The sequence below is a fragment of the Syzygium oleosum genome, unplaced genomic scaffold, assembly GCF_021117445.2.
Source record: "Syzygium oleosum isolate NSW1041296 unplaced genomic scaffold, Sole_v2.1 Sole_v2.06, whole genome shotgun sequence".
Classification (NCBI taxonomy): domain Eukaryota; kingdom Viridiplantae; phylum Streptophyta; class Magnoliopsida; order Myrtales; family Myrtaceae; genus Syzygium; species Syzygium oleosum.
This window is the reverse complement of record NW_026607490.1, coordinates 6450180-6572075: the sequence shown is the minus strand read 5'-3', so window position 1 is coordinate 6572075 and position 121896 is coordinate 6450180. Positions and strand designations below refer to the sequence as shown.

At 40.7% G+C, this 121896-nt stretch overlaps 14 protein-coding genes and 1 non-coding gene across 22 annotated transcripts; 10 read left to right on the top strand and 5 right to left on the bottom strand.

The window, feature by feature from the left end:
- The first annotated feature begins 4633 nt into the window (after positions 1 to 4633).
- On the top strand, positions 4634 to 6824 carry LOC115694167 (uncharacterized). The gene is made up of 4 exons (XM_030621286.2): positions 4634 to 4802; positions 5665 to 5784; positions 5872 to 5980; positions 6616 to 6824. The coding sequence occupies exons 1-4, from the start codon at positions 4698 to 4700 to the stop codon at positions 6822 to 6824; spliced, it is 543 nt and encodes a 180-aa protein (XP_030477146.1). The 5' UTR covers positions 4634 to 4697.
- A 700-nt stretch (positions 6825 to 7524) lies between these two features.
- On the top strand, positions 7525 to 8465 carry LOC115694171 (rapid alkalinization factor-like). Its single transcript, XM_030621290.2, has one exon. It carries the CDS (start codon positions 7848 to 7850, stop codon positions 8244 to 8246), a length of 399 nt encoding a protein of 132 aa, XP_030477150.1. The 5' UTR covers positions 7525 to 7847; the 3' UTR covers positions 8247 to 8465.
- Positions 8466 to 11753: 3288 nt separating this feature from the next.
- Positions 11754 to 16192, top strand: LOC115694174 (ATP-dependent Clp protease proteolytic subunit-related protein 3, chloroplastic). 3 transcript variants are annotated; one of them, XM_030621295.2, is made up of 10 exons: positions 11754 to 12172; positions 13212 to 13313; positions 13927 to 14049; positions 14205 to 14264; positions 14521 to 14617; positions 14698 to 14771; positions 14915 to 14968; positions 15054 to 15137; positions 15227 to 15354; positions 15992 to 16192. In XM_030621295.2, the coding sequence occupies exons 1-9, from the start codon at positions 11849 to 11851 to the stop codon at positions 15320 to 15322; spliced, it is 1014 nt and encodes a 337-aa protein (XP_030477155.1). In that variant the 5' UTR covers positions 11754 to 11848; the 3' UTR covers positions 15323 to 15354; positions 15992 to 16192. The 3 variants fall into 3 exon arrangements, with proteins under 3 accessions (XP_030477155.1, XP_030477154.1, XP_030477153.1); XM_030621294.2 differs by having other exon boundaries at positions 15935 to 16192; XM_030621293.2 differs by having other exon boundaries at positions 15930 to 16192.
- A 1024-nt stretch (positions 16193 to 17216) lies between these two features.
- Positions 17217 to 20316, top strand: LOC115694176 (F-actin-capping protein subunit alpha). Its single transcript, XM_030621296.2, has 10 exons — positions 17217 to 17484; positions 17609 to 17724; positions 17932 to 18021; positions 18271 to 18335; positions 18789 to 18950; positions 19134 to 19212; positions 19305 to 19382; positions 19494 to 19568; positions 19644 to 19679; positions 20066 to 20316. The coding sequence occupies exons 1-10, from the start codon at positions 17373 to 17375 to the stop codon at positions 20171 to 20173; spliced, it is 921 nt and encodes a 306-aa protein (XP_030477156.1). The 5' UTR covers positions 17217 to 17372; the 3' UTR covers positions 20174 to 20316.
- Positions 20317 to 21312: 996 nt separating this feature from the next.
- On the top strand, positions 21313 to 21488 carry LOC115694182 (small nucleolar RNA snoR127). The gene has a single exon (XR_004007357.1). It is a non-coding gene; the product is annotated as a small nucleolar RNA snoR127 (small nucleolar RNA).
- Positions 21489 to 22976: 1488 nt separating this feature from the next.
- LOC115694173 (uncharacterized) lies at positions 22977 to 28669 on the top strand. Its single transcript, XM_030621292.2, has 13 exons — positions 22977 to 23328; positions 24002 to 24139; positions 24233 to 24314; positions 24564 to 24640; positions 24760 to 24875; positions 24981 to 25098; positions 25176 to 25292; positions 25399 to 25490; positions 26100 to 26166; positions 26245 to 26326; positions 26417 to 26508; positions 27077 to 27220; positions 27571 to 28669. The coding sequence occupies exons 1-13, from the start codon at positions 23188 to 23190 to the stop codon at positions 27715 to 27717; spliced, it is 1413 nt and encodes a 470-aa protein (XP_030477152.1). The 5' UTR covers positions 22977 to 23187; the 3' UTR covers positions 27718 to 28669.
- A 1114-nt stretch (positions 28670 to 29783) lies between these two features.
- On the bottom strand, positions 29784 to 31653 carry LOC115694178 (translationally-controlled tumor protein homolog). The gene is made up of 5 exons (XM_030621301.2): positions 31497 to 31653; positions 30835 to 30908; positions 30526 to 30654; positions 30269 to 30426; positions 29784 to 30088 (listed from the first exon to the last, which is right to left on the bottom strand). The coding sequence occupies exons 1-5, from the start codon at positions 31522 to 31524 to the stop codon at positions 29971 to 29973; spliced, it is 507 nt and encodes a 168-aa protein (XP_030477161.1). The 5' UTR covers positions 31525 to 31653; the 3' UTR covers positions 29784 to 29970.
- Positions 31654 to 34431: 2778 nt separating this feature from the next.
- On the bottom strand, positions 34432 to 38233 carry LOC115694177 (serine/arginine-rich splicing factor SR30). Of its 3 annotated transcripts, none has more exons than XM_030621297.2 (14): positions 38115 to 38233; positions 37428 to 37524; positions 36818 to 36883; positions 36580 to 36654; positions 36358 to 36457; positions 36233 to 36279; positions 36068 to 36125; positions 35915 to 35964; positions 35743 to 35799; positions 35570 to 35670; positions 35408 to 35488; positions 35031 to 35064; positions 34817 to 34897; positions 34432 to 34718 (listed from the first exon to the last, which is right to left on the bottom strand). In XM_030621297.2, exons 2-14 carry the CDS (start codon positions 37512 to 37514, stop codon positions 34704 to 34706), a joined length of 852 nt encoding a protein of 283 aa, XP_030477157.1. In that variant the 5' UTR covers positions 37515 to 37524; positions 38115 to 38233; the 3' UTR covers positions 34432 to 34703. The 3 variants fall into 3 exon arrangements, with proteins under 3 accessions (XP_030477157.1, XP_056168813.1, XP_056168814.1); XM_056312838.1 differs by lacking the exon at positions 38115 to 38233 and adding an exon at positions 37938 to 38027; XM_056312839.1 differs by lacking the exons at positions 34432 to 34718; positions 34817 to 34897 and having other exon boundaries at positions 35061 to 35120.
- A 1272-nt stretch (positions 38234 to 39505) lies between these two features.
- Positions 39506 to 41407, top strand: LOC115694180 (uncharacterized). Its single transcript, XM_056312096.1, has 4 exons — positions 39506 to 39523; positions 39554 to 39653; positions 39819 to 39909; positions 41075 to 41407. The coding sequence occupies exons 2-4, from the start codon at positions 39584 to 39586 to the stop codon at positions 41208 to 41210; spliced, it is 297 nt and encodes a 98-aa protein (XP_056168071.1). The 5' UTR covers positions 39506 to 39523; positions 39554 to 39583; the 3' UTR covers positions 41211 to 41407.
- A 1782-nt stretch (positions 41408 to 43189) lies between these two features.
- Positions 43190 to 62279, bottom strand: LOC115694166 (bidirectional sugar transporter SWEET9-like). The gene is made up of 6 exons (XM_030621285.1): positions 62171 to 62279; positions 46111 to 46147; positions 45753 to 45963; positions 44260 to 44421; positions 44019 to 44138; positions 43190 to 43438 (listed from the first exon to the last, which is right to left on the bottom strand). Exons 1-6 carry the CDS (start codon positions 62277 to 62279, stop codon positions 43190 to 43192), a joined length of 888 nt encoding a protein of 295 aa, XP_030477145.1.
- Positions 62280 to 62442: 163 nt separating this feature from the next.
- On the bottom strand, positions 62443 to 66096 carry LOC115694170 (bidirectional sugar transporter NEC1-like). The gene is made up of 6 exons (XM_030621289.1): positions 66048 to 66096; positions 65671 to 65707; positions 65300 to 65510; positions 63896 to 64057; positions 63655 to 63774; positions 62443 to 62691 (listed from the first exon to the last, which is right to left on the bottom strand). The coding sequence occupies exons 1-6, from the start codon at positions 66094 to 66096 to the stop codon at positions 62443 to 62445; spliced, it is 828 nt and encodes a 275-aa protein (XP_030477149.1).
- Positions 66097 to 93216: 27120 nt separating this feature from the next.
- LOC115694179 (60S ribosomal protein L22-2) lies at positions 93217 to 94887 on the top strand. Of its 3 annotated transcripts, none has more exons than XM_056312583.1 (3): positions 93217 to 93279; positions 93916 to 94161; positions 94400 to 94887. In XM_056312583.1, the coding sequence occupies exons 2-3, from the start codon at positions 93932 to 93934 to the stop codon at positions 94542 to 94544; spliced, it is 375 nt and encodes a 124-aa protein (XP_056168558.1). In that variant the 5' UTR covers positions 93217 to 93279; positions 93916 to 93931; the 3' UTR covers positions 94545 to 94887. The 3 variants fall into 3 exon arrangements, with proteins under 3 accessions (XP_056168558.1, XP_056168559.1, XP_030477163.1); XM_056312584.1 differs by lacking the exon at positions 93217 to 93279 and adding an exon at positions 93346 to 93470; XM_030621303.2 differs by lacking the exon at positions 93217 to 93279 and having other exon boundaries at positions 93499 to 94161.
- Positions 94888 to 96870: 1983 nt separating this feature from the next.
- Positions 96871 to 99741, top strand: LOC115694169 (acetylajmalan esterase-like). The gene is made up of 5 exons (XM_056312742.1): positions 96871 to 97314; positions 98420 to 98638; positions 98758 to 98906; positions 99011 to 99284; positions 99391 to 99741. The coding sequence occupies exons 1-5, from the start codon at positions 97041 to 97043 to the stop codon at positions 99624 to 99626; spliced, it is 1152 nt and encodes a 383-aa protein (XP_056168717.1). The 5' UTR covers positions 96871 to 97040; the 3' UTR covers positions 99627 to 99741.
- A 7942-nt stretch (positions 99742 to 107683) lies between these two features.
- On the top strand, positions 107684 to 109618 carry LOC115694181 (dormancy-associated protein homolog 3-like). Of its 2 annotated transcripts, none has more exons than XM_030621310.2 (3): positions 107684 to 107906; positions 108241 to 108423; positions 109153 to 109618. In XM_030621310.2, exons 1-3 carry the CDS (start codon positions 107792 to 107794, stop codon positions 109257 to 109259), a joined length of 405 nt encoding a protein of 134 aa, XP_030477170.1. In that variant the 5' UTR covers positions 107684 to 107791; the 3' UTR covers positions 109260 to 109618. The 2 variants fall into 2 exon arrangements, with proteins under 2 accessions (XP_030477170.1, XP_030477171.1); XM_030621311.2 differs by having other exon boundaries at positions 107688 to 107906; positions 108241 to 108411.
- Positions 109619 to 114980: 5362 nt separating this feature from the next.
- LOC130138489 (uncharacterized) lies at positions 114981 to 119294 on the bottom strand. Its single transcript, XM_056312707.1, has 4 exons — positions 118800 to 119294; positions 116585 to 118690; positions 115732 to 115846; positions 114981 to 115123 (listed from the first exon to the last, which is right to left on the bottom strand). Exons 1-4 carry the CDS (start codon positions 119292 to 119294, stop codon positions 114981 to 114983), a joined length of 2859 nt encoding a protein of 952 aa, XP_056168682.1.
- Positions 119295 to 121896: the final 2602 nt, after the last annotated feature.

Genomic DNA, 121896 nt, shown 5'->3' with positions numbered 1-121896 from the left:
GTACCTTTACAACTGCTTACTTATATGAGAAAAAAAGAATTATACTTAAGCTCCATCTATTTTACGAAAAATTAATGATTTGAAAAATATTTTCTTAAAAATGATCACTTGTATCACTTACAAAAAGAAATAAACAAAAAATATTTTTATTGCTCACGAAAATATTTACACATAAATTGTCAAGGGTTTTTCTAAAATCTCAAACTTTGAAAAAATGCGAAGAAGCCTCTCTATCCCATGCATGAGGAGACCTCACATTCACTAGCCACTATCCCATGCTCGAAGAGACTGCACATTAACTTTGTTGCTTTCTTTTGTTAAGATAAACTCTTTCTTCAATTTTGGCTTAGAGAACAGAAAAACTTTCAAATAAGGATATCAAGTGAATTTATTTTCTCAAAAAAATGATTCGAAGTGAATTTTATCTTAAATAAGGACCTGAAGTGGCTAGTCAATCTCAAATAAGGGCCTAAGCTCGCCAGCTGACTAAATGTTTGCCAGTAAACATTTTCTAGAGACTAAAATAGGGGCAGTTTTGTGCAAAATTTGCAATTTAGTAAAAAATAAGAAAATCCCCAACTTGAATTAGAATTAGGGATCTTACTTCAATTTTTCACGTTTTCTTCTTCCTCTTCGCCCTATCCTCAACCGTTTCGCGCTCGGTCCTCGCTGCTCCTTGCCCGATCCTCGTCTCTCGCCCTGAGCTTCAGTCTGTTGTCCGTCGTCATCTCTTCTCTCCCAAGTTCCGTCGTCCGCAAGCTTGAAGTCCATCGTCCTCGAGTTAAAGTCCTTTAGTGCCGCTTTTGCTCTCGTGCATATTTTCTTCTTCAGTGCCGCTCAGCTAAAGGAATTTGGTGCTACGTGAGGCTCCGGTGGTTGCTTTTCATGAACTCCGTCAGGGGCGGGAAGCATGGGGTTGAGCTCAAGCTCCGCCTTCACCGCCTAATCGCTGAAGAACAGGTACGAGAGATGCGGCAGTTGGTGTTTAGTTTAATGTAATCGTGCGATTTATATATCTTTGCGTAGTTAAGTATGCGCTCGAGCTCTCTCGCTTCGTATGGTAGTAACTGTATAAGGGTACGGGTTCACGGTGGTGTTCATCAACAAGATCGGGGGGTTCGCAATACAATCGTTGGGATTCTTCTTCATGACAGTGTTCATGTTCGCTTTGGCCATCCCTTACCACCACTGGACCTTGCCGGACAATCGAACGGGGTTTGGGATCATGTGCACGCTCACCTTCTTCTTATGTGTTTATTCTTCTTTTGACATTATTTTGACATGCGCTTATTCTCCTATTTCTTATTAGCGTCCCTAAATTTTTACATTATTTCCTTTTGGGCTTGTCATCCACTGGGCATTGGAAATAACCAAGTAAAAATATTTGTCAAATCGGACACACGAAATGAGGCCGAAAGCTTAAACTTATAATTTTGCTAAAAAAGACGTATAATGGGAATTCTTTTGATACTCGTATAATAGAAAAAATAGAAAATTAGAGTTTGAATACTATCATCTTCATCACAATTTTGATTTTTTTTTCTAAAGTATATGGATTTCCTTAATACGTGTTATACTCTTTAAATGGTATTTCCCTTTAATCATAGTGGCTAAGTTAAAACTCGAGGTCATCTCTTCCTATCCATTATTTAAATTCTATTTGAATTATGTGATTCAAAACATAAGTTGTTGAACACATCTCTTAAGAGCTTATATAAAAAAATTCAAAACATCACTTCCTCTCCATTATTTAAATTCCATTTGAATAAATTAAAGCTTATGAGCTTCTCTCTTATCTATTTTTTATAATAAAATTCAAATTGAGTGGAGTTTAGATAAAATTATTTCCAATTTTTATTTTCTTATAAATATACTTATTTTGATAGATATAAACTATATTTAAGTAAGTGGATTTCCAACGAAGAAAATAAAAATCAACATAACCTCAATATGTATGTTTCAAATAAATCAAGTTGCATACTCATTTTCTCAAATTTTTGCTAAGTTAAATAGACTACATCATTTATTTCGTTGTGTTGTGCTGAACTAAGGACTATATCATTTAAATAAAATTTGTATCATTCAAGAATGTCCTTATTTGAAAAAATGAGGGCATTTTAGGCTCTTATTTGAAACAATTTCCACTTCAAGCCTTTATTTGATAAAATGATGGCACTTCATTCAATAATGTACTTTATTCGTTGTTTAATAAGTTTTACTTAACGAAACAAATAATGCGATTCATTTCATTATCAGTTAAATATATTTGATTTAATTAAATAAAAGTTATGTCATTTAAATCAAAAAAATTATATCATTTAAGAATATAGTAAGAAATTACGTTTGAAACAAACTGTATGTTTAAGAACATATTTGAGATGCTTCTCCATATCTATCTTTTAAATTTTTAAAATCAATAAAGTATAGATGGTTAAATGATATTCAATAAACTAATTATCATTGGTCGAATGTGGCAATGCGACTAAATTATGCCATGTGTCTTACCATGTACCCACGTTATTTTTAAATTTAGATGTTTGGCAATACCATTCCCGGTGTCTTGCCATATAATATAACTCATTATTTTTTATTATGTTAATTTCATTTCGTATTTATCTCGAATGGATGGAGATATAGGAAATAAAACAAAATAACTATCAACAAGTTACACATAATTATTATTCATCGAGTTAATGTTTATGTAATTAATTAAATTGTATTATTAAATCAAGCGAATTAAATATAATATTTCACTGAATGTAGTAGATAAACTTTATGCCATGCTTGCTTTTATTGGGAAGCTCTATTCTTTTGTATATTACTATTTTACTTTAAAAGTTGTATCTTTTAAATTTTTTACTTAATTAATATTATTATCATCTTCAAACGAAGCAAGTTATTGGGTACTAAATCTTAAACTATGAGTTTAAAGGCAAATTTCCAAATAAAAGTCCGAAGTGTCCTCATTTTCTCAAATAAGAGCCTGAAAGTGAACTTTATCTCGAATAAAAGCATGAAGTGCTCTCATTTTCTCAAATAAGGAATTGAAATGAACTTTGTTTCAAATAAGGGTCAGAAATGGCTATATCGGTCTCAAAAAAAGGCTTGACCTCATGAGCTAGTAATGGCATTTTCGTCTTTTACTTTTTTGATTTTTTTGGTTTTTTTCTTTCTTTTTTCCTTTTCCTGTATTTTTCTTTCCTTAAAAAAACTCAAAAACTCAAAAAAAGGCTAAAACTTTAAAAAAAGAAACACACACACACAAGCCCTCCACCTCATCGCCGGTGGGGCAACAACGATGGCAAGCGGGATTGCCAGCCACAGGCTGGCCAACCAGCCCTCCCACCTGTATTTTTTTTTTTTAAAAAGAAAAACTTTATTATTATTTTTAATTTTTAATCTAATTTAACTAAAATTTAAGTTAAAATTGTTTTTGGATAAAAATGTCCTTGACTAGTCGGCGAGGTTAGGCCCTTATTTGAAACTATTATAGTCACTGCAGACCTTATTTGAAGCAAGGTCCACTTCAAGCCCTTATTTGAGAAAATGATGGCATTTCAAACATTTATTCGGAATTTTCCCTAGTTTAAATGGTTCCACATTGATTTTCTTTGGCCAACTACCAAAAAAAGAACGAGTATCGTCTCGAAAAAAGGACAAAAACTATAAGATACATATTATTGTAATTTTTTTGATAGAACATGGAAAAGTTCACATTTATATTATGATAAAATCTAAAGATGTTGTTATTACGAATCAACTATATCATAAAAGAGAGGGAAAATTTCATTTTGGTACCCAAAGTGGAAGCTTTTTTTCAATTTGGTACCCAAAGTGGACACAGTGTCAAATAAGAGCCTGAAGTGCTCAATTAATCTCAAATAAAAACCTAAAGTGCTCAATTAGTCTCAAATAAGGGCTTGGGTTCGCCGGCCAGTCAAATGCTCACCAGCCGGCAAGAAAGTTATTGTTTCGGCACTGGAACAATAATTTTTTATTTTTTTCTTTCTTTTTTTCTTTTTCTGTTTTTTTCTTTTCCTTGGCCGGCGGAGGGAAGAGAAGGAAAAAAAAAGAAAAGAAAAAGGAAAAGAAAGAAACAGAAAAAGAAAAAAAGAAAGAAAGAAATAATAAAAAAATAAAAATTATTGTTCCGGTGATGGAACAGTAACTTTCTTGTCGATCGGTGAGCATTTGATCGCCCAGCGAACCCAGGCCCTTATTTGAGACTAATTGAGCACTTCGGATCCTTATTTGAGACTAATCGGGCACTTCAGGCCCTTATTTGACACTATGTCCACTTTGGGTACCAAATTGAGAAAAAGCTTCCACTTTGGGTACCAAAACGAAATTTTCCCTAAAAGATATAACTAATTTGATTACATATATTATAAATATATTATCTGTGATAATCAAATTTCGTTAGTATTTCACGTTATCTGATAATAATAAATATAAAAAAACTAACATGCTCACTTGGGTAAACATCGGTAATATAATCGTATATTTGGGGCAAAAATTGATAATTAACGTGTTATATCATTAATTCCCCAATCCAAAGACCAAATCTCGTCTTCTTCTTCTTCCAATCCCGCCAATTTTTCGGCGACCGCCTCATAGAAAGTCTTTACCGTCATCACTGCAGAGAGAGAGAGAGAGAGAGAGAGAGAGAAAGAGAGAAGCGAAGGAAGAGCTCAGAAATGGAGTTCAACCTGAGCGGCAACGCCTTGAAGACCTTCGCTCGCTCCATCACCTGCCTCTCCCGCATCGGCAACGACCTCGCTATCCAAGCTTCTCCTTCCCAGGTCATTCCTTCGATTTCTTCTCCTTCTTCTCCGTCTCCGTCTCTCTCCCCCGCAGCTCCGGTCGAAAATTTCGCGCGTCGCGGCTGAAATCCATGCCGATCGTTCCTCGGCTTCATCCATCGAGTGAAAAAGCTGAGGAGTTGCTTCTTCGTGCGCCCTGACGAGCGATGCTTAGTTTAGATGCTATGCTATGCTGTTGTTAGGTCTTTGGCTCGTTGAGCTCGATACGGTGTCCGATTGACACATTTGAGAGTCGTTCCATCGATTGCCGAGTCTGTGGAGCTTTTGGCGGTGGATTCGAGGCAGAAGTTTGTTAACCTCGGTTGCGATTGGCCCTGTCGACGATTATTAGAACTCGACGTGCATAAAAATCTGAAGTGACTGAATGAATCTAATACCGTTGATGGGGTGATTCAAAGTCATTATATCATAAGATTAAGGCAATTCACTGCTATAACCAGGAAAACTATCAGTGGTACTCGCGGAAAATGTGGAATAGTGAATCCATAGGAGGAAAACCCTATGGATAACCTTCTATGGTCGCTGCTATTCTGTCTTGCTGGTCTTTCTAGTTACTTTGATGGTGTTATATGGAGTTTTGCAACACTCAATAAGTGAAAGCACGATTGCACTCCCTAGCATCTCTTATGTGACCATACTTTGCATGACTTCCTTTTGCCTCATTGCATTTAATTACCAAATAACAATGTAAGTTCCAAGTTGTAACTTGTAAGCTCATGTTTGGCACTTGGCATCATTTGATTTGAAATTAGGATATAAATAGTACTGATCTATGTACAAATATCACCTTCTTACTTGTATATATCAGATTAAGATTCTCATATTCGTATTCTACCTCCAGCTTTCCTTTCACGCACTCAATTCGTCAAGATCTGCCTATCAAATGATTACCTTCAAGCCAGACCTCTTTGATGTGTTTACAGTATCTGGCGCACAGGTTCAATGCAGCGTGCTTCTAAAGGTATATTGTCGCTGCTCATCTTTGTAGTATATTTGCTAGTTTATAGTTGTAAGCAACTTACAAACACTTACAAAGTACTCTATGCAGGCTGTCTGTTATGTCCTTAGAACACCTATTACAAACATTGATTACTTGAGCGTGCAATTACCAGACATCAATGCATCAAAAGTTCAATGGGCTCTGCAGTGCTTCAATGGTAAAGACCTTTCAGTTGTGTGTGTGGTGCTCTGAATTCATTATGTTGGAAATGGTGTATTTGATGGTTAAGATTGTAAGCTTGTGGCACGGATGGAAAAGCTAGCGGATTCCTTTTTCCCCCTAAAAATAATCTCGCTCCAATTCTATTGAAAAACAGCAGAAATGAAAGTCTTGAACTGACATGTTCATTGAGAGAAAATGACTTTAAAATGCTGTGAGAAGCATTTATACGTCATGTCATATGTGTCCACGGAGACGAACTTTTCTAATTTCTCATCATGTAAAAGCAGCATGAGCTCTGTCAAACGGATATTGCAGTGGCCCAATATTACCTATGAAGCCAACGAATTTAGAATAAAGAGACGGGGAAGTTATGTTAAAAATTAGATTCCAATGTCTACCGCTTTTACTTCTTTTTTATTTGGCCACTTACCATTTTAAGTCTTTGACTCAGTCATGCTAACTACATACTATTCAGTACGTTATCTAACTGCAATATAAATTGGAATGTGGCACCTGTCAAACCAGCATTAATTTGATAAGAAGCTGCACCATGCAGAGATACATGTTAATCTCACTGTGCCAACTGTTAGTTTTTGTTCATGCATATGTGATGTTGTCATATGTCTGCAGGCATTAAGAAAACATACTGGATTACTTGCAATGTTGACCCCGACATACAACAATTATCTCTGGATAGGAGAAGATACCCAAGCAATTTTGTAGTGAGGCCTCGTGATCTGAACAGATTGCTTGCAAATTTTCAGTCATCCCTTCAGGAAATTACTATCATTGCAACGGAACGCAACTCCGATCCTTCTGATGCTACAAGTGAACCCTAGATGCCCTCTCTTCTCTCTTTCTTCCCCCCAAGCATTTCTTTATTCTCTCCCCTTTCTCTCTCATCCCTTTTTTCCCAACCACTCGAGAGGGGGAGGATTACAACCAGTCAGCCATGTGTGGGATGCTGTCCCTAATGCAGGACAACAACCCCTATTAGGCCCCCTTAATTACACACGCGCCATTGGTTTTTTTTGTGGCCATTGGTGTTTGTAGCTTAGTGGCGAGCTAGACACGCCATTGAATTTTTTTTTTTGTAAAAGCTTAGCTGGGATTTCAAAAGGTCAAAGCCTAGGCCACTATCGTGAATAAGTGGGAGAAAAAAAACGGAAATTCGGACACGTAAAAGGACTTTAGTGTGCGGTGGTGCCAAGTTAATTTGTTCACATTGCATGATTAGTTTCGAATTTGGATTGATTTCTCTCGTATTGGTCGTTATAAGAATTCCTTACACCTTGTAAGGAGGAGAATGACCTAGTAAAGGGCGGAATTCGATTCACATTAAAAAGTCGGTCCATATATATTTCTCATTCTATAATGTCTAGGATCGAGCGAGCTTATTCAATTTCAATGCACTTCTTTTCATATTCATCTAATGGAGTTTAGAAAGTCCCCGCCCCTTTCCTTTTCATATGCGGCTACCAATTAAGGTCCGCATTGGCGGTTCGGGACAGAATTTCAAACCCTCCCCAGTGGCAATCCCGTAATTAACACCCGAACCCAAGCCCGGAAATTCAACTCCTCCCCAGTCTTATAAGGGTTGCCCCCTCTCTAGCCTTCGTTCTGTGTCTTTCAGCTTCACCCACGGCAGAAGAAGAAGAGCAGAAGAGCCAGCCTCTCTCATCTCCCATTCCACCCAACAAACAAATACTTCTACACAGAGAGAGAGAGAGAGAGAGAGAGAGAGAGAGAGAGAGAGAGAGCATCTGTTCATCTTCCAAGCAAGACCCAGAAGCAGAGGAACTCAAGAAATCACTCCTTCACTCATTCAAGCAAGTACCCAGAAACCAAAAGCAACTGTCGAGATGGCCAGCAACTTCTCTCCGTCGCCGCGGTCCTCTCTGTTCCTGATCTCGGCCGTCGTCCTGGCGAGCCTCCTCGTCACCGCCGCCCACGGCGGCGGCGTCGGTGTCGGGGTCGTCGGCGAGCGCGGCCACCACCTGGGGTGGGCCGGCGCCGCCAGATCGCGGTGCGAGGGGTCGATAGCCGAGTGCCTGGCGGAGGGCGGCGAGGGGGAGTTCGATCTGGACTCGGAGTCGAACCGGCGCATCCTGGCGACGACCAAGTACATCAGCTACGGCGCGCTGCAGAGGAACACCGTGCCCTGCTCCCGGCGCGGCGCGTCGTACTACAACTGCCAGACCGGCGCCAGCTCCAACCCTTACTCCCGTGGGTGCAGTGCCATCACAAGGTGCAGGGGCTGAATCATTATTCCTCATAAATTTTTTATTTTTTTCCTATTTTTTTGGGCTTTTTTCTCTCTCTTTTTTTGTTCTCATTTGTTGGGTTTTGATGGAGCTCATTAATTGTCATACGTTGTTGGGAAAGACAGAGAGAGTCTGGAGGGCAGTCTGTGTGGTGATTCTGATGGAAATATTGTGGGTATAAACGAGACGCATCTGTGAAAGATTGTTGCTTTCATCGTCTTTTTTTTCATTTCTTGTTTTTGAATTTTCCATGCTCATTTGTTGAATAACTGCGCCACATAAAGAAGATTAATAACTGTTCTTGGACCTCTACTCCATGGAGGATTAGACAAGATAGTAGTAGGTGTACCAACTGATGAAGCTGTCTTCTGCTGCTAGTGGCGAGCAATTTCCACCTTGCTGCACTGCAATCTGTGAGTCCTCTGTTTTAGCAATCATCTGGTGAAACTGTCTCTTTTCCCCTCTCTTATACCAAGATCTCATCCATTTTCCTCCACCCACAGAGCAAGAAAACTCATTAACGACTTCATCCTCAATGAATTCTCCTCCACCCACCAAAGCAAGGGGGAAAAGTTCTGAAATTTTTCTTGGGTTCTTTCAACTTTGGTAATTAGTTAATTTGGTTATACTTTTTGGGTATGTTGGATGATCTTTCCCCTTGTTCTCTGTGATCCTTGCTTGTCTTTGCATGCATTGTCCATGTTTTGCAAGAGGGGCTTTGAAATAATTGAGGGCTGTTGTTGTCAAAAGGAACATCTAAAAGAAGTCTCACCAACCGCCCCGATAGTGTTTTATCATGTGCTGTCTTTTGATTCTTGATTTGGGGAAAAGAAGGAAAAGAAAAAGGAAAAAGGTGTACCATATGTCAGGCACCTTTTATGTCCATTTTCATTTTGTTGGACCTTCAATAATTGGTATCAAAGCATATATGTATCTATATTTATATATCGACTTAAAATAAGGTGAAAATAATAGTTCCGATTTTACTCCTTATTTATTTATTTATTTTTAATAATTTTTTGGGCATGCCTTTTCGTTTAATTGATTTTATGGAGTCCATAGCAATGCCAGGCTGTCCTGTCATTTGGAAAATCTTTTCGGGTTCAAGTCTTCCACGTGAACTGTCTATAATCGGTGTCATATATATAATAATCGACTATACTATAGTAACGCGGAAAAAAAAGATAATAAAGATCATCTGAAGAAAATATTATTTTTATTATCGCAAGCGCGTTTTTTTTCTTTGTTGTCGTCATAGTCAGATAAATTTCATGGTATCGAAGGAGGCAAAGTATAAACACAAGTCGGAAGCAAAATGAGTCGGGAGTGCAAGAAAGGTACTCATCGCGAGGAGAACGATGGATCGATTCCTTATGATTTAGGGACGATCCTCGAGGAAACACTCGATAGATTTTTTCTTGTCGCGCTCTTTCAATTTAAGCTTTCGTGAATGTGAATTCTCGTGCTGTTAATGAATGACATGGTCCACCCGCAATCACCATTTCGGATTTTGCTTATTAACAAAAAATGCTGGCCGTGGTCCCCGTATGCTACGTGCGCTTTGCAAGACATAGGGAAGCCTAATAAATGATCTATCTCAATCCTAATAATGATCTATCTCAATCTTATTTTTGAGATGCGTTTTTTTCTTTTCCTCTTTGGCTTTGCCAAATTGCCGTGTTGAAAATCTTGGCAAGTTGCTTTACACGAAACGTAGGGGAAAACCCATGTGGCCATAATGCACGGGCGAGATCGACAAATTGTCATCAAATGGGTGGGACAAGAAGGTCAACAGGTCGTGATATGGAAAATTGCAAAAGCTAAAATCTTATGAACCGATGGGGATAGGCCACCGACACAGCTACGGTGAGGTCTTATGCTCACCAAGAGAATTTTCGCGTGAGTCGAGAACTACTCAGTTCATCCGCAAAATATACGAATCCGTCGCCGCAGCTCTACCGGCGTGGCGTGCCGGAAATTTCTCCGTATGAAGTGGTCAGATGGTCGAATTATAAAGTTGGAAATCGCTCGCGATACGGTTTGAATTGGCGATGGCGTGAAAGATGATGTGATCCCTTTACCGCTTGATTACCACTCTATCCCTTGATCGGGATTCTTCCGCCTTTTATTGGCATGGAAATGAGAGAGAAGAGACGTGAAAAAGCACAGGAACTTGATGCAATTAGCCAAAATAAAAGAAGGAAAAAAACATAGAGTACTCTGATAAATAGATGTCTTATCTTAAAAACATAAACGCGAAAGTGGCTAAAAGTGAATACTCAGCAAGTCGTGGAGAGCTCGAGATGATGGGTTGTTTTATCAACTTATGACATACGCAAATGACAGGTGTAAATTATGAGAAGACTTGCTTACCACGGACTCTTGAGTGGCCCGGCCAAGTAAGTATCCGCTAGTTCTAAATTTTGCATTGCCGTGATTTGATTGAAGTCCTCGGGTGGTCTAACAAACACCCAGCGTCATCGAAAAGAGTACAAAACAAGTTTAGTCATTTGTTGTGTAAATTATTGCACCTATGTCAATACAGTCCCAATCTTTTTAGTTTGACCAATTTAATCCTAAACCTTTGAAAAAATTTGCCAATTGAGTCGTTCCGGCCAGTTTTGACCGAAGATCGCTGACGTGGACGTCGACCAGCCAAGTTTTCACTTTTTCTTTCCTTTCATTTTGGCTGGCGAGGGCCTTTGCGCCCACGCCTATCGCCTACAGCAAACAAGGCCGCGATAGCCTCACCTAGGGCATTCACGTCCAATGAGGGCCGACCCCAGATCTGGCAAGGGCCATTGCGCTCTCACTTGTGACTAGTGTGGGCCCACGCCTAGGTTAGCTTGACACAATGATAAAAAAATGGGAAGAAAAAAATTATAAAAATTATCCATGTCAGCGTCAGTTTTGCCGCATAGGAAGACTGGTATCCACGTTAGTCATTTCCACCCAAAATTGGTCGGAACGACTCGATTGACGAGGTGTCAAAATATCTATGACTAAATTGACCGAATTAAAAAGGACTATGATTGAATTAGCACAAGTGCAATCAGTTTAGAACTTTTTTCGTGATTTTGCCGAACTGAAAAATGCTCGAGCTCAGAGCCGCTCGAGTCACCCTAAGGAAAAACAATATTTCGTATAAGTTTTATAATTAGCTTTATTTGACTCGAAGGATTTGAAAAGTTGGACTTCAAGTTAGAAGCCAAACACCCCCAAAACCTTGTATACAATACGAGCTTTTAATAATCGAGGTCGATTTATAATGTTCTTCTTCTTCTTCATAGTCCCGTTTTAAATCAGACCATTCTCCTTTTCGCTTTGAGTAGCTTTCTAGCATCGAGCGCCGATCCGACCCGAAACCCCGAACGGAGGCCCATCGCCGAAACTCACACGGGCCTCCAAACCCACTCCCTCCACCGACCCGGCCCGACCCGGGAATTCTCCATCCGTGAGCCTGCCGAGCCCACGAGCTGGTAGATTCCGTTGCCAATCTCTCTCTCTCTAGCAAAACCAGAGAAGAAGAAGAAGAAGGAAGCGGAGGAAGAAGAAGCAGCAGCAGCAGCAGCAGCTCGAAGAATTACCGCCGGACGAGAATGGCCGCGAGCCTGCAAGTCGCCATGGCCTCTCTAATCCCGCCTTCGACCTCGTCGCCCATCGGAGGAGGAAGGAGGAGAGGAAGGAGCGTCGACGGCGCCGGCGCCGCCGCTGGGGCCGTCCGCTGTTCCGCAATCAGCTCCAAGAGCTCATCCAAGCTCCCCCTGCCGCCAATCAACCCTAAGGACCCCTTCCTGTCGAAGCTGGCCTCCGTCGCCGCGGCCTCGCCGGAGTCGCTGCTCGACCGCCCCACCGTGAGCTCCGACACGCCCCCGTATCTGGACCTGTTCGAGTCCCCGACGCTCATGGCGACGCCTGCTCAGGTGAGTGAGCGAGGGAGCGAGCGAGCTTGACTCGGCGAGTTCTCTCGTTCGTTTTCTTTGTCCTAGTTCGAGGATTGCTCGGTCGATTGGAATTGCTCGAGGGAGCGAAAACTGCTGCGTTTCCTTAATTGATATAGCGGGCAAGTTCTTCTGAGACGGCATACGTAATTGCTTGGTGGATGAGTGCGTTATTGAGCGAATTATGTGACTGTAACTATGCCATTATCGAGTTTATTTTGCGCTATTTTGTTTCGTTTTTTCCGGTAAGCATAATAGATAGCAATACACGGTCTTATGTGGATTTGTTCTGCTCAGAGAAGCTTGGTTCTTCGCCTCAGGTAGTGGAGCTCACTTGGAGAGTTAATTTGTGGTTGAGTTTGAGAATTGCTCGGTTACGTTCCATCGTTGTGGCTTTTTGTAACTATTATCGTTTTGTACATTCAGAAGATACCGAAGTATCATTTATCAAGACATTTAGGACAGTAATTCTGGCAAAAGATATTATATATGGTGCTGCCATAGTGGTTTAAGGTCAACAGTGCACGAAATCAAGAGTGGTTTCATCATTTTTGGTATGTAGAAGTGAGAGTGTTGACAGCGCTCTTAAGAGTGTTGGTTTTGGTTTGACTTGAAAAGATTCTTGGTCGATTGAATGTCATGGAGCGCACGTTGCGAACTCAGTTGTTTAAGCCAAATTTGAAAATTTGAGATTTTCAAACAATCTTACTCAGACCAAACTGAGAATGTCAATGAAATAGTGGGATGACTTTATGAGCATCGTGTCATGAAATAATTTGGAGAGTGTTATTGGTTTTTCTTCAGCTGTAAGCGTCCACTCTCAATTGTTCATAACTCATAGTTTCTGGCTTTTATGCGATATAATGATGTCTGTACTAGGGGGAGAGCTCAGTCTCATTGAGTGAATTTTGTTATTTAACTATTTGCTCTTTTTAGTCAAAGTGAAAATATCAGTTTTTGAGACTCAGTGAATTGGTTTTTAGAGGATCGGTTTCCATTGCGTGACGATGTTTTTTATCAGGTGGAGAGGTCAGTTTCGTACAATGAGCACCGACCGAGGAGGCCTCCACCAGATTTGCCTTCACTGCTTCTCCATGGAAGAATCGTTTACATTGGCATGCCGGTAAGCATTTCTCATTAAATTGTCAGCATTTGTCTTCTTTTAAGCCGTTCAGTCTGGAAACACTTACTGCATCATGCCTAATGCGAAAATTGATACAGAATTAGCATGAAATGATCAGAGAAGCCAGTGGAATGTGAAGGAGTGTCTATAACTTCTAGAAAGGATGCTAATCAGGGCAAGGGAAAATGGAAATTGAGGCATGTGTTGAAAGAGAACTCTTTTTTTTTTTTCGCGCACTTGATTGGAATCTACAGATGATCTTATCATGTTTTGTTAGCTCCTGCTAGAAATAGTATCTTCTCTTTTTCCTCATTAGGAAACTGCTGTTTGCCTGTGGCCAGTCGACAATAACTGCTATCACCTTCTTCACTCCCCCACCCAAAAAAAACATGACTACTATGTCTTACAGCCGCTTGTTTGTTCAGAAGTAGATGATGTCTTTTTGAAATCGCTTATTTGCTAAAGTTACTAGAACTTTTCACCTGCTAATTGGCATTGATGTCAACTGCATTTTCTACGTCCCTATTTATTCTGTCTTTTCTTGCTTTTGGCAAGTCTCAGCTCCACCTCTTGTTGGTCTTTTAGACAGAACTAACCATTTACTGTTTCTCAGTTGGTGCCTGCAGTCACAGAGCTTGTAGTTGCAGAATTGATGTACTTGCAATGGATGGATCCAAAAGAACCAATATATCTTTACATAAATTCTACTGGAACAACCCGTGATGATGGTGAGACGGTGAGCTTCCATCTTTGTAGTGACTGATTTCGTACTGAATGTTCAAGCTTGTGAATGGTCAAGACCTGACCTTAGCAAAGATACAAGCTAAGTGGTAAGGGAAAACAGTTTATTTCGTTAGAACTTTGTTTTGAAATTACAATATTGCTTTGCAGGTGGGCATGGAGACCGAGGGCTTTGCCATTTATGATGCATTGATGCAACTAAAGAATGAGGTGAATTTTCTTACAATATGCATCTATGTCTGTGAACACTTCTGGTGACTTTCCAGTTATTACAGTAGGTACTTGATTAAATGGGGGTGATGCTTGGTGATGATTTTGGCTTCGTACTGCTTATTGAAGCTTAAAAATCTATGGATCACCTTGTTTTGTCCATATACTTTCAGTGAATTTTACACTTGGATCTAAGAAAAAGTTTTGAGAAGTGAAGCGTTCATATTTTCTCTCGTTAATTTTTTAAAATATGCAGATACATACGGTTGCCGTAGGTGCAGCTATAGGACACGCCTGTCTGCTACTTGCTTCAGGATCTAAGGGTAAAAGGTTTATGATGCCACATGCCAAAGGTGCGTTGGTATTGTGTTGTCATCTGCTATGCTATGCTCTTGTCCTTTTCTTGTCTGATGTCAACATAATATCGTTTCAGCGATGATCCAGCAACCTCGCGTCCCATCCTCTGGATTGATGCCAGCCAGCGATGTTCTTATCCGTGCAAAAGAGGTATCTAGCACTGTTCTATTGAGCTATACATATCCATAATGGACGTTCTGCTACTTGATAAGAAATGTATAAAATGTGTTGACTTGGAACTCGGCACATAGTCTCTATTTATGATGTTCATGTTGCTTCTGATGATTTTGTAGGTGATAACCAACAGGGATACTCTTGTAAAGCTTTTGGCTAAGCACACTGGGAATGTGAGCTCTCTCTCTATCTCTCTATCTCTCTATGCATATGTTAATGGGCAAGAGAGTAACTAATGCTGCATCTGAATCACTCTAGTCCGTAGAGACTGTAGCCAATGTCATGAGAAGACCTTATTACATGGACGCCACTAAGGCCAAAGAATTTGGTGTCATTGACAAGGTGAGACATCGTTGAGGGTATTAACGGTGTCTTTTAACGATCGTGCTCGTAGTGTGGACTTATCAGAGGTTGCAATTTTGGTTTTTCAGATTCTTTGGCGTGGTCAGGAGAAGATAATGGCAGATGCAGCCCCTCCTGAAGAGTGGGACAAGAATGCTGGCATTAAAGTTGTAGATGGATTCTAAAATTTTTCCAATTTTCAGATGGACGATTTTATGTGAGTTCCTGACTCCACAAAACTACACACGTCGTTTATGTCTAGCCAGATGAATTGCCATGGCAAAGCGCATAGACATTTCAAACTTCGCCTAGAGAATTACAATTATGTGATTCCTTGCTGCATGTTAAGAACCTATTTCTTAATAATCTACTTCCATTTCTTCATCGGGTTATATTCTTCCGAAGGACAATACTCCTTTATGCAGAGCATTCTTATCGATAGACAATATCATAATGTTGGAGAGAATTATGGTTATGGCAGGATTGATACCCTTATATTTGGATAAAGAAATAGTTTTGCTTATACAAGCAGATAGCTGTAGGAAATCTGGTGAGTCTGGTAGGATATATTTTTTTTAATCCTTTTTTCCGGTTTATGTGCCAGTTTTGTTGTTCTATTATTGGTGTAGTTCTTTGTTTTTCTTTCAGTAATATATGAAATGAATGACTGAAGGGGTCATACTCGTGGAATTTCTGTCGACACATTTGGTTCCATTTTATATTTCTTTGTTTATCTATTATTTAGTTGTCCTATTATTAGTGTTGCATCATTGTTTTAATTCCTTTGTTCAGTGCAGGAAACTGTGCAATAAGGAACTATGCATACTAAACTCAACTATGGAGCATCCCTGCAGGAGAATAACTGCCGTTTGTAATTAGCAGCTCTCCTGGAAATTTTCGACGTGTTGATCATATGACGATCATATGGACAGTTCGCCAGTGCACGAACAACAGATCGTGGATAGCGCATATAATTAGTTTCATTTTAGCTTCAAATGGGGTATTAGTTGGCCTGTAACAATGCTTCAGCCTATTGAATTCTTTTTCGTTTCTTCGGCCGGTTGTGCATTATGGTCCTGATTTTCGCCTGTCGCTGGGCATTTCGACTTCATTACGAAATTCATGAGCTGTAGGATTTCATAGCAGGTAAGCGCTCTTATAAATGGATTGCTCATTAATCGTACCCCTTTATGGTGCGATATCGACTTTAACTAGGTCTTTGAGGAGGATTGGATGTGTATGTTTGAACTTTTGATTCAGTAAGGACTGAAATAGAAATTCGCAGCTAAAAAAAGATAATTTGGTTTAGATCATGTTTGTGTCACGGGTTTATCTTACCCGTACGGCCTAAAAACTTTCTTCGCAAGTCAGTCTTACCTGCTCATACTCACAAGGATCTTTAGAGGGAAACACTAGAGGAGATTCTAGATTAGTCATGGTCATTCGTTCAGGAAACCTCGAGAACGATTCGTTTTCGTGGGCCGTGACACTTGCCTATGCTTGTCTAGATAGATTTTACTTTATTTTTTTGCTCAAATTAAAATTTGTGACTGACCCACCTAACTCGACATATCTGGAATTGTGGTAATATATGAAACCTGTTTTGCGATAAACTTTTCGAATGATTAGGTTGCGCGAATGTAGAGTAAAAAATGCGAACTTACGAAAGGTAATTTGAGAAAACAGCCACATTCATAAATAGTTATCCACGAAATAATGGAAGTCTCTTGCACAAAATGCTCAATACATTGTAAAGAAACTATGTTGTCAACTTTATTAAAAATTTGTGTAGCTTTTCCGAGGGAGGGTCGGTCGAACAGCGTTTTCTAAATCGAGGACCACCCCCGCGCCTTTGAGCCGTTCCGTAGCTCCCAATTGCAGCAAAGCCGAAATCCCCCCCGCGAGCAGGGACCGGCCTCTCGGATGAACGGACGAGATGCCGCGTCTCCACCGTAGCAACGCTGAGCCGGCTCACGGAACAAAAATATATTCAGAATCAGAGTAACTGTGAGGAGAGAGCTCGTTTGGGAACTCACTCACGACGACGGCCTCTCATCAGGCCGCACAGCGAAATCATTTCTCGTCTCGTAGGACCGCACCACCGCACACGGGCGACGGGGCTTTCCTTCCTTCTTCTTCACGCGCCATCCTCCCTCCTCCCTGCGCGAAATCCGTAGCCACATTCTCTCTCTCCTCGAGAGGAGGAACCGCCGTCCCGGCGAGCGAGAGAGGGCCATGGCGGAGGAAGAAGCTCCGGAGGTTGAGCTCAGCGGCAAGCAGAAGAAGGAGATCGCCAAGTGGTTCCTCCTCAATTCCCCCGGCGGCGAAATCCAATACGTCGCCAAAGGTTCCCGCCATTCATTCATTCTCCCTCCGCCTCTTGTTCTTTTTTGTCGTCTTTTCTTGTTTTATACGTTCGTTTTGATTTTTGTGATCGGGCCGTGGATTGTTGTTTCGAGTCGGTCTCGCAGATGTGAGATCGGTGCTGGGCGACGATGGGGCGTACGACGAGGCGGCGTCGGAGGCGTTCCCTGCTTACAACAAGGCTCAGATGATTTGCCTCGACATGCCCCGGAGGATGGGAGAGGTAAGCCCTTAGATCCGCTGCGCTGGAGATTCGCTGAATCAGTGAGTCACCTTTCGAATCAGTTGCATTGTACTATTGGTTAATGACGATGCGCCGTTTCGCCGTGATCCTATAAGAAAAAGTGGACTGGTTCGAGTCTCCGGTGTTGTTCGTTTGTGCCGGATGAGAGGTATAAAAGCTCGCGTATTGACGTCGCTGTGCCTGTAGGTTCTGATCACGTCATTTGGTCAGCTTGAGGAGAATCAGTACCTTGATCCACGTACTGCACAAGTTGGGATTGTCGACCACGTCAAGCAAGTAAGTATTGCGACAATTTGCACAATCTTTTGATTATCTATCTGCATTCAATGAGTATATTGATGGAAGTACAATTTGGTCCCCGTGCATTCGTTTTTTTTGTTTGCTTTTGGCTACATAATCTTGGTTTCACACATTGTTCCCCAAGCTCATGCTGCATTGTTGTGTTTTCTGTCCCTCTTTTGTTCTCAAGGATATTTGTATGATATATGCGGTCCATTTCTCTGATTGTCTGCTAATTTGGTTCAGGTTTGTACAGAGGTGAGACCTGCAACTGATGAGGAGCTTCCATCTCCATATATTGAGGAATTTAGGTGCGTTTCTTGTTTTTCCTGATAGGTCCCTTGACTCGTCCTCGCCAGAATACTTCTTCTGTTCATGAGTGCTTTATAGTATATGACCATAACAGTTATTTTTCCATCCTCCATCTTTTGTACGTCTCCTCTCTGCTACCTTGATGTGTCACATTCGAGAAGTTCATAGAACCATGGCGTAAAAGCAAAAGTGAATATGCATTACTGCATGCCCTACGTTCATCTTTGATTCTTTTTTTGGCCAAACCTCAGACTAGTCGAGTATTTTATTCCATGAATTCACTGCTATTTGGAGAAATATGCTGAATACCCTGAAACTAGAAATAGACTACAAGGCTTTCCTTTTGTGATGCTTGATACGCTGTGAAACTAGAAATAGCCTATGAGTCTTTCCTGTTTATGGCAGTCAAATAATTTGCTCTCATGATTCCTTTTCTGCCTCTATTCTTTCAGATGTGCTCTGGATGCAGAAGTGCTGAAATATGTTGGGGAGGCTTATCCAAAAGGTGTCTGTTCAGTTTACTGTACAAAGGGTAAAGATTTGGAGGGACCAGGATCTGATTTCGAACTTGCAGTAGTTATTCAAGCTGCTAGAAATAGCCCACAAAATTTCTGGTCAGTGAAGCTCATAATTAATTGTCAAGTAACTATGTCTCTTTCTTTGGTGCTGCAGTTCCATCTAAACAAAGAATGGTGGAACAATGCCCTCTACTCTTCAGTTTTTAATCAGTGAGTTTAGTTATTAGCTTCTGAATTTGGTTATTAGCAACTTACTTGTTGCTTTTGACATATTTGCAGCAATGGAAGTTGGCGCTCAGTCTGGAACATCGAGTTTAAGGATGATGTGCAAATTCTTGAGATAAGCAGCAAATTGCAGGTATATTGAGCTGATTTCCCTCCTCCATTCCCACCTTCTCAATAGCCTCGGTTATCTGAATTTTGGGAAACATAACCCTTGTTCTTATTTAGGTGGGTGCTCATTATTTTGAAGAGGGAAATGTGCAGTTAGATGCAAAGCATGAATGCAAAGATTCAACTTTATTTCAGGTTAGGGGCCACCACCTCTTTGCTCGCTTGACCATTTTTAGTGCCCAACAATCTAATGACAATATACCATGATGTGCTGAACTCATTGGCATTTGCATTTACTTCTTCCAGTCCCCTGAAGATTGTGCTATTTCAATAGCTAGTATAATTCGTCATCACGAGACAGAGTATTTGGGTTCTCTTGAGGTATGAGCAGGTTTGTTTACGTGATAAACTGTTAATTCAATCAGCATATTGATTTTCTAAAATCTATCAATACAGGCATCATATACCAATTTGCCGGACAACACCTTTAAGGTAACCATTTACTTTCCTAGGTACTAAATTAAAGATCTACTGGGTCATTTTCATGGCATTTTGACATATCTCTAACTTAAAAGGCACGAGCTTGGTTTTCGCCTGAAGAAGAGTGGTGGCTATTGAGTGACTCTGCAAATGCTTTCTCTGTATCTTTAATCATCTGCCTAATGATTTCTCATCCATGCCCCGTTATCCTTTGCTTGGTGTCACCCTTTTACTGCTTTATTTTTGTAAAGATGACAACTACCCATTGTCGCATCCTTTCTTCTTGCTGATATAGTGCTTGAGTTTGTTTTCATAGTTTATAAGGTTTTTCGGAAGTTGAATACACTTTCTTATAAGTTTTCTATCACTTAAGTATTGTTGTGATGAAATGAATGCAGGATCTACGGAGAAAGCTTCCAGTTACTCGCACCCTTTTCCCATGGCATAACACACTGCAGTTCAGTCTTACAAGAGATATCTCCAAAGAACTTGGAATTGAAAAGTGAAATTACAGTAAGATGAGCCAAGATCCATTTTGTTTGAGGTTCAAGGTAGAGATTACTTATTCATCTGCTAGAATTGAAGGCATTGAGTATGTATGTTTACACAAGAAACTTTTTGAATCTCGTGTATCTTTGGGTGCCCCCAACTTTTTGTGTCCTTGTCAATTGCTTGCTGTGCAGATTACACCTCTACTAGGAGTCTAGGAGTCCTCAGTTTTGGCAATTTTTTTGTGTGACCATTTCTTTAAGCACTGTATAGTGAGGTTACGAGAGGTCCTCATATGAGATCAGTCGAGAAGAATGTTGTGACAAGTGAATTTATTTCCCCACAAAAGTTGTGAAGCCAAAGTCATTTGATTCAATCAACCTGAGTGAAGATCAATACATATGCTTTTGTATATTGTGGCTTTGAGCTAGCTGTTCTAGTTGGAAGGTTCTATCTATGTATTGGAACATCTCTCTGTCTCTCTTTCTCTCTCTCACACACACACACACGCGATGAGCATGGTTGCTAACATGCTTTCTGAAATTAAAGTGAAGTAGGTCCTACCCAGCTTGTTGGTAAAGGTTTAACCTGGGACTTTGATGCCGGGACTAGCGGATAAAGGTTAGAATGGTAAGCTAAATGGCTAATGTTAGTCTTTTTTGCTCCATTGTAGCGCTCTTCTTTTGGCTGGGAGACTTGCATAGTTAGTTGAGGTTGCAAATCATATTTGTGTTGCAAATCTTGCCAATGCTTGCAAATTATTGGGGACAGGATGGACTGCTCTGGCAGCTGCATATGTCAACCCAGTTCTTATGAGTCCTCTGTAAAGAAAGGCAAAATCAACTTTTCTACTTGTGAACTTAACAAATCAAATGAAAATGAAAACCAAGAGAACTATTATCGTATCAATTTGAAATCTTCAAAAAGATCAAAGCACCCACAGAAGAAAAAATAAATTAACTTAACAGACTTCAAAAGGATCAAAGCATCCATAGAAGATACGAAATTAGCTTATTTGGTTCTTAACCAATGATGTTCGAATTAGATGAACTGTTTATGCCTTCTTCAGTTTACAGGTGAGAGCTGAGAATATATTTTAAAGGGTCAATTGAGAACATGATGAAGTTCAGTTTCCTCATTTGTGCTATTTTCCTCTCTGGGATGATGCAGTGTAGCCAAATCAGACACAAATGTGCTCCAGAAGGCATTGTCTTTTTAAGCCTGCAATATTTGCTTGGCTAAGTTGTTGAAAGTAATGCAATGACATAGCTTTGCCTTCTGTCGAAGCGCATCTCTGATGAAAACAGCGAGATTGGTTGCTCACTGACCAGAGTTCTGCCTATCAGTGTCCCTGAATTTGCCTTGCATTTATTGGAATTTTTCAGTTGATATTTTGGTTACTTTGATCACAGTGATGTCCGAATTATATAAAATCAGTACACTAGCACGTAGTACCCATTAGTTTCTTTCTTTCTTTCTTTGTGAATGGCTCTTCAAATGATACCTGATTGTTTTTCCATGAATATCTTCCGAAACATGCTTTGCAGTGGAAGCCGGTTATAATTGTACTAAGCTTAAATATATAGACTCTGCCGTACCATTAATTGCTCTTCAACTGGGTGACACTAGAGACCGTTTGTTGGATTTCAATTACGGTTGCTTGCTTCAGCTGTTTTGTCATTCCTCTTCAAAAATCATATTCTATGTCTTAAGGTTGAATATGCGAATTAAGTATTTGCCGCTTAAATTTGGAGTGATCTGCTTAAATAAAGGACCAAAAGCGGGGCTGATGCCTGTAAAGTTACTGCGCCGACTGCCAAAGAGAATTGATCTATCGAGCTTCTTGTTTTCTGGATATTAAGTTCGCTTTGTTGTTGCAACCCTAATACATGCGACGTCAGACATCCTGAGAATTGTTGAACAGCTCGGATCATCCTACTGTCTTTGATCATGGTTTCGGTAGTGGACAGGATTGAGTACCAGTTAGTTTGTGTTTTGACAATGAGTAAGAAGAAATAAAATCGAAGCGACTTCAAGGCACCAAGCTATTGAATGCACGAAGCAGGATTAGTTTAGGATACAACGAGTTGAGTATTGGCAAACTCACTTTCCTTAGTCGGATATTGTTGTCGATTGTTTGATAGATTTTTTATGAAATTGAGTTGAGACCGAGAAGTGCAAATCTTAGTTACTTATGTGATAAAAGTTTGGCTAAGATCCGGGCTAAAAGACACTTTGTTGTATTATGGCATTGCTAAATCTTAGTTTCAACAAGCTATCGAAACCAAAAGAGAAACACTTCAAACATAGAAAGTAATATGAAACGAAAACGAGGCAATAATTTAGAAGTGCGTTTTTTTCGTTGAAAATGTATGATTTAGAAAATATTTTTCTAAAATAATCACTTGTATTGCTTACAAAAATGAACGATAAAAAAAAAATTTCACCGTTCATTAAAATATTAAATATAAATTATTATCAATAACAGAATCCGTCATTTTAAAAAATATATGTTTTAATTTTTTTTTTCTTTACGAAACAGATGAAGCCTAAATGATTGATGGCTCGGAAATTCTCGGATGGTCCCACGTGAGGTGTCGAGTCTTTGACTATTAAACGGCGGAAAATTATGGATTTGAATTCTTAAAAGAGGACCGGCAATAATTAAACGAAAAGGACAGCCACAAGAACGCCAAAACGAATCTGAATCAGCACATCAAATCCACTTCCTTGACTTTGGTCCTACCGAGGTGACTACGACTGGTTTGATCGATCTGGAATCTATAAACAAAAATTGCAGAGCGCCGAGACGTATGAGAGCCATATAATATACAGCGAAACGACAATATCGCACATGTGCAACTGTCACAAGGATACAATTAGCTGAAAGTTATATGCTCAGGAACTCTTGAGTTATCTTCAGCCTAACGCATGCACAGCTACCCCGGTCGCCTATAGCTCACATCGTTCGTCTTCTTCCTCCTTCACCGTTGCAACTTTGGGTGGCTTGCCGTCGCCAGTGCGCCGGAAAATGGCGGAGATCAAAGCCCAGGCCGCTCGCCGCGATCACGAGTACCCTGTCGTCATGCCGGACGCCGACGTCCCCGGCGACGGGCCCCGCAAACCGAAGCGCGTCACTTCTCTGGACATCTTCAGAGGCCTCACCGTCGCAGTACACTTCACCTCTCTCTCTCTCTCTCTCTCTCTCTCTCAACAATTCGAGGCTTGTGATTAGTTGTGACCGCGAAGTTCCGTGCTTGTTGCGGAAGCTTCCTGTCCGATTGTTTTCGTCTTTTCAAGATTGTTTGGGCGGTCAAAGCTCATTCTCGAGTTGGGTGATGGGTGCTCTGTGAGTCTGTGTTGTCTATGGTCTTACTGTTCTTGTACTTGAATACTGAGTTTGACGTTTTTTGTGAGAAGCGCTTAGCTTATGTCATGAGTTTTTAGCTCTTGAGCTGATTTTTGTGCTGGGTGACAGCGCCTCTGATTTGGTGGAATTCTATACTCGGTAATCTTTTGAGTTGCAATTTCAGTACTCCCGAGAGCTCCGTTTGTTTTGCTCTGTTTATGTCAGAATAAGTGTTTACTTTTCGTCTGATAGCGTAGCATGTTCATGATGTCTGAATGACTGCTTACTTGTTTTATGACGAGTTAGTGATAAGTGCGCATTGGTGAATGGTTTTGGCCGCCGGTGAGGGAGGGAAAATGGTATCTATGATGGATAATTAGCGTAGTTTTGATTTACATGTTCTTCTACTGTCTGGAATTTAATTCTCTCACAGTTTTCATAGTAGAATCTTAGATACTTGTGTTCTCATATGCGCGTTATGTGTTTTGTGTTTTAGCTGATGGTTTTGGTGGATGATGCCGGAGGAGAATGGCCTACGATTGGACATGCGCCGTGGAATGGTTGCAACCTTGCTGATTTTGTGATGCCTTTCTTTCTTTTTATTGTGGGTATGGCCATTCCGCTTGCTTTTAAGGTTTGCATTCCTCGCATTTTCTATTCGATAGAACAGAATCGGTGGTTTTGCAAAACCTGTGGGCTTTTTTAACTTTTTGGTCTTTTCCTGTAGAGAATTCCTGATCGGTTTGAAGCCATTAAGAAGGTGATATTACGGACTCTTAAGCTCCTCTTCTGGGGTCTACTGCTGCAAGGTTAGATGTCCGTAATAGTATGTGTATTCTTCTTCTATGGCATCAAAGCAGAATTATATTGATGATGTGCAGTTCCGAAGACAAGTTTTGTAAAGGAAAAGGAACTTGATGTGATATGGAAAATCTCCATTTGCATTGTACTTTTGTTTGGTTTCTGTTGGTAGTAACTAGAGAGCAAAGGGGTGAAAAACTTGAAATAGAGTGGAGCCAGTCAATTTGATGTTTGCCTGGTTTCATCATGTGATGCAGGAGGTTACTCACATGCCCCTGACAAACTATCATATGGCGTTGATATGAAAATGATAAGGTGGTGTGGCATTCTCCAGGTAATGTGATTACTTCTACTTATAGTTCATGTACTTTTTTGTAAATTTTGATTTGATAGTATAGTTTTTTTTTTTGGCCCAATGACAGAACAGTGCATGTGTGTATTGTTTACTTGCAGAGAATTGCTCTTGCATATTTGGTGGTGGCACTGGTTGAGATTTTTACAAAAAATCCACAAGTGAATTATGAATCATCCTGCTCGTTCTCAATCTTCAAAAAGTATTGTTGGCACTGGTTGGTATCCAAAATTTACCAACTTTTCTTGGCATTGGGAGCTCTTGAATCTGCCATTTCAGTGATGCATCTGCTGAAACAGCTATTTTCTATGTCAAATATTAGGTTGTTTGGAGCATGTGTTGTTACTGTTTACTTGGCTATTCTTTACGGGATATATGTTCCTGATTGGCAATTTGCAGTCCAGGACAGAGATAATCCCAACTATGGGAAGGTTTTCAGAGTAAGTCCGTTCTGTGTCCTAGTCTCACTGTACCTTAAATGACGTCTGACATTCTTATAATTCTATGTCAATTCTAGGTAACTTGTGGCACGAGAGGAAACTTAGATCCTCCATGTAATGCGGCAGGATACGTTGATAGAGAAGTTCTTGGAATTAATCACATGTATCCGCATCCAGCTTGGAAGAGATCAAAGGTGCAAGATGATTTACCTTGCTAAATCAAGAGACTTTATTTCTTATGTCAGCAAAGTAGTTATCTATAGCAGTTATAAATGGTTTATTGTCTCTGAAGTGCTGCAGGATTGCACTGTGAATTCTCCATATGAGGGACTGATGCGGAATGATGCTCCAGCATGGTGTTATGCACCTTTTGAACCTGAAGGAATTCTGAGGTCTGTCAAACATTTTTGTCTTAAGATGTTGAGTCTTTTTGTTTTGCTGTTTGCAGATGGCTATTAGCTTGTGGCTCGAGTTTTCTTATACCATCTGATAGTCCCCATTAAATCGTTAAAATATCAACTTACAATCTAGAGCTTTTATGGTTATAGTTATTCTGTGAAGCTTTGTATTGAACTCTGTGTCCATGACATATTTCTTTGTGTTGCATATTGTGTTTTATGTCATACCAAAGTTTACTTTTGGTAGTATCTTCTATAGTCTGACCAAACAGGTTTTGGGATGTGGTTCTTCCCCCTAATAGGCAACGATTCTTCTCTTGACAACTTGTTGGAGCATTTTCTCGATTTTAGCCCACTTCAATGCAAAAATCCTTGGCTTGATGTTGGGGTTGCTCCATTCTGTTCTTATGGCTCCATGTCATGGACACAACCTCCCCACAGGGCAGGGGTAATGCATGGGAGCCTTGTGCAGTGGGTCACCCCTAACATACCTAACTGCCTTGTAAACTCTATCAAATGCTCTGCAATATGTGTCCCCATCTTTATGTAGCAGAATCGTCATGATAATTGCTATGTGGTTAAAGTGGATCTTTTTGTTCGCAGTTCAATATCTGCTATTCTCTCCACAATAATTGGAGTGCACTGCGGTCATGTGCTCTTGCACTTGGAGGTAGGTCTATTAGTCTAGGTATAATGAATTTGTCCTAGTCTTTTCTTGTTTGACTTATTTGATGAACAACTTTTTCAGAATCATTCGACCAGACTGAAGCACTGGGTTCTCTTGGGTCTTTCTTTGCTTATTTTGGGAATAATTTTGCATTTCACTCATGGTTAGATCTTTATAATATGATATGCACGACTTTGATTTGTTCTTTTATGCAGCTCTTAGTCTGCATGACACTTCTTTTCCTTGGATGCAGCAATCCCTTTAAATAAGCAGTTATATACACTCAGCTATGTCTGCGTAACAGTTGGTGCAGCAGTGTTGGTATTCTCAGCCTTCTATGTCCTGGTATATATCTTGTCGTCTCATGTTTCTCGCAGTAAATTTTGGTTTTGTCGTCAATTGTCTGCACCGAATGATCTAACTAGATAGAAGCTGAAATTGTGGAGAAACACAGTTTGCCTGAATTGCATAGAGTCAGTAACATGTATATTACACAGCTAAGCTTTAACCTAGTTGATTTCATCATTAAGGCTTAATTGACTTGAGATGAGTGTGTCCATTCTTCTAATTTATGCATATTATTGGGAGTGGCAAGCATATCAGCATGGTACAAGTACTTTGAGCGGATCATTCCCAGAGTTTGCATCCCGGTAATGATTTGTTTTAACACCACATTATGTTAGCTGCAAGTGAAGTCTACTTGGCGACCACTTACACAAGATTGTGCTGGCATCTCCAGAAAATCACGATGCATAATTTCTTCTATCTTATGTGAAAACAATTTACTTATGTAATTGTCTCCTTAAAAATGGGGCAGACCAGCTTAGTGGGAAAACTCTTGGGAAGGTTGGTGGTGGGTGTGGTTATAAGTGTAACTTGTGATAGATGACTGAGTTCTACGTTGTTATGCTAGGTTGATGTATGGGGTCTGCATCTCCCATTTCTTCCCTTGAAATGGATTGGCATGAATGCAATGCTAGTGTATGTGATGGCAGCAGAAGGCATATTTGCAGGATTCATTAATGGGTGGTATTATAATGACCCCCATAATAACCTGGTATGTCAGTATAACCTTTCATGCGTTCTTACTTTTTTTCTGCGAGTCACTCCATGAACCCTTGCGATGAGAAGAGCACTGAAATAAATTGGGACTATTGTCCAAAAGAAAGAAACATGGTTGGATCCACCCCTCCTCTTTTCCCCTACAGAATATGCCGAAATATTTTGTTCTTTCATTCGGTTGAGCTGTTGTTTCTTTCCTCCGTAATATTAATTTAATGGAGCAGTAAATGCCCTATTTGCAGATACCCAATCAAAGATAGTGTTATACTTGTAGAAGTTAATCCTCTCACATATAGGAAAATTTTACTTCTGATGTTAAGGCTGTTTGAAATTTGCACGTTGCAGGTATATTGGATTCAAAAGCACATTTTCATTGGAGTTTGGCACTCGAAAAGAGTAGGAATTCTTCTTTACGTCATCTTTGCGGAGATCCTTTTCTGGGGTGTTGTTGCTGGCATTTTGCATTGGCTAGGCATCTACTGGAAGCTGTGATTTCCATACGACCCGACCCACACAACCTAGTTAGCTTGTCACTGCAAAATGCAGGTACTATTGTGATATAAAGGTTCTGGCTCCTCATTCATTCTAAGAATTGATTTTAGCTGCTGCTACCGCTAATATTAGCAGCAGTAGCCTCAGCCGAGTCTGCCCACCTGCTTATTCATAAGAGAACCCACATTCTCAAGAGCTTTCATGATCCATTCGTTGCAAGGATTTATTCCCAAGAGTTCTAGACATGCTTTCTCAAGTTCCTGAAAAGAAACCTCAGGCATTCTAATATACAACAACATGACAGCTGGTCACCTCCTATTTCCAGTGTAGCCTTCTTTATGTTCAACATCTTCTAATTCTGACTTGGAGATCAACCGGAATTTGTGGTGGCACAGAAAGTAGTTTCCTTTTTATCAACTTTTGAACCAAAACACCTTGCAAAATAAAGACATGTAATAAGAGCAACGGGCGACCTGACTTTCCTCGCTCCACTTTAAGAAAATGAAGACTTCAACCCATGGTAGGCTCCACTATTGTGTTTCTCTGTCGCCAAAACTTTTGATTGATCTCCAATTTAGAATTATAAGACACCGAACTCGGAGGAGGCTATACTGGGAATAAGAGGCGAGCTATTATCTTTTGTTGTATGGTTTAGACTGTTCGAGGTATCTTTTTCTGAATTTGAGAAAAAAATGTCTCGTGCTGTTGGGAGGAATCCAGATTCTAATCCTTGCATAGAGGGGATCCTGAAAGTTCTTGAGAATGCAGGTTCTCTGAGTGGACGCGGCTGAGGAAATGTTCAAGCTCTACCTGGATCGATTAAAGAAACTCACTGATGTTCAAGCAGGAATACAAAGTAGTTTGTATTGTACCGCTTACGTGTCATTCAGAAGACTCGATTTTTATACTCTGGCTGCGAAAGCCATTCATTAATAACGATAGAAATTTCACACGATTGGTCAGCCAGAGTTCTTTAAGGCATCAAAAACTTCACCCCTGTTTTGGCAATGTTTCAAACGTAGTGCTTACTGGTAGCTGCCATTTTGGCGTAAGGACCTTCCTACTATGGTGGGAAAACGTTAGCAAGTTTTTCTTTAGATGGATGTAAAGAGTAGCGCGATTTTCGGTTTCCCTCATTCTCTGAGTTTAGATGGATTCCCCTTCGATAATGTTCTATTCTAAACTGTGAATACTATTGATATGACGAAACCATAATATTGCAATGAAAATTATGTTGGCGTTCTGCAAGATAATATACCAAACATTACCAAATTGGAGAATGTATATAACGTAACACCATAATTGGGACCCTGCTCCTCCGTGAGAAGCTATGTTATGGAGTGTCCACATGCAGTAACGCAAGTCATTTACTCCTTAGAAAACTCTCTATTCAGGTCCAAGGCATACACTATAGCTCTTCATCAAGATGCTATTGGTATGACAGACTCTCCTGTTGCGATCACAAAAGAGCACACAAAATGCACATTAGTCTGGCGATCTAATGTTTCAATTTGCCCCAATGTAATGCCCGGACGAAAACATATGGTTAAGGCCTCTTTAGTCGGAGAGCTCGGCCTCCTTTTCCGTTTTTGGTGACGACCGTCATATTAGATGCCTTATCACTTGCTTCCCAAACTAACATTAAACCACAGTCCAAGGCCAAGCCATAGAGATGGATATGTCGGATTCATAAGCCAAAATGCTAGATTTTCAAATTCTTGTTATTGTATGGCATTGTTCGTGCCATTTCGAGACCTTGAGGTTTTACAAAATCTTACGCAACAAAAAGTCCATTCATCTGAGCAGGATCACATAGGAATCATCTCCCTCGCTCTAAGTCTAGATTGACGTACTGCCAGTGCCAGGTTATATGACGTTTCCAATTTCAATGACGGAAAGCCAAGCCAGAGATCAGACTCAGATCTTGACCAAATGCCATAAGACAAACAATCAAAGATGACTTCGAGCTGAACAGTTTTGGGGCAGTACGAAATACCAATAGTTTTGGTGTAATTGTTCAGAGGACCATCACTTAGAAACCAAGATAGCAACTTCTAAACAGGGCATATCAACATTGAAACTTTATTTCTCAATTAACTAAAAGTTTCCATGTACTAAATTTAGTAAAAAAGAACCTAAACCAAAAGTCAGACGGGATAGTAAGGCATAGTTTGTAGCCTCTTTCTTTGTATATAGAACAGAAACACACAAAACCATTCCCAATCTAGCGAGTACCACCGTAAGAAAGCCGGTTTAACACTTGACTTCCTTCAGTCCATGGGCAAAGTAGAGGAAAGTAGGATCAGCAGCACCTTCCTTGTAATATGCAAACACCATGGTGCCATCATCATGCATGCTCTCCCCAACGAAACTGCAAAAATAACCGGATTGTCAATCAATCAACTTCGCCAATCATATTTGGCGAAGCAAAAAACAGATTAGGTGCTAATTTTTTTTGGTAAAATATTAGTCGCTAATTAAGTCATGAAAAAGTGCTAATTAAGCCGAGCATCAATTGAGAACGCTGATGCAATTGCGGGATCGAACTTACAATTGGAGGTCAATGAGCTTAGAAAGCAGGAACTTGGTGGCTCCCTCAATGTGCTTCTTGAACAACTCTTGCTTCTCTCCCTCCAACTTGGGCGACAGCAGCTTGATGTACCTCTTCATGTAAGTCACAAACTGCTTCTTGTCAAAAGCAGGTTGCTCCTGCAATCACCAGAACACATCATCCGAAACGTTTCGTGCATTAGAGGTCGATAGCTCCAAAAGACAATATCTAGAGCTATGGAATAAAAATCCACTGACCTGAAGCCTAAAGGTGTCGACGATGTCCACGACCTTCACGACCTGGTCATCAACACCCTCGTCTTCCCCTCCGCCCTCTGCAGAAGGGTTGGCCCCAATATCCACATCGAGCGCTCCTTTGACAACCCACTGCATGTCCATGATCGCAACTTGATGTAAATTTTTAAATCACGAAATCACCCTATTATAAGTTATCTATTATCATCAAATCTGAAACGCACTACTGCATATTATTCATGCTAATCCATCCTAAGGAGTAAAACTAAAAATATGCCTTTATGTTAAAAACAAAGAGGAGATAAAACTGACCTTCCCTTCCACTTCCCAGAGCATGCCATTCTCAATTTCCTTGTATGGGAAGGAGTCGGACAAGAGCTCATCGCCTGAAAATAGTAACAAGAAGATGAAAGAGTATTATTACTCATCACCACCAAAAACACAGATGTTATTGGCTTTCGAGACATGGGCACATCAAAGATCATGCGTACTATGTCGATCTTCAACGCGTCCTATTACAACCACCAATCTCCAAATAACAAACAAGGCTTCTCGTCACCAAAACTGTTCACAAACTTCTCACTCTGTACACAATTCGGAGTCTCACAGACCGCGCACTCACAGAGGAAAACGCCGAAACATATTCTTGATTCAGAGAACCTCAACTATCGAAAGAAACTAAACAACGGAAATCCGCAGCATCCCACGGAGCAAACATCAAAGGACTGTTCCCTCAAAAAAAAAAAACGAAACAAAAACAAAAACAAAAACAAAACTCTACCCAGAAAAGAAAAGGAAAGAACTTCGCTTTCTTTCTCGATCGTACTCCAACGATCACCCAAAAAAAAGGATTCTTTCCACCAAGACAAACGAAATTCAAGAAAAGAAAAATCCGGACGACCCAAAAGTAAAAAAAAAAAAAACACAAAGGGGTGCGCCGGCATCAGCAAAGAATAGAAAAGGGGTCGCAGTACCCGTGAGCAGATCCTGATAAACGAGCATGGTTGCTTTGCTGAAACTCTGTTTCTTCCCCCCCTTCTGAAACGAAAAATTCCCTCTTTCCCTCGGGGGCACAGAAAGCTAAAAAAGACACAGAAAAAGAGAGAGAGAATGGTGAGACTCGGAGAGAAGATAGCGCGAGGTGTGGGGCGGCGAGACTTTATAGTGGCAGTGCTTATCGGAGGACGCACAATTATATTATAGGATTATTTCCTATTTTATACACTGTGTAGTTCTGATGGGATATATCCTTCTTGAACTAGGAGTACTAGTGCGGGCGTTCTCTTGCCGTGAAATTCCCATCGTGCCCCCTCCGATGCCTTTCGGGTAACCTGTGGAGGCCGACACGAGGGACAGAAACATCGGAAAGTTTGACCACCGCCACCACCGCACCCGGATGTCCGAATTCCACTCGAACTTGGACTCTTGTTTTTCTCGGATCTTACTCGCGGTAGGTTCCCCAGCTGCTCAGGATACCATTTCTTTATCTTTATCTTTTTGTTGTAATTACGAATAGATAGACAGCCTACTTGATTTGAACAGGAAGGATTTCGTTCGTAGATAGCAAAATTTCTCTCACGGGTCGCGCCTATATCTTAAATTATTTTAATAGATGGCAAAAGTCACAATAAAAAATCTCAAATTATATCATCCGTGTGACACGTTTATCATAAACTTTTTTTCGTGATATAAAAAATTTTCAAACTTGTACCCGACACTTGTGTAACATATTTACCCTCCGTAAAAGTTTCATTAACAAGCACCGTTAAAAATCTACCTACATGGACGCCGGAAAGCAAACGGAATTGATATGACCCTCACGTGATATTTTGGCTGAAAAATCATTCGACAAAACCATTGACGGAGGAGGGTAAATATGTCACATAGGTGCAATTTTGAAATTTTTTATGTTACAAGAAAAAAATTTAAGATAAATATATTACGATAGGCATGATTTGTGATTTTTTTTGTGGCTTTTTTTCCTTTATTAGATGACTTGGGAACATTGTGTCAAGAGGATGAACGAGATTATTATGCATAACGTAATTCTTAATGATTAATGTTTCTGAAGCATTCAATGATAACTTCTGTCCTTAAAACGTTGCCCAGAATCTGACATTCTTGCACAAACTTATAACGTATAGAATCTTGGATGACGACGTGTTTAGATCTACGGATGATTGAAGCTCGCATAGCATTAAAAAGCAAATGCAAAAGGATGGATGCCGGAAATAGAATAAGAGCAATCGCACGTTAAAGGATGGATTCGCGTATTTAGATTAGGCGTGCAGAAAAGATTCGTCCCTCTCGCATCTTTAAAGTGTAGATGATTCATGTTTGACCATCAAATCCGGCTTTAACTCAACGTGGTATTTTAATGGTGGAGCTATCGGGATGATTCTTGCGCACGATATTAGATCTATCCAAGTTGATTAGCAAAGGTATCGCTCGCTGTTAGTGTTCATACATCACAGAAGTTGTACCTTCGCCTCACCACACGGAAGTTGGACACGTGAAAGTTGACATTAATGGCAGGAATTAGAATCAATATATCTTATACAGAGAGTAATAAAGTAAGTCGCATAACAATTAGCTATCATCATCCTTGTCCAAGAGATATAATAGTAGATAAAATAAGGTTTAAGCTGGACGATTCTACTAAATAGTCATGTTTACTTAGGACGTCATGAATGCAATAGTAAAACTTCCAACAAAGAATGGCGGCACTTTTGAGATGAACTATCGATGCAATAGAGTTTTGCAAATTGAACCTAGCGGACAAGATAAAACAGGTCCGGCTGAGATCACATTTGTCGGTCCGATCATCTATGCTCGGCTCAAAATGCACTATAGATGTAGAAATTGATTAACTGGGCCTCGGAAAAGGTATGCTGAATGTCTTCCCTTGCTACCATGTATTGCCAAACACGCAAGACGGTTCAGCTAGGAACTGACCTTGCGGGTCAATAATTATACCCAACCTGTCCTAATAATATATAAACATGGGGTACCTGAATAGGTCATTGGTTCTCGATTAAGGTTAACCATCAAGAAAAGGGTTAAATGGAGATTCGTAGGATGATTTATCTATCGGCTACTACGAAAAATATTTCACGAACATGTGAACCCATATTGCTATTTTGATCTAGTAAAAAAATGATTTGATCAACTTATGAAGTGGTTATTAGTGTGGAATTAAAATGAAATCAGACAGGATTAGGTGGAAGGGAAAAGGAAATGGTGGACTCGTTCCTTTTCTCAAGCGCCATTTGATTAAAGTGAAAAGAGAACATTTACATTCTTTTTTTCTAATAAAAGAAAAGGAAAGAAAAGGGTAAGAGTGCAAAAGGCATATGCGAACATCCATTTCCATAATTGAAGACCAAAAGTGAATTGGTCCGAGAAAGTTCATGGCATGGGGAATAAGAAGGCAAGGCGGACAATTTTGACCAACCGAGTTCCATATTGGATCAAGCCATATGAACTCAAGCCATGCACATAGGCATACGTAGTCCTGAAGTTTACCGCCAGAGTGTAAGTATTAGCGTGCCCTTTTTAACTCCACCAGCAAGACAACAAGATTCATTTCTGAAGTTTCTATCAAACCATGCTAGCGACCGCCGCTTACACCCAATGACTTTTGGTCCGGTCCTGCTATAGAGACAACCGGTTATCGCCCTGTCTCCGGTGGTCGTCACCTAACCGAACAAAAACCAGGATTTCAAGCATGCGGGTTCGATAGGACTTGCCACACTCCCATCAATTTACGTCACGGCCAATTAGACGGAAAGATTAGCAACAGCAGCTGTCTTTGACTCCATGCAAAATCGAAGAGACATGGTTTAAAGAGAAAAACACAGTGCAACTAACTAGGCTCAATCCGGCCAGGGTTAAAAATACCAAACTGCGGGCGTATCAACACGATTGCACTTTGACGTTAGCAACAGCAGCTGACTTTGGTTCCAGGAAAAATCCAAGGGACATGGTTTTAAGAGAAAAACACAGTACAACTAACTAGGCTCAATCCAGCCAGGGTTAAAAATACCAAACTGCTGGCGGATCAACATGATTGTATTTGGATGGTAATTCAAATATTCTAACTAGTTTTAGTTCCTCAGACCAATAGATCAAGTCTTCCTCCCCTTCTAAGAGCATGTTAAGATGTTATGGGAATGACCGGTTCAATCAGACCTGACCTGCAATTGCAGAAACAATCAATGCCTAACCAGAGATCAAACGACAATAATGTGCAACGTGCTCTAAGAACACATCAACTTCCAATGAGAGCACATACTGAGGGTGAGCGGGATGGAGATACACTCCTTCTTGGGCTTCTGCTCAGATTGTGTCCCGTGGGTCCCTCTTTCCTTGATGACTGCAAATAAGAAAGCAAGCAATCGCATCAGCACATCTTTGTGATGTACTCAAGATATTCCTACTCTTGTAAGGTAACCCATTTATGTCGTGTAGGGCAAACAGGAGAGAGTCCAAGGAGAATTCTCACTCACAGGTGATATTGGAGATCTCGATCTTGATCTGGACCTACAACAAACATCAATCAAAATGATGCCCTGATCCTCCAATGAAGACCCTCAGAACTGCTTCACCACATAGCAACCAAAAGAAAGACAACATCCATAGATACTTGCAGCCAAGATAAAAGAGACCTCTTTTATTTGGCTTTGGTTTTCTTGCTCTGATTCTCTATATCCGATGTTTTTCTATTGTTTGTTTTTCTCTCTTTTGATTTCGTACTTTTCTGATCCCAGATTTTTTTTTCTAATAATAAAATAATTTATTATCTGTTGAAGAGAAGAAAACTGAACAGTAGCATCGTGCATGCCGAGAAGGCAGCAAAAAATTCTCAAAGATATGCATGGTTTACCTCAAAGGTGACCGCAGAGAAATGGACCTTGCTGGAGACACAGACGGAGACCGTCGCGAGTGCTTGGGCCTTGGAGACTTGCTGCAAAAGAATTTGAGATAACTTATTCTCATGCAGTGTACATATGTATTTATTTAGTGAACATAACAGAACATTACAAACCTTCTACTCCTGTTGCTGTAGTTTGGGCTGCGGCTCCTCGAATAATTGGGACTTTGACTGGGACTTCTAGAGTCGCTTCGATGTGAATCGTATTCTTTAACCTAAAGAAAGAACCAGAAATGAGGTAACCGCAGTCAAATTAATACAATAACGACTGATTAATCTCACCATACCCGTATATAAGCTCGACTGAAGGCATTCCTGAATAGAGAATCATCAAGTTTTTTGATCTACACAATGAACATGAAATCACTCTGAGAGATGTAATCTTGACAGGTTAACATGGACACAAAATAAACCAACTGAAGACCAAAGAAACTAGAACATAGATGTGAGGAGACTAACCGCATATTTCATGTCGTCGTAGTTACTATAGTCGACAATTCCTATCACACCTGTAGAGACATTGTAATGACAACATCAAAAGCTCAGTACTCATCGGCAGCAGTATCTTGTTAGTCCATGTAGGACACTGTGCATAGTAATCCCTAAACCTACCACGCCGATCGGGATACACCTCAGAAAAACAGACGTCTCCAGCACGACGCATATGATCCTAACAAATGAGTGTAGGAGTTCCCATCAGAATTATGTTCTCAAACCAATGGGAAAGAGATAATGTTAATGAGTTATACGCCATGCAAATACTCCAGACAAGTGCACCTTCAGATCTTGCCATGAAGCTGAGGAAGGTAATCCAGTGACCAATACTGCATAATGGAGTCAGGAACATCAGACTCTAAGAGCTGACAACATTATAAGAGATACCATAAGAGATATATGTATACCACGATAGTCAGAACGCCTTGAATGGCTGCTGCTGCTGCTACCACTGTAACTCCGGTATCGGTCCACAGGTGACCTCTGTCCCCCATGGGCAAGTTCAACCTTGTATGCAGGACCATAACAATACGGATGAGATGGCAAGACACAAGATAGCAGTGAAATCAGAGAAAAGGTTTAGATGTCCTTTTTCCCTAGCAAATAAGGGAAGATTCTAAAGAACTCACTCGCAACCGGTAGCCATCAAATTCATATCCATCACGACCATAAATTGCGTCTTCAGCAGCACGGCGATCTTCGAACTGCAACAAAAATGAAGTACATCCAGCCATAAGAACATCAAGAATCCAATAAACTAACAGAATAATATCAGAACCAAACCATCATTTAACAACGTATGGGGGACCCCAATGTTACTGATTACTGAATAACATTCTAGAACATAACTTGTTAAGCTATACCGACCTCAACAAATGCATAACCCGGTGGTCTTGCAGGGATCTTCAACTCAATGTCAACAATAGGGCCATACTGCAAAAAGGCAATAATGAAAGTCGTCACAAGAACTTAAAGAGAGAAAAGGCAAAAGAAAAAAGTATAGTTCCCACCCACACATCCTCATTGTTGCTATTCAGGAAGGAAAAGAAGAACCACTTTTGCGGAAAAGAGCCCGAAGTTTTATCCTAGGCTAGATCCAGAAAGACAAATCTCCCCACTTCGCATTGAGAATCTCTAGTCTACAATTAATAGTTGATGCATGTGGAATAGTCACCTATCAGCTTAAAAAATGAGGCACACTACATTGAAACTGCTAAAAATTTTATACTTAATCACCAATGAGATACCCAGCGCGATGCCCGGGAACTAAACACTCCATATCTATTCCTCTTCTTAACTACAATAAGATCAATTCTTTGATCACCTAATTGAAAAAACAAAAATTTAAGATGGTAAAGAATCACAAAAATCTAAGATGACATTTGGTATGAAGAAATTTTTTAACAGACTTCCGTAAAGCCAGACGGCACCCAAATAAATGAAAGAAGGAAAAGAACCTATGCAATAAAAGACGGACCTTGTAGAACAAATCTTCGATTTCCCTCTTGCGAATGTCCCCGGGGAGATTGCCAACATAAATGGTGCGGCTCAATCGGCTGCTCATTTTCACTCACCTGAAACCATAACAAAGGGAAATAAGAAAAAACCCTATTAACTTCACTGAAAATGTCCACACATCCACAGAATCTGAAGGAACAGCTGAAACGGAGCCCACGCAATTGCAGATTACACCTACACTCAAACCGATCAAGACGCAACAGGAAAGCGCCGAACTACGAGAACACACACCGATCATGATTGAGAACGCAAAACGCAGCAACAACCCACAGGAAAAAAAGCGAGAGAAATGAGCCTCTTTTCCCCGCATCTACGATGGAAACAGCGCATTATTCAACAAAAAACCCCGAATCACGAGATGGGGGATCAACAAAAACAACACACACTCGAAACGCACACCGCCGTCGCTACACCAGAACCAGCTAACGAAATCGACCCAAGAACCCAGAACGCGCGGAATCGCTCGTACCACCGAAAACGGAGGAGAAGAACCCAGAAGCTAATATCGACCGACGGCGAGACGGATGAAAGAAGAGGCGCGAACCCCGAGAATCGACAGAGCAAAACGCGAGAATCGGCCGCGAGATCAAAAAAAAAAAAAAAAAATCCCGAGGATCGGAGAAATTAATAAAGAATTGAGCAAAACCTCGGAGTCGAATGATTGCGAAGTGTCCTTCTTCGAGTCCCTTGTGTTGTGTGTCTGGAAGAAGAAGGTTGGTGGGGGTGGGGGAGGCAGTGAGCGACGAGAGACGACGATATTAAAATGATGCCACGGGGCGGTGCGCGACTCGGGGGAAAAGCTCGGAAGCTTCGCGAGCGCAGGGAGTTCCTCGCGTTCGAGGCGCGACTTGGGCCGTCCGATCAAGAGATCGGGCGCGAGTCGAGATTTGATGGGCCCTTGATCGACCGCCCGCGTGGGGAAAAGTGACCCGGCCCACAGGCCGTTAGGCCCATGATGAGGTCTACCATCCGTCGCACCGACTCTTTTTTTTTTTGGGTGGAATTCTTAGTTTTACCTCACCGACATTTCAATAATTCCAATGTCGTCCTTGAATTTTTAAAATTGGTGCAGTACACCTCCCGTGTTCATGATGTCCCGTGTCAGGAAAAACTTATTTGTTGTTGGAAAATTAGTTCGTTAATTATGGGACGTTACATTTTGCCCCCAATCGATTTTAATATTATGGCAATGCACTCCTCGATGTTTTAGTTTTGTGCAATATCTCTCTTGTCTTTGAAATTTGTTGCATTGTTCGACTCGCCTCAAATATCCCAGATGGGGCCGATCTAATTGCGCTTATTTAGTCTTACTATGCTTTATACTGTACTTGCGTGTTTATGTGCAATGTAATCTCTATGCATTAATTTTAGTCAATCATTTGGAGGGGCATCGTGCCTTTTCTTACAGTTGCGTAATTTGTTAAATTTTTATTGGATATAATAATAGATGTTTTGAATTATCCATGCAAATGATAAATGCCCGCAACTTTTTCCAACGAAGTGTTCAAAATTAAATTTACGAGATCAAGGATCACTGATAATGAATGTATTCATATGTATACAGTCATTCATGTTTACTTTTTATAACGGCTTAAAGAGATCGTGGCGGTCTTTTGACTGGTTTCTTTTAGTTTCTAAAATATTAGATGGAGAGCGAAACGGAGAAGGTTTCTCAATGTCAAAACCTAATGTTAGCGAATAATATTACGAAGAATAAGCGAAATTTAGTAATGAATTTCATAAATAAAACACGTCAAAAAAAGGGTGCTTATTTTTTTCGTAGAATTCGCCAAGTGGGCGATGATGTCAGGGCTATGATCAGCTACCTTTAGCCCAGGCAGCACCCGAAAGGCCGAAACGAATTAACCGCCGCCGCCCATGGTTTTCATTTTCCCAGGTTCTTTTTTTTTTTTTTTGCATTTTCCCAGGTTGACAAGTCCTACTTTGTCTTCGCTGTCTCTCGTAGACTCGTGGCCCTATATAAAGCAAACCCCCTTCTCTCCTCTGCTCAGCCACTGCAATTTTCTTTGACTCCTCTCTCTCTCTCTCTCTCTCTCTCTCTCTCTCCAAATTTCTGTCTCTCTCCGCCACCGAAAGCTCGTATCTTTCTCTGACATGGCAGAACCCAAGACCACCATGGAAGCTGTAAGGCATTGGGTCGTCGAGCACAAGCTCAGGACCGTCGGTGAGTTTTCCGATCAATCGATGAGCTTTTCTCTTTTTCTTTTTTTAATCTGTTCTTCAAATCGATTGAAGAGTTTCTCTTGCGTGTGGTCCATTCGTATGTTTGTTTTTTTTCTGGCGGATTGAATCTGATTTTGCTTCTCGTATCGGTGCTGTCGTGAAAAAGGGTGTCTCTGGCTCAGCGGCATCGCGGGTTCGATCGCGTACAACTGGTCGCAGCCCGCCATGAAAACCAGCGTCAAGATCATTCATGCTAGGTAACCCATAATTTTTTTTTTGTTGGGTTCTTGTTCAATCATGTGAGAGCGAGAGCCTGGTTGATCGTCGCATATTGTGCCTTTTTCTTTTGATCCTCGTAGGTTTGGATTGAAGTTATTCTAGTTTCCTGTGTCCTGACAATGCCAGGATTACGCAGGTTATGTTGGGGATCTCGTGGTTTAGAATGTTGTCGGAACCTGGATTTGGGTAGATCTAGGTCAAGGCCACTACTCTTTAGCTGGTGACTGATACAGAGATGGCATGATCTGATATTGGCTTTAGGCTCTCTGTCTTTAGTCCACCGAGCTATAGTTCGACCGGCTGCGATTAGTCTGCTAAATTCTTTTGCTTTTCTTTGTTGATTGAGGTCATAATAAGCATTTAGAAATGAATAATTTACCCCGAATCTTGTAAGAGTAAAACGGAGAATAGTTTAGTTGATGAGCGAGCAACTCGACATTGAAATGCTACCCAAATTAATTTTCCTGTGACTGGACGAAAGTCTCTCTGTATCGATGATATAGGAGCAATGTGATTACAAAAGGTGTCTAGATGAATGTGTTTATGACAGGGCTCTAGTACTACGTGAAGCATATCTATGGTTCTCAGCATGAGTTGCAGACTTTACAAATGTTGAACGGGCTTCTCCGCAGTCTCGGTGTTAAAAGCTCTGATTGTTCTAGTCCTGATTTTAGTTTTTATCTGACCTTGATTATAAGAACTACTTTTTTTTATCTCTGTGTTGGTATTCAATTCGTTTGAAAATCCTCCTATAGGACCTTGTTTCAGACAACTCATCAAGTTTCACCTCGTAGGCTCAGCCAAGAGTCTCCTTAGGCATTTCTTTGATAATGTTTAACTTAACAGTCATTGCGTGTATTCTTTACCAAAAAAAAAAAACAGTCATTGCGTGTTGTGTCGAAAGTTATAATGGAGGAACATTTTGACATGCCCGTCTATGGCACAAGTTGTGGATAGTACTAAAAGCGAATTTTTTGAGTAACATGTATTATTGTTTAGGTTGCCTATGTGTTGTAAGAGTAGTTTAGCCGTGCATTTCGCCTTCAGATTCATGTTTCATGCATCTACAGTTCTTACTGACTCTAGTGCCACTCAAAGTGCTAATTTTTCTCACTTGTTGATATGTACCTTGTCATCATTCAGGTTGCACGCTCAAGCATTGACGCTGGCTGCTTTAGCTGGTGCTGCAGCGGTTGAGTACTACGAGCACAAATCAGGAGCAAAGAACGACCGTCACGCAAAATATCTTCCCATTAAATCTTTCACTCATAAGGAATAAAATGAGCTGCGTGCATTAACCCTTTTGCCTGCCGCCTGAGACTTAATCAGCAATAAAATCCATGTTAACAGAATTCTTTGGCCTTAATACAAAGTTTTGGTTTTGTGATGGAAACTTGTGTTGTAGACCTGGAGATGAAGTATTCGGAATGTCATTCTTTTGGACAGATACTGATGAATATAGTTGTTCTCTTTCTGGATCTTGATTGGTATTGTCGCAATATGCATCTCAAATTGTTCCTCAGATGACGGATGAACCATATGCGAACCACACACTCCATCAGGAGTCGATCCTCTCGATTTAAGTTCTAGATTTGGATTCACTTAAGATTGCGATGAGTCTGTGGATAAAGAGAAGGCTTTGATGTCATTACATATACTCACGAGCTCATGTCTCATGTATGTAGTTCTGTCTGGTTCTTGGTTTCCATCAAGATGATCACCCTCCTCAATCTAACTTTCCTGCATCCGCCATTAGGTGTATCATAGGATTGGATATCCAATCTTGCACCAGAAAAGCACTTGGGCAGATGGTTTAAGCACCTTGTTGACTTAAGGTCTCCAAATGTCCTTTAGGAGAAATTAATGTAGGAAAAAATGTTTTAAGCTATGATTTTGATTGCGCCATTGATGGCGTATGGTGCATCACTTCAACTAGGCCAAACCACTAGTGTGAATCATTTGAGTTACTCACGAACAATTTAAGCTGCATGACTATGTGATTGGTAATTGCTGACGTGAACGTTGATCGTTGGCACAGCTAGTATTGATGTAATAAGTTTTGCAATTTTTAAAAATTTTCCGAATTTTTTCTTTTTTTTTCTTTCCCATTTTCTCTTTTTTTAGGGAAAAAAAGAAAAAAATTTGTAAAAATTGCCAAGTTAGCACCGTATGTGCCACATAAGATAGCTTTTGTCCACATGAGCGGTTTCCAACCAAAATTAGCTGAATGACTATATTGGCAAATTGTTAAAAGGTTAATGACTAAATTGACCAAATTGAAATCCATACAATAAATTTAAGACTTTTTTAAAATAATTTTTCCTAATAGACTTGAGTGGATTCACAATATGAGGCATTGAGGGCGAAAATAATTTTTCCTAATCGTCCAGATCGTGAGGGTCAAACGCTCACCAGATTTTGTGAGGGCGACACTCGCCTATGGCCGATAAGTGGCTAACCATAATTGAGTATCGGCCACAGGCCAAAGGGAAAGAAAAGAAAAAAAAAAGGAAACAAAAAGTATAAAAAATTGCAAAGTTTATCCATGTCAGTGTCGGCCATGCCACGTAGGATGGCCAACGTTCACGTTAGCGATTTTCTACCAAAATTGGTCAGAAGGACTAAATTGGCAAGTTGTCAAAAGGTTTAGAACTGAATAGGCAAATAATTAAAATGTCTAGGACTAAATTGACACAATTAAAATGTTTATGATTAAATTGACAAGTTGTCAAAATGTTTAGAACAAAATTGGCGTAAGTGAGAGATTTATGATTGAATTGGCCGCGTGCAATAGGTTTGTGACTTTTTTGGATAATTTTCCCCAACTTCAGCATAAGATCGTTTTTTGACAGTTTAGTTTATAAGTTGAGTTGACGCTGGGCATCAAGTATTTATAGTAAAAGCTTTTTGTTATAGCTCAGAGATAAAGCGTGAAGAATGTCGAGTAGTCATCACTTGTCGAACGAGTCGGTTATTGCCTATTTATATTGTGATATACAATGAAAAATTACAATGACGTGCCTTCACCGATGCTTGAGTTATGTTCGACCATTCGCCTTGGTCATTTTGAGGGGCTCAACGACAACTATATCCATAATTGTCGCACCCACTATCAGCTAGTAACGTAGCATGTGAGAAAAACGGAGCACATTTTGAATTTGAAATTGTCTCAACTCGATCGTCCGAGATCCAGTACATCGCGATGGACACAAAAGATACGAGTAGTTTATTACTATTTGAAAGAGAGACATGGATTCATCAAGCGCTGTTGTTTGGTTCAATTGGTTTGCCAATGGGAAAGATATCCATTTCTCTAACTTGCGGTTGATACTGCGAAGCTGGGTACGGCTTTGCACTTTGGATTGATGTTAGTTTCTTCATGTCTAGAGACACTTCTTGTTGGTTGTTCCTCTCATTTGTCTCTGCTATTTTCTTGTTTCTATCTTTGTACATCATGTAGAGGAGCATTTGAATGATGCCAAACAATAATCCCAGTATATTTGGTAGCTGAAACACCCAATTGAACCCCATTTTAATTTCAAAGTCAGCCCAAAACGAGAGAGAGAGAGAGAGAGAGAGAGAGAGAGAGAGAGAGAGAGAGAGAGAGAGAGAGAGAGAGAGAGAGAGAGAGAGAGAGAGAGAGAGAGAGAGAGAGAGAGAGAGAGAGAGAGGTGCCGTGTGTGTGAAAAGATAATAAAAAAGTAAATGACACGCTCCGTTGACAGACGGATAGATAATGTCGATCATAATATAAATGAACGGAGGATGGATTCAAATTTTATAGTTTTTCCTAGTATAGGTTTAAGACTATTGATTGAGCTCTTGTTGACGCGCCTATTAATTAAATGGGCATGATTGAAGTAAGAAAAAAGAGAATTCAACTTAACATGTTTAGGAGAAATCTCAGGAACGATGACCGTAGAAAAAAGATTCACATTTGCACTGCAAGGTTTACTGGTGCATCATGTGAGCTTGGAAATCTGCGTCAAATTTGCGAATCTGGCCTTGTATCAGAAACCACTACAAACTTGCATAAACAATGACAAGCATTAGAGTTGAATGCTTGAGAGAGCTAAATGGTACTTACAGCAATGAGCATGTCATTGACGAAGAGTCCATACAAGAACCAGGTGGCGGCACAGAGGGCGTGCAAGAAGGACGGAGTGAACGGCATGAACTCCACACTTTTGGTCTTTATCACCCTCCTCTGCACAAAACAGAAAATTACACGGTCAAAATTGAAAACCTCCTGTTTCAGACTGGTTTTGTTGTTATAGCATAAGCAAAGAACTGCATCTCTACAATAATTGAATGACATGAAGGGATACCATGCTGCTCAAAGGCGCGGCGAACACTGCGAGACTGAAGGCCACGCAGATCCAACCGACGGCATTGACGCGATGCTGACCCTTGAGAAGCAAGATGGTCAGCGCCATCGTCACTCCAAAACCTCCTACATTGAACAGCAGCATCAACTTCGCTGTGTACATCTGCAGATTGATGATTCACACAGATTTCCTTTAGATTTAGTTCTCAATTAAGAAAAATTGTAAATCTTTTTATTTTTAATCCCCGTCACATAAATTTCCTAAGAATTGTTTTTCTTTTTTTCCTTTTGCATATCTTCTTAAATGTAGGAATTACTAAATTTTGATGAAGGGCTAACATGTGAGGTTATTAAAAAGCTTTAGCTATTCAGCAGAAAAGTGAAAATACAAATATCACGCCAGAATCAATGTGAATACCCATCAAGACAATCTCGATCTTGCTTGTAAATACAAAATAGGTAACAAGTTGAGACCATAGTCTTTTTCCCCTCTAAAAACTGTTGGGATTTTGTTACCAAAATCCCATAGAATTGAATGAGAAGTGTGTGGGTGAAAGTGTCCCACATAGGGTAGAAGAGAGATGGGAGATGAGTTCAAATAGTTGAGCCTCACAAATGGGTTTGGGCCCCAAGGGGTACCCCACTTTTGTGGAAGAGAGAGGACCTGTCCGCGCGCGCGCCGCCGTCCGGCCGGTTCGGTTCGGGGTCCACTCTCTATCGGTTTTTTATTTTTATTTTTCGAACAGACACACCGTTTAGAAATTATTTATTTATTTATTTATTTTGGACAAACAAACATGTCTGTTCGCCGTGAGGTTCGGTTCGCCCGAACGAAAACCGAAGCCCTTTCGCGCCTATTCACGAACCAAACCGGTTCAAGGCTCGGCTCGTGACTGTTCACGTAGAACCGAACGTTTTTGTTCGGTTGGTGACTCTTCAGTTTCATCCTTATATATCCGAAATTCCTTGGTGACTATTCATTTTACACATGACCAAGCGAAGTATAAAGTCAAAACCGAATTGAACATTTCGGTAGACTCTTGGCATTTTCATATTTTCACGGCATTCTGCTGCACTCTCATTCTTCATCGTCGTCATCTTTTGTGCGATTATTCTGCGAACTTGCGTTCGAAGATTTCCTTTGAAGAAGTACCGCTTCATAGGAAAGGCGATCCATTCTATCCTGGGAGGCAATTGTTCAGCGACCTTTGGGTACCGGTAGAGGGGACAAATTGTCTTAAGGACACAACGTGAATTCGTTCGGCTCGGATCAATCGTCTAATTCGGATCACTCATTTCAGGTTTGTCAAACAACTTTACTTTATATGCACATACAAACACGTGAATATTGGACAACAAAAACAGCTTTGAAAGCCTGTCACGATTTGCTTAGACACTCCAATTCGCAAACCAATGAACAACACACGGTTAAAATAACAAAGGAACAGTAGTTTGCTACATTTTGAAGCTCTAAAGCAGTGAGAGAGAGAAAACCTTCTCTTTGGTGGAGGCATAGATCAAGAAGAGGACAAGATAGGCGAGTTCAATTACGATTCCAATGGCGTTGATGGTGATGATCATAGTGGCATTAGTCTTGAGGACTCCATAGTACAGGAGCAACGACGCACTCAAAAGTGCCACCACATATGGTATCGATTGATACCCGTCCGACGATTTCTGCTTGTAGATTGTGTCAAATGTCGGGCTGCCAAAAACAAGAAGATAAAAGGTACTTCACTAATAATGCTTCGCGAAAAAGCTTCCAAATTCATACTGAGAGACTTGTGATGGTCAAATGATCGAGACGGGCATAGGAGTTATGTGCACAATGAAAAGTTGGAGGAGGTCTTACATTGGTGCCAAGAACACCAAAAAGGACACGATGTTGCCTGTATAGATTCCAGAGAAAAGGAGAGATGAGAAATGTTAGAATAGTTCATAGAACTCGAATTCAACAAAGGAAAGTGAGATATTAAAGGGATTACGGATTTGCTAGAGCGATTTCTTGCATGGTTTAATCGATTCCCATGTTCTAAATACGATCCTATTTACAATGTACTCATTTTATGTTTTGACAGGACAAAAATGATAAGGAACTAGAAAAGGTCCGACAAAAAAAATATAACAGAAAAAAGGTTTTATAGGATTGGTATAATCATGCAAACACAACACATAGACATCAATTAGCATCACACGTGTCATGCAATATGATGATTTACGAAACGTTTCTCAAGCTCTCAATTTTAACCTAATGAAGATTAACAAGAATGCTGCTCAGCATGTATGAAGCTCATTTTGAAATTATGAGATAATTATCCAAAAAGTCATAAATCTATTTACGGCGTGCAATTATGTCCTAAACTCTTTAATTTGGAAAAATTTAGTCCGAAACTTTTTGATGATTAGTCGATAAAGTCCTTCTAGACAATTTTGGGCTAAAATGGCTGATATGGACACCGGCCGTCTTTTAAGGCACAACCGGAGCAGACATGTTACGATTATTGCAATTTTTAACAAAAAATCTGAGTTTTTCTATACTTCTCTTTTTTGGGGGTTCACTTTCCATCATATTCTTAATCTCCTTCACTAAAATATGTTTTGATGTGAACAATTTCTAAAAAGGCCGGCCCATGTCCTAAATCTCATCAAATGAAGCCCACTCGCTCAGCAGTTAGCAAGTTGGCAAAGTTTTCCTAGGTCCGCATGCTACCGACATGATTAGATTATATTAAAGTAAATTAAATGTCCATTGTTGTAGATATAAGTATTAAAAGCTCTAATTTAAGTATGATGAGCTGTAATGGTCGACTTTTCTTGCTGCATTCTGATTTAAAAGATTATCATCTAAACAATTACAAAGATTCATGTCGCCGTGTCAGGCAATATCTATGCTGATTTGGGCGCGGTGTTATGTTTTCGGGGGGAAATATCAATGAATATGAATCAATAAAGCCAATGACTTCCCCATTGGGAAACTTCCTCCCTATCAGAGAAGTTTAATGCCCTAATGTATGTGCGTTTTAGGAGGAGCGGTTCCAAGTTCCATACAGGTTCCAAATGGAACCTGAAACTTACTCGTTAGAACAAGTCCCTATTTTTTTGAAACCTGTAACCTACCCTACATAACTCAGAACCTGGAACCTACATTGTCACAGGTTTCAGGGTCGGTTCTAAGATCTATCCAGGTTTTATTTGTATTGTTAATTGAACGATTGCAGTGAATCATCACATTTAATGACCACCACTTGCTGCTACAATCCACTGACCACTACTTATATTTAAACACACGAAGAATATGGAACATTAACAAAATAAAATCTCAGTCATAAAATGGAAGCTCATACTAGTGGTTTTAGATTATATACTTATCATCGGATGCTATGGAATACCTGTTCCAAGTTCTAGATTCTACCTACTTAGAACTTGGAATCTGGAACCTACCCATCAAAATAGGTTCCCCAATTTTCGGAACCTAGAATCTATCGTGCATATCCTAGAACCTGGAACCAGTTCTCACTGGTCTGATTATTAGGTTTCAGGTTCTACCTTGGAACCATACTGACCCCTACGTTTGAGTCATATGCCGATTACTCTTTGGCGCAAAACAGGGGAATGTTTAACCCAACACAAGTTACCCAATCAAGTAAATAACTTTTTCTAATCAAGTAAAAACAAATAAGAGCCTCAACGAAATGTATTTACTCAATATTACCACTAATGTGGTTAGCCCCTAATGATTGATATGTCGCACATTATTCACGAGACAACGAATTCAATTCGTGTAGCGAGTGAATTCCTAAACAGCTCATGTTGCCTAATCATGGCACGATTTGTGTTGAGATGGTTCCTGACCGCTAGCCTCTTGATGGGCTGTAATGTAATGGTGAGCTCGCCATCCTCGAACATTCGGCGGATGATGCATAGTAGTTATATGACACAAACTGCGTAGGGGAGGTGAGAGTCTAATGATAACGCTCGGAGATGGCTGCTAAAGTCCATCGCCCTCCCCACCCTTACACAAATCAAAAAAGAAAAGAAATTTTTTTTTTTACTATGGTGGAAGCAGTCAAATCTTCTTTCGCTAATTATAAGTTTAGGATATGGTAAAACTTCTTGGGAGGAAACGAAAACTTAGTCAAACAAAATAGCAATTTCAAATAAAGAAGGCAAGTTGAGGATTGGAACGAGAGACGTTAGGTAAGCTAAACAAGCGTGATGGATGGACACAAGTTTGCTGTAAATGTTTTTTAATATATCTGGCATGTATGAGACGATCTGGTGCTCTCTCGTTGGATCTTTGACAATTGTCACGAGGTAATGATCTTCCCATAGAATTAGATATCTCCAAAGGGGCCTAAAGTAAATGGGAAAACGATCTTGATATGTGTGTGTATATATATTCTATTCGGTATTTTGCATCTCTTTGCTTATGGCAATATGAATGAGTTATGCACATAGTGGATGCCATAGACGGTCCAAACCATAGACATATAAACCATTTATTGTCTAGGACCTTTATGTGTATACATATACATATCCATGTAAATCATATCTATTTTGTATGTCAACATACCAAATCTCTTGATTCATCAAGATATCTCCACTTCAGATGACTTCTCGAATTATATCAATAATTTCTTTAATATAATAATGCTTTTTTTTTGGGTTGAAATTCAATATAATAATATTGGGCGGTTGAAACCTCGAGAAAATGATCGTTGTCGATTACAATTACAAGCCAGCCTTGTGGTTACAAAGGAAGACGCAACCAAGAAAATGATCATTATATGGTTTTGTGTGGCCGAGTGCCGGAGGCGTGGGGAGCAGTTGACTCCGCGTACACACCCACCCCACTCTCCAGCACCAATCAGCTGAAAACGAGGCCCGACTTCGTTGAAGCTGCTGTAGCTTTGATACTACTTAACCACCAGTGAGGTGCTCGGGGAAATGCAAACGGGTCCATATCTTTTCCTCTTCTTAGCTGCAATAAGAATCGATTCTTCAATCACTTAATAAAAAAATTAAGATGGTAAAAAATAGATTTGCGGAAATGGGCCGTAAATCTATTTCTTAACCCGTATTTAATGCCCTAAGTTGTTATATGCATTATTTATAATATTTAGTAAATGGGTCATCATTGGGTTTAAAATGGTAAAACTCAATATAATATGAATGTTAAATGGGTTCACAGTTTACTTACACTCAACCGATTTGTATGACTTTTTCTTCACTCTCTTTCTCGCACTTGCTCACTCTGTGCTCTCCCCTCAGTTTAGGTACGAGTAATATGGGTCGGATTGGATATGAGTCGGGTCGGGTTGGATCGGGTATGAATCACTAGATTTGAATTGTATGAAAATGAATCAATTTGGGTCGGAAAATTTTCTACTTGACCCACTCATTTGACGGATTTAATAAAGAATCACGGAAATTTAAAATTTGTTTGGTATAAACATAATTTTTAACAGGCTTTCGTAAAAAATTTCATTGCGTCATTAATTGGTCCTTTCACACTTTCAAATTTGGGTAAAAGCCACTAAAAATCTCAAATTATGCTCATTATAACACATTTATCCTAAACTTTTTTTCTGTCACAAAAAATCTTAAACTTATACCTATTTGACACATTTACCCTCCGTCAATGAGGTTCGTTAAAAATCTGCCTGCATTAACACCAGAATGCAAACGTTGTTGACATGGAGCTCAGGTGACTTAAGTGAAATAACAACGATATTGTTTTGACTGAAAAATCATCTGACGAAATCTTGATGGAGGGTAGATGTATTACATAGGTACATGTTTGAGGATTTTTATGTCACAAAAAAAAAGTTGAGGATAAACGTGTCACAATGAAAATAGTTTGAAGTTTTTGATATCAAAAAAATAAAATTTAAGATAAATTTGTCATAGTGGGCATAATTTAAAAAATTTTGTGGCTTTTTCCGTTTACATTCCTTTAGTCCACGTCCTGAACGCTTTGCGACGGAGTGGTGTGATGTAGCTAGCAAGGATCACCTAGAGGGGGGGTGAATAGGTGATCTTAAACAATTTTTGATAATTTATGTGGAAACAAAATAAATCACAGTAGAGTCTGAATAAAATTCAGATTCAAGACATATTATAAAGACGGTGCTCTTGATGTGCAGAATGTAAAGTAAGAGATAATGGATAGAGAATCTGCACACAAGTTTATAGTGGTTCGGCTTATAGCAAGCCTACGTCTACTCTCCCACGCTTATAGCCTACCGGCTGGATTTCACTATGTAATCAAGAGGAATTACAACTTCTGAGTGTTAACACTCTTGTGTATGATAGGACTCTCTATCTCACACAATCACTCTTACAAAGTGTCCCTCAAGATCTTAATGTTTTGCTCAGAATGACAAGAGAAATGATTGGAGTATGCTCAGACTTTGGACTTGTTGATTCTTGATTCTATACTTCCTTCTGCTGCTCGTTGATCCTCTTAAATACTCCTCTACTAGCCGTTGGACAGCTTTCAGAGGATCATCTTCCAATCTTCACCTTCGACAGATTTGTATAATAAGGATTGAGTAGCCATTTGATGACAGATTCTGAATCCCGCTGATTCTGGTCGCCCATACAATCAGAATATTGGTTTCCATAAGTAGAGCTTTGTCCGTTGTAATGCATTATTATCGTGATGTTTGATTGTCAATCACTTTGATTGAGATTGAGACAATCAGAACATTCCTTCTGTGAAATTCATGCCAGATCACTAGCTGTTGTGTTACGTTCTGAATTCTGCGTCTGAAGAAATTCTAAGTCTGCATCTGAAGAACTTCTGCGTCTGCGTCTGAAGAATTTCTTCGTCTGCATCTGCATTTGAATAACTTCTGCGTCTGAATCTCAGAACCTAGATTATGTGGGTCTTCAAAAACATACTTGATAGTTTGTAAAGTCTGAATAACTTTCTTCTGAGCTTCCAGAATATACAGACCTGGAATAAATTTGTTCAGAATAAGTATCAGATTTACAATAACATAGAAGGTTTTGTCAACTTCAAAATCAATAGGAGTTTTCCTCAACAATCTCCCCCTTTTTGATGGTGACAAAACTTTCTTGCAGATTGAATTATTTTGAAAATAAATAAACATATTAAGTTCCTGAAACACAGATTGGAAGAGCAAACTCTGTTGATATCAATGTCTTTCTTCCTTTGAATATAACCTGCAAATCTGCACATAATTTCTCCCCCTTTTTGTCATCAGCAAAAAGATAATAATAGAGAGAATAAGGCACCGAGATTTAACTAATCAACCAGTCTAACAATAAGTATGAGATATATTACAGACCAATTGAAAGAAAAAAAATGTGGAGAGAAATGTTGAAAAACATGCTATTTTTTAGGAGTATGAATCAGTTGAAAATTTTTCAATATTGAGACAGCCTCCTCAATCTTCGAACTGCATTGACTTATGGCCTTATCCATGTTGGATGAGCACATAGTAATGGCTTCCTCTAATGCTGCTTTATCTGCTGCTGCCTGAAGTTGTTGAGCCTTGGTGTTTTCCTCAACAATGTTCTGTAGATTCTGCATATGTTGTTCTAGAGCAGCTTGCTTGTCTTTAATCTCAAGCAGAATAGAAAGGATGTTCTGATTTTCGGATGGCTGACCTTGGACATTAGCTTCCTCAGACTGATTGTACCCTGTGGCTGATTCTGGCGGAATCTCCCCCTGAACAGGTGATTGATCTTCAGAAACATGTTCTGCATGAATGGATTCTGAAACCTTGGGATCTGGTTCAGGAACATGTTCTGAGCCTCCTGTTTCAAAGTGTTCAGCTTCTGCTTCATCATTTTCATCATGCAGAAGAATTTTTCGTTTCTTACTGTACACTTTTAGTGGGGTAGGAGAATCAGGCTGCTTGCTGGCTGAACTGGTTCTTTTCCTTTGCTCCTTTACTTTCTCAACTTTCTTGCCAACAGATTTTACCTCTGACTTTTCAGCCTCTTTTCCTTTTACTTTGTCCCTTACATCTTCAAATTTCTTCATTTTGGAGAGCATTCGTTCTCCAACAAACATAAGAGGTAGCATGGTTTCACGCAACTCACCAGGAATAGATATATTGAGAAACATGAAGATACGAGTGATTAATGCTCCATATGGCAGATGACCCTTATCCTTCTGTAATGCTCTGTACATATGGAATATGATGAGGTGAGGGAGAGAGAAGGATTGACCTTTCAAGATAGCCCAAATGAGCTTTATCTCTGATTTTGATAGGTCAGTTTTTGAGGCATCTTTTGGCTTCAAACAGTTGATTATGATCTTATGCAAGATCACAGATCGTCTGGATAAGTCAGAATAGGAGAGATGGCGCTTTGATCCTTGAGCAAAGTGTGGATTTTCAGAAGCCACCTGAGAAGCTTTTTCAAGATTCACTGCTAACGGAGTAAAATTGGAGTGTGTGGCTCCAATTATCCTTGCCAACTCATGTGCTTTTAAATCAACATTCTTGTCACCAACAGTAAACTGAATCCAATTTGGTGACAGAATTAAAAGATTGGAATAAAAGTAGGCAGTTAATTCAGCATAAGTATTGACAGATTGAAGGCAAAATTCATAAATCCCTAACTTCTCAAACAGGTGCTGTACAGAAATGCCAGCCTTCTCCAAGAATTCGAAATCCACAGTCCTATTGTTCATTACTCCTCTAGCAAGTAACAACTTGTAGTACATGTGATGCGCAGTGCTTCTGAACAAACTTCATGAACCGATTTCTTTTCAGAAGGAGTTGAAGCTTCTCCAACCTTTTCTTTGCCCTTTCTGGAGGAAGTCTCTTGTGGGGTAGAACGGGTTGGAACTTTGTCAGTTTTACAACAAAACTCAGAGTAAGTTTCAGCAAGATGTTCTTCAGAGAGTAAATTATTGTCTTTAAGACAGTCACGCAGAACCGATTCAGAGGCATTGCTTCTCTTTAATCGCTGATAAGCTTTCCATACAAGCTTGATACTGCGAAAACGAAAAGTTGTTTTACCGGATGATTTTGGTGGCGACGATCGCTGAGGAGGTGTCGCTTCAGAAAGGTCTTCAGGATAGTCGGATTCTGAGTCTAAAACTTTCAAATATTCCGCCGATGCAGTAGACTTTGAGTCTTGATTGAGAATACGGGACGATCTTCTACGGGCCACCATCTTGACCGGCATTATGACACTTTTGGAGATGAAAGTTTCGATCTTTGGAGGAAGAAGAGGAGAGTCTCTGAATATCGGAAGGGTTTTGAGAGTAAAAGATCGTACTGATAGGGTTTTGAAGAGAATGACGGGTTTAAAAAAAAAAAGGAGGTGGATAAGTTTTGGAAGGAAAAGTTATTTTTAGAAAATGAAAAGATATCTCAGCCAAGTAGGAAGAAAATATACTTTATGAAGCTTAATCAAACGTGATGATATCATAACAATATATTAAGCACAATTTATCAGATAAATTAGAATACATACCTGATTTGCTTCCAAAAGTAATGATTATAAAAATATCCTGCCAAAAATATACCCGCCAAAAATTTGAATAAGGAACGTACCTTTCTTTTGTGAGTCTGAAAAATGTTCAGACTGAGAATACATGAGTCTGAAAAATTCCTGTCTATCAAACACTTCAAGAAAATGGATAAGTGATGCACAGTTTGTCTCTTATGAATTCAAATGAAGATTTATCAAGAGGTTTTGTAAATATATCAGCTAATTGATTCTTAGAATCAATGAATTGAATATTCACATCACCATTTTGAACATGATCTCGAATAAAGTGATGCTTAATTTCAATATGCTTAGCTCGAGAATGAAGAATTGGGTTCTTTGTCAAATTGATTGCACTTGTGTTGTCACATTTGATTGCAACACTTGATTCTTCAATATCAAAGTCTTGTAATTGCTGTTTCATCCACAGAATCTGTGCACAGCAACTTCCCAATGCTACATATTCTGCTTCTGCTGTAGAAAGTGCAACTGTATTTTGCTTCTTTGAGTACCAGGATACCAACATATTCCTAAGCAGTTGACATGTACCTGAAGTACTTTTCCTGTCCACTTTGCATCCAGCTAAATCAGCATCAGAATATCCAGTAAGAGTAAAATCTGAATCTTTGGAATACCAAAGGCCTAACATTGGATATGTTCCAATGTATTTGATTATTCTCTTTACTGCAGAAAAATGAGATTCCCTTGGATCTGATTGAAATCTTGCACACATGCGGACACTAAATAGAATGTCGAGGTCTAGATGCGAGTTAGATACAATAATGAACCTATCATGCTTCTATATACCTTCGATCAACCTTTTTACCATTTTCATCTTTGTCCAGTTTGGATGAATGAGACATGGGAATGTCTGTTTTCTTGCAATTCTGTAATCCAAACTTCTTGATAATCTCCTTTGCATACTTCTCTTGGCAAATGAATGTACCATCTTTGGTTTGTTTCACTTGAAGGCCAAGAAAGAATGATAATTCTCCCATCATACTCATCTCGAACTCGTTCTGCATATTTTTTGAGAATTCCTTGCAAAGCAATTCGTTAGAGGATCCAAAGATTATATCATCAACATAAATTTGAACAAGTAGGAAATCCTTACCCTTTCTCTTAACAAATAAAGTTGTATCAACCTTACCTTTGGTGAAGCCATTTTGCAGAAGGAAGTTACTTAACCTTTCGTACCAAGCTCTGGGTGCTTGTTTCAGACCGTAAAGAGCCTTCTTGAGTCTGTAGACATAATCAGTCTTTCTAGGTTCTTCGAACCTAAGTGGTTGTTCCACATATACTTCTTCTTTGATATATCCATTCAGAAAGGCATTTTTCACGTCCATCTGAAACAATTTAAAGTTATGGAAACAAGCATAAGCTAATAGTAGTCGAATGGCTTCTAACCTTGCAACTGGTGCATATGTTTCATCATAATCTATGCCTTCTTCTTGAGAATAGCCTTTTGCAACCAGTCTTGCTTTGTTTCTTGTAACTTTCCCTTTGTCATCCAGTTTATTTCTGAATACCCATTTTGTTCCAATGATTGGATAATTTTTGGGTCTTGGCACAAGCTCCCAAACTTTATTGATTCCGAATCGCTGAAGTTCCTCCCGCATAGCATCGATCCAGCTTTCATCCATTAAAGCTTCACCAACTTCTTTTGGTTCTATTTCTGATATCAATGCCAAGTTGCTGATATTCTCTTTGTGTTTGGATCTTGTCTTAATGCCATCTTCTATTTCTCCAATGATGAGGTTCTTCGGATGACTGGATTTATGTTTCCAGCTTTTGTCAAATCTTTCCTTCTGAAAATCTGCAGACTCTGAACTTTCTGGTTGAGTCTGTATTGTATCTTCTTTTCCTTCTTTTCCTTCTGATACTGATTGTTGATGATCTTCTGATAACTCTTGAATGTTGGGAGATGGTTCAGATTTATCTCTGTGAGTCTGAATGTTTTCTTCAAACTTTACATTCATTGATTCTTCCACGGTCTGAGACTTTTTGTTGAAGACTCTATATGCTTTACTTATAGTAGAATATCCAAGGAAGAATCCTTCATCTGCTTTCTCATCAAACTTACCAGTGCGGTCATTTGGATTTTTCAGAATAAAGCATTTACAACCAAATACACGAAAATATGAAATGTTGGGTTTTCTACCTTTGTAAAGCTCATAGGGGGTTTTCTCAAGAATAGGTCTGAGAAAAGCTCATTAATGATATAACATCTTTGTAAAACGCATCGCGAAAATGAAAAGGAATTTTGCTTTCAATCAACGAGTTCTTGCCATTTCTTGCAAAGAACGATTTTTCCTCTCCACAACGCCATTTTGTTCTGGTGTATAAGGAGTAGAAAAATTGTGTTGAAAGCCATTTTCCTCACAAAAATCTGAAAAACTTTGATTTTTAAATTCTCCCCCATCATCAGTTTTAATGCTGGAAATGGAATAGCCCTTTTCATTCTGAATTCTTTTTGCAAATTTTGAAAAATATGAAAATGCTTCATTTTTGTGAGCAAGGAAAAATACCCAAGTAAATCTTGTGAAGTCATCAACAATAACTAAACAATATTTCTTACCACCAATACTTTGAGTTCTTGTTGGTCCAAATAGATCCATATGAAGAAGCTGCAAAGCACGATTAGTGGAAACATGATGTATAGACTTGAAAGAGCTCCTTACTTGCTTTCTTAGTGTACAAGCATTGCATAACTCTGCTTTCTTGTATTTCAAATCTGGTAGACCTCGAACCAGTTTCTTGTTTGAGATCTTTGAGATTTGTTTCATACTGATATGCCCCAATCTTCTATGCCATAGATCTTCATCTTCTTTGATTGAGATCAAGCAGTGAGTGGAGTTTGAATTGACATTTAGAAGATAGATATTGCCATGTCTTCTTCCTGTAAATGTTTGAGAAGAATCTTTGCTTGTCCCTGAGCATGTATCTTCTTGAAAGTTGATTCTGAAACCTGTATCACATAGTTGGCTTATGCTTATCAGGTTGTAGTTGAGTCCTTTCACCAAAGAGACATCATTGATTGTAAGTCCTCCAATTTCAACTGTTCCTTTGCCAACGATTTTTCCTTTGGTATTTCCTCCAAAGGAAACTTTTCCACCATTCATACTGTGTAGATCAGCGAATATGCTTGGATCTCCTGTCATATGTCTAGAGCATCCACTGTCTAGGTACCACTTCCTTTTTCTCTTTGTGGTAACCTGCAAAAATCACAACATCTCAAGTTTTCTTTGGTACCCAAATTTGTTTGGGTCATTGAGTATTAGTATAAACTGTCTTAACAAAATCTCTTCTAACAGGTCTCTAGACCTTAGGACATCCATTCTCAAAATATTGTGGATCTCCACATTTTGAGCACCTGAGTGCACTTCGGCCAATAGGTTTTACAAAATTCCTTTTGAAATGATTTTTATAAGCTTGTCGAGGAGGTCTTTGTTTTAATCTCTCCTTGACCTTTGGAAAATCAATCAAGCTATCACTTTCCTTCACAAATCCGATACCAGATTTATTGTAGTAAGGAATTTGGATAGAAAGGATATGCTTCAAGGTTTCTGAACCCTTTGAAAACTTGGAAGTAATTTCTGAAACCTGCTTTTTCAAAACCGCATTTTCTTTGGAAAGAAAATCTCGACTTTCCTTGACTTGATGAAATTCTTTTTGAAGAAAATCGATTTTTTCTTTTTGTGAAACATCATGTTGCCTAAGTGATGAATTTTCCTTTTTCAAAGAAGAGATACATTTAAGAGCAGTCTTAAATTCAAAGCATAATTTAATTTGATATTTCAATAGGCATATCAGAATGTTTTACCTCAATCTCCACTTTAGGATCAGAATCTAAATCTGAATCTGAGTCTGAGTCTGACTTAGCCATTAGACAGAAATTTGAGATATCTTCGTCACTGTCTTCGCACTCTGTATCACTCCAGGTTTCCGCTTTTAAGGCCTTCTTTGCTTTCTCAAACTTGGTCTTCTTTTTCAGAAGTGGACAATTTGGCTTAATATGTCCACGTTTCTTACAGTGAAAGCATATAACATCCTTTGATCTCTCTGTTTCATCGAAAGACTTCTTCTTCTCAAAAGGTTTCTTACCCTTGAGGTTTCTTCCTTTGATCTTCATTTTCTTATACTTCTTTATAAAGAGAGCTAGTTCATCATCATCAACATCTTCATCTTCAGAATCTGCATCAGAATCAATGTTAGTCTTCAAAGCAATTGACTTATTACCTCTGGATTCATTCTCCTCATTCCGTTTCTCAGTCTCATATGATTGAAGAGTTCCAATTAACTCATTCACTGATAGAGGCTTGATCCTTTGTGTTTCTCGAAGAGATGTTTTGATGTTATCCCACTGATTTGTCAGTCCTCTCAGAAGTTTGTTGACTTTCATTGCATCTGGAACTGGTTGTCCTTGATAAGCAAGACCGTTTACTATATCAGTAAACCTGTCATACAAATCAGCAATTGATTCTCCAGGCTTCATTTTGAAGGATTCATATTGACCAAGCAAAAGATTGATTTGAGTTTCCTTGGCTCGATCTGTTCCTTCATAAGTGACAAGGAGAGTATCCCAGATTTCCTTAGCTGATTCACAAGCAGCAATTTTTTTATATTCAATAGGTGATAAAGCATAATAGAGAGAATAAATTGCTTTGAAATCTAAGGTTTCTCTTTTGGATATCTCAGTTTGAGATAATGGAGAATCTGTTGCTATGCTTGCTTTTGCCTTTTCTTTTGAATCAGAAGATCTTGGATTGACTCCTCTGATGATGACATCCCATTGCATGTGATCAATTGACTTTATGAATGCCTTCATCTTATTCTTCCAGACACTATATTCCTTGCCATCGAAATATGGTGGTCTATTGTTGCTCTGTTCTTCAATGAGCCCTGGAGCACCATAGCTAGCCATATAGATCGTTAGCTCAGAAGTAAGACACTTCAATAAATGAGCAACCTGCTCTGATACCAATTGATGTAGCTAGCAAGGATCACCTAGAGGGGGGTGAATAGGTGATCTTAAACAATTTTTGATAATTTATGCGGAAACAAAATAAATCACAGTAGAGTCTGAATAAAATTCAGATTCAAGACAGATTATAAAGACGGTGCTCTTGATGTGCAGAATGTAAAGTAAGAGATAAGGGATAGAGAATCTGCACACAAGTTTATAGTGGTTCGGCTTATAGCAAACCTACGTCTACTTTCCCACGCTTACAGCCTACCGGCTGGATTTCACTATGTAATCAAGAGGAATTACAACTTCTGAGTGTTAACACTCATGTGTATGATAGGACTCTTTTTCTCACATAATCACTCTTACAAAGTATCCCTCAAGATCTTAATGTTTTGCTCAGAATGACAAGAGAAATGATTGGAGTATGCTCAGACTTTGGACTTGTTGATTTTTGATTCTGTACTTCCTTCTGCTACTCGTTGATCCTCTTAAATACTCCTCTACTAGCCATTGGACAGCTTTCAGACGATCATCTTCCAATCTTCACTTTGGACAGATTTGTATAATAAGGATTGAGTAGCCGTTGGATGACAGATTCTGAATCCCGCTGATTCTGGTCGCCCATACAATCAAAATCTTGATTTCCATAAGTAGAGCTTTGTCCGTTGTAATGCATTCTTGTCGTGATGTTTGATTGTCAATCACTTTGATTGAGATTGAGACAATCGAACATTCCTTCTGTGAAATCCATGCCGGATCACTAGCTTGTTGTGTTACGTTCGAGTGCAACGTCGAAGAAATTCTGCGTCTGCATCTGAAGAACTTCTGCGTCTGCGTCTGAAGAATTTCTGCGTCTGATTAATTTCTTCATCTGCATCTGCATTTGAATAACTTCTGCGTCTGAATCTCAGAACCTAGATTATGTGGGTCTTCAAAAACATACTTGACAGTTTGTAAAGTCTGAATAACTTTCTTCTGAGCTTCCAGAATATACAGACCTGGAATAAATTTGTTCAGAATAAGTATCAGATTTACAATAACATAGAAGGTTTTGTCAACTTCAAAATCAATAGGAGTTTTCCTCAACATGGTGAAGAGCATAGAATGTTCAAGTAGTTATCTTTAGCTTGATGGATACGTTGAGTAATGAGGACACACACCGCTCAAGAATCATAGCCATCGCCATCCCCATACTAAAGAATCAAAACCTTAACGAGTCATAATCAACAAGAAGAACAAATTCTTTTTTTTTTCAGACCTTAAAAAAAAAAACCACAAGACCTCGGCGGTTAATTCGAAAATATTAAACAGAAATAGAGATTAAAGAATTTGAAAAAATTAAAGTATTATTAGCAAACCTCCGTGTTAGGTCCGCATCTTGAGGAGTCCTGGAAGGTTGGTCTCGTGAAACAATTTGCAAGTCATAAAGCTCTCCTTTTGCCTCTCCCTATGCACTCGCCTACCTGCCCCCCTCCAATTTTTTGCCTTTCCTTTTTCCTATACTTTCTTCCATTTCCATCCTTTCTCTTCGATGGCAATGAGAAATGAAGATTAATTTTTTTTTGTCCGTCTTACTTTAACCCTCAATTCACTCTGAAACTTTTGCCTTGTCTTCCTTACAGAATGTGAGAGTTAAAATTCACATTTGAAACTAAACATCTCCGCCCCTAATCCCCCCCTGAAAGTATGAGTGGAAAGGGTAGCCACTGGGGCAAGCCCCTGTGGTTAACATTCATGTTTCGAACTACGGATTAAAGTGGAGAAATTATTTGGCTTGGTTCGTTTCAACGCGCATGTGATATTTCAAGCCATGGACGTGAGTGACGACGGCTTGTTCGGTGCCAATGGCCATGAACGACGGCCAGATTTGAAGAGCCGGCTGAGACGTCGCTTGAATGCGGTGGCCAATGGTCATGGAAGACGGCCAAATCTAGAGGGAAATGTGGGTGAAGAAGGAAGAAGAGAAGAAATTGTTATCTTTTCACTCAAACTTAGCGGATACATGTTAATATATTATTAGACACAAGTAAAAAATCGCAAGTCGAGTCAGCAATTAACGCAGCGCTTTGTAACCACCTCGTGTTTTCTCCTCGTTATTAAAACCTAAGAATTCGGCTCCATGTGCCATTTCGCATCTGATTGCGGTCGCACACGCCAGGTCCTAATCACGACCTTTCGACACATCCATATCTATCTAGTTTCAGATGTCGGCACTAAGTTAAAATGCTGACGTATCTGGACATCCGAATAGAGAATTTGGAATCGTTCTCCCTTTTTTTAAAGTTGACTGCTTTTTCAATCATTTTCTATGACATCATGTCCCATTCAATGTTGTTGTTTCTCATTCACGGAAACATGGCGATTCGTCTTTTCCCTTTCCTCTGTTGTTTTTTTTTTTAAATTCCTTTTCATTGGGAGATGCCTTTTTCTACGCTAGCAATTTTTTTTTGTAGGAACTTTTCTGAAAAATTAAGCTTTGTTAGTTTGTCTACTTTTAGTGGCTTCTACAAGTACATCTCCATTAGGATGTCATTATTTAAAGATGGGCTTTCTCTATGTTTCGTCTACTATAGATTTAAGTCGCATGCCAATTAAAATTGCGAATCAAATGGTTGCAAACCCATTCATTACTTGACTTATTTATTAACTCGTTTCTCTTTCAGTTAATCTCACTTACCATAATCAGTAAGTCCATTGATCAATGAGTGTGGTGTAGTGCAAAAAAAATTCTCATGTGTTTCTTGTCATTCCATTTGATCACTGACTTCTTATCATTTTTGGATTTGGCTTTGGCCTGGAAAAATTTGATACTTTGTCGCTTTGATCGCTTCATAGCTTGTTGGAAGATGGTCTGTCACGATGCATCGATCCACCATCGCACTCGATCAAACCAAAAGCTCTCTTGTCCCTGCACTGCCACAACGTCAGAAGTATTTCACCTCAGGGTGGTTTGTGTGGTATGTAAATACACCAAGCTCACAGATGCACAATAATAGCGACTACATACAAAATCTTACGAAAAATCTCATGTCCAATTTTAATAAAGAACACACACAATGCCAGTAGTATTTGTCAAAAGATACTGATCTATACAGAGCAGGCTTGATCGTTCTGTTTACACAGAAGATAAGAGATATAGTATTGAACCAGAGTGAAAAATGCGACTTCAATGTCGGTGTGGGTACACCAAAAGCAAAAAATGGGGAGTGAGGGAACACATGTTGGAGAAGGAGAGCTCGTGCAGAAACATTCGAGGGACAAGAAGAGACTTTGCACGTGCCCTGCTTCTCCAGCAGGAGCTCCTCCACTCGCTGGAACGTTGTCTGATCCTGATCTTCTGTTTTGCGTTCGAGTATGAGAGTGAAGTAAAGTAAAGTGAACAACCGCTCTCAATCGAAGGGATAAGGGAGATCTGGAAAGGAAAGTGTGTCAAGAGGGAGATTATTTTTGCCAAATCCAAACCTACCATAAACTGTCGAATATAGTAGGAGTTTAAAGTACAAATTATGGACGGTGTCTCGTTCCTTCGATGAAAATATCAGCCATACGAATCCCGCCATGCCCTTTCCTGCCATTACGCAGCCATCTATCTTGTGCTCTCCTATTAACCCCCTTGATGCAATATAGTATAAGTAAAATGCAAAAAACAAAAGAGAGTCACACTCCATAGTTTCTAAGACCCCAACTGTCTGGGTGATTATTTGCTTGCTTTTGACTTGCTAGAGAGACATGGAATCATCAAACATTGTTGTTTGGTTCGATTGGTTTTCCACTGGGAAAGATATCAATTTCTGTGACATGTGCTTGGTGCTGTGAAGTTGGGTACAGCTTTGCACTTTGGATTGGAGTCAGCCTCGCCATGTCTAGAGTCGCTTCTTGTTGGTTGTTCCCCTTATTTGTCTCTGCCATTTCCTTGTTCCCATCTTTGTATATCAAGTAGAGGATCATTTGAGTGATGCCAAGCAATAATCCCAGTATATTTGGTATCTGAAACACCCAATTGAACCCCCATTTTAATTTCCAAGTTAGCTAAAGACTAGGGGTGAGCAACTTGGACCGCCCAAACCGGAACCGGACCGGACCGGACCGGACCAGACCGACGGATTTGGTCCGGTTCTCAGGACTATCGGTCCGGTTCCCGGTTCCTAAAAGCGGAACCGGTTTCCGGGCGGTCCAGTTCCCGGTTCCAAGGGGGAACCGGACCGGACCGACTATTTAATATATATTTTTGTTATTTTTTTCTTTAAAAAATTAATAAAATATGAACTAAACTCTAAGTGAACTTTATTATCATAAATTCATTGATAAAAATTAGTAAAATGTAAATTAAACCCTAAGTGAACTTCATTGACAAAAATTAATAAAATGAGAACCAAACCTTAAGTGTTTAACCAAAAAAGAAAATACTAAACTCTAAGTGGTCGGTTCCATTGGACCGGACCGGAACCAGACCGAACCGGCGGTCCAGTCCGGTTCCCAGTCCTAGAACCCACCGGTCCGGTCCGCGGTTCCCAAAATTGGAAACCGGTTCTCTCGGTCCGGTTCCCGGTTCCACCTTGGAACCGGACCGAACCGGGAACCGATCACCCCTACTAAAGACAAATGAGAGAGAGAGAGAGAGAGAGAGAGAGAGAGAGAGAGAGAGAGAGAGAGAGAGAGAGAGAGGTGTTGTATATGTGAAAAGATAAATGAAAAAGTAATGGATGCACTCCAATGACAAATACGAGAATTCAACTTAACATGTTTACGAGAAATCTCAAGAATAATGACTGCAGAAAAAGATTCATATTAGTGGTGCAAGGTTTACTAGTACATCCGTGTGAGTTTGAAAATTTAAGTCGGGCCTATGCGTATCAGGCGTTGCGTGGTTGTACAAAAAATCACAAGAAAGTTGCATGTACAATGAAAAGCATTAGAATTGAATGATTAAGAGAGCTAAATGGTACTTACAGCAATGAGCATGTCCTTGACGAAGAGTCCATAGAAGAACCAGGTGGCGGCACAGAGGGTGTGCAAGAAGGACATAGTGATTGGCATGAACTCCACACTTTGGGTCTTTATCACCCTCTTCTGCACAAAACACAAAATTACACGGTCAAAATTGGAAAACTCTTGTTTTAGACTTGTTTTGTTGTTATAGCTTAAGCAAAGAACTGCATCGCTACAATTATTGAATGACATGAAGGAATACCATGATGCTGAAAGGCGCAACAAACACAGCGAGACTGAACGCCGCACAGATCCATCCGACGGCATTGACACGATGCTGACCCTGGAGAAGCAAGATGGTCAGCACCATCGTCACTCCGAAACTTCCTATGTTGAACAGCAGCATCAACTTCGCTGTATACATCTGCACAGATTGGTGATTTGCACAAGTTTTCTTCAAATTTTGTTGTCAATCGAGAAAAGTTGTAATCTCATAGAAATTTTTCATTTGTATTCCTCCTCACATAACTTTCTTAAGAATTGTTTTCCACTTTTTTCTTTTTCATATCTTCTTAGATATAGGAATTACTTAAATTTTGATGAAGGGTTAACATGTGAGATTGTTGAAAAGCCTATTCCGCGAATAAGTGAAAACACGAACTTCACACCAGAGACATTGTAAATGTTAGGGGTCATTGGTTCTCAAGTGGGTTGGTCTCCGGCCTAGAATCAGGAATTGACCCCTGTGGCTCCAGGTTTCAAAATTTTGGAACCGATAACCGGTTCTCAGTTTTGGTTCCCGGGCAAAATACATCTGTCCGAAACTATATATATTTTTCTTTTTTTAAATGGCTTATTAATCTAATCAAAAAAATTGACAAACAAGATATCTCTCTACTTTTTTGAGTCTTCGTGGGACCAAAGAAACAATTCCCTAAGGAAGTGTGCAGAGAGGGAATTGACACACGCGACTGCGGAAATGTTTTTCTGGGTGTCCCTTTTCCTTTTATTATTAAAACACCCACGCCTCTCTCTCTACTTTCTCTCTACTCTCTCTCATCTGCATCAAGCATCCTACGGTTCCTCCATTGACGAACCTCTTTCATTTCTCCCTTTCACCCTTAGTCTCCACATGGTGAGCTTGACTTTCATCTAGTTTCGTTGTGATGGTGACTTTGTGAGACTATGGTGGTGGCTGCGTGAGAGAGGGAGGTGAGAGCGTCAAGTGCAAGAAAGGAGGTGAGAAGCTGAGGTCTAAAAGAAAGAGAAAGAGCTCTAATCTTAATTTAGGGTTACCTCTGGCCGGTTTCGTCGATTCAGTCCATCGGTCTGGTTTTGTCCGGTTCCGCACAAGGAACCGGGAACCAGACCAGTTCCCCCGGGAATCATCCAAAACTGGCCAGTTCGGTCCGGTCCGGTTTCCGAATTAGACCGGACCGATGCACGCCCCTAGTAAATACCCATCAAGACAATCTCGATCTTGCTTGCAAATACAAAATAGGAAACTAATTGAGACGATGGTTTTTCCCCTCTAGATCCAGCTTTGAGAACCTATCATGATTTGATTAAACACTAAAATTTTCAAACTAATGAACAACTCATGGTTAAGATAACAAAAGTATAGTTTGCTACATTTTTAAGAACAAAAGCAGTAAGAGAGAGAGACCTTCTCCTTGGTGGAGGCATAGATCAAGAAGAGAACAAGATAGGCGTATTCAATTACGATTCCGCTGGCGTTGATGATGATGATCATAGTGGCATTAGTCTTGAGGATTCCATAGTACAAAAGCAACGATGCACTCAAAAGGGCCACCACATATGGTATCGACTGATGGCCATCCGACGACTTCTTCTTGTAGATTGTGTAAAATGTCGGGCTGCCAAAAACAAAAAAGAAAAACAAGAAGAAAAAGGTATTTCACTAATAATGTTTTCACGAAAAAGTTTCCAAATTCATACCGAGGAACTTATAATGGTCAAATGATCGGGACGGGTATAGAAGTTATGTGCAAAATGAAGAGTTGGAGGAGGTCTTACATTGGTGCCAAGAACACCAAAAAGGACATGATGTTGCCTACATAGATTCCAGAGAAAAAGGAGAGATGAGAAATGCAAAAATAGTTCATACATCTCAAAATGAGAGTTCATAGCACTCAATAAAGAAAAATGAGTTATTAAAGTGATTGCTACCATGAATTAATTAATTCCCTTGTTCTAGAGATGATCTTATCCGTCGGATTTTATATGCCCACATGAGACCTTACCTCACCATATATTCATCTATATACATGGACGTGTGTCATGCGGTGTCAACTATACATGGGAAACGTTTCTCTAACTCTCAATTTTAACCTAATGAAGATTGATAAGGATGCTGCTCATCACGAATGAAGCTCAAAATTATTCGAGTGTACCTAAGAGACCAAATAAGAAAGCCAGATGTTGAGCATTCGAGAACGCCATATGATCTTGAAGAGAGGTATTTATTTGCTTGTGCCCTGCTTGTCCAGGGGGAGCTTAACCACTCGCTTGGATCTTCAGCTATTGTTGTGAAGTGAAATGAAGTGAAGGACATGTCCATGCATTTATAGGAGAGAGAGAGAGAGAGAGAGAGAGAGAGAGAGAGAGAGAGAGAGAGAGAGAGAGAGAGAGAGAGAGAGAGAGAGAGAGAGAGAGAGAGAGAGAGAGAGAGAGAGAGAGAGAGAGAGAGAGAGAGAGAGAGAGAGAATGGCCAATTCTACAAAGAGATTCAAGGTCAATCCATGCAAAGGGACAAGCTGGAAACACAAGTTGCTTGACTTTTCATGCCACACTCTGATCTAAAAGATTATCATCGAAACAATTGATGAGATTCAGGTCGCCGTGTCATGCAAAACCAATGCTGATTTGGCACGATGTTATATTTTCGGGGGGATATATGCTTAGAGGTGAGTAGGTGATCCATGAATATGAATTAATAAAGCTGGTGATTGTCCCCATTGAGAAGCTTCCCTCCTACATAAAAAGATAAAAGCATGTTTTCAGATAAGTTTATTCCCCTATTGCGGAAGCGTTTGAGTCATGTGCCGATTACTCTTTGGCACAAAACGGGGGAATGTTTAACCCAACACAATTTATCCAATCAAGTAAATAACCTGTTTTTCCTAAATCAAGTACAAAAATCAAAGCTTTAGGGAAATGTATTTCCTCCTAATGTGGTTAGCCTAATTATTAGAATGCCACAATTTTTTACAAGATAACGAGTTCAATACATGTCATGAGTGAATTTCTAAACAGCTCGTGTTATCTAATCGTCATAATTTGTGTTGAGATGCTTCCTAACTGCTGGCCTTTTGACGGTTTGCAATGGCGAGCTCACCAACCTTGGACACTTGGCAGAGGATGCATTGCAATTATGACACGAACTAAAGTTTCCATAGCGGGGATGAGAATCTAATGATAACACCCAGAGAGGGGCGCTAAAGTCGGTTGTCTTCCCCGCCCTTTTAATAAGCAAAAAAGAAAGAAAAAACTAACTCATCTCTTATTTTCTTTGATGAAAGCAGTCAAAACTTTTTAAGTGATCATAAGTTAAGGATATGATAAAACTTATTGGGAGGTACCAAAAATTTTAGTCAAACAAAAAACTAATTTCAAATAAGAAGGCAAGATGAAGATTGGAACCGTAAACATTAGGTGGGTGAGAGATGTTAGGGGGCCGGTGATTCTTCATCCCGCAAACGGACGTCAAAGAGCAAGACTGCCATGAAAACGACCCACCCACTTTCTTCAGAAGTCGGTTTTTAGCTGCAGCACTCGTGTGGACGCGAACAAATCAATGAGATCCAAACTATGAGAACTGAAACAAGTGGCCCCCACGAACTCTAGCCAAACAAGGGCGTTTGCTGCAAAAGTCTTTTAATATTTTTGGCGTGTGTTAGACGATATGGCGATCTCTCGTTGAATCTTTGACAATTGTCACGGGGTAATGATTTCCTTATGAATTAGACACCTCCGAGGGGGCCTTAAATAAATTGGACAAGGATCTTCATATGGGTTTATATATTTATAATTTTTGAAACGTTGCAATCGAGTCAAACCAACCAGGTTTATATACACAATTTGTGAAACGTTGCAATCACCGGGACAGAGCATTTCATGATGTCCTTGAGATGGGGGTCCAGTATCATCACTTTGCTTATGTCAATATGAATGAGTCAAACAAAATAGGTTTATATATAATTTTGAAACGTTGCCATCACCATGACAAAGCATTTCAATGCCCTTGAGATGGGGCTTCAATAATAGTCCTATTTAGTATTTCGCATCTCTTTGCTCATGACACCACTACAAAAAAACACGAAATTTGCGACGGAAATTTGCGACGAACGTTTTTCCGTCGCAAATTTGCGACGGTTTATTTCCGTCGCAAATTTGCGACGGAAATGCGACGGAAAATATTTTCCGTCGCATTCCGTCGCAAATTTGCGACGGAAAATACAATCCGTCGCAAAATCCGTCGTAAATTTGCGACGGAAAAATGTTCGTCGCAAATTTGCGACGGAAAATAAAACCGTTGCAAAATCCGTCGCAAATTTGCGACGGCATTGTAAGTCCGTCGCAAATTTGCGACGAAAACTTCGTCCATCGCAAATTCGTAGTTTATCAGCCCGTGATATTCCAACCCTATCTCTCACTCTCGCTCTCTCTCGTTTTTCTCCCTCTTTCGTTTGTCTGAAATAAGCAAAATCCGCGCACGCACATATTAATCTCGGTGAAGCTTTTGTACCGGTAAGTGTCGTAGCTAGCTTCGTGACTATTCGTCGTTGCATTGTAATTTCCGTTTTTTTAATATATGTTTATGTTTGTTTTTTTTTGTATCTACATCACCGGTTTAACGACCGGCGACACCTCGCCGGCCTTTGGATGAGGCCGAACGGCCACGCCGTTTTGCGACTGAAATAGTTTCCGACGCAAATTTGCGACGAATAAATGAAAATTCCGTCGCAAATTTGCGACGAATGAATGAAAATTCCGTCGCAAAATTTGCGACGGATTTGAGTATCCGTCGCATTGCGACGGAAGACTATTTCCGTCGCAAATTTGCGACGAATAAAGAAAATTCCGTCGCAAAATTTGTGACGAATTTGAGTATCCGTCGCAAATTTGCGACGGAAATAGTATCCGTCGCAAATTTGAGACGGAAATAGTCTTCCGTCGCAAATTTGCAACGAATAAATGAAAATTCCGTCGCAAATTGCGACGGAGTTGAGTATCCGTCGGAAATTTGCGACGCAAAACTAATTCCGTCGCAAATTTGCGACGGATACATTCCGTTTCCATCGCACATTAAAAATTATCAAAAAATGATTCTTAAGTGATTATTCTTTTTTGGATATGTGCCTAATTGAAGGTATCGCAATCCAAGTGGACGTTGCAATTCTCATCAAATTGATCACTTTCTCCTACAAATATTTCAGTCAAATATTTGGGTAAGTTTTCTTTACATTGTAGTTTTTTCTATTTTTGCAATTTGATATTAATTGTTGCGTGAATAACATAAATTATAATTTCCAAAATTTTATGGTTTTAATTAACAACAATAGATATAATATTTTAAATATTTTACCAGAATTTTTTATTTTAATACAGACACAATGCAAAGAGAAAGGTCTTGGATGTATAATAAGAACTTACCTGGACGTCAAGGATTGATGGATGAGTTTAAATCTTGGATTGGAACTATTTTTAGACTTTGCTAATAGTAAATATGAGTTTATGGATGGAAATAAGTTAAGGTGTCCGTGTAAAAAGTGCGGTAATGGTAAATTTCTTGTGTGTGATCAAGTTAGAGAACACCTTATTAGATTTGGGTTTACTCCGAACTATTATAATTGGACTTCCCATGGTGAACCATTTATATCTGATGAAGGATATGGAAGAAGTGACCAATTTTCAGTTAGGGAAGAATGTGGCTATTATGAGCAATTGAACCCATACGAGAGGATGGTGATTGATGCGGCTAGTTATAATTTTGTCACAGAAGCAAATCATGCAAGTACTAGTTTTACTCCTACACGTGAACAAGTGTGTACTAGTCATGCTTCACAATTGGAAGATATAGGAGTAACGGGTTTTGAGGAGAATGTGTATAATGAAACTTTTCAATCTAATCAGTTCTGGGATGTCTTGAAAGCAGCAGATGAACCTCTATGGACAGGTTGTGAGGACCACACTAAGTTATCGGTGACAGCCCGACTATTAAATATCAAGGCGAGCATAATGTGTCTGCGGATTGCTTCAACTCTTTTGTTGAAGTAATGCGGGAATCATTGCCTCGTGATAACAACATGCCAAGTGATTTTTATGATATGAAAAAGCTAGTGGATAACTTAGGTCTTCCGGTTGTAAGGATTGATGTATCTAGTAGGGGTTGTATGATATATTGGAGAGATGATGAAAATGCAGAATCTTGCAAATTCTGTAGCCAACCTAGGTACAAGATTAACAGGAGGCGGGTCGTAATCAGAAGCGTAAACCATGCAAGCAAATGTTTTATCTGCCCTTAATCCTCAGATTGCAAAGGCTTTATGCGTCTAAAGCCACTGCTGAACACATGACTTGGCATGCAAATCATGAAACAGAAGAGGGTCTAATATGTCATCCTTCAGATGCAAAGGCATGGCAACATTTTAATAGAACATACCCTGAGTTTGCAATGGAGCCTCGGAACATCAGGTTAGGTCTCTGTGCCGATGGATTTGCTCCATTTGGGAAAACAGGAAAAAGTTATTCATGCTGGCCAGTTATCTTAACGCCGTACAATCTTCCACTTGGTATATGCATGAAGACACCTTATATGTTTTTGACATTGATCGTGACAGGGCCGCAAAATCCGAAAAAGTTGATAGATGTTTATATGCAACCATTGATTGAGGAGTTACAACGGCTATGGGTTGAAGGTGTCCCTACGTATGACGTTTCTACCGATCAAACATTTGTTATGAAGGCTGCCCTTCTTTGGACGATAAATGACTTTCCAACTTACGGAATGTTATCTGGATGGAGTACAGCTGGGATCTTAGGATGTCCGATATGTTTGGAAAGGACAAAGTCATTTAGATTAAAACATGGAAAGAAGCCTAGCTATTTTGACTGTCACAGACAATTTTTACCGCCAAGTCATCCTTTCAGAAGGAATAAGAAAGAGTTCAGCAAGAATAGGACTGAAAGAACGCGTCCACCATTGAGGTTGACTGGCAATCAAATTTGGGAGCGTGTGCAGGACTTTCCAACTGTTGTTGAAAACCCGCACGGCACGACTTTTGAGTACGGAAGTACACATAAGTGGACAAAACGCAGTATATTTTGGGATCTACCATATTGGAAGGCCCATCTTATTCATCATAATCTTGACGTCATGCACATAGAAAAGAATGTTTTCGACAATGTCATAAATACTGTGATGGATGTCGCCGGAAAAACAAAAGACAACTTGAACGCAAGAAAAGATATGAGAGATATTTGCGATCGGCCAATACTAGCTGTGGATGCAAGCAGCAGGGGACCAAAACCGAAAGCAGTTTATACATTGGATAAGGAGCAAAGGCGAGTTGTTTGTCAATGGTTGAAATCTGTGCGGTTTCCTGATGGATATGCTTCGAACCTCGGGAGATGTGTTGATTTGAAGGAATGCAAGTTGACAGGTTTGAAGAGTCATGATTGTCACATCCTGATGGAAAGACTAATTCCAATAGCTTTGAAGGAAGTTTTACCGAACTTTGTATGGGGCGCCATTACAGAATTAAGCAATTTCCTCCATGATATTTGCTCGACAGTGTTAAAAGCATCGCACATGGAAAAACTAGAGAGAGATATTCCAATTATTCTTTGCAACTTAGAAAGGATATTTCCTCCAGCGTTTTTTGATTCGATGGAGCATCTCTCAGTTCACTTGCCTTATGAGGCCAAAGTTGCAGGTCCCGTCCAATTTCGATGGATGTATCCATTTGAGAGGTAATGTTTTCTTTAAAATACAGTTCAAATGAGTTTATCATATAATATGTCCCGATAAGCTTCTTTCTATTTCAACTAGATTCTTATATCATTTGAAGAAAAAAGTGAAGAATAAGGCACATGTTGAAGCTTCAATTTGTAATGCATATATTGTGGAAGAAGTGACGACATTTGCATCATACTATTTTGAGCCGCACGTTCGATGCAAGAGGCGGAGAGCAGGCAGAAATGATGAGGGCCCCATTGATCCCAATTGCACAGCATTCTCTATTTTCAATTATCTGGGTCGACCAAGCGGCGGATGTCAGTTTCGTTACTTATCAGGCGAAGAACTTCATGCAGCCCATACTTATATTTTACTGAACTATCCAGAAGTCGAGCCATACTTCAAGTAAGTGTAAATTTGTAAATATATGTTTTGCGTGTCAAATATTTGCTAATAATGATATGGTTTTTAATATTAGGATTTTCCAAACTTCAATGTTTGGACTACAACCAAATGAGTTTGACCGTTTGTGCGATGAACAATTTGCAGCATGGTTCAAGACATATGTAAGTTGCCTATGGATCAAAACCACGTTATTAAAATTATATACATCATTTAGTTAAATATATATTATTAACTTTGCATGTATAACCTTAGGTTCACAGTAATTATGATGAAATTGGAGGGCAAGGATTGCTACATTATCTGTCATGGGGTCCACAGTTAAGAGTTTGAAGTTGGCCAGCATATTTCATAAATGGATATAATTTTCATACTCAAGAATATGGAATGGGAAAATCCACAATGAATAGTGATGTGTCTGTTCGGTCATCCAATGGTGACAGTTCGAAGATGATTTTTATGGCTTGTTGGATGAAATCATAGAAATAGAGTACCCTGGACCATTAAAGATGCGGGTTGTGTTATTTAAGTGCACGTGGTTCGACCCCGTCAAAGGAATGAAGGTGCATATGAAGTTCAATTAGGTTGAAATAAATTACAAGAAAAGGTATATGAAGTATGAACCATTTGTCTTGGCACAACAAGCAATTCAAGTATGTTATGCATCATATCCTAGTTTGAAACGTGACAAAGCTGATTGGTGGGCTGTATGTAAAATCAAAGCACAGAGGAAAATCGAGGAACACTGGACGGATAGAGCCTATCAACAGGAGGAAGTGTCTAACACGGTTGAAATTGAGGAATATAACATACCAACTTTATGAGATCCGTGTGGAGCAATGATAGATGTGGAGCCAACTGAAATTTGCGAGTTAAATGTACAAGAATGTTCAGAATCTGATTTTCAGACAGATGACGAAGACGAGGACGAGGACGAGGACGAGGACGAAGACGAGGACGAAGATTAAAATTTTTGTCACAAAACACTACATATGTGTAATTATTAATGTTACAGGTGCTATTTTGGTTGTTATCATTATTGTTCTTGTTATTATTGTTATTGTCGATTATTCTTTTTATTTTAATTGATCGTCCGAAATTTTGTCCCTAAATGCCGACAAGTCTAACATTATTAACGTGCCCTAACATTTCCGATATTCTAATTTCTATTGCAACATTTGAGATGGCTAAATTTTGGATTGAAAAAAAGATGTAGCAAATTTAGGACCCAAATAAATGAGATGCTAAATTTTTGACCGAAAAAAAAATTCACAAATTTACAACGTTCATGTAGTATGTGCATATTTGCGCCAGACTCAAGCTATCCGTCGCAAATTTTGCGAGAGAATTTGTACCGTTCGAAATTGTATACGGATAATTTAATCCGTCGCAAATTTGCAACGGAATTTTTTTTATGTCGCAAATTTGCGACGAATTTTTATTTCTGCTGGAAATTTTTTGACGATCGCAAAATTTGCGACCGATATAGAAAGTCCGTTGCAAATTTGCGACGGATAGTTGATTTTGCGATGAGATTTTTACCGCTCGAAATTTTCGGCGTAAAAAAATCCATTGTAAATTTGCGACGGACTAAGATTTCCGTTGCAAATTTTGCGACGGACTCAGCCGTCCGTCGCAAATTTTGCGGCGGACTATGATTTCCGTCGCAACATTTGCAACCGACGGCTGAGTCCGTCGCAAATTTGCCGTTTAAATTTGAGACGGAAAATTAATCGGTCGCAAATTTGCGACGAACAGCTGAGTCCGTCGCAAATTTTGCGAAGGACTGAGGTTGTCCGTCGCAAAATTTAGGAGGGAATTGTTGCCGTTAAAATTTGCGACGGAAAAATTAATCCGTCGCAAATTTGCGACGGATTAATTTTTTCGTCGCGAATTTTTGTCGTTGGCAAATTTGCGACGGACCGAGCAAGTCCGTCGCAAATTTACATGTTATTACCCCTTCCCGACGCCGCCCCCCGCCCGATCTGCGCATTCCCCCCGCCCGTCGCCGTCGCTGCCCAGCCGTCGCCGATCGGCCCGCAGGCCCCCCCACCCGTCGCCGGTCGACCCGCAGCCCCCGCCGTCCCGGTCGCCCCCAGCCCGCCCCGCGACCCCCGCCCCGCCCGTCGCCCGCCCCCCGGTCGCGCCTCGCCCCCGCCTCGCCGGCCGCCCCCGCCTCGTCGCCCGCCCCGCCTCGCCGCCACCCCGCCGGCCCGTCGCCCGCCCCCGCCGATCGCCCCTTAGCTCCGCCTCGTCGCCCGCCCCGCCTCGCCGCCCCCGCCCGGCCCGTCGCCCGCCCCCCCCGGTCGCCCCTTAGCTCCGCCTCATCGTCCGCCCCCCGCCCGGTCGCGTCCCAGTGTTGCCCGGCCACCGTCGCCGCCCTGCCTCGCCGCAGTCGCCCTCCCGCCGGGAGGCCGGCGGCCGCCGCCGACGCCGTCGTCACTATCGCACCGCCAGGCCGCCGCCGCCGCCGTGCCGCCCGCCAACCACTCGCCACCCGCCTCCCGATCGCCGGCCGAGGCTGTGGCCGATCGGCCGCTCGTCGCCCGACGCCTGACACCGTCGCCGCCCTCCACGCCGTTGCCGCCGCCGACACTTGTCGCCGCCCCCGACGCCGTCGCCGCCCGAGCTCCGCCGTCGTTCTCCCGGTCGTGGCCGAGCACCCGGCCGACTAGTCACCATTTGAGCTCACGCTTGCGTCGGGACCGCCACTGTTCTATCGGCCGATTTTTATTGTCCTTGAACCAAGGAAGCAACTCTCTAAACCCTAGTTAGTATAATTAGGTAATTAGTCGGACTTGTTTAAGGATTATTTAGGGTCACTTTTCGTTGGCTAAATTACTGGTCGATTTCAGGATTGCATGTGGCTTTGATCAATGGTCGACTGGTTAATTTGTCTATTATGTGGATGATTAAGCGTTAAATGACGATAAATTGATTGATTAAGCGTTTTCACAGAAAATGCTTGAAAATTGAATAATTCTATAAAAAATCAAGGAAAATTACGGAAAATTAAAACAATGGTATATGTTGGCAACAAATATGAAATTTGACCGTAAAAGTTTTTTAAACTTTTTAAAAAACAAAAATTTCAGAATATCACAAAATGGCAAAAATTAATAGTGACAACTCATTTTCAATGAAATTTAGATTTTTTAACGTTCCGGGGAAAAATATATTAAAAAATTAAAAATTTCCATAACATTATAAAATGGCTTAACATAAATGTGGTCACCCATTGTGAGGGAAATTTTTATTTTTTTGGATGAAAAAAAATTAAAAAAATATAAAATTTCAATACTGCACAGAATTGCCTAGAAAACATTTGGCCATCAACTTGCAGCGAAATGTAAATTTCTTTAGATGGCCAAAAAAAATTAGAATTTAAAAATTTTCAAAACTTCACGGAATGACTTATAATACCTGTGGCCACCCACTTTTAGTTATATTTAATTTTTTTAACGTGCCCTAAAAACTATTAAAGTAAATAAGGAAAAAAATTTTGGAAACTTTACCTAATAGCTTAGACTACCTGTGGCCACCCAATTTTAGTATGGACAAATTTTTTTATTTCACGAAAAAAATTTATATTAAAAAATAATAATTTAAAAATGCTTAAAATTTTAAAATTTCAAAACTTTACAAAATGTCTTAGAATATCGGTGGCCACTAACTGTTAGTGAAATTTTTTTTTGCAATAATAATAATTTTTTTCTTACAAAACTATACAGAATGACTCAGAATACCTGTGGCCACCCACTTTCAGTGAAATTTAAATTTTTGTACGTTGTAAAAAAAATTTAATCAAAATGAATGCGATTCATATAGTGATGTTTAATACCTGTAGCCACCCAAATCGTGCTCATACATTGATGTTTCATATCAAAATGAATGGGATTCATAGTATATTTGTTTGTAGGAAATTGCACGTCATAAACACTCGACATTGGCTCATTTCAAGGAAACATTTTCTCAGTCTTTCCATCAAAATGGTAAGCTTCGTCATGTACATCATTATGTGTTCGTAATACGTGTCAATAGTTTTGTACATATTCGCATAACCTTCCTACTTGTCAGTTTAAACGTGGAGGTCACATGCCTAGAAGACAAGGCTCTTCCTCGTCCTCGTCCCCGGCCCTTTCCTCTTCCCATGTCCCGGCATCTAACCCTCAACCACAGTATGGTCCGTCACAATATGGGCACGTTGTCCCTTCCTCCAACACTCAACAACATGTTACTGGACTTAGCCACATGCAAACTGAACGTTCTCCAGTTCAATCTCCTTTAGCTCCCTCTCCTTCCGTTCCACCCCATTATTCGGCGGAACAATCGAATATTGACGGAAACATAGGTCAAGAAGATAACCGATTCTTCATATGCCCATTTGGAGATTCGTAAGTACTTCATTTTTATTTTAGTATATGTAATATTTAGGGCTTTAGATATTGATGTCAATTGAATTGTCCATGTTGCACAATATTCATATGAATGCAGATTCACAGATGCTCCGTCTGTTGTGAGGGAATTGAACAAAATAGTAAGAAACTTTTGGATGGGAGAGTATATTACTTACAGAAATGTTCCACAAGAAGTGAAAGAAATGTGGTGGAATGAGTTCAAGGTAAGTTTTACATATTTTATTTTCTCACCAATTAAGTGTGGTGTAGTATATTGATGGTCAAGAATGATATAAAGGGACCAAAACAACTCTGTAGTTTTCGATACCTAAAGGACCAGATATTTTTCCTGACATGAACTTTACAAAATCTGTCTATATTTGTCTGGTGCATGGTTATGGATATGTAATCATCATAATAATTTTTAATTTTTGTTTTTATTCATTGCAGCGGAAGTTCAAGTGGGAGGAATCGGAAGACAATGAAGTGAGAAGAATTTTCGATAAGAAAATAAGTGATTTGATGCGAAATGTCATGAATAGAGCGAAGAGCAAGCAAGCGAAGCCGTCTTTCTTTACAGCTGACAATTGGGAGGCAATTAACACATTTTGGGCATCTGAACAGAGTCGGCAACTCTGTGAGCGGAATATGAAGAATCGATCTTCTAGTTCTAGTGATGGGTCAGCCACATATGCTGGGGGCTCTATCAACATTGCGGAGCATCGCAAACGAATGGTAAGTCTGTTAAATGAGTTATCGGTTAATTTAATTCAATTACTCATGTTTACATTTTGTAGGCACATGAATTGGGGACGGAACCGACATTTGCAGCTACATTTGAACGCACATTTCAAAAGAAAGATAAGACATGGACTGGCGATCGAGCAAAAGCTGTTAAGGTATGTAAGGTTATACTTTGGCTTATATGTAAACTATAATGAAAACCGTGAATGCTTTCAATATTTTTGGTAGATATATATAGTGATTTTATTTTCATCTATATTGTTAATGTAGGAAAAATATGATGAACTTTTAATGAGCAGTGCTAGTGGTAGTGATGATTGTCCTGACACCCGGCCACCAGTTGATAATATGGCATTATGGATGGAGGCAACGGGTGGGGCGAAAAAAGGGAAAATATTTGGGATGGGATCATTATCAAGGATGTTCATGCCGAATGGTCCTGGAAGTTCATCATCCACTGGGACTGGTCGAAGGAGGTCACGACCAGACGAGAATTTGACCCAAGAAGTGCATCGTCTCAATAATTTACTTGTTAAGAAGGATGAACAAATACATAACTTGGAAGAACAAATGAGAGTCGTTATGCAACACCTTAACATCAATCGCTATGGCGATCCTCCTGTACCTCCAGCCAATCCAGTAGGTGATGGGTACAATGATGACCAACACATTGATGCCGAGAATGCTGCTGATGATGATGATGATGAAGATTTTCTCCGGTCTTTCTAGTTAAAATTCTCAAAATCGGGGGTAAGCTTGCTTCATAATCTTGATTTTTCATAATTTCACTCATATTCATATGTAAGAACATATATGTTCGTCCCGAAACGTATTTTTGTTAACCTTTTTGTTATTTTACACCTAGTTCCATATCCATGCATAAACGCTTTTTTTATATTCTGGACTGATTTATGTATCGACATTTCCTCAGGTCTCGACAAAAGTGACTACTTTTGGTGTCCTGCCATCGTACCAAAGCCGCGTCTTCTTCTGTATGATTTTTTTGCGTCTTCTATGGTTGTCCCGTCTCTTAGTTCATGTTTTGACTGTATTGTAAGATTGGATATCAAATAGTATCATGTAAGACTCTACAACTTTCCTTCTGTTATTTGTTTCAATTATATGTCATTGTGGCTGGTTTGTCAGAATTTATGATTTGTTCGTTTTTCTGTTTCAATTATATATCATTGTCTCCTTTGATTGATATGGATAAGAATTTATGGCCGAAATGATATAAAAATAGCGACGAATATTTTAAGCCGAATTTTGCTATCATTAAAGTTTGTCACTAATTTGCGACGAAATTCGCGACGAATTTTCTAACGAAATTCACGACAAATTTTACGACGAAAATTGCGACGAAATTGCGACGAATTTTGTGACGGACAAACGTCCGTCGCAAATTTTGCGACGAAATTGCGACGGATTTTTGCGACAAATTTTGCGACGGACAAACGTTCGTCGCAAATTTTGCGACGAATTTTGCGACGGACAAGCGTTCGTCGCAAATTTTGCGACGAATTTTGCGACGGACAAGCGTTCGTCGCAAATTTTGCGACGAATTTTGCGACGGACAAATGTTCGTCGCAAATTTTGCGACGAAATTTGCGACGAATTGCAACGGATTTTTTGCGACGAATTTTGCGACGGACAAACGTTCGTTGCAAATTTTGCGACGAATTTTGCGACGGACAAACGTTCGTCGCAAATTTTGCGACGAAATTGCGACGGATTTTTGCGACGAAATTGCGACGGATTTTTGCGACGAATTTTGCGACGGACAAACGTTCGTCGCAAATTTTGCGACGAATTTTGCGACAGATATTTGCGACGGACAAAGTGCGTCGCAAATTTGCGACGGAATATTTGCGACGAATTTTGCGACGGACTATGTGCCGTCGCAAATTTGCGACGAATTTTGCGACGAATTCTTTTTCGTCGCAACTTGTGAATTTTCCGTCGCAAAATTTTGCGACGACCGATTAGCGACGGAAAATTCCGTCGCAAATTCGATTTGCGACGGATTTTTCCACGTTTTTCGTCGCAAATTCCGTCGCTAATCCGGTGTTTTTTTGTAGTGCACTACGAATGAGTTATGCAATTAATGGATGCCATTACCATTGATATGTAGAGCATTTATTGTCTATGGTAAGTATATGTATGCATATACATATTCATGCAAATATATATGTATTTTAACGATAGAAGTACACTAGAAGTGCCAAAAGTCGTGTACGGTGCTCACTTTAGTATCAAAAGTTTTCGTCGGCTCATTTAAGTGCCAAATCGGAAAAAAAACAATTACTTAAGTACATTTGACGAGAAATTCCTGCCAAAATAATTACGTAGCTTTTTTAATTAAATGTTTTTCATAAAAAAAAGGAAAGTCCACGTGGACGATGAGATGGCCTTAATCACAAAACGATGTTGCACCACAGAAAATTTCACCTTCTCTGTTGTTCTCTCTTGCTCTCTCTTTCTCTGTCGTTCTCTTTCACTCTCTCTTTCTCTCTCATTCAAACTCTCATGGTGATCGAACCTGCCTTTGTGAAGATGCTAGGGCCACCGAATCTTGCAAATCTCGTGGTTTGAGACCTTCGTCTCGGAGCAAAATTCATCGTCCAGGTTGGACAATGTGACTGCGGTGAGGCCGAATAGGGTTTGACCGGGCCGGATTGATAGGGACTCCTCCTCGTCCTTGTACAACTTGACGGAGATGAAGAGCGGGAGGATGGAGAATTGCGCTAGGGTTTACGAGTTCCTTCATGGGATTGGGATTGTCCCCAATGTGCTCAACCAGCTGGAGCTTTTGGTCACAATTGAGGTCATGAAAGAGTGAATTGATTGTCTTCGCAAATTGGGGCTGACGATCGAGGACATCAATAACTATCCTCTCTTCCTGAGTTGCAGTGTGAAGAAGAACATGATTTCGGTGCTCGATTTGCTCTATGCCCTAATTTAGCCTCCCAATTTGTCAATTTGAGGAAAAAATGGCAAACGACCTCAAACCGACTCTTTCTGTGTCAACTATCTCTCTCTCTCTCTCTCGCTCCCTTGTTTGTCCATGGCCTCATTCAAGCTTCGGCCGTCTTCCCTAAAATCTAATCTTTTGTTTGTCTCTGTTTTTTCTTTTGTTGTTTGAGCTCACAGCCCATGGCCGTCTTCCCTCAAATCTATTCCTTTGTGTTATTTTTGTGTTGGGAAAACTCAATCCCCGATCGACACATTCGAAACATATTCGAAACGAATTCGATCAATGCGGAAAACGTGCCCGATGACCATCAACTTGTATCACCGATCGTACAGACATATCACACAACGAACATACCTGGTATTGTCACAGATTAAGTGCCACTTTGTGCTTGAGAGTTCTTCGATCGCCTTTCGTACTTGTTTGCGTTCCGAAGGAAAAACAGAGAAAACGTTATGTTCGAAGGAGTGTGTTCTTTTGCATATGGAAAAAACACGTTGGTTTTTCCAAGGGGTGCCTACTATTTATAGTGATAGGCAAATAACTACCTTGTGGGCCCTTGTGGCTCACGGGCTGGGTTTGGCCCATCTTGGACGGTCCACCCATTATGTCTTTCATCTTCCACTCGCCCACGATGGGCTAAACACAACTCTCTTCCTTGCAAAGTTCATATTGGCAAATAATCCGTGCGACCAGCATACTTCGAGAGCTCGTTGTTACACATCTGTTAGGAATATATAACAGCTCAAATTGGGCATTATCCAGAGTAGAATTAGTATGCAGTTCTCTAGATCAATCAGTCACATTTTTTTTTATCTCTCTTGATCTCTTTTAGTATCTCGTATATTGTATTCACAACTATGATTTACTCAAAATCATAATTGGTCGACCTGTGAATACAAATATAGAATGTGACATCATAAATTAAATTGATCTTCCTCTTTCCTTAAACCTCTCCATTTCAGTCCAACTCGCTTTTCTAGAAATGCCCCGTTAGACCGAATTATCATGATCATCGGCAACATCCTAAGATAGCAAACACTAAATAGAAATTTTGAGAATAAGTAAGAGTCGTGGGGGCATTTTAATTGAGAAAAACTATTTTCCTCATGAGTCTCACACGACTCAAAAGTTGAGATCATAATTTTTGCCAACTCTTATCGGTCGTCCCATGCATACGTAATATGAAATACGTATTACGGTATTCTTTCATTTTCCCATAGAGCGTATGTCTTTATTCTCAATACCGTACAGATGATAGTTTAGACATACATAATGCCTAACTTGAGTTCACATATCTACTCTATTCATAAGCGTCTATCAAAACTTACATCTGGCATTAAAGACAGGTAAAGTGAAATATGTGGGTCATTTCACTTTCTGACATAATAATCTATATGTCCTCATCTTAACATTTTGTTAAGACGAAGTCCATGCTTCAAGCTTGAGCTTTTAATTATCACCTAGATAACAAGCTTAAAACTGTCTCATCTCCATTCATCACACAGTGAGTAGAGGCGATTACCCGTGTGAGTGGGCTAATCTCTCATCTGTCCGACATACCTTTTCAATATAATGCACTCAACATCGACATTCACAAACGCCATACAAACTTATAGGCATTGATAATAACAAACTTCATTAATAGTGAACATTCAGGGAAAATTACAATATTCAGTACATCATATTCTACACAGTCCTAGAGATCTCACATGACCATGGAAAACTTCTCTAGGAATCGGTTTCGTCATAGGATCTGCTATCATCCTTTGTGTAGATATGTACTTCACATTCCCTTTCTTTCGTGCAACCATGTCCTTGACATAGTTATATTTGATATATATATATATATATATATATATATGTTTGGTCTTTCCATGGTACTTGGGATCCTTAGTGTACGCTATTGCTGCTTGGCTGTCACAATAGACCAATACTGGGTTTGCAGCATTCTCAGTAACACCTAAGTGATCCAAAAATCTTCCAAGCCAAACAGCTTCTTGTGCCGCTGCTGATAGAGCCACGAACTCGGCTTCCATTGTAGATAAGGCTGCACACTGTTGTTTCTTACTGCTCCAAGATATGGCGCCATTATTCAGTAAGAACACGTATCCAGAAGTAGATTTCCTTTCTTTTAAATCTCCTCCCCAGTCAGCATCAGTATAGCCTTTAAGGTGTAGATCACTTCCTTGATAAGTCAGCGCATAGTCGACACTTCCCTTTAGATATCTCAGGATTCTTTTGACGGCGATCCAATGTGCTTGACCTGGATTGGATTGGTATCTACTTACCATTCCAACTGCATAACAAATATCAGGTCTTGTACACATCATAACGTACATCAAGTTTCCGATAGTACTAGCATATGGAACTTGTTCCATTTGCTCCTTTTCTTATGAAGTCTTAGGACACATTCTGTCGCTTAATGCTTCGCCCTTTTCAATAGGAGTATCTATTTGTTTACAGTCTTGCATACGAAATCGCTCAAGGATTTTATTCACATACGTCTCTTGTGAAAGGGATAGGAATTTCTTTGAGCGATCTCTTGAAATCTTAACTCCAAGAATGTATGCAGCTTCACCCATATCTTTCATCTCAAAATTGGAAGATAACCAATTCTTGACTGTATTAACAAACTCCATACTGCTTCCGGCAATTAGTATATCATCAACATATAATGATAAGATCACAAATTGATCTTTGGATCTTTTAATATATACACAATTGTCTTCACTAATCATTACAAAATCATATGCCATTATAGCATTGTGAAAACGTATATACCATTGTCTCGAAAACTGCTTAAGGCCATATATCGACCTCAATAGTCGACACACTTTGTGCTCATGGCCTTTTGTAATGAAACCAACAGGTTGTTCCATATAAATTTCTTCCTCTAATTCTCCATTGAGGAATGCAGTCTTTACATCCATTTGATGTAATTCAAGATCCATATTAGCTACTATTGCCAGAATAAGGCCAATGAGGTAAATCTAACCACGGGAGAAAAAGTTTCTTCAAAGTCAACTTCTTCCTATTGATTATATCCTTTCGCCACAAGGCGAGCCTTATACCTCTCTATTGAGCCATCAGCCTTACGCTTTATTTTGAGAACCCACTTGTTCCCAATGGCTTTGCATCCTTTTGGAAGGTCAACCAATTCCCAAACTTGATTTGATCTTAATGACTCCATTTCTTCTTCCATTGCATGTATCCATTTTTCCTTATCAGGGCACATTAGAGCATCGTTCACATTCTTCGGCTCATCTTCATCTTGTGGGGCGATCATGAAAGCTTATCCTTCAATGTCAAAACGTTGACGGGAAATCCTATTACGACTTGACTGTCGTATGAAATGTTGTACTCCTGATGATTCACCACGTTCTATTGCACTCCCACTCGAATTAGATAATGGTGGTGTCATCTCTTTAAGTGGTTACAATTGAGATTGGATTGCATTCAACTCTCCATTTGTCACAATGCTCCCACTAACTTCACTATCACGATCCACAGATTCGTATAGTGAGTAATCTCCACCTACTTCGCCCTTTTTAGGAAATTCATTCTCTAAGAATGTGACATCCCGTGATTCAAATTCAGTTATATTTCCGCTTTCTTGCTCACCTATGAATACATATCCTTTTGAGTGCTCTGAGTATCTTATAAAAATACTCTTTTTGCCTCTTGGGCCTAATTTTCCATACTTGTGAGAAGACTCACGAGTATAGGCAGCACAACCCCAAGGTTTTAGAAAGCTTAAATCAGGCTTTCTGCCTATCCATAACTCATATGGAGTAGAAGCAATTGATTTAGAAGGCACACGGTTAAGTATGTAGGCAGTAGTCAACAAAGCATCACCCCAAAAAGTGATGGGCAAGTTAGCTTGTGCCATCATTGACCTAACCATTTCCATTAAGGTTATGTTTCTTCTTTCCGCAACATCATTTTGTTGAGGAGTATATGGAATAGTCAGTTGTCTTTCTATTCCCTTTTCATCACATAAATTTTTGAACTGATCAGATAGATATTCTCGACCTCGATCGGATCTTAATGCTTTTATTTTTTTGTCTAATTGATTTTTCACTAAGCTCATAAATCTTTTAAAGCAATTTAAAGCCTCGGATTTATGAGAAATCAAATCGACATGTCCGAATCGAGTATGATCATCAATGAATGTGATGAAATAAACAGACCCGTGCCTTGCTTTTACATTCATTGGACCACAGATGTCAGTATGGATTAATTGCAAAGGAAATTCAGCTCTTGTTCCTTTTCCAAATGGTTTCCGCGTTATTTTTCCTTCTAGGCAATGCTCGCATATGGGCAAATCAATCTTTTTAATATTGCCCAATAAGCCATCTTTAGCCAATTGATTCATTCTTTGTTGGCCAATATGACCAAGTCTAGCATGCCACACATTCACATCATTCTCATAAAAATTAGATGATGTAAATAAGGAATAACTAACATTAACTTCATAATAGTTTTTTTTTTTGGTAAGGTAAGATAACTTCATAATAGTTAACATCTAATATAATGAAACCATCTAAAAAATATCTGAAATCATAATAACTTGTACCTAAAGATAAGTCTACACCATTGTTATGGAAGTTTACATTAAAACCAAGTCTAACTAAAACCAACACCGAAACTAAGTTCCGACAAATCACTGGAGCAAATGGCACATCATGTAGGAACAATGTGCGTCCACCGCACATAAGTAGTTGACAAGTGCCAATGCCTTTAACCTCCACTCTTGAATTGTTCCCCACGTATATCCACTTCGTTCCTTGTGGAACTCGTCAGAACTCCACGAAAGCTTCTCTGTCCTTCGCTACATGGTCTGTGGCTCCCGAGTCTACAGTCCACAAAGGATTAGATTCAGTTAGAAACACTGAACTAGACACATAAATAGCATTTTCATGAATGCTAAGGGTTTCTACCTTCTTTGGCTCGCCACAGTAGCGAGCAAAGTGACCCTTCTTACCACAGTTGTAACATTTCACTCTTAAAATGTTCTTCTTGAAAGGACGCTTTCCTTTCTCCCGTTGGTTGTGCCTCGGTTTCTTCCCTGAAGGACTTGCTCCCTTGCCTTTCCACTTCTTTGACCCAGTAGGGTGCTTCTTCTTGGAGCCCGAAACTCCATGCGAGCTAGAACCAGCAAAGTAAATATTAGTTTCTGGCTTAGCCGCCATGAGGCGATCCTCTTCTAGCTCAAGATGCCGCATAGCATCCTCGAAGGTCTTGATACCCTCATTGTGGGTCAAATGGATCTTCATGTGCTCCCAGCTTTGAGGCAAGGAGCGGATTACTGTCTGCACCTGCTGTTCATCAGTGAGTATGTGGCCGGCATCCTTCAGCTCACTAATCATATTCGACATCTGCCTCAAATATTGTTTCATAGTCTTTCCATGAGATATCTTGTATGAGTCGAAACGGATAGTGAGTTGTCTCAGTTTGGTCACAGAAGTTCGACCAAATCTTGATGCCAGTGCAGCCCACATGTCTTTGGCGTTCTTGAAACGTCCGAACTCTCTCATGATGTCATTGTCCATGCTGCTTAGCAACGTAATGCGAGCAAGAGAGTTCTTTCTTTTCCAAACAGCAAAGGCATCTTTGTCCCTTTTGTGTTGGGCAGTTGTCCTATCCTCAGGGTCTTCCATAATCTGGTTAAGAGCTTCGAGTGCCTCTTGCTCTTCCAACACATATTGAATCTTGAGACTCCAAATCTCATAATTGTCACCATTCAATTTTTCTCCCTTATTAAGTTCAGCCACTATGTTCTTAGTTGCTGAAGCCATCGTATCTGAACATTTCAAACACATACGCATGAATTATTAAAGCCTATCTAAATGCTTCATCAGCATCATGATTACATAAACTAATCATATTAATGAATAGTTTCACAAAAGGTCTTAGAGTCGAAAGTTCACTATGTTCCCAATCATCGTCTAAAAATCCTAATTTGAAATTATCATTAACATAATCATTTATGTAAAGAAATTGGTTCTTCAAAAGTTATACAAACTTTTAAGAACTTCCCACATATAACATAACATATAATATGGCAATATAAAATGAGAAATCACAAAAATTCATAGCCATATATATTTCATAACACATTCACAAATATTTTAAGAACATGTAATATCAACTTGAAACATGTACAGAATTGATTTCAAATCCTAAAAGAACAATATCAAGTGTACCAATCCAATACATAGACAGGAAAGGACTCATAAAATTCTTTAGAAAATTCTATTTTATTTGGAACAAAAACGGAGGCCCCCGGAAAACCCCTAGATCCGGGCCATGGTTTGCGCCGAGACCCATTCAATGCAAGGGTTGATATTCTCCTTGCCCCGACCCTTATGTATTCTTGCAGAAAATTCTCCACAAGCATCTTATAGCTTTGACCCTTTAAGGTTTCTTTAACCTTATCAAGAATTCTTCCCAACTCCTTAGGAATAGTGCATTTTAGGGCTCCGACCATTACATATTCCGGCATTACAAAACTGTTCCAAATGACATCCTGTATCATTTTGTTGACCTTGATGATGTGTGTCATCATATCATCTCCAGCATCCCATCGATAAAGAGCTAGCTTGATTCTTAATTTCTCAAGCCTCTCCTTTTAAGTTGCCGTTCTTGAGATTATCGGAGTGCGTCTCCAATGTATCATTGTTCCTGCAACGAATGCAGAACAAATGGATTACTTATAATCCATGATACATTAAGATAAGGAATGCTAATTCATATACATATGATCTAACACTTGTATTTCAAAAAACTATAGAGAAATACTAGAGAAAATACCAAAGAATATACCCCTAAGTATGTGTACATAGAGTTTATCGTGCATTTTCACATTCATAAGTGCAGCAAACATGTAATATGAATATACCATGACGTAGAACATTTCGATACGAGCACGTTGATACCAAGAACGCCCAAATCGGAGTTCAAATGAGCTCGAACGGGCCGAAAGAACACAATGGGGTCATTCTGTCCAGTCGGAACCGGTCCGATTTGACCGGTTTGACCAGTCAATGGTCAACCGAGTCAGGTCAACGGTCAATCGGGGTCGGTCAACAGGTCAAGACAACTGGGTCGGATCACGGGTCGGGTCTCGAGTCGGGATCCGGGTCAAACCTGGATCCGCGCTCCGATGACGTCACGCTGACGTCATCGTCGGCGGTTGGCGATGGCCGACGCGCCATTTCGCCACAGCCGTGCGTGGGCCTCACGCGCCGTCGCGCCCACAGCCCTTATCGGCGCGTGAGGACGCGTGCGGCCTCCTCCGGCGACGCGCCGCCCCTCATTTTGCTCGTCTCGACGAGTACTTTCTGTCTATGCAATAAAATTCAAGTTTTGACGAAAAACAAAAAATCGAAACATGCATGAACAGTTCGGCGACACGAAGAAAACGAACAAAAAAAAACGAGGACGAAACGAAAAAACAAGCAGTATACACTTCAATGTTAGAGACGATACACATGCATGATCGGGAAACAAGTAAGCATGCTCTGATATCAATGTTGGGAAAACTCAATCCCCGATCGACATATTTGAAACATATTCGAAACGAATTCGATCAATGCGGAAAACGTGCCCGATAACCATCAACTTGTATCACCGATCATACAAGCATATCACACAACGAACATACCCGGTATTGTCACAGATTAAGTGCCGCTTTGTGCTTGAGAGTTCTTCGTTCGTCTTTCGTACTCGTTTGCATTCCGAAGGAAAAACAGAGAAAACGTTATGTTCAAAGGAGTGTGTTCTTATGCATATGAAAAAAATATGTTGGTTTTTCCAAGGGGTGTCTATTATTTATAGTGATAGGCAATTAACTACCTTGTGGGCCTTTGTGGCTCACGGGCCGGGTTTGGCCTATCTTGGGCGGTCCACTCATTATGTCTTTCATCTTGATTTCATATTCAAGTCGCACGAAACAAAAGTGATGAAAATATCTAAGGTTCCTATTGTGATTTGAACATATGATGAACACTTCAGCAACCATATTATGCAATTCTCTTGAGTAAGCTTCACAACTTAATAGAGACATTTCACGTATGTGCAAAGAAATTATTATATCTAGTTATGAAATCAAAATGATTTTCCATTTAAAATCAGTATTAAGAATAATAATGTCGTCACCAATCATCATGTGTCAATTTCAAATAAGTAGGCAAGATGAGGATTGGAACCGTAAACATCAGGTGGGTGAGGGATGTTAGGGGGCCGGTGATTCTTCGTCCTGCAAACGGACGTCAAAGAGCAAGACTGCCATGAAAACGACCCACCCACTTTCTTCAGAAAGTTGGTTCTTAGCTGCAGCACTCGTGTGGACGCGAACAAATCAATGAGATCCAAACTATGAGAACTGAAACAAGTGGCCCCCACGAACTCTAGCCAAACAAGGGCGTTTGCTGTAAAAGTCTTTTAATATTTTTGGCGTGTGTTAAACGATATGGCGATCTCTCGTTGGATCTTTGACAATTGTCACGAGGCAATGATTTCCTTATGAATTAGACACCTCCGAGGGGGCCTTAAATAAATTGGACAAGGATCTTCATATGGGTTTTTATATTTATAATTTTTGAAACGTTGCAATCGAGTCAAACCAACCAGGTTTATATACACAATTTGTGAAAAATTGCAATCATCGGGACAGAGCATTTCGTGATTTCCTTGAGATGGGGGTTCAGTATCATCACTTTGCTTATGTCAATATGAATGAGTCAAACAAAATAGGTTTATATATAATTTTTGAAACGTTGCCATCACCATGACAAAGCATTTCATTGCCCTTGAGATGGGGCTTCAATAATAGTCCTATTCAGTATTCAGCATCTCTTTGCTCCTGACAATACGAATGAGTTATGCAATTAGTGGATGCCATTACCATTGATATGTAGAGCATTTATTGTCTATGGTACGTATTTGCATGCACAATGACGCTGGGAAGGGAAGAAGAAAAAAGGTAAAAGAAGAAAGAAAAAGGAAAAGAAAACAAAAAATCAAAAAAATATACTTATAATTTTTTTTTTACTAAAATACCCCTTCTCCAGCAACGGAATAGTCATTGGCCGGCCAAAGGTCCTTATTCGAGATGATTTGGCCACTTCAGGCCTTTATTTGAGACAATGTCCATTTCAGATCTTTATTTGAGAAAATGACTCCACTTCGGATCCCTTTTCGGAATTTTCCCTTCATTAAAGGTTGGAATTTTCTCAAGCGTAGAAGCTCTTCCCAGTTGAGATGCAACTTGCACCATTCAATAAACAAATCAGCCGAGTCGTTATGGACTTTGATCAACGGCCCGACGGTCATCCTGGCCGGGCCGGGCCTTAAGATCGGACCCAAGTTTTTGCTCAAACTTGTCCATCATAATATTTTTATTTTTATTTTTATTTTTATAGATTTGGAATTGGATCGAACTTTCTCACGAAATACCCTCAATCCAGATATGCTCAAAATGGCTTCTAGCCCTTTTGACTCATGCCGAGCCTGACCAGACCTGCAATCTGCTAGATTTATGTCTAGGTCTATTATCCCTCGCTAAGTTTTTGGAACTCTCGATCTATCTCATTTAACCTTTCAATAATTTCAATGTTATCCTCGACTTTTCAAAGTTGGCACAATGCACCTCAAGGAGTGGGCTGCGTCAATTGCTATCGTAAACTTTGGCCAGGTGCTGTCCCATGTTAGGCCAAATTTATATGTTGTGGGAAAATTAATCTATTAATTACGAGAGATTTTCGACCAAAAAAAATAATTGTGAGATATTACATTTCCCCCCAATATATTTAAAATTTACCGCAATCTACTCTTCGAAATTGGTTGCAATATCCGACCCACCTCAGAACATCTTAAATTGGCCCGATCTGGAGCTTCATGCCCAAAGGAATTGTCCGGACCAACCTGAATAATCCTTGGGCCGTTCGGTGGGGCTTGCAATTAGTTGTGCCTATTCAATGTACCAAATGAAAAACACTATCGAGATCAGTCATGTCGTTTCGCCATTTGATACGAGCACTCGATGGCGAAGACATAAGTAAAGAGGAGAAGTGAGGTTCTCAAAAATGACTTGTACTAATTGTCCTTATTTGGACTTTACTATGCGTTATATTGTATTTGTGTGTTTATGTGCAATATAAACTCTATACCCTTTATTTCATTCAATCATTTGGAGGGCATTGTGCCTTTTCTTACGGTTGCCTATATATTATGATTTATATTGAACATCTTACATGCTTTAAATTATCTGATCAAATTGTAAAGGCCTATGATTTTTTTTTTAATAAAGAGTAATAACTGGAATTATGAAATCAAGGATCACGAAAATCTATCCATATGTTTTACACTGGTTTAAAGAGACCGGGCGGCTTTTGACTTGTTTTTTTTTTTTCAGTTTTTGAGTTATCATATGTCACAAAATGGGTGTCTACGGCTTAGCCGTATCGCTTGTTCGATTGCACACAACTGGTCTCGGTCCTCCATGAAAACCAGCATCAAGATCATTCATCCTAGGTAACCAATAGTTTTTCTTTCGTTCCATATCACAGCAAGGGTCTGGTAATTGTTGCAGATCATGCTTTTTTTCTTCTGATCCTCGTAGGTTTGGGTTAGTGTTTTCTTAATTTCTCTGTCCTGACAATGCCAGGATCGTGCAGGTTATATAGAGGATCTCACGGTTTAGAATGTTGTCGGAACCTGGATTTGGGTAGATCTAGGTCAAGGCCGCAACTCTTTAGCTGGTGACTACTACAGAATGGAATGATCTAATTTAGCTTTCGGCTCTTTGTTCTCTGTGGACCGAGCCATATCTCGAGACTCGACCTGCCTGCTGTTACTCTGCTAAATTCTTTTGCCTGTCTTCTTAGATTGAGGTCATAATAAGCTCTTGGAAATGAATAATTAACCCTGGATCTTGTAAAAGTAAAACCAAGAATAGTTTAGCTGATGAGTGAGCAACTCGACATAGAAATGCTACCCAAATTAATTTGCCTGCGATTGGATAAAAGTCTATCTGTCTCGATGATATAGGAGCAACGTGATTGCAAAAAGTATCTATAGATGATGTGTTCATGACAGGGCTCTAGTACTACATGAAGCATATCCGTGGTTCTCAGCAAGAGTTGCAGACTTTACAAATGTTGAACGAGCTTCTCCGCTGCATTGAGTGTTAAGAGCTCTGATTGTTCTAGTCCTGATTTTAATTTTTTTCTGAACTCGATTATAAGAACAATTTTTTGGTATCTCTGTATTGGTATTCAATTCCTTTGCAAATCCTCCTATCGGACCTTGTTTCGGACAATTCATCAAGTTTCATCTCGTAGGCTCATATAGGAGTCTCCTTAGGCATTTCTTCGACAATGTTCAACTTAACAGTCATTGCGTGTCGTGTAGAAAGTTATAATGAGGATGATTTTGACATGCCCGTCTATGGCGCAAGTTATGGATAGTACAAAAGAGCGAATTTTTATAGCATCATGCATTATTTGTTCAGGTTGCCTATGTGTCATAAGAGTAGTTTAGCTGTACATTTCGCCTTCAGATTCATGTTTCACGCATCTGCAGTTCTTACCAACTCTAGTGCCACTCGGAAGTGTTAATTTTTTTTCACTTGTTGATATGTATATTGTTGCTATTCAGGTTGCATGCTCAAGCATTGACGCTGGCTGATTTAGCTGGTGCTGCCACGGTCAAGTACTACGAGCACAAATCAGGAGCAAAGAACGACGGTCACACAAAATATCTTCCCATTAAATCCTTTCGCTCATAAGGAAAAAAATGAGCCGCATGCATCCACCCTTTTGCCTGCCGCCTGAGACATAATCAGCAATGAAAACCCTGTTAACAGAATACTTTGACCTTAATACAAAGTTTTGGTTCTGTGATGGAAACTTGTGTTGTAGACATGGAGACAAGCTTGACAGGAACTATTCGGAATGTCATTCTTTTTGGACAGATACTGATGAAAGTAGTTGTTCTCTTTAATGATCTTGATTGGTATTGCCGCAATATGCATCTCAAATTGTTCCTCAGATCACGGATGAAACCATATGCGGACCATACACTTCATCAGGAATCGATCCTCTCGATTTAAGTTCTAGATTTGGATTCACTTAAGATTGCAATGAGTCTGTGGATAAAGAGAAGGCTTTGATGTCATTGCATATACTCACGAGCTCACGTCTCATGTATGTAGTTCTGTCTGGTTCTTGGTTTCCATCAAGATGATCACCCTCCTCAATCTAACTTTCTGCATCCGCCGTTAGGTGCATCATAGGATTAAATATCCAATCTTGCACCAGAAAAGCACTTGGGCAGATGGCTTAAGCACCTTATGGACGTCTAGAAAATTGCTCAAAAAGTCATAAACATTTTTCATGATTTGCCAATTGAGTCCATCTAGAAAATGTGAATCGAAAATCGCTGACGTGAATACTGGCTGTCCAACATAGCGCGATCAGCGTTGACGTGGACAATTTTTTATAATATTACGAATTATTTACTTGTGCGAAAGCTTACACAAAAGCTTTTCGTGGCTTGCTTAAGTGGTGTCATTCAATCGATCGATGGTCATTGTCTTTTGGGTTTTTCTTAGACTATTCGATTGGATGAGTATTAAAAATGGATATGATATATCGGTTTTATTTATTTCGCAGAAATTGAATGGTTTGAAAAAATTTTGCAAAAAAATGATCATTTTTGTCGCTTGAAATAATTAACCAGTGAATAATATTTTCATTATTAACAATAACTTGTGTCTAAATAATTTTGTGGACGAGACGAGAAAAATATTTGTCATTCATTCATTTTTTAAAATTATTCAAGCAATTATTATTTTAAAAGAATATTTTTTAAATTATTCGTTTTTCGCGAAGCAAACTCACCGGTACTCAATAAAATATAATTAAGCCAACGTTCCCCTCTTTTTATCTTGGCGGCTCCCTCCTCTTAAAAATATTCGCCGGAAAAAAAATGGAAAGGAAATTATCCCCAAATCCGCAATTAGAACAACCTTGAAAAGAACCCTAAACCTTGGCCTCTCCTCGCTTGCTCTTCTCTTCTGTTCTCTCTCTCTCCCGCCCCTTCGTTCCATTTCGAGCTTCGGCAAACTTTTTGGGAAGGTCACGGTTCTCTCTCTCTCTCTCTCTCAGAGACAACCTTAAATTGGACCTGAAATCAGCTGATTCGTAATCTTCAGAGGCTAAATGTCTGCATTTTCACGTCTTAACATGTGAATCTGCAGCACAGCTGAGAGCCTATATGATCTGCCGCTTTACCATTAAAAAGCTGAACTTTTTCAACTTGGAGGCCTGCACGAGTTTGGACCCTGTTTGCTGATTATTAGCTTTCATGCAATTGATGTTGTCATGTGGTCGTTACGTGTTCTGTTTTTTTTTTCGGGATTTCTACCTCTTTCTGCTGCCATTGTTTGTCAAGTTCGTGCTCGTGTTTCTGGTTCATACCTTGTGTTAGTCGTTGAACTTTGTATATTCTCTATCGTTGATGAAAATGCGCAAACTTGGGGTGATGGGTGTCCGCACAAACTTCTTAATTTAGGATCTGTTGCCGCAGTTTCGCTAAACTGTGACTGGGTCCGTGATATTGGTTCTTCATGTTTTTGATGATGGCTGTATGTGTTTGTGTATCATCACATGACAGTTCATTTTATGTTGTCTACTTGCTCAGTGGTGTGTACTGTTGTTTGTTGCCTGCACGGATCAAATGAGAAAATATTAAGGCTTGGTACTCTGCTTGGGGTACAGAATATAGTGAGCGAAGATGAGTCGAGCAAGTGCAGCAGGACCCAAGGGAAAGAAGAAAGGGGTGACCTTTATGATCGACTGTGCGAAACCCGTGGAGGACAAGATCATGGACATTGCGTCGTTTGAAAAGTTTTTGCAGGAGAGGATCAAGGTTGACGGAAAGGCCGGTGCCCTTGGTGACGTTGTTACTGTCACACGGGACAAAACCAAGATTACCGTCACTTCCGAAAGTAGTTTCTCTAAACGGTAATTATAATTTGATTGAAGTGCTGATGTTGAGTAACTTGAGATGATTCGATTGCTATGCTGAATTTTTTTAGTTTTGTTAGACTATTCTAGCCTCTGGAGATTGATTAATAGGCACATTTAGTTGTGGATATTGATATTACTCTATCTGATGTCTCCTGTCTTTCCACATTAAGCCTTCGACCCCTGTTTCGTATCTCATTTGATGTCACGTTTCTCTTTGTTATGCTTTCATCAGTTATCTGAAGTATTTGACAAAGAAGTACTTGAAGAAACACAATGTTCGAGATTGGCTGCGGGTGATTGCATCAAACAAGGACCGAAATGTCTATGACGTCAGATACTTCAATATTGCTGAGAATGAAGGGGACGAAGAAGAGTGAACTTTTAGGCTGTTTAGCTTATCAAAGGAGTGCTTGTTGATTTTCTTGTGCCTTCTAAGTTGATAGTATTGGGATGTTGCATTCTGCTCTTTTATTTGCTTGAGGGGAGAAATTTTGTGATGTAGATGTTATTAGAAAGGGTCGATAATGGAAGCTGCGGAAATCTTGTGCCGGCTGTAATTATATGTTTGCTCTTTTTCTCTTAAGTTGCCGAGTCCCTCATGCTTTGGGGACATTTTGGTCAGTTCTTTTAAGCCTGCATCTCAGTGGAGGGACGATTGTTAGTTGTCAAAAATTAGTTGTCATGTCATAATTATCTAGATTACCTGATGCTTGAATTCAACTCTTTCACGCAGTTTTTTCACATGTTATAAATCTCCCTTATCCCTTGGAGTATGGACTGGCATGTTTGATTTCCTCAGCTGTGTTATGGCGTCTTCATCGCCTGTGGTACAAGTCTTGAATAGCTATATTCTATACCAAAAGTCTACAAGGAGGTATTTCTTGAAGTTCATAACACCAAAAATAGTCGCGGGTGCTTTTTTATTTGCTATGTTTCCGTCCATCTCTAGTTGGAGGAAATTTCCAACACGGATCGGTGGGTTACAAGTTACGGACATCCATAAATTGTAATCCAGTAATCAGAGGCACGGACGCAATAGCTCTTTTATCTAGATACTTGGGAGACATCTTTTGCCTTTGCTTAGTATGAAAGGACTCTCCAGGTTGCACTGGTGCGGGGTTGACAATCTGATAGTGTGAAGAGTCTGAAGACTAGGAATTGCATATGGAACTGGTCAAGTGTTACGCCAAAATGATCTTTGTCATGTCTTCCATTTTCACCTACTCTCTTTGCATTTTCCTATCGCTGTTCTCTTCTTTTGGCCGATAGCATTGGTCATTTCTGCCCGATGTCTTTCCCTGGTCTATTCTTTGATGAGGGTCATTTTCCAAATCTTTGGAATGTCTCAAACATTGTGCTTAAACTTAGCCAGAGATTATTTCATTCCCCGTGGCAATAATCAGTGAAGCCATTGCTAATCTTCTCATACAATCCTTATGCTTCAGAGATGACTTGGTTGTATCTCGCTCTGTGATAGAATGCTCATTACTAATTGAATTGAAATGATCTCTAGATTGATCGGAAGATCCTTTCAATTGGCTAGAATCCCTTACTTGAACGAAACTAGGTCTTGTAGAATGATATTGAATGTTTGACGATACATTCCATACCTTGCTAAGAAACCGACCAACCACACATTGTCTAACCGAATCTAATTCTCTCTCGATATGATCCTCAAAAAATTCAATTCGGGCTGATTCTTCCCTCAACTAGCGAAGAGATCTTGGCGGAATTGCCAAATATGAATTGAACACAATTGTGCAAGGAAATAGCCCATCATTTTTCGAGAAGAGATGGGAAATATGCTCAATGTCATTTGATTGAATAGTTGACCCAATTCCTTGTTGTTTAAAGAAACTCTCCACTTCAATTGGTATTTTTTCACAAGAAGCAAACATGAGATAACTAATCGAGTCTTTAACTAAGATTTCGAATAGTTGTCACGAATTCAAGTTAATTATGTTTTGTCTCTTACTCAGAGAAAGACAATTCCAATCAAGAGGAGATCATCCATATAATATACAAAAAGACACTCAAGACATTTGAATTGATATCTTTCCTTGAACGAGATCTCAATTCCAGCAACGGTTTTGTCTAAGTCACTTTGTTTCGTTTTGTCCAAGTTACTTCTCTTTCTATCCAAGTTTCTTCTTCTACTTTTTTTTGTCTAACTCACCTTCTTTTTTCTTTGTGAGTTTCGGGAACACTGCCATTCCTAGGTCTGAGATCTACGTCTATGAATTGAAAGGTCCAAATGATCGATTCTGCTACAATCAGTTGTTACAATCGATAGGTCTTCAAATCGTTCATTTGAAAAAATGAAAACCGTTATTATTGAATGATCATGATACTTCACCATTTTTGTTCAATAAGATACCAAAATGGATGATTGACTCATTCCATACTAGAAATACTCGCAGGAAATCTTTTGCCTCGACCCATAATTTCTTCTTTTTTTGCTAAGGACTTGGTGTTTATTTGTTTCCTTCTATTTTCTGTAATCTATGACATGTGGCATCGATCTTGGTACTTCTTAGTGTATTCCACTTAGCCTTTTTAAAATGGTCATTGCATTCTGCTGTCGCTAGAAAAGGAAATTTATGCAAGCGAATTCTAAAGGAGGATCGTTTCTTTAGCCTTTATTAGGTCCGTCGGTTACATTAGGATGGATTTGATTAGGCCCGTTGTTTATATAAACGAAAGATTTGATCAAGTCACAAAACTATGCGACCCAAATAATCTTGGGTTCTCTTCCTCATTCACTCACTATTTTGATGAACCATGCATAAATCCAGTCGCATTGTCATCAATCGCATTTTCTCTTTTCAACTTTGAGCCTCAACCCACCACCTTTCTCCATTAACCCTTTCAGAATGGCCAGCGCAAGAGCTTTTCTCTCTGCACTTTTGAGCGTGATCTGTTCTGTCTTCATTCTTCGACACCCGTGCAAGGCGCAATCGCTCGCAAGCTGCAAATTTGATGCGATCTATCAGCTCGGCGACTCGATATCGGACACGGGCAATTTGATTCATGAGGGCCCAATCGGAGAGGCCTCGCCTTGCGGTCATCCTCCCTATGGCCAGGACTTCCCGGGGGGACAAGCCACCGGGAGGTGCTCCGATGGCTTGCTCATGATTGATTACCTCTGTAAGTAAAGCCTGGCATCGAAATTCTCCGTGTCTATCTTGCTCCAATAGTTCCAATCATACATAAAATTATGTGAAGATGGCAATATGATAGTAACATGATCATCCAATGCTTGTCCTACAATATTATTGTCAAAACTGAATGTCCACACTTAGAGAGTACCATATGATACTTGCTTACATATCTTAGCAGTTTCGATGATTAACAATGTTTCGAACTCAACAGCCAATCTTTACGGTCGGTTTCGCTGAACAACTAGTCTAGTTCAGTTGGCAAACCTATGCCGCCGGTCGAAGGCCAAGTTTCGTGTTGCCGGATAAGTTGGCTCCAGAAATAAATTGAGTAAAAGACTATATATATATATAGACTATATATAGGTTCCTAATTTTGAGGCTGTAAGCATGTGACGGCATGAGCGGCACGTTCTTCCTGATCACAGTGTTCATTTCGGAGATTTTATCTTCCATGCATGTCGACTCGTGGCATCGTCTTTCTCACAAAATTCAACCTCGATGCCAACCTTTTCGGACTCGATAGTTTACATAAAATAACGTATGAATACGAGTCCTTACCTCAAACTATGCCAGTGTCGAAATGTACGCGCGAAAATTGTTGCAAACTGCAGCTGTTCAGTAGATTTAGATGAATTGAGTTACAGGTTCAGGCTCAACCGGAGCTTCAATTCAGCTCCTAGCCCAGAACATGATCAGCTGTTCTAATCTCAGACATTACCAACTTACACTGTGGCAAATGATTGGTCTTCTTTCACTTTTCTTATAAAATCTTTACTTTTGCAAGTGGGAGTCAATCCAGTGATGATGGGTTTCTAGGTTTGTTGCTTCGGATGCTTTTTGTGGTTCTTTTTGGGACGGTAATGATCCCGAGGAAAAAGCATATCAAGGGTTGAAAACTCAATGTCACTGTCGATAGTGGCCTAAGCTTTTATCTTTCCCTTTCCATTTTCATTGGTTATGAGGCATGATATAGAAAGATTATTGATAATAACATAGTGATAATGCTTGTTTTTGAAAACATTGATTAATTTTCTATTGGCGGTACGTGAATACGCTAGGGTTGAATTTATTTTTCCATTCGGGTTTTGCAGCTCAGGCGGCCAGAGTTCCGTTTCCAGATTTCTACCTGAATTGGAGCGCGGCGTTCACTCGCGGCCACGGAGTGAATTTTGCCGTCGCCGGAGCCACCGCGATGCCCTCGTATGTTCTTGCTGAGATGAACATCTCCAACCCCGCCACCAATTCATCTCTCGGCACTCAACTCGATTGGATGTTCTCTTATTTCAACGGCATCTGCTTAGACAAAGCCGGTAATATTGATTGACCTAATCGCTCGAACATGCGATTCGACTTTCTATTATTTGGTGAGAAATTGTGAATTGGCACGCGTTTCAAATGACAAAGTCACAATTCATGTGTTGGTCCACAGATTGTGTGTCGAAGCTCAAACATGCCTTGTTTATGGTCGGGGAGATCGGAGGCAGTGACTACTACTATGCATTGTTTCAAGGCAAGAGCATTGAGGAGGTGAAGAGCCTTGTGCCTCAAGTTGTCATGGCCATCAAAGATGCAGTTCAAGTAAGTGATTCAAGAACTTCACACCTTCAAATTTTGTCTTGTAGATGGTATTTTATCGCTGTAATTCCAGGTGTAACGTTGATGTGGTTTTTACTGCAATGCAGAGGGTCATCGGGTACGGTGCTTCTCGAGTGGTCGTGCCCGGCAACTTTCCGATCGGCTGCTTCCCGATCTATCTCGATCGTTTCGAAGCTGACGGTCCATCCGCTTATGACGAATCTCGCTGTCTCAAGGACTTGAATGGCCTCACGGCGTATCACAATGAACTCCTCCAGAAGGCCATCGGAGAGCTCGGGAAAGAGAACCGGCATGTCGTCATCCTCTACGGCGACTACTACAACGCGTTCGCATCCATGTACCGCGGTGGTCCATCCTTTGGTACAGTCCGAACCAAACCATCCTCCTAGTCAGTACGCCACGGTCGTCCGTGGCTATATAACATATCCACATCGCTAGCAATCACTCTCTTTTCCTCCTTGCGTAGGCTTCGACATGTCATGGGCACAAAAGGCATGTTGCGGAAGCGGCGGGGGCGACCACAACTTCGATCCGAACCGGCGGTGCGGAGCTCCCGGCGTAGCCGTCTGTCCCGACCCCGCGAAGGCCATAAGCTGGGACGGGATCCATATGACGCAGAGAGCATACTCCGTCATGACAGATTGGCTCGTTCATGACCTACTGCCCAAGCTTAAATGCAACGCTTCGCTAATTGGCAACTGAGCATGCGACATACGTTAATCAAGCATGGATTATCCATTGTAATTACCAATTAGTCTATCAATGGTGCTGGAACCAGGGGCAAACAATTACTGCTATATAGTTGAAATTTCACTCTCTTTTTTTGTACTTTATATATATATATATATATATATATATATATATATTAATGAATGGTGTACTTAATTAATAGGTGAATTTAATTTGTTTCTCCAAAAGCAGAACATGTAGGAGAGGCGGGAGGAGTGGTACGCCACGTCGTTTTTGCCATGGGCTGGCTTGAGGCTGACTGGCCTGTGGTTGGTAGCACAATAATTTGCCCAACGCAGGCCCACAACGACCCTGATGGGTCGACGTCATCATAATGGGAAATATCAATGATTATTAATTACGTCGAATTTATTATCGCGATCTTTGATAATCAGAAATATTTTTTGCGTGTCCTCTCTTCACACACGGATCGAGCATCATAAGTTTTATCATGCGGCTCACGTAAATCGAGGATGTAGACATGAATTTAATTGTTCGAGCACCGAGGATTCAAACTTGTCCCAAATGATCTAGAAATTATAGCATGTGTAATCATGTACGGCCTTTGTGCAAAGTAATTATTAATACATCTCATAATTTTCTCTTTTTTTTCTCCTAGAAATAGAACTATACTTGAATATACAAGCATCCTTGAACTATCTACCTGAGGCCTTATGTTATTCTCGTAATACCCTTGTCTTTGGTTTACGAAAGGGTAAGGAAGAGTTCGAGCAGAGCCCGGTGAACTTTCCTCAGGAAATCTGATACTCTCTCTTCATGTTCTCGTAAACTCCTTCGTTCTCTGGGTCTAGTGTTATTCGAAAGATAGGATTTAATCTTAAATAAAAACGACATGATGGTTTTTAATGAACTAGGTATGCTCTTCACCTGCCGCTTCTAAATAAATCACGCGAATCCGAAAGCTAAACTTATATCAAGAGTCTTAGTCTAAGACCTTTAATTCTTGAGCTGTCCATTTCGATGTAATTCGAAAATTAAAAGGCAATCCCATTTAACATCCGAGGAAAAACCTATGTATTGGAATAACATGTATATCTTGAATCTTCACCTTCTTCGGCTCCTTAGCCCCCCGCACAGCGAAATTGCTCTAAGGCAACAAAAATTCAGAGACAAGAAATCAATGGGGGGTCGACGTATGGGCCAATTAGCAGAACTTCAATTTCCAAAACCACACAAGTCTTGTCAGTAGCTACGCGCGGGGTTTTGCAGCAGGGGGAGCGTCCCCCACTTTCTTCGGCAATCACAGATGATCAAGAAACTGCGATCCCTGCAAAAAAAACTGCAAGTCGTACTGCCACTGAATCTCTTCTTTTGCCTCCCTACACACATCACCCTCCCTCTCCTGACCTGTACTCCCCTCCATTTTTCGCCTTACCCTTTTCCTCTGGCTTTCTTCTCTCTCCATCGTTCTTCGACGATGACAGCAAGAATTGAATATTCATGTTCTGTACTGGGGTTGTATAACGTTAAAAAAATCAAGGGTCATCATCATGCATCGGATGGTTAAAGTGGAAAAAGTTACTTTGCTCGGTTCCTTTCATCCCGCATCTAATGTTTAGCATTCTACGTCAGGGGGACAGGAAATAATGTTCACCGAGTGTCAGGCTACATGTCTATCTAGTACTGCATTAGGATGTCATTATGTAAAAAGATGGGCGTTTCTCTAAGTTTCGTCTCCTGCGAAGGCAAAGAGTACAGTGTCAGGCTGCATGCCAATTAATGTCGTGAATGAAATGGCCGCAAACGCATTCATTATTGGCTTGTTATTGACTCGTTTCTCTTCCAGCTCAGCTCATTTAGCCATGATCCATAAGTCCATTGATCAATGAGTGTAGCGTAGTGCATTACATAACGTAGTTAATGAGCTCAAGCAATAAATGAATTTCGAATTAGAACAGAGTTCTCTGCGTACATATCGACATAGAAAATGTCTTGCGACCGCACCGAGCATAAAAATACAATCTTTTCGTTACAGTAACTTCGGCTTTGGCCCGAAAAAGCTCGATACTTTGTCGCTTCAGTCGCTTCACAGCTCAGTCGGAAGATGGTCCACCGCCGTGCATCGATCGACAACCGCTCTCTCGATCAAGCCGAAAGCTCTCCTGTCCCTGCACCACCGCGACGTTAAAAGTAATTTGCCTCGGGGTGGTTTGTGTGGATTGTAAACATAAGAACATTGCTCATAGATGCATGAAAATAGCATTTGTAAGACCATACTGATCTACATAGAGCAGGCTACATCGTCCTGCTCAGGTCCTAGAAGGTTAATGATATCCCTCGTGCACTCAGCAGAATAAATGGACATATAGTCCAGATTATATATCCATAAAAAGACACCAGATACAGGTGAAGTACTGAACCAGAGTGGAAAATGCGACTTCAAGTAGGGCAAAGAACGAAAAAGCAAGTTCCAAAAGAGAAGGCAAAACATGTACGACTGAACCGATCAATGTGTGTGCAGTGTGCACTGCACTGCAACACCGAACGCAAGAAGATGGCGGGGGGGGGGGGGAGCGAGGGAACACATGTTGGAGAAGGGGAGCACGTGCAGCGAGACCCCAGGAGGGACTCGGCGAGCGGGCTGCACGTGCCCTGCTTCTCCAGCAGGAGCTCCTCCACTGGTGTGGCTCGAACGTTGTCTGAACCGATCTCGAGCTTCCTGCGTTTTGCGTAGTAAGTAGGAGCATGAAAAGCGAAGTGAAGTAAAGCGAAGGAACCTGCCCATGCATTTATAGACCCCAGTCCCCACTCACGAGAGACAGAGAGAGAGGGAGAGGGGGAGGGAGATTGAGTCTAGAAGTGGGCATTCTTTAAAGCGAATTCAACTCGAGTCAAGCCCACTTTTTCGCTTTTGTTTTTTTTTAACCCCTCTCCCCCCTCGTGATGATAATTGACTGCAAAAGGCCCAAGCACGGTTAATCTGAGAAACTCCAGTTGCATCGCTTTTCATGGTACGTTCTCGTTTTTGCTACATTTTTCACCATAATAAACCAACTAATGAGATGCGTGTTGCGGTGTCCATGCAACCCGTGCTGAATTGTGCACAAAATTTTCCAGATGGGTCCACTCGTGATGGGTGATTTATGGAGGTAATTATAAAAAAAATCGTTATTGTACGGAAGTCAATTCAGTAATAATATTTTTGATTTGGTCAATTTAATTATAAACATTTTGACGATCTAACAATGTAATTATTTTGGCTATTAACCGAAAATCACTGACGTGAATACTGGCCGTACTAAGCAGCACAACGGCAGTTGACGCAAACAATTTTTAAATTTTTTTCATTTTGTCACTTTACTTTTACTTTTTTTTTTAAAAAACAAAATCTTAAAAAATGCAAAAATTGGACGCACGTCAGCGATTTTCGGCTAAAATTGATCGAAATGATTATATTGATAAATTATCAAAAGATTTAAGACTAAAATGATCATATTAATGCAAAAAAAAAATTGATCATATTAAAAAATGTATAACTGAATTGACATCCGTATAATAATTATAAGACTTTTTTTTGGTAATTTTTTGATAGATATGAATCATTAGAGCTCTTGGTGGTTATCTCATTGAGGAGCTTACTACTTATGACAAATCGAAGGATGTTATCAAGGAGTCGGAAAGTTAACAAAAAGTTACTTTAATAATGTTTCCCACGATCTCATGTTTCGTGTGTTAAGTTTTACTCGCTCAAGATACTAATAAGAAAATCTCGTATATTCTCTTATGAAAAAAAAAAATCATTTGTCCAACGAAATACATTTACAATTATTTATTTTTTTGCTAGGAACAAAATACAGGTAGATTGGATTTTGAGATGATGTCGCAACCAGCTAGTAGGTATGACCTGGATGGTCAGGCTTTTTCTTTTTTTTGACGTCGACCGGTGAATCTTTACATGCATTTTACCGGATATTAACGATGTTATTACGTATGCAGCTCCCTGGTCAAATGTCGGATTCTCCCTGCCGCCGAAAACAGGGGGGGGGAATGCTTAACCCAACGCAAGTTACCCCCATTTCTCATCAAGTAAAAACACTCCTCTCTTTTTTTAGCTAAATCAAGTAAAAAAAATAAAATCAAAGCGTCAGTGAAATATGTATTTGTGTATACAACCGCTTTGAAAACTTAATTTCACGGCGAAAAGGGTCACGTATCTTTTACGAGATCACGTGTTCAATTCACTTTCGACATATCTTGTGTTCCTAACTGTCAATATCTTAGTGCTTTGTAACGGCGGGCGCGCCAACTTCGGATTTTCGACGAGTGATGCGCGATAGTAATTACACCAACTGAACTTTGTGTGGTAAAAGTGAAACTCTTGCGAGAGCATTTAGGGAGAGAGCTGCTAACATCGATCGCCCTTCCCGCGTTTTTTACGTATCATTAAAGAGCCAAACTCTTTCTCCTTTGATTGAAGTAGCTGAAACTTTTCACATTGTTCACGATTTATATTTGTATGGAATTTCTCTACCGTATACCATCTTCAATTGGGACCATACCATAAGGGTTTAAAATCATGCAATGGTGAGCTTTAAATACCGATTAAATCAAGCAACTTAATCTGCGAAACTTAATCCAGAGTAATTAGAGTTTTGCGATTGTTTAGAAGGACACACCACTCGACTCTGCTGAATAATATAATACAGAAAGGAGATTTGTTGGCGCATACATATATGAACCATCTAAAGATTTAGGATATACACAAGGCTTAAAATTATAGAAAGCTAAAAAATAAAAATAAAAATAAAAAAATCACTTCAACTTCAGATAGCTCTCATGTTAGTCGAAAGTCTTACTTTTTAGGAACCATATATTTAAGGAAATACTCAAATTGCAAGTCACCAAAATACATCCATCCATGGCAGTAAATAAAGAGTGTGAATGACTGAAACAGAAGATCTGTTGTCGCTGTTGTTTTGCTGATTAGCAGTTGCTCGACGAAGGACACAAGCCGAGTGAAAAACCTTTTTACCCCCATTGCTCGCAGAAGTTGTCAAAAGATCGGAGGTAGGGCGGGGGTGGAGAGAGAGAGAGAAGGGATGAGGTTTGACCCAAAAGAGGGCACTGATGGCGACGGTGGAAGGGAAGTGATAGTGAATGATGGTGGTCACCACCGGTCAGCCGAAACGTATCCATTTTGGCCTCCTCAGTCACAGAGAGATCAGGAGAGAGAGATAGAGAGAGAGAGAGCATAAGTTAGCGTGAAAGTAGGGCGAAAATTTAACGCACAGATCGCGCTCAGAGAGAGAGAGAGAGAGAGTGAAGAGACACCATCATATCAGCAGAAGAAGAAGCGAACACAAGTAAAGAGAACGGTGTGGGGGAGAGAGAGAGAGAGAGAGAGAGAGAGGGGAAGGGGGTTGCGTGTGGTGGGAAGCAAAGCAAAGCCAAAAAACTGAGAGACGGATTCAAATTGGAAGGAAAAGGAGTTCTTGTGTTGGTTCTGGGGCGAGCAGTGTGAGTCCCAATGTGGATTTGATTCCCCCCCACCCCACCACTCCCTTCCCTGGCGTTATTATTTCAAAAAATTATTGGGCAACATGCCACCAACAACCTTAAATCATACCCACATTTACCCTCCATCACATTTATTCTTCGTGACCCAAAAAATCATTACATTTACCCCTCGTTAAAGATCCGTCAAACAAGAATCGCTAAAAATTTATATACATGAATGCTGGAACGGCATGATAAAAACGACTTTATTTTTGCTGGAAAATCATTTAACGGCTCTTGACGGAAGGTAAACGTGTCACATATGCACAAGTTTGAAGTTTGTTATGTCACGAGAAATAATTTAGGGTAAATGTGTCACGGTGAATATAGTTTTAGGGTTTTTATGTCAAAAAAAAAGTCGGGAAAAATGTGTTCGGCATAGTTCGGGGTATTTTGTAGCTTTCTCCCAAAATTATTTATTCGTAAAAAAAATTCAAACAATAAAAAATATAGATGCACTCTTTTTCTTCTTTTTTCTTCGTCCCGTATTTCTAGGTGGGTATTTCTGTTTCCTTCTTTTTTACCCATCCCTTTCCCCTGCATCTCTGCATCTGCTCCCAAGGTGATTCTGTTCTCTGGAAACGGTCCCGATGAAGATTAAGGTTGTTAAAATTATTAAAATCCATGATGTTGAGAAGAAGAAGGAACTTCTAAGAAGAAGAAAGATGAATGAGTAAGAATCTTTTTTGTTGTTTATGATTTCTATCGTGTATTTCCATTGATACAACCTCCTGCGTTTATAGGATTTTACAAGGTGAACAATATCTACAATTAAGGAATCACGAATGGAAACTAAATAACTGATTTGATTATCGATGCAGACGAAGAAGATCATGTTTCTGATTTGGTGGACCTTGATTGTTGCTAATTTGATTCTGTTAACAATCTGGTTTCTGATTTGGTGGAGCTTGATTGTTGCTGATTTGATTCTGTTAACAAAGGTTTAGGAAATACTTTAAAATGATGTAAGAAGAACTAAGAGCAAAGGCAATGATAGGTGCAAATTACAATTCTTAATAGCATGTCGGGACCGTGTTCGTGATTTTCTTGTTCATTCATGTCGATAGCGAAACGTCACGACTTTTATTCGACGGGGTAATCGACATATTCCATACAGCTCGTTGTGAACGAGTATTTGATCGATTGGTCTCGAATAGTTTGAGTTATTGCGTCAACAGCACTTTTTCCCAAATATCCCTAACAAAAGTGGCAGATGAGGCTGGAGGATTGCACGGGGCATGTACTTCCAATGCATGTTCGCAAACGGATTTGGATTCTGACAAGCCTACTCATCCGATCTTTGATCTCAATCGATCGGACACCATTCCACGCAATCAACATAAAATTGACATTTGAGGTGGGTTTTCGACTAACATGGCATGTGTAACCTTATAATAAAAGGGTACAGGCCATCCATCGTCATCATCTTCGACGAGTCACGCAGGTTGCATGGAGCGTTCCGTAGGCATGGCCGGTCGAAGAGGAAGCCAAAGTCACAAGTCATGAGAAATGTCTCGATCCTTCTTGTGTAGAGGGCTTTGTTGTGTACTTAAAACATTTTTAGGGGCTGAATGGATTATTATGCACTTATTTCCCTTGGCAGCGTCGGTCCATCTCTTTACCATAGTGGTGAAAAACTAGTAAATGTATCGGATGGCTATGAAGTTCTTCTATTGTAAACACGTTATCTGATAATGTGGGCCTCCATTGATTTGCAAAGTTGAGGCCCTTCGTCCTCAATCTACGAACACAAAAGTTCTTCTATCAATGTGACTTGCAAACAGGCTTCATTGTTACCATTTCGGCTGCCAACACTTCCGATAAAAGCTCAGGGATTTCCTTGCGGTGGCCGCCGCTAGACCCCGACCGATGGGCGCTCGAGACTGATATCGTGCCCCAAACTCTAAGCCAGACCCTTTTACCATGACTAATATATTAGTAGAACTATCTCCTTCCTTTTAACGGATCTCGTTAAAAAGACGTCGGGGAGGCCGGTTTAAAGCAATCGAATAGGGAAAATACCGCCATTTTGGCAAGTAGGCAGGCCTAGCGGCGGCCGTTTAACGAGCCCTCTCCGGGAGCACTCGCTAACAAGACCCCCGACTCCATATCGCGGGAAAACGATCGAGCCAAGTAGATGGGCCTGGACGAGCATGACTGGACCGGGCCGGGCCGGGCTTGGGCCTTGGGCCTCGACGAGCGAGGAGCGAACGATGAGGACAAAAGCTAAAGTTTAACCCCCTCACGCGACCGCGACGCCCGCCTGGCCTCCATGCCCTCTTTTGTCGCCACATGTCCTACCTCCTCACTCGCTGATGTCACATCACATCATTCCCCCTCACGGTCCCAGTGGTCCCCACCGGGTCCTGCCGATCTTATCCCCGATTCCATCCCCAACTTGCCACATCGACCAATCTCCTCCCAGATCCAGAATCGACGGCCCACGATGGATCTCGCCCCCTCCAGACTCGTTCGACCTTTAACGCCTAGCTCGTCTTTATAATACCTCTGCCCGATGAGTCTTCCGCTCATCAGGCAGAGGTAGCTGCTATCCATTGATCCCTGGGAGTTCTCCCCGATCGGTTAACGCGCGCGCGCCGACCTAGCTTAGCCTGCGCCCCATGGGGCTACTGGACCAGCTCTGGGACGACACCGTCGCCGGCCCCCGGCCTGAGAGCGGCCTCGGGAGGCTCCGGAAGTTCAGCACCTTCAGCTCCCGATCGAGCTCCGGCAAGGGTACGGGGTTGTCCTGGTGGTGAAGCCAATCTCAAAGCGGATCTCGCAAGAGTTTTGATTGAATCCATGCATGCACACGCGCGCACACACACAGTACACACCACCTAGTATTGAACAAATCGAGTAATTTTGAGAAAATAACGGCGATAATCCGTGAGACGATCGACAGTTCTTTCGGCGATTCCGGTGGATTACGCGTTTTTCGAGCCTGATTGAGTTGTTATCGGTTAAATATGACAGTAAGAGCTTAATGATTGATGATGATTTGCATGGGAAGTCCGATAGATTATCGTTGACGACTGTACTTCGCGACGGGTTTTGTGTTTTGGAGCAGAATCAGAGGGAGGAGGGAGCGTGAAGACGTACGGCGATCAGGAGGCGGCGCCGTCGGAGGAGGCGATAAAGGTGACGCGAAGCATAACGATAGTGAAGCCGCCGGGGTACCAGTCCGGCTCGCCGCCGGTCTCTCCGGCCGGGTCGACTCCGCCGGTATCCCCTTTCTCCGGTAAGAACGATGGTAACCTCATCGTTCATTCATTATTGTTTCAGACCAGTGCGCCAAAAATTCTCTCTAGAAATATCCGAAATGATAATCTAACAGCAGGTGGGGCCCTCGTGTTTCGTCTTTTGCCTGCTGACAGTATATGATTGATGGACCACCTCCCGTGATAATGCCAATTTAGGTGGAGGAAAATAGACGTTTAGTATTATAAAATTCACATTTTGGAAATGACATTCGTGTCCCTGTCCTTTGAGTGTTGACTTCCTTCCTTCCATGCATTATTCATCTTCTCTTGTATTTTCTCTGAAACGGATGGATCCGAGCATCAAGACCTTTACTTTGGGTATATTCAAATTCAGCGAGATGATAGTGCTAATTTCTTTGATCGGAGTAGCGGAAGAATCCCTAATCTTGCCTTTGGTTGGCATGAATAAGATCTAGTAATTGGTTTTTCCGATGAACCTTGCTTCATGTTTGTTCACACATGTGTGAAGCACTTCCTGTGTAGAATGATGCTCCTGAGGGTTCTTATGTTAAGATCGCGATGGCGGCTCGTCTCGGATCATCGGTATCTTGACTCGCGCGGCCTCGAGATGCATTGATCTGTTAGATCGGATTATACGGGCGATAGGGATGTGTTATTGCGTTGTTTTGATATAGATAGACCGATGAGTGACGACGAGACCGTGATGATGGTTATGAGTATGTGCCGCTTCTAATGGTGACATGAACATGTGTACACAGGAGGTGGAAGAGGGCAGTTTCTATTCCGGAGGAGATCAATGTCCGATGCCTACGAGAAGCCAAGTGAGGCTCGACCCAGGAGCACTCCTGATCCTTACGACGTGTGAGCTATGACATAGACACGGAGTTTCGACTCCCTTCGGCAGCCCAAGATAACCCCGTGTGCGTCTGTTCGACCCCTTTGTTCTTGCTATGTATAACCTATGCATGTATGTAGGTTTGCACGCATGTTTGAATATGCTGCCACGGCCACTTCAGTAGCATGCATCATCTAGATATAGGAGTCTGTGTGTATCAGTGCGTATGTGAGATGGGTCGTGAGTCGTCTCGTTGCGTAGAATCAGTCTGTAGTCTGTTCTCTGTACATTGTAGTGCTTTCACTTTAGATCCGAATCTGAGCCTTTTGCTGCTTGTAAGTTTTGTTGGAGAAAATAGAGCATGTTCGTATGTTCTTTGTTTCCTTAAACGTTCTCTGGTGATTCTCTCTCTCTCTCTCTTGTCTCTACATGTCTGCAATAAGGGAACAAAGCAGCAGCAAGTTGAAATACCCCGGACCTTACATGATGATACCATTACCGCATGTCGCTTGTGTCGTGTGAGGAGAGCCTGTTGATCACGACCCTCCGCCTTCGTGATGACAGCCCGTTCACTAGTTAACTAGTTCACTATATGTCGGGAGGGACTGTCCCTGATGACGCCGACCATTTTTGTTAATTGAAAACTTCATCGCAATGATGTTACCTTCTTGCGTGGTTGATGCAAATGAACTTTTGCGAGACATGGTCGACGGATGAAATGGGTGATTTGGAGTGAATCTTTGCATTGTGCCATGCGAGCGCATGTACTTACTGGGCAATCGTAAGGTTCAGTCATTCTTCCTTGGCCAAACACAGAGCATTTTTGGGCAGGAAAACAATGAACTTCTTGAGCACCTTCAAGCTCAAAATCATGTCTGATTATTTTATTCTTTTTTGCATTGACTATATGGCAAAGTGGAAGCTCAAGTACAAGGAACTAGAAGTAACATCTTGTTATACAAATTTATGATTCAAAAAAAATTTATGAATATTATAAAAATATCGAACACCCTCTTCACTTTTGACCTATTTTGCATTCTCTATTTCTCAAGAGGATTTTATCAATATGTGTCCTAGGGTGACTTGTTAAGCATCTAATTAAGAAAAGTTTGTCATTTTTCGTTTGCTGTCAATCTCGGATTAAATGAAATAAGTGCATTTGAAGTGAAAACATTTCCTTTATAAGTATGGTTAACACGAACGCATTTGTTAATAGGATCATTCGCAAAAATACCACTTTACATCCTCCCACAAGACCTCTCAACCGAAAACACCAAATTGCCCTTTACTCTATTAAAACAAACCCTTTTTCTAAACGGGCAAAAAAAGCCCGGGAAGACTGAATACCCAGACCGCCAAATTTTTGGATTCGAGTAAGACCGAGCTAGTACTCGGGCAAGTTTTGAAATTCTCATTAGGATCGCTTCGGGTTTTTGAGCCTAAGATGCTTGAGCATTGATTGGCTCTGCTCGGCTCGGCCCAGCCCAAAATGTTTTTGGAAAAATATAGTTATATCTAAAATTAGAAGAAAAATAAAATAAAATAATTATTCATGTAATAATTATCAACATCCATAAGTCACAAAACCTAGAAAATTAACTATAAAACTTCAAATGAGTCGGCAAAAGTATGTTATTTTAAGATTGAGATATGCAAACTTCCTTTCACAAATTAGTATTCCCTTTTGGGTCTCACTCCTCTCTTCTATGTAATGTGTGTGCGGCGCTCGTGGGGATTAAACCTCGGACCTGGTACTCTCATGCCCCACTCCCCCTCCTCCTTCCCAATTCTTTTATCAGTAAGGCCACATGCTTGTTAGCACATTAGTTATTTCAAAGATGCATGTTCGAGTTTTGTAATTTGATAATGAATAATATTTTTGAATACAAACTTTAAAAACAAAAATTTCAGGCTTTACCTACTTGGATTGAACCATGTAAATTTTGTCTAGGTCTTTACCTCTTTCTCAGCTTGGCCTAGCAAAGTTAGGTCGGTATATACGTGCTAGTTCCTATTAGAGATGAGCATGGTTCCAAGGTAGAATCTAGAACCGGAGAACTAGACTGGTGAGAACTTGTCCGGTTCTAGGTTTTAGAATATGCATAGTAGGTTCCAGCTTCCTAAAATTGGCGAACCTATTTTGACGGTTAGGTTTAAGGTTTAAGTAGGTGGAACCTAGAACCTAGAATCCGGAACATGAAACCTAGAATAAGTTTTTGTGTTTTTCTTAGTCTATATCTTTTCGTGATCCCGCGATATTCTATGGTGTCCGATGATAAGTGTATAATCCGAAATCACTAGTTTGAGCTTCCGTTTTGTGATTGAGATTTTTACTTTGTTAATGGGTAATATTCTTCGTGCATTTAAATATAAGTTGTGGTTAATGGATTGTAGATGTCACGCCCCGAACCCCGCGGGCGCACGACATCCCGCTATGGTCGTTAAAATGCGACATCCCAGGACTCGTCGCCGACCCTTTTCTTTTTATCTTTGAATTACGCAAGCGGAAACGATAACCAACACAACAATCCCCAGACAATAATTAAATCAGGGATAGCAGAGGAAAACCAGACATAACAACAGCCATTTTTTAATATTCACTTGATTAACCCCTGGGAACATACTTACAGGCCCATTCCGGGCGTTTCCACAAAAACCAGCAAAAGACAAAGGTTAGGGTTAATCTACTCCATCCAAAAGATCAGCTTCCAGGCCTAACCCTCAAGGACCAACCAAAAACTGCGGTACTCCAAACCGCATAAGAAGCAACGACAAGTTAAGGTCCTGAAAAAGGTTTAACAACAACAAATGAGATAAAATCTCAATAAGTTAACGGCCTAAGCCCCGCTTAGGAGGCCAACTCGCACGGGGTCCCTAAACAGCGAAACGGCAACAACAACATCGTTAACAACCACATGCATCCTCACCTCGCCTTGGTACACACATTGATGAAATGCATATGTCACATACTCGAAGCATTTAACGAGATTTTCCATGCATTAATGCAACACAGTCGCGCGTGTCTCGATTATAAGGCAAAACCCACTTGGGCACGTCCCATACCATGCCTAGCAGTTTCTACCCCATAATCAGGCACTATGCATCACACGTATTCCAATTATTACGCCCCCTCGGGGCCACCACACATCAAGCGATACGCAGCAAGATGGCGGTCTACCGGTAAAAACCGGGCTCCGTCCCGCCCCATCGGGCACGGCTACGTCAAACGATACACAGGATGACGGCATTCCAATACGGCAACATCAAACGATACACAGTAAGATGGTATCCCGTAAGGAGCATCGAGTCCGGCCTCGGGCCGCGACAAGGCATCCGGGGTATCGGCACTCCAGATTATCCCCAGGCATCCGATAAATCGGGCAACGTCAAGCGATACACAGCAAGACGGCTTTAACGTGTGACCACACGAGCACACAAGCATACCGGCCAATTATTATCTTTTCAATTAGCCCATGCGTCCATGAATAGTGCTCCCACAATGCCGCATAACAAACCAAGTGGTCACACATGCAAACAATCAATCAATTCTTGCACTCTTCGATATCAAACACGAATATCAATCACAAAGTATCACTAACATTACTTGGCATAACAGAATAAAATAATTTAATTCCAAAAGTCTCATAAATTTTCCACAGAAACTTTCGATCAAACAATTTGCCATAAAATCAATTTAATACGACAATACACGGCAAAATCGCCAACATTCAAGCTAGAAATCATAATTTGAAATTATAAATTTTTCGAAATAACAATAAATTAAATTCGAAATTAATTAATTACTAATATCCGAAAATAATTTAATATTCCAAAATGTCAAAATATTTCCTCGAATTGAAATCATTCAAATCATTTCCTAAAAATGCCAATTTATACGGTAAAATCCAACATTGGCATCACAATATGACGTTAGAAATTTCCGAAAATAATAGCATTTAATTTTCGGAAATTAATTATTTAATAATAAAATATTAATATTTAAATCCGAAAATAATAAAATAATATTTAATTCCGAAAATATTTTTATTTAATAAAATAATCAACAATATTAATATAATTGATAACCTATCACCACATCACGATAACTTATCACGCGAACGATAACCTATCACCAAAGGTTATCTAATAATTCAACATTAATTTAATCTAAACCTTAATTAAACTTAACATAAACTACCCTAAGCAAGTTTAACACCCTAAACACGGGATTAGGGGTTAACTTACTCGGCTAACGCCGGCGACGACGCGAGGACGACGGCGGCGACAAGGGCGGTCCGCGGTGGCTTCCGGTTCGGTTTCGGCGGCCGGCGGACGACGGCGAACGAGCGCGGCGAGGGAGACAACCGGCCAAGTGGGGTCAAGCCCGGCGTGGCTTGGCTGTTCCGTCGACCGGGACAGCAGCGGCGACGGTCGGAGGTGGACGAGGCGCACGCACGGCGAAGCTCGACCTGGACGGCGGTGGCGAGCGACGGAGGCGAGCGGAGCTTGACCGCGGCGGCCGGACAAGGCGGACACGGCTCGGTCGGGACGATGGACGGACGACGATGGTTGGGGGGAAGGCGCAGCGACGGTTGCTCGCGGCGGGGAGGATGACGGCTGGGCCGACGGGAGGCGCGATCGGCTCCGGCGAGGGCGCCGCTCGCGCCTTGGCTGGGAGAACAGAAACGAGGGTCGGCGGTGGCGCCCGGCACTGGGACGACGGTGACGAGCGGCGGAGGTGGACGACTCACGGCGGGTGGCTGGTTCCGCGAGAAGGGCTAGTCGGCGCAAAAAAATGAAGAAGCGAAGCGAGTAGCCGACGGGAAGCGAAGCAAGGGAGAAGCAAGACCAGCGAAGGAGAAGAAGAAGGGAAAAAGAAAAAGAAGAAGAAAAGGGGAAATGATGGGGCTAGGGAGGTAGATGGGGGTTTGGTGGTCAGACACGCAAAAAGGGAGGGGGAGACCGGCGGAAAAAGAGGAGAGAGAGAGAGAGAAAAAGCAAAGGTCAAATCGCAATAATCGCGATCCAACGGCCACGGTTTAAACCCGAAAAATGATCCGACGGTCCCCGAAAAAAATCCTAATTAATATTTTTAGGATTTGGCCAAAAGGGTGTTAATAAAAACACACTGCGAGGGTGATCTACCAGTCCAAATTCGCACCCGGTCAAAAATTCACTTTTCACGTATCCCAGGTAATATCGAGATTGACCACACTAATATCGACACCGTCCAATTAAATTCGTTCCGGAATTCCGAGAAATTCGACGCCAAAGTTTGGGCTCTAAATAACGGCCAAATTCGATCGAATGCGATTCTAGCGAAATCTCAATTTTTAAAAACAATAACCGGGAGTGATCAGTTCCCGGGCGAGATTTTACTATAAGCACACTGACGAATTACACGTTTTATAAATCCCAAAAATGTGCCAAAATTCGGAATGTCACAACTCTTTCCCCCTTACAAAAATTTCGTCCTCGAAATTTATACCCCAACCCAACTATTCAAACAAATGGGGGTATTGGTGTCGCATCAACTCTTCACTTTCCCACGTGGCTCCCTCGGTCCCATGATGTTGCCACACTACTTTGACAAGAGGAATCGTTTTGTTTCTTAATACCTGCTCCTTCCGATCCTCAATTCTCACGGGTCTTTCCACGTACGACACTCTGTCATCCACGTCGATCTCTTCGTAGTTCAAAACGTGGGTCGGATCCGGTTCATACTTTCTAAGCATAGACACGTGGAATACATCATGTACTTGAGCCAACCTTGGTGGCAATGCTAGACGATATGCCAACGCTCCAATTCGCTCCAAGATTTCGAACGGTCCTACATATCTTGGGCTCAGCTTGCCTTTCTTGCCAAAGCGCGATATCCCTCGCATCGGTGATACCTTGAGGAACACATGATCTCCGACTTGGAACTCCAATGGTCTACGTCGCCTATCTGCGTAAGTTTTCTGGCGACTTTGAGCAGTCCTTAGTCTATACCTGATGACTTTAACAGCATCCGACGACTGTTGTACCAACTCGGGTCCCGAAATCTTTCGTTCTCCAACTTCGTTCCAACAAACAGGAGTCCTACAGGGTCTGCCATAAAGTGCTTCGAAAGGTGCCATTTTGATACTCTGCTGATAACTGTTATTGTACGCGAATTCGACAAGATGCAACTGTTCTTCCCAACTCCCTTTGAAATCCAAAACGCAGGCTCGTAGCATATCCTCGAGAGTCTGAATCGTTCTCTCGGATTGTCCATCTGTCTGCGGATGAAAAGCAGTGCTATACTGCAGCTTTGTTCCCATGGCGCCTTGAAGACTTTTCCAGAACGTGGCGGTGAACTTGGGGTCTCGATCTGACGTGATCGTCACCGGCACGCCATGGAGACGAACTATATGTCTCACATACAACTCAGCATACTTGTCCATGGCAAAGTCCTTTCGCACTGGAATGAAATGAGCAAACTTTGTGAGTCTATCTACCACAACCCAGATGGAATCATTACCTCTTTGACTCCTCGGTAGACCCATCACGAAGTCCATCGTGATATGCTCCCATTTCCATTCTGGTATTTCCAGCGGTTGCAATAGTCCACCAGGTCTACAGTGTTGAGCCTTCACCTGTTGACACGTTAAACATCTAGCCACATGCTTGGCAATATCTCCTTTCATGCCATTCCACCAATAATATTGGCGAAGATTCTGATACATTTTTGTGCTGCCCGGATGAATACTGTAGTTACTGCGATGAGCTTCTGCTAAAATTTCCTCTTTAAGTCTTTCATCATTGGGCACACACAACCGTCCACGAAACTTCAAGATCCCATCATCGGATACTTGAAAGTCAGGTTTCCTCTTAGATGCGTCCATTTGCAGAATCTTTTGCAGTTCAGGATCCGAAGGTTGCGCTGCTTTAATCTTAATTTGTACTTCGGGTTCAATTCTGAGAGTAGCCATTAAACTCGAGAGGTGACTTACCTCGAACCTAAAATCCGAGTCCCGGAATCCTTCAAGCAAAATCCATTCTTGAACCATCATATGCGCAATCGAGGACTTTCGGCTTAACGCATCGGCTACCTTGTTAGCCTTACCCGGATGATACAAAATGTCGCAATCATAGTCCTTCAGCAACTCCATCCATCTACGCTGTCTCATATTCAATTCTTTCTGCGAAAATAGATACTTTAAACTCTGATGATCCGTATAGATATGAAACCTTTCTCCGCACAGATAATGCCTCCAAATCTTAAGCGCGAATATGATAGCAGCCAATTCCAAGTCGTGTGTCGGGTAATTCAACTCGTGTGGTCTTAATTGTCGGGACGCATATGCTACAACTCTTCCATGTTGCATTAAAACACATCCCAATCCTTTGTATGACGCGTCGCTGTAAATCTCATATCCCCCAGAACCAGACGGTAAGGTTAGAACAGGTGCAGTAGTTAGCTTCTGCTTAAGCTCTTGAAAACTACGCTCACACTTATCCGTCCATTCGAACTTCATGTCCTTTTTCAGTAATCGCGTCAAGGGCATGGCTATAGCAGAAAACTTTTCCACGAACCTCCTGTAATAGCCGGCCAATCCCAAGAAACTCCGAACTTCAGTTACCGTCGTTGGTCTAGGCCAATTCATAACCGCCTCAATCTTAGCTGGGTCTACTGAAATTCCTTCCCCAGAAATCACGTGTCCAAGGAAAGCCACTCGAGTTAACCAAAACTCGCACTTACTAAGCTTGGCATACAATTTATGATCTCGAAGAGTCTGCAGCACTATCCTCAAATGCTGTTGGTGTTCCTCTGAACTCTTCGAATACACCAAAATGTCATCAATGAACACGATCACGAACTTATCCAAATACTCCTTGAACACCCTGTTCATCAAGTCCATAAAAGCTGCAGGCGCATTTGTCAGACCAAACGGCATCACGGTAAACTCATAATGTCCATAGCGCGTTCTAAATGCCGTCTTCGGTATATCTTCCTTTCGAATTCTCAACTGGTGGTAACCTGTCCTCAGGTCTATCTTCGAGAATACCGAAGCTCCTTGAAGTTGGTCAAACAAATCATCTATCCTAGGCAACGGATACTTATTCTTAATCGTCACCTGATTGAGTTGCCGATAGTCGATACAAAGGCGCAACGACCCGTCCTTCTTCCTTACAAATAGAACTGGCGCTCCCCAAGGTGATGCACTAGGACGAATAAATCCTTTGTCCAACAATTCCTGCATCTGAACCTTTAACTCCTTCAATTCCGATAATGCCATTCTATAAGGTGCCTTAGAAATCGGTTCCGTTCCAGGGGCCAACTCAATCACAAATTCGATTTCCCTTTCTGGGGGCAACCCAGGCAATTCCTCAGGGAAAACGTCCGAAAATTCTCGCACCACAGCAATATCTTGCATACCAGGTTCCTCTACCAAAGTGTCAATTACAGTCGCCAAATAGCCTTGGCAACCCTCATCCAATAACTGAGTCGCCTCGAGTGACGAGATTAAAGGGATCGAAGGTCCTCCTCGATTCCCGACAAACTCAAAACCGACACTCCCTACTGGCTCAAACTGTATCGTCTTACGATAGCAGTTTACCGTGGCTCGTTGCTTGGTGAGCCAATCCATTCCAATAATCACGTCAAAGTCGAACATCGTCAAAACAATCAAATCTATGCTGTCCTCACGACCACCAACAGATAATCTACAACCAGTACAGCCTACTGCAGACACTATACTATCCTTTAAAGGGGTAGAAATATTATAAACCACTCCCAGCGGTTTCGGACTTAACCCCACTAATTCCACAAATTGCTTAGCCACAAATGAATGCGTAGCTCCAGGATCAAACAAAGCATAGGCAGCATGGTCGTGTAATGAAACCGTACCTGTAATGACGGCAGGCGAGTCCTCCGCCTCCTTCCTTGTGACAGCATAGACCCTGCCTTGCACTTGGGGTCGGTTCCACTGGTTCGGCGGGGCACTACTTGCAGGTTGTCCTACCTGCTGCATTGGTCTTTGCGCTCCCGCTGCCTGGCGTGGACAGTCTCTCACGTGGTGGCCGTGCTGGCCACATCCAAAACAAACTCCCGCCCTCATAGGGCAAGGGGCTGATCCATGGTGTCTTCCACAGAATCGACAGGGGCCATTATTGTTGTACACCGGTTTCCTCACGCCACCTTTCTTATTAGGAGGGACGTGGAACTTACTTCCTGTCATTGGTCTCTTCCCAAACCGATGATTATCCTTGTTTGGCACAAACCGCGATCCAGACGCGGCTGTCCTCTCAGCCAAGTTTCTCTCAATTAATTGCGCTCTTTCATACAGCTCATTATAGTCCTTCAGATTCAGGGGCACCAGTTGATCCTTAATCTCAGGTTTCAGCCCATCCCTAAACCTCCTTGCCTTGTCAACTGGGTCTTCAATCAACCTCGGGGCATATTGGGACAGCTCAGCAAACCTTGCCTCGTACTGGGTCTACCGACAATTGGTTCTGCCGAAGACGCTGAAACTCATTCATCTTCTGCTCTCGAGCGCAGTCCGAAAAGTACTTATTATAAAAAGCTTCCACGAAGGCACCCCACACCCGAGCCGTACCTTCGGGAAATGCCCTCCTCTGGGTAGCTTCCCACCAAGTACTGGCGTTACCTTGCAATTGGTAGACTGCCAGTGTCACCTTGTCTTCATCTGTACATCTCAATAAGGCAAAAACCTTATCCAACTCCCTAATCCAGAGGGTTGCAGCCTCAGGATCACCCGCGCCAGTGAACTTGGGCGGCTTGAGTTTCAGAAATTGCTCCACCAACTTGTGCATGGGCTGGTTCCCATTTCCATTGCCAGCTAACGGAACATCTACGGGGGCACAAAGGCGCAGGTGCGGAGTGCGGGTGCGAGTGCGAAGTGCGAAGTGCGCCGACGGCGGCGGCGGCGGCGGCGGATTCCGAGCCCGCCTTTGCCCTATTAAAGTCTCTAAAGCCTGCAGGATCTGGTCCAATCTAGGATCTCCTGGTGCTCTCCTTCTGGCACCAGCCTGACCTGGTTCGGCCCTTCTCCTAGGGGCTCTCGGTTCAGGATTATCCATCTCGCAGGATCTTTACAGAAACCTGCTTTCCAATTCCAACAAGGAATTAGAATTCCTGAACAACTTGCTTACGAATGAAAAAGCTAACAACCAAACACAGGCACTTAGTGTCTTCCTAACTCACTATCCCAAAACCCATCGCACCTTATCACTCCAAGTCTCGACCAAACTTGGATCGAGCTGACCTTGCTCTGATACCAATTCGGACGGGGATGTCACGCCCCGAACCCCGCGGGCGCACGACATCCCGCTATGGTCGTTAAAATGCGACATCCCAGGACTCGTCGCCGACCCTTTTCTTTTTATCTTTGAATTACGCAAGCGGAAACGATAACCAACACAACAATCCCCAGACAATAATTAAATCAGGGATAGCAGAGGAAAACCAGACATAACAACAGCCATTTTTTAATATTCACTTGATTAACCCCTGGGAACATACTTACAGGCCCATTCCGGGCGTTTCCACAAAAACCAGCAAAAGACAAAGGTTAGGGTTAATCTACTCCATCCAAAAGATCAGCTTCCAGGCCTAACCCTCAAGGACCAACCAAAAACTGCGGTACTCCAAACCGCATAAGAAGCAACGACAAGTTAAGGTCCTGAAAAAGGTTTAACAACAACAAATGAGATAAAATCTCAATAAGTTAACGGCCTAAGCCCCGCTTAGGAGGCCAACTCGCACGGGGGTCCCTAAACAGGCGAAACGGCAACAACAACATCGTTAACAACCACATGCATCCTCACCTCGCCTTGGTACACACATTGATGAAATGCATATGTCACATACTCGAAGCATTTAACGAGATTTTCCATGCATTAATGCAACACAGTCGCGCGTGTCTCGATTATAAGGCAAAACCCACTTGGGCACGTCCCATACCATGCCTAGCAGTTTCTACCCCATAATCAGGCACTATGCATCACACGTATTCCAATTATTACGCCCCCTCGGGGCCACCACACATCAAGCGATACGCAGCAAGATGGCGGTCTACCGGTAAAAACCGGGCTCCGTCCCGCCCCATCGGGCACGGCTACGTCAAACGATACACAGGATGACGGCATTCCAATACGGCAACATCAAACGATACACAGTAAGATGGTATCCCGTAGAGCATCGAGTCCGGCCTCGGGCCGCGACAAGGCATCCGGGTATCGGCACTCCGATTATCCCTGTGCATCCGATAAATCGGGCAACGTCAAGCGATACACAGCAAGACGGCTTTAACGTGTGACCACACGAGCACACAAGCATACCGGCCAATTATTATCTTTTCAATTAGCCCATGCGTCCATGAATAGTGCTCCCACAATGCCGCATAACAAACCAAGTGGTCACACATGCAAACAATCAATCAATTCTTGCACTCTTCGATATCAAACACGAATATCAATCACAAAGTATCACTAACATTACTTGGCATAACAGAATAAAATAATTTAATTCCAAAAGTCTCATAAATTTTCCACAGAAACTTTCGATCAAACAATTTGCCATAAAATCAATTTAATACGACAATACACGGCAAAATCGCCAACATTCAAGCTAGAAATCATAATTTGAAATTATAAATTTTTCGAAATAACAATAAATTAAATTCGAAATTAATTAATTACTAATATCCGAAAATAATTTAATATTCCAAAATGTCAAAATATTTCCTCGAATTGAAATCATTCAAATCATTTCCTAAAAATGCCAATTTATACGGTAAAATCCAACATTGGCATCACAATATGACGTTAGAAATTTCCGAAAATAATAGCATTTAATTTTCGGAAATTAATTATTTAATAATAAAATATTAATATTTAAATCCGAAAATAATAAAATAATATTTAATTCCGAAAATATTTTTATTTAATAAAATAATCAACAATATTAATATAATTGATAACCTATCACCACATCACGATAACTTATCACGCGAACGATAACCTATCACCAAAGGTTATCTAATAATTCAACATTAATTTAATCTAAACCTTAATTAAACTTAACATAAACTACCCTAAGCAAGTTTAACACCCTAAACACGGGATTAGGGGTTAACTTACTCGGCTAACGCCGGCGACGACGCGAGGACGACGGCGGCGACAAGGGCGGTCCGCGGTGGCTTCCGGTTCGGTTTCGGCAGCCGGCGGACGACGGCGAACGAAGGCGTGCGAGGGAGATAGCCGGGCATGTGGCCGGCTCCAAGCGTGGCTTGGTACTGTTCTGCTGATCGGGACAAGCCGCTGCGACGGTCGGAGGTGGACGAGACGCACGGCGAAGCTCGCCTGGGGGCGGTGGCGAGCGACGGAGGCGAGCGGAGCTTGACCGCGGCGGCTGGACAAGGCGGACACGGCTCGGTCGGGACGATGGACGGACGACGATGGTTGGGGGGAAGGCGCAGCGACGGTTGCTCGCGGCGGGGAGGATGACGGCCGGGCCGACGGGAGGCGCGATCGGCTCCGGCGGCGAGGCGCGCTCGCGCCTTCTTGGGAGAACAACGGAAACGGTGAGCGGGGGCGGTGGCGCCCGGCACTGGGACGACGGTGACGAGCGGCGGAGGTGGACGACTCACGGCGGGTGGCTGGTTCCGGCGAGAAGGGCTAG

Excerpts from the sequence above, each read along its gene's own strand:
- LOC115694174 (XM_030621295.2), top strand. The coding sequence starts at position 11,849 with ATGGCCGCGAGCCTGCAAGTCGCCATGGCCTCTCTAATCCCGCCTTCG. Across the intron at positions 14,050-14,204 it reads CCCGTGATGATGGTGAGACG|GTGGGCATGGAGACCGAGGG; the intron begins GTGAGCTTCCAT and ends ATTGCTTTGCAG. Across the intron at positions 14,969-15,053 it reads TGGCTAAGCACACTGGGAAT|TCCGTAGAGACTGTAGCCAA; the intron begins GTGAGCTCTCTC and ends GAATCACTCTAG.
- LOC115694176 (XM_030621296.2), top strand. The coding sequence starts at position 17,373 with ATGGCGGAGGAAGAAGCTCCGGAGGTTGAGCTCAGCGGCAAGCAGAAG. Across the intron at positions 18,336-18,788 it reads CCATATATTGAGGAATTTAG|ATGTGCTCTGGATGCAGAAG; the intron begins GTGCGTTTCTTG and ends CTATTCTTTCAG. Across the intron at positions 19,383-19,493 it reads AAGATTCAACTTTATTTCAG|TCCCCTGAAGATTGTGCTAT; the intron begins GTTAGGGGCCAC and ends TACTTCTTCCAG.
- LOC115694166 (XM_030621285.1), bottom strand. The coding sequence starts at position 62,279 with ATGGCAGGAAAGGGCATGGCGGGATTCGTATGGCTGATATTTTCATCG. Across the intron at positions 45,964-46,110 it reads TTGGTGTTCTTGGCACCAAT|CCCGACATTTGACACAATCT; the intron begins GTAAGACCTCCT and ends TGTTTTTGGCAG. Across the intron at positions 43,439-44,018 it reads TCAATGACATGCTCATTGCT|CTACCAAATATACTGGGATT; the intron begins GTAAGTACCATT and ends TGGGTGTTTCAG.
- LOC115694177 (XM_030621297.2), bottom strand. The coding sequence starts at position 37,514 with ATGAGCAGCCGATTGAGCCGCACCATTTATGTTGGCAATCTCCCCGGG. Across the intron at positions 36,655-36,817 it reads CGGGTTATGCATTTGTTGAG|TTCGAAGATCGCCGTGCTGC; the intron begins GTCGGTATAGCT and ends TTTTTGTTGCAG. Across the intron at positions 36,280-36,357 it reads AAGGCGTTCTGACTATCGTG|TATTGGTCACTGGATTACCT; the intron begins GTATACATATAT and ends TCCATTATGCAG.
- LOC130138489 (XM_056312707.1), bottom strand. The coding sequence starts at position 119,294 with ATGGATAATCCTGAACCGAGAGCCCCTAGGAGAAGGGCCGAACCAGGT. Across the intron at positions 115,847-116,584 it reads CATACAAAGGATTGGGATGT|GTGAAGGCTCAACACTGTAG; the intron begins GTTTTAATGCAA and ends ACGTGTCAACAG. Across the intron at positions 115,124-115,731 it reads TCTACCGAGGAGTCAAAGAG|GTATCACCGATGCGAGGGAT; the intron begins GTAATGATTCCA and ends GTGTTCCTCAAG.
- LOC115694181 (XM_030621310.2), top strand. The coding sequence starts at position 107,792 with ATGGGGCTACTGGACCAGCTCTGGGACGACACCGTCGCCGGCCCCCGG. Across the intron at positions 107,907-108,240 it reads CCGATCGAGCTCCGGCAAGG|AATCAGAGGGAGGAGGGAGC; the intron begins GTACGGGGTTGT and ends GTTTTGGAGCAG. Across the intron at positions 108,424-109,152 it reads TTTCTCCGGTAAGAACGATG|GAGGTGGAAGAGGGCAGTTT; the intron begins GTAACCTCATCG and ends ATGTGTACACAG.
- LOC115694167 (XM_030621286.2), top strand. The coding sequence starts at position 4,698 with ATGGAGTTCAACCTGAGCGGCAACGCCTTGAAGACCTTCGCTCGCTCC. Across the intron at positions 4,803-5,664 it reads TCCAAGCTTCTCCTTCCCAG|CTTTCCTTTCACGCACTCAA; the intron begins GTCATTCCTTCG and ends TTCTACCTCCAG. Across the intron at positions 5,785-5,871 it reads AATGCAGCGTGCTTCTAAAG|GCTGTCTGTTATGTCCTTAG; the intron begins GTATATTGTCGC and ends TACTCTATGCAG.
- LOC115694170 (XM_030621289.1), bottom strand. The coding sequence starts at position 66,096 with ATGGCGTTCTCGAATGCTCAACATCTGGCTTTCTTATTTGGTCTCTTA. Across the intron at positions 65,511-65,670 it reads TTGGTGTTCTTGGCACCAAT|CCCGACATTTTACACAATCT; the intron begins GTAAGACCTCCT and ends TGTTTTTGGCAG. Across the intron at positions 63,775-63,895 it reads TTGCGCCTTTCAGCATCATG|AAGAGGGTGATAAAGACCCA; the intron begins GTATTCCTTCAT and ends TGTTTTGTGCAG.
- LOC115694179 (XM_056312583.1), top strand. The coding sequence starts at position 93,932 with ATGAGTCGAGCAAGTGCAGCAGGACCCAAGGGAAAGAAGAAAGGGGTG. Across the intron at positions 94,162-94,399 it reads GAAAGTAGTTTCTCTAAACG|TTATCTGAAGTATTTGACAA; the intron begins GTAATTATAATT and ends TGCTTTCATCAG.
- LOC115694180 (XM_056312096.1), top strand. The coding sequence starts at position 39,584 with ATGGCAGAACCCAAGACCACCATGGAAGCTGTAAGGCATTGGGTCGTC. Across the intron at positions 39,654-39,818 it reads GCACAAGCTCAGGACCGTCG|GGTGTCTCTGGCTCAGCGGC; the intron begins GTGAGTTTTCCG and ends GTCGTGAAAAAG. Across the intron at positions 39,910-41,074 it reads GTCAAGATCATTCATGCTAG|GTTGCACGCTCAAGCATTGA; the intron begins GTAACCCATAAT and ends GTCATCATTCAG.
- LOC115694169 (XM_056312742.1), top strand. The coding sequence starts at position 97,041 with ATGGCCAGCGCAAGAGCTTTTCTCTCTGCACTTTTGAGCGTGATCTGT. Across the intron at positions 97,315-98,419 it reads GCTCATGATTGATTACCTCT|CTCAGGCGGCCAGAGTTCCG; the intron begins GTAAGTAAAGCC and ends CGGGTTTTGCAG. Across the intron at positions 99,285-99,390 it reads CCGCGGTGGTCCATCCTTTG|GCTTCGACATGTCATGGGCA; the intron begins GTACAGTCCGAA and ends CTCCTTGCGTAG.
- LOC115694178 (XM_030621301.2), bottom strand. The coding sequence starts at position 31,524 with ATGCTCGTTTATCAGGATCTGCTCACGG. Across the intron at positions 30,909-31,496 it reads TTATCAGGATCTGCTCACGG|GCGATGAGCTCTTGTCCGAC; the intron begins GTACTGCGACCC and ends TACTATTTTCAG. Across the intron at positions 30,089-30,268 it reads AAGCTCATTGACCTCCAATT|TTTCGTTGGGGAGAGCATGC; the intron begins GTAAGTTCGATC and ends TTATTTTTGCAG.
- LOC115694171 (XM_030621290.2), top strand. The coding sequence starts at position 7,848 with ATGGCCAGCAACTTCTCTCCGTCGCCGCGGTCCTCTCTGTTCCTGATC.
- LOC115694173 (XM_030621292.2), top strand. The coding sequence starts at position 23,188 with ATGGCGGAGATCAAAGCCCAGGCCGCTCGCCGCGATCACGAGTACCCT. Across the intron at positions 24,876-24,980 it reads AAAAAGTATTGTTGGCACTG|GTTGTTTGGAGCATGTGTTG; the intron begins GTTGGTATCCAA and ends GTCAAATATTAG. Across the intron at positions 25,491-26,099 it reads GAACCTGAAGGAATTCTGAG|TTCAATATCTGCTATTCTCT; the intron begins GTCTGTCAAACA and ends TTTTGTTCGCAG.